Source organism: Leptodactylus fuscus, chromosome 7 (assembly GCF_031893055.1).
Source record: "Leptodactylus fuscus isolate aLepFus1 chromosome 7, aLepFus1.hap2, whole genome shotgun sequence".
Taxonomy (NCBI): domain Eukaryota; kingdom Metazoa; phylum Chordata; class Amphibia; order Anura; family Leptodactylidae; genus Leptodactylus; species Leptodactylus fuscus.
This window is the reverse complement of record NC_134271.1, coordinates 40,921,351-41,065,529: the sequence shown is the minus strand read 5'-3', so window position 1 is coordinate 41,065,529 and position 144,179 is coordinate 40,921,351. Positions and strand designations below refer to the sequence as shown.

General features: G+C 43.0%; 3 protein-coding genes across 3 annotated transcripts; 2 read left to right on the top strand and 1 right to left on the bottom strand.

Moving 5' to 3' along the window:
* Positions 1 to 30,446: 30,446 nt before the first annotated feature.
* LOC142212607 (C-signal-like) lies at positions 30,447 to 50,016 on the top strand. The gene is made up of 6 exons (XM_075280570.1): positions 30,447 to 30,623; positions 32,307 to 32,358; positions 37,105 to 37,292; positions 44,692 to 44,829; positions 48,892 to 49,002; positions 49,743 to 50,016. Exons 1-6 carry the CDS (start codon positions 30,477 to 30,479, stop codon positions 49,854 to 49,856), a joined length of 750 nt encoding a protein of 249 aa, XP_075136671.1. The 5' UTR covers positions 30,447 to 30,476; the 3' UTR covers positions 49,857 to 50,016.
* Positions 50,017 to 64,404: 14,388 nt separating this feature from the next.
* TMEM170A (transmembrane protein 170A) lies at positions 64,405 to 73,051 on the bottom strand. The gene is made up of 3 exons (XM_075281711.1): positions 72,820 to 73,051; positions 70,378 to 70,548; positions 64,405 to 68,750 (listed from the first exon to the last, which is right to left on the bottom strand). Exons 1-3 carry the CDS (start codon positions 72,950 to 72,952, stop codon positions 68,620 to 68,622), a joined length of 435 nt encoding a protein of 144 aa, XP_075137812.1. The 5' UTR covers positions 72,953 to 73,051; the 3' UTR covers positions 64,405 to 68,619.
* A 2,450-nt stretch (positions 73,052 to 75,501) lies between these two features.
* CFDP1 (craniofacial development protein 1) lies at positions 75,502 to 111,378 on the top strand. The gene is made up of 7 exons (XM_075281817.1): positions 75,502 to 75,642; positions 78,007 to 78,136; positions 79,491 to 79,725; positions 81,022 to 81,146; positions 91,613 to 91,732; positions 103,969 to 104,127; positions 108,835 to 111,378. The coding sequence occupies exons 1-7, from the start codon at positions 75,582 to 75,584 to the stop codon at positions 108,923 to 108,925; spliced, it is 921 nt and encodes a 306-aa protein (XP_075137918.1). The 5' UTR covers positions 75,502 to 75,581; the 3' UTR covers positions 108,926 to 111,378.
* The last annotated feature ends 32,801 nt before the right edge of the window (positions 111,379 to 144,179 follow it).

Sequence of the window (144,179 nt, the reverse complement as noted above, 5' to 3'; positions counted from 1 at the left end):
AGCCCAGAAACTGAGCGGTAGAGTTAAATGAAAAATTGGCAAATCAAGGACCCTTGTGTGGATAAAGGGAGACCCAAATATAGAATACTGCGCCTCACCGGATGAAATTTGATGCAATACTTTATAATACACAAGACGCCCATATCGGCGTTTCGGGGTTCACGTCCCCTTTCTCAACTGATGAACAAAAAGATACAGAGGACCCTGCATAAAACATATAAAAGGGACCAATTACTTACAACACTCAGATATTAATGATAAAACAATATACAATATTCATTGTGTCTATGAATCATAGCTAAAATATGACAATAAAAACATATTACATTAATAAAAGTGCTTAAAAAATTTCTCAATAAATATATCAGTGGTTTAACTGATCATTTACTCATTATAAAACAAGCAGTATCCGTATAAATGTACCTGTAATCCAAAGGGGATCCACCTATGGGGCCTCACTGCGTGTCTCACAATTACAGCATCCGCGTGGTATGTGTGTGTTTATATGTTGTCTAAAGCCTGCGAAGTCCATTGCGCATGCGCAAATCGGACCTTCTGTGCATATAAATAAAACACTACCAATCCGTTAATGTAGAGTCTTTAGTAAGACTTACCGAAGTATAGTATTATATTCGCTATAAAAGCTTCAGTGTATTTGTGTTGAACTGTTTTGTTAGCAATGAAGCCGGCTTGTCCGTCTTTTTCCATTTCCTTGCGCATGCGCAGAAGGCTGGTCCCATTCCGAGGCTTGGAGGGCGGAAGAACCATTCCGGTTATCTACTGCGCATGTGTCATAGGTAAACCATGTATCAAATGCGGTAACTAGACAGTATAGTGATGTACTGGTACTAACAGCCGAATGATTAAAGAATTCTGCTTACTCTGCCTTGTTAGCAGTATCCTTAGTTACTAAAAAACTGGCATTAAATAAGCGATAGAATTTAAAAACTAAACATTACAAAAGCTCTGTAAAAAAATAATAGATGTAAAAATCATGCACAGATATGATGAATAAATTAGCATATAAATTAGAGGAAAGCTGTAATTAATATACTTAAGACAGTCTTTAACATGAAAAAATGACACCAACATTTACTGTGGAGGTACAAACGATAAATGTATATAGGAGGACCTATCTGAAGATTTAACACCCCTAATTATATGAAATATCTTCAAGTGTTTCGTTTAGGCCTCCCGGTGTCAATGTCTGTAGCTTAAAAATCCAATACATTTCCATCTTTTTGAAAAGGTCAAACCTATTATTATAACTGCTGGGAATTTGTTCTAATGGGGTAATGATAAGATCTTTGAATTCACTATCATGTCTGTGTTTGGCGTGCCTAGAAACACTATTCTTTTCATAACCATTTAGCACTTTGGAACGATGTTTGTTGATTCTCTCACGCAGACACATTGTTGTGCGGCCCACATACTGAAGACCACATGGGCAGGTTAAAACATAAACCACGTAAGAGGAGGTACAGTCGAGTTTAGTTTTGATGGAAAAAGACTCCTTAGTAGAGATGAGCGAACACTGTTCGGATCAGCCGATCCGAACAGCACACTCTCATAGAAATGAATGGAAGCACCTGGTAGACTTTGCCGGCGGCCGGCCGCTTAACCCCCCGCGTGCCGGCCGCTTCCATTCATTTCTATGGGAGCGTGCTGTGAGCGTGCTGTTCGGAACGGCTGTTCCGAACAGTGTTTGCTCATCTCTACTCGTTAGTTACTGTGCTCACAACTTCTGGGGATTCATGTGATATATTGAATGGAATGTGATGTAAATAGTGAAGGGACCACACACAGTATAATATGCTCCATAATGGACACACACACTCCACTGTTCATGCTCCTGCATTACCCCACAGGACTTGATTCCTTATCGGACTGTAACCTTATATGTCCAGACACCATCTGCACATAAAAGGACACTGACTGGTGATGGCTCATACAGCTTTATTTGTGTAATTAAAATAACGTTTACCATTAAAACAGCAGATCCACTGTATAAGCCATGAGACCGTGACAATTTCAAAAGAATAAAAGTTAATAATAAATCAAACATTGGGTACTGTGTTTGTTTTTCCAAAAGTTTTGCCAGTTGCTTCTTTTGCCAGCTAGTCCACTGTTGAAGCATGTGCAGAATGGGAAATGTGTTACTTCCACCTTTCAGCTGTATTAGTGCCTATATCAAATGATATGATAGAGTCATATGAAGATTTAAAGGACACTTATCTCCAGATGCCATAGAGTTAAAAGGCCCTTTTCAGAGGCTCCTCTGGGTGTTGTAAAGAAATCTGCAGGGTGCTCTTACTGTTTATTATTGCATTGGAGCCCTTGGCTCACCTACTAGAGTGACGTGGGATTTTATAGAGGCCCCCATAGGTTTGTTAACCATATGTCTGGCAGGAAAAATAATAAGATAAGATAATTCTTTAATAGTCCCACCATGGGGAAATTCAGTGTGTTACAGCAGCATGGATAATACAGTAATATATTTCAAGAAAGAACACATACAAGCTCCGAATAGCAAATAGAAAAGATACCAGGAGTCATAGCAACTCAGAAGAAAAAGAAAGACTCAAGATAGTTTAGTTCTCTGTGCAGAGTGATCTTCACCTACCCCAGTGTTGATTATACAGCCTGACCGCAGTTGGGAGGAAGGATCTCCGATAGCGCTCCGTCTCACACAGGCTGAAGCAGTCGGTCACTGACAGTACTGCCCAGTACTGTCACGGTCTCATACATGGGATGGGAGTTATTCTCAAGCATGGAGCTCACCACGGAGAGTGTCTTTCTGTCACCCACCACATGTACTGGGTAATAAGCCTGTCCAGTCTAATAAGCCTGTCCAGTCGAGAGATCACTAGAGAGATCAAAGAAAATTATTTTCACAGAGTTCCCTGGTTTCTCCAGGTGAGAAAGAGCTCTGAAGAAGGTGGATCATGGGAGTCCATATCAGGACACACTAGAGGGCGTAGATGTATTAGGACCAGTCTCTCTAGGACCTTTATTAATTGGGATGTCAGTGCTACAGGTCTGTAGCTGTTGAGGACTGTTGGATGAAGTGTCTTTCGAAGTGGTACCACACAAGATGTTTTCCAGAGTTGTGGTACCACTCCCAGCTTCAGGCTCATATTGTACATATGTGTAATAACAACACACAGCTGGTCTCCGCACATTTTAAGGACTTTTGCACTTATCCCATCAGGTCCTCCAGCCTACCTGCTTTTATCTTCCTGATTTCCCTACACACTTGAGACTAAGGCAGAAGGCAGCTGGGTGCAAAGGGAACTGGTTTGGTTTGAGCTAGGAGGTAGGGGTGGGGCCCTGGCGTGGGTGTGTGGGGGGGGGGGGTGTTGAAATGACATGCTGGGGTGGGTGGGGGGTGGTGTGAGATCAAATATGTTTAAGAATAGATTTAGTTCAATAAGCCATTTGGTGTCCCCGTCTGTCAGGGAGATGGGTTGGCTGTGACTAGATATTGTTTTAAGACTATTCCAAACTTTACTCACACAGCCATTTTCTGCTCCATCTTCCTCCTGTAATTGGCTTTTCCCTCCCTAATTTGTCGCCTCATTTCCCTCAACAACCCCCAATCATTTCCTGTCTCCACACCTGAACGCTTTCTGTGTCTCTTTGAAAAGAGCTTTTGTATAAGAGTTGATCCATGGCTTGTTATTAGAGAAACACCTCACCACTTTTGTGGGTATCGTGTTGTCTACACAGAAATTGCACGAAGAACGAGTTCAGCAGCAGGCCAGCTTGACAGCTTCTGAAACGCTGGAGCAGGCTGATAAACACCAACAACATGCTCATTATATGGCGTCCCAGCGAACTGCTGAGATGCCGGAACAATCACAGGCACGGCGTGAGGAACAAAAATTCAGCAGCAGGACAGCTTAAGAGCTGCTGAAATGCAAGAGCAGGCAAACCATTGATGGCAGCAATTTGCTGAATATACTGTAGGCGGATCATCGACACCAACAACGCGCAGACGAAGTCGCGAGCTAGTAAAATATAAAGGGAGGGGTCGTTTCACAAGGTTTGGGGCTCTTGGTGTGACTCTCCTCTAACTCTGTACTCTGCCCCATCTTTTCATTCTGCCTTGAACGCATTTATTGCTTAGATACTGGGGGGTAACCCTTGGCCTCACTTAAGACTCTGAGGTCAGATTGAAGTATATATTTGTATGTGTTTTTCTTGATTTATGTGTTTGTATTGTTTTGGTTCTTTGTTGTATCTTGGCAGGATCTTTTTATTTCTATGTACAATTCTCAGATTATATTCCTTTTGTCATTTATTTTGCATTATGTACTCCTGTTGTATAATCTGTTGTACAATTTTTCAATAAAACGAGTTTAAAAAAAATATAACGGTGAACTCGCAGTGGAGATCTGACTTTAATAATGCGACAACAGCACAAATGACTGGCCAAATGTTGTCACTACACCTATATCAGCACCACTCAGACATTGGAACCAGATTGTTTCCTTAGTTAACTCTGATGCCACATAGAGAGCTGTCACTGTTGCCCAATCCTCCAGTAGTGTCAAATAACAAAGTAATTGCACTCAGGCAAGAGCAGCACAAACACATACACAGATGTACAATGGCAGCAGCTACTGTTCTTGGTAACAGTCTACACATTATCTGGGTGGCTGTCCCTTAAGGACCAGACTTCATTTTTAAAAACTGACATGTGTCCATTTACGAAACTTCTTATGGAGTAAAAATCCAGCAATCCATTTCTTCTTTATAATAAAACTTAGCTTTTAATGAAAATATAAAAATTAAAACATGGAAAAAATCTTCAAGACAAACATAACCTTACAATGTGAACGACATCAAACAAGTTGGCTGACGCATTTCTGAAGATATATGCTCCCTTAGTCGTAGCTTGATGTGACTGAACTTACTTGTTCAATATATAGAGGCAAGTAATCAAGATGAACAGACGGTGTGTTGGATGTGAACTTCGTACCCATCACAACCTTGTACAAGAATATAAAAAGACAACATGTTTAAAAAACTTTGAGCTTTTCACATATATTCAGATACAAATGAAAAAAATTGAGAAAAAATAATTGTGAAAAAATCACATAGATATATAGCTCCAGAAGAATATATTGTTATGGTCAGCAGGGTTTATTACAAAAACAACAACAAATTAAACCCTACGGAGCCCTCTGGGCTATGGCTGCTAAAAACCTGATGTGAACACCGACTAACAGTCCCTGTCACTGCAGCTAAATTAAAGGACCAGGTGCGCTCTGATAACACTCACAGAGTCCTGTGCAGTCAGAGGAGCCGCACAAATAAACAAGCTGGCTAGCCTGAACTCCAGGACAAGCCAGAGACCAAGTAAACCCTGTGTGTGGTAGTTCCACCCAACCACCCAGGCAACTACTGCCAAGCCCACTCCCAGTCACCCTGTCTGAGAAGTATTGCTAGCTGACCCTACTGAGTTACACCACAAACACACAAGACAGCATGCTGCCTGACTAACAGTGGCATTGCTATCTCAGGGGTCATTTACTAACTAGGGCAATGTTTACAGGCTGGAACCCATACATACAAACACACATCATTTCAGGTTTCAGAATGTGATCATAGAGCGCCGGGCGTCCAGACCGGCCCCCTTATATAGGCAAGGGGCAGTCACCAGCAACTAGCCCAGCTGCCCAATCCGAGCGTCCATAGGTCGACACACATGTCCATCAAAGACTCGACCATACCCGGCTGTTGCAAGGCAGGTTAACCCCTGCAACCCTGGATTGTGCAGAGGAACAGGTAGCGACACCCATCTCATGGCCGCAGTTACTGCACAATCCTAACACTACCCCCCCCTCCACGGCGCAACGACGCCATGCGTCTCTGGGTCGGAGACGAAAATGGCGAGGAGTGAGCCAGACACGATCCCTTGGGGACAACTCCGTCCCTGACCTATGTCTGATGTCAGCTGTTGCTCTGCTCCTGGCCTTGGCCTGACTCATGGCAGAGTGCACAGGCCGTGGAACTTTGCCATTTGTAAAAGGACTTGGCAAGTCAGGGGAGTGTATAAGTCTAGTTCCATTATTCTGCCCAGAAACTGCCAACATTCAGTTTAGTGTTAGGTTTTTCCCTGGCTTTCCCTTGCAGGCAAAAACCCTCCCTGGCACCTGATGGCAGGGGACCAAAAGACTTTTTTTGCAGATTTACAACTCCTGCTTCTGCTTTGAGGCAGCGTTGCCCTTGGCAATGGTTCAGTGGAGTAATTATGAGACCTAAGAACTGGCAGAGTCTTAGTAGTATTTATAGCAAAGACCTCTGCAGGCTGAGGGGGCAAGACCTCCTGCTTTGAAGGCCTCACTGGAGGGACGGCTGATGGTATAGCCTCCATACACCTGCCCTTGCACTCCGGACTCCACTTATTAATCTCCCCTTGCCTCCAGTCTATGACTGGTGAGTGCCGGCGTAACCATGGGAGACCTAGCAATACTGTATCAGTTAAACCCTCCAAGATGTGAAAAGAGAGCTTCTCTGTATGCTGTGTTTTACTCCGCTGAAGCAACGGTGGCGTCTCAAATTGGATCTGCGGCCGAATCTGAGACCCATCTACCACCGTAATGTTTATGGGGGTCTTGAGAGCTCTCATGGGAATACCATTCTGCTGGGCGAATTTGGCTGACATGAAATTCCCCATGGCCCCAGAGTCTATCATTGCTCTGGTATTAACCCAACCATTACCCAGTTTAAAGGCTACTGGAAAACGGACACGATTATGGGACTTTTGTGTACCAAGTAACCCACCCCCGATGGACACTTGGCTAGCTTTCTTTTCCAGTGGGGTCGAGCATTGAGGAGCAATATGCCCTGGCCTGTTGCAACGATAACAAATTACCCCCTTAGTTTTCCTACTCCTGCTGCCACCAGGAGTGGAAGCACGGGAGGTGTCCATAGGTTCAGTGGACTCCACAACGGGTGAGGCAGTGGTAGATTTTATGACCCCCCTCAGAGACATGAGGTTATGCTCGAGCCCCCGCTCCACTCTCCTATCAGACAACTGTGTATCCACACGAGTAGCTGAATTTATTAAGCCAGAGAGGGAGGTAGAAGGCTTACGGCCTGCTAGTTCGTCCTTTATATTTGAGGACAAACCTTCCCAAAATATTGCCACCAGTACCTTGTCTGGCCAATCCAGCTCAGATGCCAAGGTTCGAAACTCAATAGCAAAGTCCGCTACTGAGCTCTGGCCTTGCTTTAAACATAAGAGCTGCGAGGCAAAGGTGGACTGGGGCACTGGGCCATGAAACACCAGGCGTAGTGCTTCACACAGCGCGGCTAGTGTAGCCAAGTCCGCTGCGTCCCGTTCTTTTAACGGGGTGACCCAGGCCAATGCTCTCCCAGTGAGCAAGGAAACCACAAAGGCTACTTTAGATTTCTCATCTGGGAAGTGACTGGGACAAGCTTCAATGTATGTTTTACACTGGTATATGAATCCCCGACATCCCTGCGGCTCACCCGCATACTGCTCCGGAGGCAGGAGAGGACACGGTGACGCTGTAGGGGTCGGCAGACTACCAACCACCTGAGCCATAGCCTGAACTAACCCTTGAGACAGGTCAGAAAAATTAATTGGGGCAGCTGGTGGAGATTGCTGCAAGTGTTGCTCCACCGCGCCCAGGCGTGTGTTCAGACTATTGACAAGACTCGCCAATTATGAAGACGAAGTCATTATTGCGGCGGGGCTCTGGCTCTGATACTGTTATGGTCAGCAGGGTTTATTAAAAAAAAAAAAAAAAATTAAACCCTACGGAGCCCTCTGGGCTATGGCTGCTAAAAACCTGGTGTGAACACCGACTAACAGTTCCTGTCACTGCAGCTAAATTAAAGGACCAGGTTTGCTCTGTTACTAATCACAGAGTCCTGTGCAGTCAGAGCAGCCGCACAAATAAACAAGCTGGCTAGCCTGAACTCCAGGACTAGCCAGAGACCAAGTAAACCCTGTGTGTGGTAGTTCCACCCAACCACCCAGGCAACTACTGCCAAGCCCACTCCCAGTCACCCTGTCTGGGAAGTATTGCTAGCTGACCCTACTGAGTTCTACCACACACATACAAGGCAGCATGCTGCCTGACTACCAGTGGCATTGCTAGCTCAGGGGTCATTTACTAACTAGGGCAATGTTTACAGGCTGGAACCCATACATACAAACACACATCGTTTCAGAATGCAATCATAGAGCACCAGGTGTCCAGACCAGCCCCCTTATATAGGCAAGGGGCGGTCACCAGCAACTAGCCCAGCTGCCCAATCCGAGCATCCATAGGTCGACACACATGTCCATCAAAGACTCGACCACACCCGGCTGTTGCAAGGCAGGTTAACCCCTGCAACCCTGGATTGTGCAGAGGAACAGGTAGCGACGCCCATCTCATGGCCGCAGTTACTGCACAATCCTAACATATATATACATAATTGATAATATGAAATGCAGAACTATAGATGGGACTGTGAATATATAGTGTAGACTGCAATTTGAATAAAAGTCAGATATTCAAGATTTTATTACTGTGTCTGATTTGTTATAGTAAAATGAGAAGTATCAATTGGGCTGAAAGAAAGTCCAGAGTAATCCTTATTATAACAAATATGAACACATTTTTTTGTGCCCGTTCAAATTAAAATCGCATGGCATATGATCGGGCGTAAAATCACAAGAATGATGGCTTTTATTCATCAATGAATAGCTGAAAAAGCTAATAAATACAGTGAAAACATTACATATTTTATATTATGGATAAGAGAAAAGAATTCATTATACTGAATCAAATAAATGCATTCCTGCATCATGTATCCATTAATGAGAACAGCCATCACTGTTAGAAGATGTAAAAAAGTGCATGCACGGAGATGTAACGTGTGTAAAACAAAATTCCCTAAACAAAGATGGCCACCACTGCCAGAAAACATGAAGAGCGCATGCCTGAACTCATGACCATCACAAAACATACCCATATATGAAAAAGACTACCAATAGGAGAAGACCAATACAAGGTAAATGTCAAAGAAAAACACAACCTGACAAAGCAAGGTAAGTAATATGAATGATTTATCAGTATATATATATGCTAAGAATACGTGAAGCTGCATGGATCATGAGATTAAACACTAGATCTCCACATGGCATGAATTTAAGAATAAATTCATGACATGTGGAGATCTAGTGTTTAATCTCATGATCCACGCAGCTTCGCGTATTCTGAGAAGGTGAGTATGATCACCTCCCCTGATAGGTTTTGGAATTCTATTAATTGCTTTGTAAGAAAATGAAGAAATGTCCGCATGGTGTATGTCCAAAAAAATGTTTGGAGACACCTGTCTGTTTGGATTGGCTTTTGTTGTTGATGTATTGAATGTGCTCGGCGGTTCTTTGCTTCACTGGTCTTATAGTGCTGCCGACATAACAAATATTGCAGGAGCTGCAATTGACCTTGTAAACAACGTGGTCAGACATGCAGTTTAAGTGTCCTCTAATCTTGTATGTTCGATTATGTGCCGAATTTACAAAGATTGTAGTTTTATCCACATATTTACAAGGTTGACACCTGGACATTCCACATTTGTAAAAGCCCTGTAAATGTAACCAGGTGTCAGATTTTTTCACAGACCAATTTGAGTATAAACTAGGAGAAAGATAATTTCCAATGGTTTTTCCTTTTTTGGAAACAAAGTTGCATCCCTCAGAAAGAAGGCTATAAAATGTATCATCCTGTTTTAAAATTGTGAGATTATTTTTCACAATGTGTATAATGTCATCATAGTTGGCACTATAATTTGTTGAAAAATAAACACAATTATTTTTAATTGATTTTGAAAGATTCTCCTTTTTAGAAGTGTACAGTAGTGTATGTCTATCCATTTTTGACGTAATATTGAATGCCCTGCTGATCGATCATCTCGGATAACTCCTCTTATTTAACCTACGTTTAACTTCCTCCGAATGTTGTGTAAAAATGTCCTCACTGGTGCAAATCCTCTTTAAACGAACCAATTCTCCAACAGGGAGCCCTTTTTTGGTATAGTATGGATGTTGACTATCAGCATGTAGGGTCAGGGGATAATCGTACACATTAGGGAGAGTGTGTGCCTATAAATGCAGTACGGAGACTTACAAGTCATTCCTGCTCCGCTAGGGATTCTGGGTAAAAAATATGCAAATCTATTCTCCAGGATGTAATTAGGAGAACAGTGCACTCTGTACGCCGCCCTCTAGAGGGCAGCATGCTTAACATCATGCATGACTCAGTTATCAGCATGTAATAAGCCATTTCCAGCTTTTTTTCTATATACACAAGTTGCAACAGTTTCAGTTAGTGTGTTGCCAACACCCAGTCTCCAGCCAATCAGCGCTGGCTCTGCCGGAGGAGGCGGAGTCTAAGGTCGGACCTGAATAGAGACTGGTGTGGAGCGATCTTAGACTCCGCCTCCTCCGGCAGAGCCAGCGCTGACTGGCCGAATTCTGAAGACTGGCCAATCAACACCGGCCCACCGCATTCCTATGGGTATGCGGTGATGCAGCAGAGCTGAGCGAGTGCACACACTCACCTCTGCTGTGCAGAGACTCAGCAGTGTTGAGCCAGTTCTGCTCAGTCGGCTCTGCTGTGCGAGCTTGGCACACACTCAGCTCTGCTGATTCTGTATACTGATTCTGTATACTGGCCAATCAACGCTGGCCAATGCCAGCGGTGATGCAGAGCTGAGTGTGTGCCGAGCTCGCACAGCAGAGCCGACCGGCACACGGTGTAGTTGAGCAGAACTGGCTCAACACTGCTGAGTCTCTGCACGTCTTCTGTATCTCATTCGGCCAATCAACGCTGCTCAATGCATTCCTATGGGAAAAAAATTTATCTCATAAAAAACACAATTACACACCCGATAGAGCCCCAAAAAGTTATTTGTAATAACATTCCCACATAAATAAAGGTTATCCCTAGCTATCCCTGCCTGTAGAGCTATCCCTGTCTCATAGTCACAAAGTTCACAGTCTCCTATGACCCGGATTTTAAATCCACTATTCATCTAAAATGGGGGTCACCTGATTTCGGCAGCCAATGACTTTTTCAGTTCTGCTCAACTACACCGTGTGCCGGTCGGCTCTGCTGTGCGAGCTCGGCACACACTCAGCTCTGCATCACCGCTGGCATTGGCCAGCGTTGATTGGCCAGTATGCAGAATCAGTATACAGAATCAGCAGAGCTGAGTGTGTGCCGAGCTCGCACAGCAGAGCTGACCGGCACACAGTGTAGTTGAGCAGAACTGGCTTGACACTGCTGAGTCTCTGCACAGCAGAGGTGAGTGTGTGCACTCGTTCAGCACGTCTGCATCATACCCATAGGAATGCATTGGCCAGCGTTGATTGGCCAGTCTTCAGAATTCGGCCAATCAGCGCTGGCTCTGCCAGAGGAGGTGGAGTCTAAGGTCGGACCTGAATGGAGACTGGTGTGGAGCGATCTTAGACTCCGCCTCCTCTGGCAGAGCCAGCGCTGATTGGCCGAATTCTGAAGACTGGCCAATCAACGCTGGCCAATGCATTCCTATGGGAAAAAGTTAGCTTGCGAAAATTGCAAGCTGACAGGGATTTCCATGTAATAAAGTGACTTTTATGCCCCCAGACATGCTTCCCCTGCTGTCCCAGTGTCATTCCAGGGTGTTGGTATCATTTCCTGGGGTGTCATAGTGGACTTGGTGACCCTCCTGAGACGGATTTGGGTTTCCCCCTTAACGAGTATATGTTCCCCATAGACTATAATGGGGTTCGAAACCCGTTCGAACAGTCGAACAGTGAGCGGCTGTTCGAATCGGATTTCGAACTTCGAACATTTGGGTGTTCGCTCATCTCTAGTAGTAAACATTGATTTAATGGAAATTTTCAACTTTCAAGATGTGAAATGCTCTGTTTTTCAGATAGATAGCTGTATCACCCAAATACATTAATAAATATTATCTATCATATATCTGCTGTATGTTGGCATCATCTTTTGATTGTCCTTTCATTTATTTTGGATGTTAGAAGGTTTACAAGTATTACAGCAATTTTTCTAGATTTCAAAAAAAATTTCACAAACCAATTTGTTAGGGACCACTTCAGTTCTGATGGGGATTTTAAATGTCTATGTATTAGAACCCCCCCCCCACACACACACACACACATGAATCATCCCATTTTCTACATTGCACCCCTCAAATAATTCAAAATAGCATTTGGGAAGTTTGTTAACTCTAAGTATTTCACAGGAATTAAAACAATATGGAGGTGAAATTTAGACAATTAATTTTTTTTCAATAATATGCTCATTTAGCCCTAAAACATTCACAAGGTGTTAAAGGAGAAAATGCATCTCACAATTCATTATGCAATTTCTCCTGAACGCAGCAATACCCCATATGTGGTCGGAAAATGTTGTATGGGTACATGGTGGGGCATAGAATTAAAAGAGTGCTATTTGGATTTTGGAGGGCAGATTTTGCTGGTATAGTTTTTGAGAGTCGTGTCACATTTGCAGAGCCTGTAAAGTACCAGTACAATGGAACACTACCCAAAAGTTTCCCCATTTTAATAACACACTAACGTACAAAGTGAAAATTGAGATTTTCTTTAAAGAAATTGGCCACTTCAGTGCCCAATATGTTAGGCCCACTATATGCCATCAGAGGCATGCACTACTAAAACTTTTAAGCGCGTTACAACAGGTACAAAAAAGTTGTATATGTGGGGTTAAACTGCTGTTTGGGCACATAACAGGGCTCAGAGGGGAAGGAGCTCTGCATATTATAGCTTTTGGAGTATAGATTTAGGCTAAGGTTGTTGCAGAAATGTAGCTTTTTTTGTTGAAGATTTTGCTGCAGTTTTTTGAGCCACAGTCAGGAGTGTATTTACAGAAGACTCTATTGCCATTTGGAGACACTGATATCAAGGACACCATTGCTATAAAACTTCACTTTTATTAAGAAGCCAAGATAAAAAAAAAGAGTAAATTACTCTTGGGCAAAAATATATAAAATAATGCAACAAATCACTTAAATTAGCAGGATAAAGAGATCCATCCTAAGTAGGTTTTCTTTTTTTTTTACATGTACATGTGAGCCACATAGGGCTCACAATGTACATTTTTCCCTATCAGTATGTCTTTGAAGTGTGGGATGGAAATCCATGCAAACACGGGGAGAACATACAAACTTCTCGTAGATGTTTTTTGTGCTCTTGGTGGGATTCGAACCAAGGACTCCACTGTTGCAAGGCTGCAGTGCTAATCACTGAGCCACCGTGTGGCCCCTCTAGGGTTTTCTGTCACAAAGAGATATAGTTTTGCAGCAAGTGAACAGTATGTACTGATCTGATCCTACACCTCTAGATTATCTCAACTCCCTCATTCACATTTGCATGCAGAAACTAATTCTGAAATGGCTTCTTGCAAACTTTATGAGCTGATACCAAGCAAATTTTGATAGGCGTCTTCTCCCTGAGGCTACTGGCCTAATGCCACATCAACAGGACTCAGAGGGGGAAACCACCCATCTATCTAGAAAACCTACTTAGGGTGGGTCTATTTGTACTGCTAATTTAATGGGTTTGTTTTATAGCAAGTTTTATAGCAATTTTCCATGAGATCAGTGTCTCCAATTGGCAATAGAGTTTTCTGTGAATATGGTCTAAAACTGGAGAGTTGAAAATGTTTAGTTCTGTGAATTGTGGATTTAACAAATTATTTTCTTTATATTTTCAGTTCTTTTTAAATCCAGTCCTGACTTTGGCTCCAAAAAAATGCAGCAAAATCTCCGACAAAAACACACTACGTTTCCAGAATGTGGGGCCTTTGAAGGATTTTTCTGGACAGCATGTTGTTTTTGCAGAGCCTTGGAGGTGCCATTAAATTGGAATTCCCCAAGAAGTGACCCCATTTTGTAGGGGCTCTACAAACTGTATGATGTCTAAAAACCAATAAACTAAATCTGCAACCAAAAGCATATAACGCTCCTTCACATCTGTGCCCTGCTATCTGTCCAAACAGCAGCTTAAACCCACATGTATGACACTGGTGTACCCAGGATCATGTACCTAACAATGTCATATGTGGGTATATACTGCTGTGTCGGAACAGAAAGGAAGGAGCCATATTTTGGTTTTTGGACCACAATTTAGCTTTTGGACATCCTACTACTTTTGCAGAGCCCCTGAATTGCCAGTAAAGTGACCCTATTTTAGAACTATACTCCTGAAGAGAGTATAGGCATAGGCATAGTGAGCATTTTATAACTCTTGACTGTTGCATTAATTTAGTCTCCAGAAATGAAAACGAGGCCGATAATGAAAAGTGAAAATTGCAATTTCTGCAGAAATACACCATTTCAGTGCCTAATATGTTGTGCCAGAAGAGACACACACTCCAAAAATTGTTAAGCGGGTATGCCAGGAACAAAAGCTCTTGGAGCCTTTGTCTCTGATACAGGCTGGGCATATATTGCGCATTGAAACCTGAACAAAAGTCGGATGTCTTTACAGCTTCAATTTTTATGAATGATATATGTGCAGTTTCTGGTTATCAAAGTCCGGATTACTTTTATAACATTTCCCACATTTACTGCAGTAATAAGGTTTTTTGTTATGGATCTTGCGGTGTTTTGCAAGGTCCGATGTGTTAGAGAAACATTTAATACATAGAGGACAAGTATATGGCTTCTCCCCTGTGTGGGTTCTCTGATGTACAACAAGATGTGAAATATTTCTGGAAGAATTGCCATTTTCTCCATTCACCATCAGCTATACATTCATGTCTGGAATATATTGGCAAAAGTGGCATGATGTCCAAAAACAAAACTGTCTAAAGCTGTGCTCCTTCCCTTTTGTGCCCAAAGCGCAGTTTATACCTACATGTGACATTAAGTATGTTATCTTGGGTACAACAGTGTCTTCCATGCAGCGCCGCACCTCCCATGAGGCGACCGCTTCAGGCGGCGCTATGCCAGGGCCTCGGGAGGGCGGCATTTTTGCTGACCTAAGCCAGTCCAGGACAAGCTGTCCTGGACTGGCTTAGCGTCACCGTGTCTGCAGCCCGACACGGGAAGCGAGCAATGTATTGGGGTGGCCCTGCTGGACGCAGCGCTGCTCCAGTGGCCACCCCTCACACTCAGGCAGAGAGCAGGTCCTTTCCCTGCCTGCTCTCTGCCTGCGAACGCCGCTCGCTCCGCTCGGCCACGCCCCCTTTCTGATCGACCCCACCCCTTCCTCTCGACCCCGCCCCTTTCTTGCAACCCCCCCGCCCCCTCAGCTCCGCCCCTCCTCGGGGGGGGGGGCGGCTTTCTGACGCCGCTTCAGGCGGCAGAAAGCCAAGGTTCACTCCTGCTTCCATGTGAGTGGTCATAAACCACAGTTTGGGCACACAGCAGAGAGCAGATGTGAAGGAGCGCTATTTGCTTTTGGAGCGCAGATTTAGATGTTTAGAATCTTTACGCAATGCCCCTAAGGTACTAGTAAATCTACCCCATTTTTGAAAACTCCACCCCTGGAAGAATTTGTCATTGGGTGTATTGAGCATTAGTTTCCCAGTTGTGAATGCACAGCAGATGGTGAAAGGTGAATGTGTAAGCTTTGTGTAATACATTGTGAATACATTGTCCCCCCATCTCTGCCCCCAGTTTCTTGTCCCCCCTTCATCTGACCCCAGTTTCTTGTCCCCCTCATTTCTGCCCCCAGTTTCTTGTCCCCCCCTTCATCTACCCCCAGTTTCTTGTCCCCCCATCTCTGCCCCCAGTTTTTTGTCCCCCCCATCTCTGCCCCCAGTTTCTTGTCCCACCATCTCTGCTCCCAGTTTCTTGTCCCCCCATCTCTGCCCCCAGTTTCATGTCCCCCCCCCTACCTTGGCCCCAGTGTAGTTGGACTCACCTTGCCATGTTCCCCCGCCGCTCTCTCTGCTCGCTCACTGCGTATAGTTGTCAGGTGGCTGGCTGCATGTGGCATATATGAGGCAGAGCGGGGGCCAGCGTCAGGTTGCTATGACAGCCGGAAGCCTTGCGCTGCCTCCCTGGCCTGTCAGTCTTTCGCTTCTATTGCAGCCTAGGCAGGTAGACTGCAATAGAGGCGCCGGTATTCTGCAGTGCATTGCAGAATACTGGCTCCTCTATGGCAGTCTACCTGCCATACGCAGCCAGCGGCCCAACACCTATGTGCAGTGAGTGAGCAGAGACAGCGGGGGGGGGGGGGGGAGCGTGGCAAGATGAGTCCAACTACACTGGGGCCAATGTAGGGGGGGGGCATGAAGCTGGGGAATGTGGTTGATCCCTGGGGACACCAACCCAGGGACACCCCCCCCCAGGACACCCCCTCCTCAACCCCCTGTACCCGCTGCACTGACCTGTTATGTGGTGTGTCGGGTGCAGCAGCCTCCTCCTTAGCCGTCCGCAAAGTGTGTAGGTGGCCTGGGATAGCTGCGATGTGGGCATGCCCACCTTCAGCCCCCAACCTATGGTGCCGCAGCCCTGGCTCCAGAGCCTGCCCACAGCCTGCCATGCACCAATAGGAGGTGCATGCACAGACCAGTGCTGGCGGAATGCCAGCTGCTACAGCCATGCCGGAGGGTTCTTTGGAAGGTCAAGGTGGCGATTTGGGCTGAGTGACCCACATTTAAAGTAGCCTATTACCTTTTCCTGGGCAATATACAGTGTGTGTGTGTGTGTGTGTGTGTGTGTGTGTGTGTGTGTGTGTGTGTGTGTGTGTGTGTGTGTGTGTTTGGCTGTGATTGAAGAACAAACATCCAAACTCACAAACTTTTACCTTTATAATATTAATAGGATTGACTAAATATTATTAACTCTTTCTTGGTAGATTACCTTTATTCTATGGGTACAATTACAGCCATACCTAATGTATATTGGCTTTTTATGCATTACTAATTTTGCAGAACAAAATGCATTTGGGACATAAATGAATTGTTGGTTGAGAGCTTATTTTTGCAAAGCAAGCTGTTTTGGTGAACATATGAATTTATCACTTTTTATAACATTTTTTATGTGGTAAGTTGGCTTTTTTGTTGTTTTCTTTTACAATGTTTAACTGTAGATTAAATAATGTTTTAGTGTACGGGTTATTACTGTTCTTTTTATTAATTTTTTGGGTTTTTTTATGTAATTTATTTTTATATATTAAAGGGTCACTTTTCAGGCTTTATTCATTTATAATTTTTTTTAAACACACTTTATTTGTTTTTACTTTTTTGTTTACTTTCTTTTTTTTTAAAGTCCCACTAGGGGGCCTGAATCAACAATGCTTTGATCGCTGGCTCAGTAGTATACACTGCAGTGTATACAGGAAGTCAACCCTTTCAACTTGACAGGTGTGAGGACTCCTGGCAGCCTGGGGTCATAGTCAGACTCCTGTGGGGAATCGCTCAGGTAGATGCTTGTAGAAGTGCAGGAAACAGAGACTCAGACACTGGATTGCACACAAGTTCAGGCTTTATTCACATGTAGCGCATACACTGCTTTTGCAAAGCCACAGGATAACAAAAAAAACCCTTCTCGGCTGAGAAACTAACTTAAACGTAAGGAAACTTTTCCCTGACTATATAGGAGACTGGCTACCAGTCTCCCACCTTGGCAACAACAATGGGTGGCACAGTACCTGCTTTGGAGGTCCGGTTTGGACAGTTCAACTCTGTCTGTGTGGTGCCACCCTGCTAGTCCTCACACTCAGACTGTTATTAGGGCCTGATTAGTCAGCTGACCTCCCTGGTGTGGGTCTCACCACCCACCCCTTAGGTGCCTGGCTGGAATATACTTGTCTTCCCAGACTACACCCTTCACTCTCTCACACCCTAGACTGCAAAAAATACATATTAGCACACCCCACACTCGCCACAGTTTTGCCAATGGGAGGTGCTATTGCAGCAGAAACCCCTTAGATTCCGTGGTCAGGTTTGACTGCAGCATCTAAGGGTTAACAAGCCCGATGATAGCTGAACAGCTCCGATTGCGGGTGCTGGATCGGAAGTCTGAGAGGAGCTCTCCACTTCCTTACACCAACAAAAGGGGAATAATAACACCCAAGTGACAATGTATTAGTGCACATTCAGGAGGACTAACAGAGGAACAGCACAAAGCAGAATCAGAAAATATGCTCTAGAGTTATTACAGTGACAATGCAAGTATTTACTAAAGTAGATGTGTGGTAACAAATGGTGACAAGTTCTCTTTAACATGTACTGATGACTATGTACACTTCATTCTTATGTTTAGAATTTCCTCTGTCCTTTGCAAAATCTAGTATTAGCCTGTCTTGTATCTACATGACCTTTGGAACCATTTTAATTTCATGTTAAACATGTGAATAGTTAAAAAAAACCTCAAATCGCATTTGTTGAAATGTTTGCAATATGAGGAATGCAACCTGTTGTTGACTCAAACTTGTCTAACAGCTTCTAGGGTCCCCCATGTACTATACATTATGTCATTGTGTTGCAATATGATGTGCGGCGCCTATTGAAGGTTAAAGGGGAAAGTGGAGGAGTTCGAGGGAAGGAGAAGGGATCGTTAAGTGAATGCAGCCAGTATTCCCGATCTGGTTGTTAAAAATCACACCATCCTGTAGGGGGGACATTAAAGTGCATGTGGGTTATATTAAAGGGGTTGTCTACTCTGATCTTGTAGCCCGAGTTAAGGATGTCCGTAGCATGGAGAACTTGACAGCCACACTTAATCATACTGTTGAGACGTTCCAGGCTATATGGTCATCTTGGGACGCATACTGTATTTTGAATGGTCTCTGACTCCTTCCCCTTCCCTTCCTCCCCCACCCCCTCATTTCTACTCTCAGGTGTTTGTGATGTGTATAAATTTCCAGTCTATTTGACATTATATGCATTGCTTCACGTTCATGTTTTTTAGGTTTTCAACTTTTGTGTTGTATTGTATTTTACAAAAATCCTTTCAATAAAAATTACAGTTTAATAAAAAAAAAAAAAAAAGGGGTTGTCTAGACTTAATTTTTTTATGGGCTATCCTCATGATAGGCCATAAATATCTGATCAGTAGGGGACACCCAGCCCCACAATCGATCAGCTGTATGGAGACACTTCTGGCGTCCATCATTTACACAATAAGAGGCTGGAAGCAGAAAGCTCTGTCTACTGTATAGCAACCTGGCAAATTCATTGCGTCACAGTGCTTATTGAAGGCAGTGAGTGCTGAGCTGCATTGAAGGCACCTGGCTACTGTACAGTGGATAGAGCGTTTTTGCTTCTGCCCCCTGTATTGTGTACAGCACATGGGCCAGAAGTGACTCTGTACAGCTGATCAGGTTGGAGATCAGGTGACCCCAAGAATAGCCCTTAAAAAAAAAATAAGCCCAGACAACACCTTTATAGAGGTTGCCCATAAATTGGAGCACCCCTGTGGTGGCAGGGAGGTGAAAAATCTAAAAATTCTGTTGCCCCCCTGTGTCTATTTGGTCTAATGTCAGCACCTCATTGTTGGAAATCCTGAACTCCATGTGACTGCTGAGAGCAATCAATAGCCTTGGGGGTCACTGGAGAGGGTCTGGTGAAATCAATCACATATGTCACTAGTAACACCAACAGGCACTGCGGTCACTAATTGGTCTCAGCGGTCACATGAGGCGCAGGATTACTGGCAAGAAGGTGCTGGCACGAGCCTGAATGGACACTATAGGCGGACAACAGAGCACTGAGACAGGTGAGTATGCTATACGTCCCCTGCATGGGTTGCTCCAATTCCTGAATAAGCCCTTTTGTCCTTCGGACATTATACCATGGGTGGGGCCAGGAAAGGGGGGCTTTATACTGTAGCATAAATAATGATAAATCTGACGAGACTGGGAAAGTGGGTTTTTTTATGTCTTACACAGCATTTGGGTGCCATATTTTTGCCATATTTCTTTCATATGTTGAAGATGTGCTGCCGAAAACCACATTTTAAAACCATGAAAAGTCGCAGTAAAACAGGCAGTCAAATGGCAGAAAGATTTGCGTGAAGACGCCCCAAGTTTTAGGAGGAGTACATCTGACAACTGGATTTCAAAATGATTTGCCTAAGGACTTATTCACATTTCGTTTCTCATGCACGTGTGCCATCATAGCAGCCGCATTACAGATTTTGCATTGGGGCCCAAGTGTTTCAAGCTATCAGTCAAACTGAAGTTTCTCTTCCTAAATGTGTCTTGAGCAGTTGAACTTGACAAAACCCATCCTACTGCATATACTCTACTTTGTAGGTTTGTTTTTTGACCCAGTGATGAGATGGCAGCCATTCTAGTCCCTACAATGATTCCTCCCTATGGCTGGGGCCCCACGTGGCATGCTGCAGGAAAAAAAACCTTATGCGTTGCCACCGGCGTTTTTTCCCAGCAGCGCCTACGTGGGGCCTTAGCCTAAATAAGTTTCTTTGGCTTCATAATGGTGGGTTATGTACTGTAGATATTCTGTTTTCCCTAAGTCCCAACAGCAGCACAATATGGGGTATTTTCTGCCCCTGTGTGCTGGTAGGACAGGCGGAAATTTTAATTAGCCAAGTTTAATCACCTGGCTGGTCCCCAGGAGGGGCACCAAACCCCTCCCCCTGCGTGTTAATACAAAGTAACCAGTATAGGCTTTACACAAAAGAATCTGCTGCATTCGCGGTGAAGTTGTACTTATACATATACCCTTATATACGTACACAACACACCTAAGTATTGAAAATATAAGCAACATTTTGAACATATTTGACTTGCTCTCCTCTAGTATATTCTAGGGAAAGAGACTTGTGCCGCTGTTGGGACTTAGGGAAAACAGGTTATCTACATAACCCACCATTCCCATACGTCCCACCAGCGGCACAATATGGGGAGAGTAATTCCCCTCTTTAGGGTGGGTTTTGGCGCTCAACTGAGCTTAACACCGTCAGGCCAAATGCCGAGGCCTCCGCAGTATGGCTAGCTAGCCTGTAATGTCTTACAAAAGTGGAGTCTGAGCTCCATGATGCTGCTGCGCAAATCTGCTCCAGCGGCAAAGCACATCTTTCTGCCCATGAGGTGGCCACAGCCCTTGTGGAGTGCGCTCTCAGGAAGGCAGGTGGAGGTAAACCTTGGGACATGAATGAAATCTTAATGGCCTCCTTCACCCACCTAGATATGGTGGATTTAGAAGTCGCCAGCCCCTTCAATCTTCCTAAGAAATTAATAAGCAGGTTCTCCGCTCTTCTAAAAGAGCGGGTGCACTCTATGTATATTCTTAAACATCTAGATAGGTCCAATGCAGCTTGACCTCTTCAGCTGTGGAGGGAGCTGGATAGAATACCGGAAGCATGACCAACTGGCATCTGTTGGAGACGGAGGGTACCTTGGGTGTAAAACCCGGGAGGTACCTCAGTTGGACCCTATCTTCAAAAAAACTGGTATAAGGTTCCTCGCAAGAGAAAGCCTGCAACTCACCCACTCTCTTGGCCGATGTTATGGCCAAGAGGAACGCCACCTTATAGTTGAGGAACTTCAGTTCAGTATTTTCCAGAGGCTCAAATGGTTTCTCACATAGTGCCGACAAGACCGTGCTGAGGTCCCATTTGTGGACAGGAGCAGTCACTGCTGGTCTCAATCTCCCCGCCCCTTTTAGGAAGGTGCTTACTAGAGAGTCTTGAGATAAACGCCTCCCCAGACAGGCGGACAGGGCGGCCACATGTACCTTCAGGGTGGCAACCGAGAGCCCCTGTCTAGGTCGTCCTGAAGGAAGTCCAGGATCACCTCCACTGGGGGATCCATGGAGTCCACTTCTTGCTCCTGGCACCAGGTACTGAATATGTTACCGATCCTCTGGTAACTTTTATTTGTTGACTCTGTGCGGGCACTTGACAGCATCTTCAGGATGGCTCTTGAGAGTCCTCTATTCCTTAATAGGGACTAGGTAAAAAATATGCAAATCTATTCTCCAGGATGTAATTAGGAGAACAGTGCACTCTGTATGCCACCCTATAGAGGGCAGCATCCTTAACATCATGAACGACTCAGTTATAAAGTCTTTTTAATCATAATGTGGATTTAATTGCCAAATCAGTATTTCTGTCCCAAAAGGAATAGGGACTGGTCAACTTCCAGGCTGTCAAGTTGAATCTCCTCAGATCCTGGCAGATCAGCTCTCCTTGAGTTACCAGGTCTGGGAGGGGGGAAGCCTCCAGTATATACCTTGACTCATCCTCATGAGCTGGGCAAACCAAGTCCTTTTTGGCCAGAACGGGATTATGGCGATGCCCGAGACTTGGTCCTGTCTTATTTTCATCAATACCCTGGGTATGATGGCAACTGGAGGGAAGATGTAAATCAGCCTGAACCTCCATGGGATGGACAGGGCATCCACTGCCAAGAGATTGTTCTCCTGATACAGGGAACAGAAGGTTTCCACCTTGGCGTTGAGTCGGGTCGCCATAAGATCGACCTCTGGGAGACCCCATCTTTGGACGATCTGCTGGAATACTCCTGGATGAAGCGACCATTCTCCGGATACGGTGATACCCCGACTCAACTGATCTGCTACTATTTTCAGGGAGCCCTTGATGTGAACAGCAGATAGATGGGACAGATTCATCTCTGCCCATGCAAAGATTAAGTTTGTGGTTCTTAGAAGGGCCGGGGATCTGGTGCCGCCTTGCTTGTTTATGTATATTACCGTCGTCATATTGTCCGACCGGACTCTGATCGCCTTCCCCTTGAGGAGGGGAGCGAAATGACACAAGGCAAGGTATACTGCCTGAAGCTCCTTCAGGTTGGATGATCCCTCCTCCGGATGTGCCCAAACGCCCTGTACGGTCCTGTCGTCTAGGTGGGCTCCCCATCCCCCGTGGGATACATCTGTATTCAGCAGGATCCATTCTGGTGGAACCGTGGACCTCCCGTCTTTCAGGTGTATCCACCATTTGAGGGAAAGACGGGTACTGGGAGAAAGGCAGATCTTCTTCTGCAGTCCCCGTGGAGACCTGTTCCAGGCGCTCAACACTTCTTTCTGGAGGGGACGCAAATGCCATAAAGCCGAAGGTACCTCCCTGGCCGAGGATGACATCAGGCCTAGAACTCTGGATGGTCCGGATGGTTACCCGCCGAGTTCTGAAGAGGAACCGGGCGGCTGCCTCTATCTTTAGTTTTCTTGGGCTGGAAAGATGGATCTGCATGTTCTGGGAATCCAGAATGAAACCGAGAAATTTCTTTTGGGTGGCTGGCACTATCTTGGACTTCTCCCAGTTGATCACCCATCCCAACTTCTGCAGGAAAGATACGGCGATGAAGATGCTGAAGAAACACTGAAGTAGACTGAGCTTTTATGAGCCAGTCGTCCAAATAAGGAACCAGGAAAAGGCCTTCTAATCTCAGAGCGGCGGCGACGGGGGCGATCCTCTTGGTGAAGACGTATGGGGCTGATGATATGCCAAAAGGGAGGGCGGTAAACTGAAAGTGCTCTGTGTGGCCAGATATCTGGACGGCTATTCTCAGATATCTTCTTTGCGGAAGGAAGATACGTGTAAGTAAGCGTCCTTGAGATCCAGGGTTGCCATTACTTCGTCATGTTGAAGGAAGGATGTCACGGAATCTATAGTCTCCATCCGGAATGGTTTTCTTTTTAGGAACCAGTTGAGGGAATAGACTCCGTGTCCTCCTTCTTGAGGAGGGACCCTCTCCAAGGCCGCTTTTGACCTGTATTCCTGGACGGCTGCCTCCAGAATGCTTTGCTGGGCAGCAGGCAGGACACGAGTAGAAATAAATGGAGCCCTGACTCACCACCCGCAAAACCCAAGGATCTCTGATGGTATAATTCCACACGGAGGCAAAGTGGGCAAGATGCCCACCCACAGGATTTATGGCCACAGAGAGCAGCGTACCTTCAAAAGGTTGGCTTCTCTTTTGGCTCCTCCCTGGCTCGCCCCCGGCCTGCACCTCTGGACCGGAACCTGGACCGCCTCTGAGGTTGAGCTCTGGGAGAGGCCCCATGACCCCTCACCGGGGAGGTCTTCTACTCCTGGAGGCTTGGGGCAGGGATCTGGCTTTATCCTCGGTCAAACCTTCCATAAGCTCATTCAATCCGCACCCGAAAACCCTGCCAGGCTGGAAGGGCAGGCCGCAGAGCGCATATTTGGAAGGCAAGTCCGCTTTCCAAGGACGAAGCCACAGCGCCCGTAGTCTGGGCCATTGTTTTAGCAGATAATCATAACTGCTGTCTTGAGGATTCCCCCAGGAAATCAGCTGCCAGATGAACGGGAGCCATCGATGCCAGGATCTCGTCCCTACCAATGCCAGCATCTATGTCATGTTCCAGCTGCGCCAGACGGGCACGGAGAAAATCCGAAACCTCAGTGGAGGCTACCGCCACTGCCGACTGCGCTGATGCGGAAGAGTATGCCTTTTCTAAGGTGGAGTCTATCCTCCTGTCCAAGAGATCCTGCTGGTTGGACCCATCTTCTAGGGAAACTATGGTGCGCCAGGATAACTTTGCTACCGCAAGATCAACTGGCGGCGGACCCCAGCGGTTGAGTTAGGCCGAATCCACAGGGTATAAGTTCTTAAATACCCTGGAGGCGACATGAGCCTTTTCCGGGAACTTCCACTCCTGCTCCATAATGGCAGATAAAGCTGCATCTACATGGAAGGCCCTCTGCCCCCCAGAGGTAGACGCGGAGGCTTCCCCCATACCATCCTGGTCCCTTGATCGGATGGCCCACAGAAAAACTGATGTCTTATCCCACTGAAAAATGGGTTTGCTGGCAATACTCGACTGCACCTCAGAGGGGCAGGAGTCATCCTCAACCTGCAGTCTTTCTAGGGAGGGAAGAGAAGCAGAGCTCCTTTCTGTGTGCTGCCTCTTAGAGAACTGGATGATGGAGGTACGGATGTCCTTTAACGACTCATCCTAAAAGAGAAGGAGGAGGAGCTTACCAGAAGTGAGGAAACCATCATTCCACTTGCATTCTGTACCGTACTGACCATATACTCCTTTATCCATACCACTATGTATTCCTCAGGAGGGGGGCATCTACAGGAACAACAACGCGACCAATCATTCCCTGGGAACATAAAGGTCAGTCAAAATCCCACAGGGAAGACTGTACCAACTACCCCCTTGTATACGCTTACCATCAGGTAAGGGGATGTCACACTCCTGACAAGAAAAATGTTTCCTCTTAGCCGAGGCTTTTCTCGTCTCCTGGACTCCAGGGGGAGTGGTGGAGGAAGACATGGTGGAATAAAGGTAGTGACCGCTACACTCACCTAAGCAAAAATGACTGGATAAGAGGAGTAACAATCATGCAGAATAATAAATAATTCCTTACCCGGCGTAGGTGACAAGTCCAAATTGGCACACAGTGATTCAATATGTGACAACCACAACAGTTGTGAAAAATCCGTAGTCACAAAAATAGGAGCCCCAGTAGAGGATCTAGGAAGGCAGGGATAGAAAACCCTGCTCTTCCTTTTAAACCTGCCGCCAGGAAGGGGCGGAGCCGCCTGGAGGTCCGCCTCTAACCTCAACTTCAACCTCAACTTTTTGTCAACCCCCACCCCAAGAGACCTACAGCCACTCTAGAGGAGGGGGGGAGAAGAAGCCCACTGCCTCCTTATGTTCCCCCAAAGTATCTACCTTTGGCCGCGACCAGAAGTGCAGCCGCACCGTAAGTGTGCGGCTGCGAACTCCGTCCTCCCCTACAAAGGACCCAGAAGAAGGGTTCCGCCTCCTCTTCAGCCGCGCCGGAATGAACGCCCGCCGGGGAAGCGTAGCCCGCGCTCCCCTGCCGAAGTGCCGACAGCAGCAGCAGGTGAGTGAAGGAGGGGGGAGGGAGGACGGAGGGAGGGAGGGAGAAGAAGACTCCACTAACATACTCTGCTTCCCTCTAGGTGCCAAGGGAGCAGCAGCCGAATAGGGATGGGACCCAGGATCACATAGGAACCCCTGAGCCCTATAGGAGGACACCAAGTCCTCCCCACCTGTCCACACACAGGACAGAAAAAAACATGCAGGGGGAGGGGTTTGGTGCCCTCTTATAGGGACCAGCCAGGTGATTATACTTGGCTAATTAAAATTTCCGCCTGTCCTACCAGCACACAGGGGCAGAAAATACCCCATATTGTGCCGCTGGTGGGACGTAAGGGAAATGTATTTATTATTATTTTATTAAAACTATTTTTTAAATGATCTAATTAATTTAATGTTTCTGGAGAATTCCCTTAAAAATAACAAAGAAGAAATGTAATAAGACAAACATTTTGTAAATTATGTCTATTTATTAGTTTTTTTCTTATAAAATCTGTGATTGTGGAAGACACAAATCACATCAAATCTTCCAGGAAGGTGTTAACTCACAGATTTCTTATTATGGTCACGGGGCTGTAAATTCAGCCAAGAAAGCTGCAGCCGCTATCCACTGGGGATCTCAAAGCAGTCATGGCTGAGTTTAAGGTGCAGTCTGTCCTGGTAACCGGCTCCAACAGGGGAATAGGCTTAGAATTTGTACAACAGTTTCTGAAGAGTCCAAATCCTCCAGAAAAGATATTTGCTACCTGCAGGGATCCAGAATCTCCTCAAAGTCAGGTAACAACTAAGCTTATCAATTTTCATTTGGTGTGCAAATGTTAGAATGCACCTTATATTATATATGCTTTTAATAATTATTGGCGGAGAGGTTAAAATATAGATATTAATATATACTATATATGTATTGAAATATAAAAAAGTTTGTGAAGGGACTGCTGATATTTACCTAGCAAGTGCATGTACCTAAAACAAGGATTCAGCTATATAGTATTCCTTCCAGCATGGCTGATCGATAGAAATACTTGTACTTGTTTCTATGCAGAGAAATTATGTTCATTGTCAACTTTTACAGTAGAAGGAGATGCAAACATGGTCTTGTGGATCAGTTTGCATGCATCTTTTTTTTCTTATGTTTTTTTCACTTTTGGGATCATTTTTCTTCTACATCACTTACATGCATATTTTTTTTCTACCTTTACCTATTGCGTGCATATCTTGTCACCCTCTAGAGTGCTGCTATATTTTTTCTTTTCATCAGTTTTTATTAACATTTCTGTGTAATTCTTTTTTTTTTTAAATAAAAAAACATGGTGTAAAGTTTGTTGTTTTTTTTGGTGCAGATTTTGGTTTTTAAATGGCTGCACTTAAAGGGGTATTCCCATGACGCTTGTTCACTAACCTGCAGGCTGTTGTGCTCTCTTCACTTCCTGCTTTTCTTGGCACCTTGGTGGGCGGGGTTTCACTTGCACGGGATTGGTTGTAAATGAATTACCACAGTGTGAAGCTGATGTAGCAGAGCTGGATTTGAGTCAGCTTGCATTACATACAGAGGTAATGGACTCCCTATCTCAGCACTTATCAACCAAATTCAATTAAACTGACTGATAAGAGCTCAGAAATCCCAGAGCTCTCACCTCCCCTATCTGTGTCATTTAAGTAGAGGAGCTTCTCAAACAGCTCAGAGCTGCTCCCAGCCCCTCCATCCCCCCCTGAGAGCAGGCAGCTACATCACTTGACATTTGAGCAGATAATCCCAAGGGCCATAGAAACAAGTTGTAAACAATGAAGTGAATAAATTGAGATAGCGGCCAAACAAAGCAGTTTTGATAAAGCAATGCATTTAAGAAAAGTCTTAAATCCACATAAACTAGCAGTATAGATAGGATCCTTGTGATGGGACAACCCCTTTAAGTGAGATGTACCAAAATTATTAGGAGGCATTCTTCTTAGTAATGTCATGCCCCAGAGCTAAGGGAACTGAATTTTTTCAGAAAATTATATATTAATCTGCCCAGCTCCTCCTTCTCTATAACATGTTTCCTGCAGATTAAGGCCCCATACACATGACTATAGTTGTTTTCCGGATAGTATACAGACCCATTAATTTCTATTGTCCTATGCACACATTATAGTTTTTATTGATCAATGTCCAAGCCATAGAAACTAACCGTGAATTATGGAGCAAGTCCTATTCTTGTCCATATTTGTGGGGATCGTACAAGTCTTTTTTGCAGATCCATGACTGTGGAAAACATAGGAAGAATATGCAAATCTGACTTCCATGATGTAATTACGATACCAGTGCCTCAAGTATGCACACCAATAGAGGGTGCTGACTGAGAATGTGCAAGTCTATCTTCCATGATTTAATTAGGAAGACAGAGTCTCAGTCAAACAAGCCTATAGAGGGTGCTGCCTTTAACATCATGTCGACCTTCTCAGAGGCCTTTGTTTGCAATGATGTTGGGATTATACCAGATACAGTCTTCTCAGCCAAGGACAGCTGTTTCGATGTACTTGCATCTCGTCAGCTTGGCGTAGAGAGGACTGATCTGGCAGAGGTGAGAGGCTTAGATAGGGTTAAGGGGATATCGTCACTCCATAGGGAGAGACCACCATATAGGTGTGTGGAGTCTTATTAAGCCATGAGCGCTCCACTGCAAAGAAACATGGGAAGAATATGCAAATCTGTCTTCCATAATGTAATTAGGATGCCAGTGCCTCAAGTATGCACACCAATAGAGGGCGCTGACTGATAGTGATACAATGCAGACATGTTTCTTTGCTGATTGCGAATCACTATTTGTGGACAGTAACCACTATGTCCATGTAGCCTTAAAAAGGGCCATTCACTGTCTCCACAGATTCCAATGTTTTTCATCCTTTAATAAGCGTCACCCCATTGATCTTGCACAGTTGGAATTCTTTCTGTAGCCCTCACCCTTCCTTTGCAATAATCCTGTTAGTTGTGGTGCGTAAAAGTGGCTCTATCATTAGGAAAAGTCATTTTTAACAAAACATATACTTGCATAGCTATTCCACACATACCTTTAGTATGTAAATCGCCTCAGTAGTTTTTGAACGAGCCTGTTTATACATATATATATATATATATATATATATATATATATATATATATATATACATACACTAATTAGGCTCCAGCGAGCACTGGAAGTCTCAGCGAGCACTCCTCTCTCTGCTGTGTGCACAGCACAGACTGCTGCTGCTTATATGCTATATTTTTGCCATATTTTTTTCATATGTTGAAGATGTGCTGCCGAAAACCACATTTTAAAACCATGAAAATTTGCAGTAAAACAGGCAGTAAAATGGCAGAAAGATTTGCGTGAAGACACCCCAAGTTTTAGGAGGAGTACATCTGACAACTGGATTACAAAGTGGTTTGCCTAAGGACTTATTCACATTTTGTTTCTCATGCACATGTGTGCCATCGTAGCAGCCCCATTACAGATTTTGCATTGGGGCCCAAGTGTTTCAAGCTATCAGTCAAACTGAAGTTTCTCTTCCTAAATGTGTCTTGAGCAGCTGAACTTGACAAAACCCATCCTACTGCATATACTCTACTTTATAGGTTTGGTTTTTGACCCAGTGGTGTGATGGCAGCCATTCTAGTCCCTACAATGATTCCTCCCTATGGCTGGGGCCTATGTGGCATAAATGTTGCAGGAAAAAATGTTATGTGTTGCCACCGGCGTTTTTTTCCGGCACCGCCTACGTGGGGCCTTAGCCTAAATAATAGAGATGAGCAAGTAGTGTTCAATCGAGTAGGTGTTCGATTGAATACTACGGTATTCAAAATACTCGTACTCGATCGAACACTACTAGCTGTTCGAAGTTTAAGGTTCGATGCAGAACCAGCGTTGATTGGCAGAATGCTATACCCTCGCATGCGCGGTCGGCTCTGCCTAAGCCCCGATGCCTAGGCAAAGTGAATTCCAGCTGGAAGATGCCGCGGGGACACGGCACAGAGAAGACTTCTAAAGGTAAGAGAAGAACCAGCGTTGATTGGTAGAATGTATAGCATTCTGCCAATCAACGCTGGTTCTGCATCGAACCTTTAGAAGTCTTCTCCGTGCAGCGCCCCCGCCAGGAGAAGACTTCAAGGAGAATCCAGCCCGACCGTCACTCGTGGACTTAGTAAGTATAATTTTATCGAATTTTGCCTACCCCTGAAACAAGCATTTCCCCCCATAGACTATAATGGGGTTCGAAATCCGTTCGAACAGTCGAACAGTGTGCGGCTGTTCGAATCGGATTTCGAACCTCGGACATTTTAGTGTTCGCTCATCTCTACTAAATAAGTTTCTTTGGCTTCATAAATGTATTTATGATTATTTTATTAAAACTATTTTTTAAATGATCTAATTAATTTAATGTTTCTGGAGAATCCCTTAAAAATAACAAAGAAGAAATGTAATAAGACAAAAATTTAGTAAATTATGTCTATTTATTAGTTTTTTCTATAAAATCTGTGATTGTGGAAGATACAAATCACATCAATTCTTCCAGGAAGGTGTTAACTCCCAGATTTCTTATTATGGTCACGCTTACTCTTACTTCCTGCCAAATAACACAGGGTTGAAAATACAGCCAAGAAAGCTGCAGCCGCTATCCACTGGGGATCTCAAAGCAGTCATGGCTGAGTTTAAGGTGCAGTCTGTCCTGATAACCGGCTCCAACAGGGGAATAGGCTTAGAATTTGTACAACAGTTTCTGAAGAGTCCAAATCCTCCAGAAAAGATATTTGCTACCTGCAGGGATCCAGAATCTCCTCAAAGTCAGGTAACAACTAAGCTTAGCAATTTTCATTTGGTGTGCAAATGTTAGAATGCACCTTATATTATATATGCTTTTAATAATTATTGGAGGAGAGGTTAAAATATAGATATTAATATATATTATATATGTATTGAAATATAAAAAGTTTGTGAAGGGACTGCTGATATCTACCTAGCAAGTGCATGTACCTAAAACAAGGATTCAGCTACATAGTATTCCTTCCAGCATGGCTGATCGATAGAAATACTTGTACTTGTTTCTATGCAGAGAAATTATGTAGAAGGAGATGGAAACATGGTCTTGTGGATCAGTTTGCATGCATCTTATGTATTTTCTTATGTTTTTTTCACTTTTGGGATCATTTTTCTTCTACATCACTTACATGCATATTTTTTTCTACCTTTACCTATTGCGTGTATATCTTGTCACCCTCTATAGAGTACAGTAACCACTATGTCCATGTAGCCTTAAAAAGGACCATTCACTGTCTCCACAGATTCCAATGTTCTGCATCCTTTAATAAGCGTCACTCCATTGATCTTGCACAGTTGGAATTCTTTCTCTAGCCCTCACCCTTCCCTGGCAATGATCCTGTTAGTTTTGGTGCGTAAAAGTGGCTTTATCATTGGGAAAAGTCATTTTTAACTAAACATATACTTGCGTAGCCTTTAGAAAGGCTATTCCACACATACCTTTTGTATGTAAATTGCCTCAGTAGTTTTTGAATGAGCCTGTGTGTATATATATATATATATATATATATATATATATATATATATATATTAATTAGGCTCCAGAGAGCACTCCTCTCTCTGCTGTGTGTGCAGGCTGCTGCTGCTGATAATGACTCTCACACACACAGCAGAGAGGATGCTCGCTGAGACTTCCGGTGCTCGCTGGAGGCTAATTAGCATATGAATAAAAATGGTCTCATTCAAGAACTACTGAGGTGATTTACATAGCTGGAGGCTAATTAGCATATGAATAGAATGGTCTAATTCAAGAACTACTGAGGTGATTTACATACAAAAGGTATGTGCAGAATAGCCTTTCTAAAGGATATGCAAGTATATGTTTAGTTAAAAATGACTTTCCCAATGATAGAGCCCCTTTAATATGTTACTTAGGTTTCTGCTGTCACGTGGGAAGGTGTGAGCTCTGTAATACTGTCCCTTGTCCGCTTTGGCTCATGATCACTCATTTGACAGTAGATAGCCTATTAATCATATCAGACAACAAAACTAACTGCACTGATTCCTTAGGAATGGTGGGGGCTAATTACCTATAATTAGAGGTAATTAAAGTTAATATAGTTAGATAATATTATAATACATTTTATTTATATGGCGCCAACATATTCTTCAGCACTTTACAAATTGTAGGGTTCATGTACAGACAACATGAGGCATTACAGAATAATAAATCAATTCACCCAATAGGAATGAGGGCTCACAAGAATTTACAATCTATGAAGTCTGTAACAGGGCCCTAACTAGGACTCTTCATTTTATCTACTGCCATTATGTCCTGTGTGACGTCTTCAGTCAACTATGACCTATACTGTAGAACAGGAATAAGTGTTTATAGGGAGGATAGCCTTTTAAGGTTTACTGCTAGGGTGTAAAATGGGTTAAGACAAGACCTATATTTTGCATTGCAGATAAATAGAATGCTCCTTTTTTGTAGGAATTAAAGAATTTGTCCGCCAAGAACCCAAATGTCATAGTGATTCAGCTAGGTGAGTTGTGCAATGGAGAAGGTTTTATACTGTTTCTGAGCATAACTGCAGTTGTGTAACAAGGCAAAAGGTCAACAATATCACATTTCTTTACTTGGAGTAGTAAACTGGTTGGGCTAATAGATAAGGGTACTGCGTCCTGTTTGTAGTGCATGCTTAGGCTGGCTTCACATCTGCGTTTGGTTCTCTGCACGCAATCAGTTTTTGTAACAAAATCTCAAAATCCTCAAATTCTGATATCAATGGGTTGTAAAAACCACCCGCAGTTGTGTGTTTGGAGCATTTCCGTCTGGTATCTCCTCTTTTGAACAGAAAAAAAAGTCGAACTTGCAGGACTTTTTCTCCGTTCAAAAATTAAGGATTAATAACAACCAATCAGGGGTTTTTTTAGGTTTATGGAAAGCGGATAATAAACGGATAGCAATCAGTTTGTATCCGTTTTATAATCCGTTTTTTTCCTCTGAGCTTGCTCAGAATTAAGAAGGGGAAAGAAAAAAACGGATTAGTGAAAAATGGACACAAACGGAACACAAACAGTCGTTGAACCATCACCCATTGACTAACCATCTAAAAAGACAGATTCGGGTATCTGCTGTGTAACAGTTTGGAATCCTTTTTGTACCATATGGTTTTTATCTTATAACGGTTTACAAGTGGACGGACACCAGGCGCAGATGTGAACCTAGCCTTACTATGGTTTCCACTTACAGATTAGTTGGCATCATTGCTTTGCATTACAAAGGTCATAAACAATACCAACCCGGCAGCATGATGTATGTTTTACATGTATATTGGAATCTATAGTCTACCGCAGAGGTACTCAACTACTTATAGTAAAGGTCCATTGACTACATTTTGTCATCATGTATAAGTTCAGGATTTACAGTATTTTTTGACAAAAAGACCCGTTTGACTATACGTCGCACAAAAAAAGAAAAATGAGGCAAAGATAATTTTCTAATGTGGCATTATACTACATGGGGGCATTATACGCTGGGTGGGGGCATCAAGGAACATTATACTCTGGGTGAGGGCACTAAAGAGCATTCTACTGTGTGGGGCAGTAATGGACAATAATGCCTCCAGATAGTTTAATGTCCCATAGAAGTCTCCGCACAGTATAATGTTCCATACAATGAAGTTGAGTATAGTCAAGTCCTTTATTGAGAAGCAGCACCAGTGGATTTCACTTGTTCTATGCATGCTCAGTTCTCATCTAGCCGCTTTGATAATCGAAGTAAATTAATTCCAATGAATGTAGGATCAAAGATAAAAGGTAGGCTAAGGTAAAAGAAAGTTAAGGAAACATATGGTTTTACCTGGATTACCTGGATTTCTGCTTTGATTACTAATAAATGCGGTCTGATTGTTATGTAAATTACAATTAGAAACAACTCAAACTAAACAATACACCAACCTGTCATATGGCTCATGTATTTTAATGAGTGTATGAAGAAAACATCCTCAATGCAGGGATAAGTAAGTGAACCTCCATGTTATTTACTCCACCAAGACCTAATTGACAAGAGATGTTTCAATAAAGGAGATGAGACTGAAAATGTGAGTTTCACAGGTGACACAGAAAGCCTGGTTACAGACAAATCTGTTCCTCTCTAGAAAACTGTTTTTTGTAAAACATGTCTCGATGAAAAGAACTTTCCAAAAATATATGATAGAGCTGCATGTTGTTGGAAAATACTACAAAAACATTGCTAAAGACCTGGATGTATTTTTTTTTATTTAAATAAATAATAAGCAATAATAATAAGAAATTTAACCTATGGGGCTAGTTCACACAAAGTTTTTTGCAGGCAGATTTTGACGTAGAATCCGCCTCATAATCTGCCTGCAAAAAAGGCTCCCATTTGTTTCAATGGGAGCCGCTCGCTTCTTTTTCCCACTAGTGATTTTGCTATGCCCTTTCTTCCCGCGGATTCCGCAGCTGAGACAGCCGCAGCGTCCATGGCGTGAGACTCACTCAGGCCCATTCATTCGATCGTAATCAGGAGCGGGATGCCGTGACGGGCTGCCTCGTGGAGAGTTCACATGGCAGAAAAGGTTTCCGCCGTGTGAACATACCCTTACACTTTGTGTATGAGACAGTACTGAGAAATTCCAAAAGCTAGAACTGAAGTGGAAGAGTTTATCTAGATGAATTATTATCCCTTTACAATGCAACATCAATTCATAGTTAGGCCAGTTCCAACCTTGTGTTTTGGACCGAACACTGGGCAGGGACCTGGACTTCAAGCATCACAGTCAGCTATGCTGGGAGTCTCTGCTCCCTGCAGGATTACAGTCCCAGCCATAGTCCTGCGCTGTGTCATAGATAACTATGGTGCTCGAAGTCCTATCCATATGAGCTGTGGTCAGGCTGGAAATAAAAAAAATTTCACGCCTTGCATGCCAGTAAACTCCCCAGTTTTGCAAACAGAGATAACACAGGAATTTTGTTTCACTCACTACAACTAGTTGTTCTGCTGGGATTACTGTAAGAGAACAAAAGGCAATTCTGAAAGAGGTGAGAAAGAAGGAGACAAGGAGAGCAGCAAAACACCTGCAGAACACTCTATAAAAGAAACTCTAGTGCCCAGTATTACAAAAACACAGATTGGAGTTCATGGAAGGAAACCAGTCCTGAGTCCATCTGGATGTTCCCTGATGCTCCTCGAAAATACTCTATGGACAGATGAGACAAAAGAGCAACTTTTTAATACATATGCACAAGTGTGAAGCCTGGTGCATGAAGCCTCGTATTTGGGCTGCTTTGATGCTTTGGGGACGGGTCGCCTTGTAATCATCGAGGAAACAATGAATATTAAGGCATATTAAAACATTTTAAAGAAGAATGTAAGGGCAGCACTCCATGAACGCTAGCTGAAGACTCAAAGGACACAAGTAAATGAACACAAGTCTGGACCTTAACCCTATCAAAATTCTGTAACACATTTACAAACAGGAGTGGTCTAAAACTCCTCCTGAACAAATGTTTTAAATCTAATATAGCTAAGAAAAAGTGAAATAGGTGACTTATAGCTATGGCACTCATCCTGAACCCTATTTCTCCTTGTATTATTACAAGACAACTGGCATTAACACATTGATAATTCTGCCCCATATAGTGCTAAATCTCCGGATCCCCTCGCACTGTAGATCGCCTGCAGCCACCACTAGGGGGAATTCGGGGTATAGGAAATTATACCGTCACTGCTGAACTCAATGAAAACAGTAAAAATCTCTTAGCACTTAGCTACCACTAGTCTCTTAGACAATGCGTTGTATCTATGTTGAGAAGCAGGAAAAGGAATTTGATGGAAGCCTCTATTCCTTCTTTGGTCCCATGGTGAGTCCATTGTGAGTCCATGCCACTTACATCTCCATTGGTGGTGCAGGCTCAGCAATTGGATTGTTTTAGGAAAGACTGTTTCTCCATAGGGAGAATACAGTCTGGATTTTTCTTAACCATCCCATTTTCTAATGGAGCAGTTATAGGGAGTCTGTCACTAGAACTCAGCATATCAGCCCAGGCTTGCAGATAGATAGGTTACAGTCACCTGAATCAAACAGTGTCTTTTCCTTGTGTACACAGAAGGAAACAGTGTTTTTTTCAGGTGACCCAAACCTATCAATCTGCATGGCTGGGTAAATACATTGGATTTTGGTGTCAGACTCTCTTTATAGCATTGTGTATGTACAGAGCGAAGAGGGTGGGTGATGGAAGGAGTGATCTCATCTCTTTAAAATCTTTGGGCTAGTTCACACTTGGGCAAAGGGGCGAATTTTGACAGCGGATTTCGCTTCAAAATCCGCCCCTTACAATGGTGGTCTATGTAGACCGCCGGGCTTTTTTTTCCGCTAGCGGCCGGCTGCCACTAGCGGAGAAAAGAAGCGACCTGCCCTATCTTCAGGCTTCCGCCCCCGGCAGCTCCCTCCTATGTCGGCTCACCGCGTCTCTCTTGGTGTCAAAACCCGCACGGGCAGTTCACGTGTGAACTGACCCTTTTTGTTCAGCTAAGTGTTGTAGATGTAGTAATAAGTGCAATTTCCTTCCTCTCCAAATAGCTAAACGAAGTACCAAACACATTAAAAAGCGGTGAGCAATGAAAGCACATGGACCCCATAGACTATAACAGGGTCCATGTGTTTCCGCGCAGTTTCCGCATGAATCATGCAGAGAGGAAAGTAGTTGTTGAAGTACTTTTCTCTCCATATGGTGTGGAAACCGCGTGGAAAACACACTGACCCTATTATAGTCTATGGGATCCATGTGCTTTCATTGCTCACCGCTTTTTAATGTGTTCGGTATTCCATTCGGGGGTCCCCTAGCAGACTCCCCAAACAGAATTTCTGAACGCAGATGTTAACCAGGCCTTAGTAATTTAATATTTAATGACATGGTAAATCCATGACTAGTAACTTCTGCTGTTAGCAGCCCTTGACCCTACACAATGCGAGATTTCTCAGACAAGAAATATAACCCTTATATACTATATATATAGAAGGAGTTGGTTCAATTTCACGGAATAATAAAGGTGACTTGACAGAAGAAATGTAAAAAAGAAAAGGTTAGTTTTGGGGGTTGATGGTCCTCATAGAAAAAGTGGCTGAGGATCAAATATAGACTAGGTGCTCTTTCAGCGGGAACGAATGACCTTTACCATACAATGAGGTAGGATCAAAGTTACAATACAAACCTTTATTTTTCACTGCTTTTCTTTATCCTCTTCTGCCTGTGCTGTTCTGAAGACACCACCGACCCTGCAAGTGTTAACTCCTCGGTAAAAGAAGTAGAAAAACATTTGAATGGACAGAAGCTGGATCTGCTGATCAACAATGCCGGAGTACTAACACACAATAGCCTGGAGTCAGAGACCTCTGAGGACATGTTACGTGTCTACAACATAAATGTGGTGGGCCCTATGCTAGTCACTCAGGTACAGTCTATGTAATAATGTTTGTTGAAATATGGTTTGTCTGAATTTGTGTCTATAAAAGGGTTGTATGAGATCACTTTCAGTGGCGTAACTAGGAATGGCGGGGCCCCATGGCGAACTTTTGACCCGACGCTGAAGAACTTGACCAACTGACCCCTAGCACCACTGCCCACTATAATCCTATTAATATTATAAATGTGAAAGTTTGTGAGTTTGTGTGTTTGGATGTTCGGATGTTCGGATGTTTGTTCCTCAATCACGGAAAAACCGCTCAACCGATTCGGCTGAAATTTTCCACAAACATAGTTAATACACCCGATTAAACAATAGGCTACTTTTCGTCACAATAGTGCACATACGTTTGTGCCAGGACCCCCACAAAACCCAAACTCACACCACCATCTCTGCAATCTCACACACTTTGGACCATAGCAAGCCACAAAATTCATATTGCCCTCTACAGCCTCGCCCCTAACCCCACACAATCTCATATACATATACTTTACCACTTTGCCCCTCACCTTACCGATACTCCAGGAGGCTCTCTTTAACGCTCCGGAGCAGCCATGTTTGCCGACTCCCACCGCTCTGACAATCCGCGACACCCCCCACCCATGTCAATACCCCTAGGCGGTCTAAAAGATGCAAAAAAATTTTTTTTAAAAAAAGTAAAAAAAATATATATAAAAAAAAGGATTAAAAATTCAAATCACCCCCTTTTCCCTAGAACACATATAAAAGTACTTAAAAACTGTGAAACACATACATATTAGGTTTCCCCACGTCCAAAATCGCCCGCTCTACAAAGCTATACAAATATTTTTCCTGTTCGGTAAACGCTGTAGCGGGAAAAATGGTCAAAAGTGCCAAACCGCTGTTTTTTCACTGTTTTGATTCTGATAAAAATTTGAATAAAAAGTGATCAAAGCAATAACATTTCCCGAAAATGGTAGAACTACAAAGTACACCCGGTCACGCAAAAAAAGACGCCCTATACATCCCCGTACACGCACGTATAAAAAAAGTTACGGCTGTCGGAATATGGCGACTTTTCAAAAAAAAATTTTTAAACACAGTTTTGGATTTTTTTTAAGGGGTCAAAATGTAAATAAAACCATATAAATTTGGTATCCACAGAATCGTAAGGAAACACAGAATACAGGGGACATGTCATTTTGGTTGCACAGTGAACGCCGTAAAACCAAAGCCCGTAAGAAAGTCGCAGAAATGCATTTTTTCTTCAAATCCACCCTATTCTGAATTTTTTCCCTGCTTCCCAGTACATTATATAGAATAAATAATGGTGGCATCATGAAGAAAAATTTGTCCTAGGAAAAATTAAGACCTCATATGGCTCTGGGAGCGGAGAAATAAAAAAGTTATGGGGTTTAGAGGGAGGGGAGTCAAAAACGAAAATCAAAAAATGCCATCGGCGGGAACTTCAAATACTTCTGTCCCAAAGTCACTATGTAAAGTTTCTCACAACACCGTATAGCAGCTCTAATACAAATTATCTTCAACACAAAAGTCTCATGTATTGTCTGAATTACAGCAAAAACAAGATACAAAGTTACATTTCATATCCCATACCTTATACACAGTATGAAAACCTTACCCATGCCAGTATATACCCACTTCTACAATCACCGCAGACGGAGTCGCGGGTACCAGCTAGTACCTTATATTGGCTCCTACACACAGTATTATGTCCCCATGGTGGCCCCACTACACAGAATTATGTTCCCTTACTGGCCCCACTAGACAGTATTGTGTCCCATTGTTGCCCCTGCACACAGTATTATGTCCTCATACTGACCCCAGTACACAGTATTATGTCCCCATACTGGCCCCAGTACACAGTATTATGTCCCCATACTGGCCCCAGTACACAGTATTATGTTCCATTGTGGACACACATGAACAATTATTATACTCTGGGGTCTTTCCAGACCTCAGAGTATAATAATCGGAGACCCAGAGAGATACAAACATAACAAACTACTGTTACTTACCTATCTTCCGACTCCCCTGCATTCTCCGTCACTGTCGGCCATCTTCTGGGAAGTAATGTGACTGGAGCCCTGCGTCGCAGATCATATGATGTCACGCAAGTAGGCCAAAGCCTGCCCGGAGCCTGGAGAGGTAAGTAACACAGTTTTTTATGTTATCTTACCTCTCCCGGGCCTCCGATCGTTATACTCGGGGGTCCAAAAAAAACCCCTGTATAATAGTGCATAACGCCAGCCGGTAACAACCTATTAAAAAAAGAAAAACGCAGGGGTAGCGGCTGTCGCTGGGCCCTGTGGCAGCTACTACCACTGCTACCACGGTAGTTACACCACTGATCACTTTGTTCATAAGCTAACCTGGTATTTCAGTGATCCTTGGTCCCTTTGACCAAATAGATATTCCCAATTCAGAAATTTCAGGCCAATCCAGAGGAAGCTACACTACTAGACCCCATCTATTGAGAGAATTGGAGCTTTGGCCTCCTATTCGGTAAGCCAAGGTGCTGTGTATGGGATGTCAGTGGTGAAGTGCCTGCACATGTGCTCAACTCTCTCTTAGAGCCTATAGGAAATAATAAAACATATTTGGAGAATCATTTTATCCAGATCACAGCACTGACGATAGGTGATAGACACAGCTCATCTCTACCCCCGAACAGTGATCTCTGTACAGCAAACAAAGTATTACTTCCACATTTTCCAATAGAAATCAGTAAGAGACACTTATGAAGACTGGCATTTTCAATGCCAATCTTCATACAGTGGTGGCCAAAAGTATTGGCACCCCTGCAATTCTGTCACATAATACTTGCTTTCTTCCAGAAAAAGATTGCAAGCACAAACTCTTTGGTATTAATATGTTCATTTATTTTGCTTGCAATGAAAAAACACAAAAGAGAATGAAAAAAAAGTCAAATCATTGATCATTTTACACAAAACTTCAAAAATGGGCCGGACAAAAGTATTGGTCCCCTCAGCCTAATACTTGGTAGCACAACCTTTACACAAAATAACTGCGAACAACCGCTTCCGGTAACCATCAATGAGTTTCTTACAAGGCTCTGCTGGAATTTTAGACCATTTCTCTTTGGCAAACTGCTCCAGGTCCCCCCTGAGATGTGAAGGGTGCCTTCTCCAAACTGCCATCAAGAGATCTCTCCACAGGTGTTCTATGGGATTCAGGTCTGGACTCATTGCTGGCCACTTTAGAAGTCTCCAGTGCTTTCTCTCAAACCATTTTCTAGTGCTTTTTGAAGTGTGTTTTGGGTCATTGTCCTGCTGGAAGACCCATGACCTCTGAGGGAGACCCAGCTTTCTCACACTGGGCCCTACATTATGCTGCAAAATTTTTTGGTAGTCTTCAGACTTCATAATGCCATGCACACGGTCAAGCAGTCCAGTGCCAGAGGCAGCAAAGCAACCCCAAAACATCAGGGAACCTCCGCCATGTTTGACTGTAGGGACCGTGTTCTTTTCTTTGAAGGCCTCTTTTTTTCCCCTGTAAACTCTATGTTGATGCCTTTTCCCAAAAAGCTCTACTTTTGTCTCATCTGACCAGAGAACATTCTTCCAAAACATTTTTGGCTTTCTAAGGTAAGTTTTGGCAAACTCCAACCTGGCTTTTTTATGTCTCTGGGGAAGAAGTGGGGTCTTCCTGGGTATCCTACCATACAGTCCCTTTTCATTCAGACGCCGATGGATAGTAGGGGTTGACACTGCTGTACCCTCGGACTGAAGGGCAGCTTGAACTTGTTTGGATGTTACTCGACGTTCTTTATCCACCATCCGCACAATCTTGCGTTGAAATCTCTCGGCAATTTTTCTTTTCCGTCAACATCTAGGGAGGTTAGCAAAATCACGGCCGCAAAATAATGCGGCGTATACGATCCTGGCTCCCATTGAAATCAATGGGAGCTTTTATGGCGCGCAAAGTCTCACACGCCATATACGTGCCACATCACGCGGCATGTTACTCTGTGTGAACGCACCCTGGGAATGTATATGTTAAGCAAGGCCCAACTAGGCTCCTATTAGAGGAAGAATATTTGAAACCCATCACCTTTTTCTTCACTTCCGTAATGTCAGTGTGGGAATCTATGCAGGTTTGGCTGGAACTTGTTAGGAATCATTTCTAACTATCTCATTGTGTTATTTATCTACTCATAGTTTAAAATACCATATCCTGTACTTAAATCTCCAACATTGGCTTTCGAAGGGTATAGAGATGAGAAAATAGTATTCGAAACTCTAGTTTCGAATACCTCGCTCCTATAGGAATGAATGGAAACGGCCGAAGACCAGGTTGTTAAATGCCGGCCGCTTCCATTCATTCCTATGGACCGAGGTATTCAAAACTAGAGTTTCGAATACTATTCGCATAGACCTCCCAGTTGTATGATGACCCTGTTCTCAAATCCTTAGGTGATTTTCCAACCTAAGGCATATCTGTCTGGCACAGGGCTCTTCTTGTAGCAGTCTCTCTCTTATGGACCATGGAAACATGAACAAAGGGCAGGAGGCAATAAAGAGAAATGTGTGAGATGTGATGTTATGGGGTCCAGGTCATGAGCCTAGTCACAGGGCAGCAGTTGTACATTATGGCAGCTAAACATAAACATATTTATATGGATTTTTTTTATTAAAAAAAAGGGGGGGGGGCTTTCTCTGCCCTGCACAAAGGAGCAGACCTTTCTTGGCCAAAAATCATATCAAGGCCATCAATGTGCTGGACTTTTCTCCTATATTTCAGACTTCATTCTTTATAGGACTGATCTGCTGGTTTGATTGTGTTCACTATGTACACTATGTTCATACTTGTGGCATTCTATCTGTTCTCCTAGTCCGTCACAGCACCATAAGCAATGACATTATATGACAGACGGTGACAGCTCCCGTCGGTGTACGTTACTTTTTAACAGATATTGCTGACTCACAAAGCCCGCCCGTCCTGAAACACTTTTTCATCCAGGATTTCTGTTGGACTTTGAGCTAGAAACTCTGACACAGATGTGAACGTAGCCTTACTGACCTGTTGTAACTGTTTCTTTTATCTAAGGCTGGACTCACATCAGTGTTTGGTTCTCTCTTCAAAATCGGTTTTTGAAACTGTCTCAAAATTCTAAAAAGCTGATTTTGAACGGTTCAGTGTAAAACCCATTGATTTCAATAGGTTGTAAAGACCATCCGAAAGTGCATGTTTGGAGCATTTCTGTCTGGTATCTGCTCTTTTGGGCACAGAAAAAAGTTGGATATGTAGGACTTCTCCGTTCAAAAAAATAAGGGCTCGTTCACATCTGCGCCCGGTCTCCGTTCATGCAGGTTTCCGTTTCCTGCACAAAACTGAGCACGAGACTATAATCTGCAGGACTCCTTCATACCCATTCATTTGAATGGGTATGAAAGATGTCTGGCCGTGAGCGCCGGCGAGCGTTTTATGCTCTCCGCCGCGAAACTGTTTTTTTTAAAATCGGACACAGAGTCGGACATGCAGTACTCTTTGTCCGATTTTAAAAAACCGGTTTCGTGGCGGAGAGCATAAAACGCTCACCAGCGCTCACAACCAGACCCGGTCTGACAGCTTTCTGTCTTCTGCATGCAGAAGACGGAAAGCTTAGAACGGACTCCGGACGCTAGTGTGAACCTAGCGTAAGGATACCAGACCAACCCGTGTGTGTGTGTTTTTCTTTTCTTTCTTATCATCGTCTATGGAAGTGAGGGCGGGTTCACACCTGCGCCCCGGTCTCCGCTTTGTGGGTTTCCATCTTCTGCCGACAGGAGACGGAAAACCGGCAGTCAGTGTCTGCCCGTGAGTGGCTGTGAGCGTCTTCTGGTCTCCACAGCGAAACCTTTTCCTTTTTTAAATGGACACAAAGTCCTGCATGTCCAACTTTGTGTCTGGTTAAACAAAAACGGTTTCGCCGCGGAGACCAGAAGACGCTCACTGCCTGCCGGTTTCCATCTCCTGTGCAGTTTCAATTTCTTGGGCAGGAAACGGAAACCTGCAAAGCGGAGACCGGGCGCAGGTGTGAACCCGCCCTAATCTATTTCGAATCTGTTTTTCTCTTGGCGCTTGCTCAGAATTTAAAAAAAGAAACGCACAGTTTTTTTTGACTGACACCTACTGTATAATCTATCCAAAAAGACAAATTCAGGTATCTGCTTGTGTTACTGTTTGGAATCCTTTTTGGACCACACATTTGTGAACATAGCGTAATAAAAATGTAATGTTAAAAAAAGATAGTGGTGGAATAGCTCTCCAAGGGGCTTCATGTGACTGCTATTTTTTATCCATTGTTCTGGTCCTCCATCTTAGCGTAAACTTAGCATAAACTATTTCTAAAATTTTTCATTCAATCTCTAGCAACCTGTTCAGTATTCAAGAGACCGTAGTTTAATTTAATTAATTTAGTTTAATTTGCTCTGTGCTTAACAACAGTGGCGTAACTACCGCCATAGCAGCGGAGGCAGCTGCCACAGGACCTGGGACATTAGGGGCCCGCTGACAGCCGCTACTGCTGCTATCATTATACTCGGGGGTCTTTTCGGACCCCCGAGTATAATGATTGACGGATCAGGAGAGGCAAGAAACATAAAAAACATGTTACTTACCTCTCCACGATCCTGCCTGGCCTCCTTCATGACGTCTCTGACGTCACATGAACCCGGCCTGCATCCCGGGTCATGTGACATCCGACGTCATTAAACAGGGACAGCAGCGCAGAAGGCAGCGGAGAAGACCGCGTAGGAGCCGGGGGACAGGTAAGTAACAGTAATTTTTTATGTTTTTATTCTCCCGGGTCTCCGATTATTATACTCTGGGGTCTGAAAAGACCCCAGAGTATAATAATTGTTTAGGGGTGTCCACAGTGGGACATAGTACTGTGTGCAGGGGACACTATTGGGGATAATACTGTGTGCAGGGGCCACTATGCGGGATAATACTGTTTGCAGGGGCCACTATGGGGGATAATACTGTTTGCAGGGGCCACTAAGGGACATAATACTGTGTGCAGGGGCCACTATTGGGGATAATACTGTGTGCAGGGGACACTATTGAGGATAATACTGTGTGTAGGGGCCACTAAGGGACATAATACTGTGTGCAGGGGCCACTATGGGGGATAATACTGTGTGTAGGGGCCACTAAGGGACATAATACTGTGTGCAGGGGCCACTATGGGGGATAATAGAACGCGCAGAAATGCGTAGGAGGGGTCGGTCGAGGTCTTTGGCGTCGGTGTTGGTCGGGGGGGGGGGGGGCCATGTCAAAAGTTTGCCACGAGGCCCCGCCATTCCTAGTTACGCCACTGCTTAACAATCATGTACTTTGCAAAAACGCTGTTGTTGGACTTTGATGTTCTTTTTCATACTATATTATTCTATGCATTTAGGCTTTTTATCCCCTCCTGAAAAGAGCAGAAGGCCCAGGAAAGGCAGCGATTGTTGATATCTCAGCACTGCTTGGATCACTTGAAGATCTCCCAAAACTCTTTGATCATTTTCCAGTTATTTCTTATCGTTGCAGTAAGGTAGGTTGCTGTATATGGCTATTGAGCGTAGAGGGAATGTTGGAGCAAGTGTTTATTTTGTAATCCATAGAGAATTTTTGTACACGCTGCATTCATTGTATGACAGAATTACTTTGTATATAAGGGTAGCAGGGAGCTTAGTGGTTAGCACTGTTGCCTTGCTGCGCAGGGTTCAAATCTGACTAAGGGCAACATCTGCATGGGGTTTGTATGTTCTCTCCATGTTTGAATGGGTTACCTTGGTACTCTGGGTTCCTCCCACATGCCAAAAATATACTGATAGGTAAATTGGCTTCCTGTATGAGGCTAAAGCCCCAAGTAGCTGGCCACAGCAAAAGGAGAAAAGAAAAAAAAAAACCTCTGGAAAAAACATGGTGGTAACACCACATGAGGGCCACGGCATAAAACACAAAAAAACTTACCCTTGTTGGTGTTTATGATTCTCGCCTATATGACAACCACTAACTCCACAGCGTTCTTTGCACTTTTTCGTCCCTTGTATGAGAAAGCCTATTACAAATGTTTGTCAAGTAGTTTGCATGCTGTATGTGTAAGCTTGAGTTTACAGTTTTTATCAAATGTAATATAACACATGGAGTGCCACTGGAGAGGTGCTTGTTACTAGTAAAATATTTGCACTGCGTCTAAGGGCTGTAGGCTAATCTTCTGTACTGATAGATAAATTCATTACATTAAAGGGGCTCTATCATTGGGAAAAGTCATTTTTAGATAAGCACATCCTTGCATAGACTTTAGAAAGGCTATTCCACACCTACCTTTTGTATGTAAATCGTCTCAGTGTTTTTTTTTTTTAATGAGCCCGTTTTTATTCATATGCTAATTAGTCACTTGGTGCACCCCGGAAGTCTCATTGTGCACCCTCTGCCTATTCTTTCCTATGTATATGTACAGCACAGGCTACTGCTGATGAATTCCTGCTTCCTGTTTGCACTCACAGATCGGAAAGAATAGTAGAGAGAAATGCTGCCGGGAACTTCCTGTGCTGGCTGGAAGCTAATTAGCATATGAATAAAAATGGGCTCATTCAAAAGCCACTGAGGCAATTTACATAAAAAAGGTAGGTGTGGAATAGCATTTTTAAATGCTATGCATGAATGTACTTAGTTAAAAATGACTTTTCCCAATGATAGAGCCCCTTTAAGGCCGTTTGCAGACAACTGTACTGCAACGGGCCTGCCGTAAATTAAAAGCATGTGCTGTACACAGGCGACATGGGGATGTACTTCCACAGCTCTTTTAATTACATGAATAGGATCCACAGAAGCAAGGGCCGCCAAATAGGACTGGAATTGGACCTGTCCTATCTGATACGGCCCGGACTGTTGGCCCACACACGTAAACATGAAAATCACAGTCATGTGTACGGGCACATAGAAAAGAATGGGTGTACTACAGTGTACTATCCTTGAAATACATGGAGAGCCCACTGACCCACGCCATGGTTGTCTGCAAGGAGCCTAAGGTCTTATTCACCACCAAATGGCTGTGTCAGTCTGTGTACATCAAGTCCATAGATGGGACTTTTTCACGACAGTGAATAACATCTATACCAGACCTGGGCAAAGCCCGGCCCTCTGACTGATTCAGTCCGGCCCGCACAGCTTTGACTAGGGAGGCGTGTCTAGGGGGGGCGTGTCTTAGTGCCTGCCGAAGATGGAGATGTGGAGCGTGTCATGATGATGAGAGATGTAAGGTGAGCTGCAGGGGGGAGAGAGAGTGTGTGTGTCTATATGTGTGCCTGTCTACACTCACCGGCCACTTTATTAGGTACACCTGTCCAACTGCTCGTTAACACTTAATTACTAATCAGCCAATCACATGGCGGCAACTCAGTGCATTTAGGCATGTAGACATGGTCAAGACAATCTCCTGCAGTTCAAACCGAGCATCAGTATGGGGAAGAAAGGTGATTTGAGTGCCTTTGAACGTGGCATGGTTGTTGGTGCCAGAAGGGCTGGTCTGAGTATTTCAGAAACTGCTGATCTACTGGGATTTTCACGCACAACCATCTCTAGGGTTTACAGAGAATGGTCCGAAAAAGAAAAAACATCCAGTGAGCGGCAGTTCTGTGGGCGGAAATACGTTGTTGATGCCAGAGGTCAGAGGAGAATGGCCAGACTGGTTCGAGCTGATAGAAAGGCAACAGTGACTCAAATAGCCACCCGTTACAACCAAGGTAGCCAGAAGAGCATCTCTGAACGCACAGTATGTCGAAATTTGAGGCAGATGGGCTACAGCAGCAGAAGACCACACCGGGTGCCACTCCTTTCAGCTAAGAACAGGAAACTGAGGCTACAATTTGCACAAGCTCATCGAAATTGGACAATTGAAGATTGGAAAAACGTTGCCTGGTCTGATGAGTCTCGATTTCTGCTGCGACATTCGGATGGTAGGGTCAGAATTTGGCGTCAATAACATGAAAGCATGGAGCCATCCTGCCTTGTATCAACAGTTCAGGCTGGTGGTGGTGGTGTCATGGTGTGGGGAATATTTTCTTGGCACTCTTTGGGCCCCTTGGTACCAATTGAGCATCGTTGCAACGCCAAAGCCTACCTGAGTATTGTTGCTGACCATGTCCATCCCTTTATGACCACAATGTACCCAACATCTGATGGCTACTTTCAGCAGGATAATGCGCCATGTCATAAAGCTGGAATCATCTCAGACTGGTTTCTTGAACATGACAATGAGTTCACTGTACTCCAATGGCCTCCACAGTCACCAGATCTCAATCCAATAGAGCATCTTTGGGATGTGGTGGAACGGGAGATTCGCATCATGGATGTGCAGCCGACAAATCTGCGGCAACTGTGTGATGCCATCATGGCAATATGGACCAAAATCTCTGAGGAATGCTTCCAGCACCTTGTTGAATCTATGCCACGAAGAATTGAGGCAGTTCTGAAGGCAAAAGGGGGTCCAACCCGTTACTAGCATGGTGTACCTAATAAAGTGGCCGGTGAGTGTATATGTGTGTGTGTGTGTGCGTGTCTATATGTGTGCCTTTCTATATGTGTGTGTATGTGTGTGTGTCTATATGTGTGTCTATATGTGTGTGTGTGTGTGTGTGTGTGTGTGTGCCTGTCTATATGTGTGTGCCTGTCTATATGTGTGCCTGTCTATATGTGTGTCTGTCTATGTCTGTCTGTCTGTCTATATGTGTGTGTGTGTGTGTGTGTGTGTGTCTCAGTAACCTAGGGGCAGAGATGGAAGGGGAATGTTATACTAGGGTAGAGATGGCAGATGGAGGGGGGGACATGAAACTGAGGGAGAAATGGAGGGGGGGACGTGAAACTGGGGGTAGATGAAGAGGGCACTTAGACTGGGGGGACATTAAACCGTGGAGGAAGCTATAGGGGGACCTGTCTGCCTCTAGTTGCCCCCAGTTTAATGTCCCCCTCCAGCTACCCCTACAGTTTAATGTCTGCTTCCAGCTTCCTGATTTTAATGTCCCCCTCTAGTTGCCCCCAGTTTCATGTCCCGCTCCAGCTGTCAATTTATTGCCGCCCTCCAACTACCTCCACTGTTTAATGTCCCCTCCAGCTGCTCCAGTTTCATGTCCCCTCTAGTTTCCACCAGTTTATACTGGGGCACCAGGAGAGGGACCTAATACTGTGGGGCAGTTGGAAGGGAATATTACAATGTGGGGGCATATAATGTACGGGTGACTGTAGGAGGATTATACTGTGTGGGGGCACATGGAAAGATGATCGGGAATGGGCGGAGTCAACGTAGAAGTGGGTGGAGCTAAATTTGTCGTGGCACGGCCCTCTAGCATAGTTTCAATTTCTTATACGGCCCCATGGGAAAATTAATTGCCCACCCCTGATCTATACGATGGTTGTTTATAAAGTCCATGAATGTCAGTGGGTATATTCACAAAGCTCTATGTCCACCTTAATGGACAAAAATAGCAGAGGTCAGTTTTGGGGGTTTTTTTTGACAGCCGTAAAAAAACAAAAAACAAAACAGTCTGTCAAAAAAACTGGCCTGTTTTTTTTTTTTATTATTTATTTATGCTATTTATATTGTGTCTTATAGGCTGCCCTTAACATGCTGTCAAGATGCCATGCAGAGGGATACAAGAAGGATGGCATCATATCTATAGCTATTCATCCTGGTTGGGTTAAAACGGACATGGGAGGCGACCAGGTATGAAATCATTGGCTTATTAAAAAAAAAACCACACACATTGCAGATTTGAGCAGTCTTTTGCATCTGTCTTCATCAGGCCAAAAGCAGGAGTAGATCTTACACATAGAAAACTATTTATGACATTTTTATACTTATTTTTTGATGCACACAAGTTTTGGATATAGAAATATGGATCTTTAGCCCATATACTGCCCCGGTGTTAGTACACAGGTTATCCAGGCTAAAATTTTATTTTTAATTAGGCTGGGGGAGGTGGGAAAAAAAAAACAAAAACAAAAAAACATTCAGTCACCTGTCCCTGGTGCTCCATTGTCCTCCCAGCGTGGTCTGGTCCTGCTGCTCAGCTGTCTTCTTTTGCGGAAGTCCTCAATGTGACGTCATGGTAAGGTACCCGGGGACGTCTCAGGTAGTGATGTCCTGTATCCTTTGCCGAGGTCGCTGATAGACCTCAGCAGTCACGGGCAGAGGGGACTTCTGCTGGAAGTAAACAATGGAGCTGCAGGACCGAACCAGAGCACCAGGGACAGGTAAACGTTGGGGGGGGGGGGGGGGGGGGGTAATTTTAGCCTGGACAACTCATTTAGCATACAGGCACAAATCCCGTTATGCAATTCAAACATAGCTTGAGTTGTGGGATTCCTGTATATGTAGTACTGGAATTGGGATTGGATCGCAAGCAGGGGAAGACGTCCTTACTGTAACCTACTCATGAAAGTATTCTTGTGTCTTATTTTCAGGCTCCTCTTACAAAAGAAGACAGTGTCAGGAGCATGATGAACATTATTTCAACCCTCGAAGAAAAACACAGCGGTACTTTTGTGGACTGGAAAGGAAACATTATTCCTTGGTAAACCCTGGAACAAGATGGTGTAGCAAAATATCATTTACTCATGGTGCTCCATTTCATTAATAAACTTCCAGATACCATTTATTCATATACTGTAGTTATTCAAGTTTTCAGTACAATGAATTGAGTCATTGCAAGATTTCTGTAATCTGACCCACCAATAAACAAGACAAAAGCTGGAACTATTTTTTCTTATTAATATATAATATTTACCTTTAAGGGCCGTTCACATGACAAAAATGAAGAGTTTTAGGCGGACATCCACCTCAAATTCCTCTCCCATTTCTTCCACCAATTAGGCTCAGATGGCTAAATACTGGAGCTTTTGACCTACGCTCTCTGTGGCAAGACAGCAGATTGCTTATTTTTTCAGAATCCCACTTCAATCTCTGCTTTCTGTTGTTTTTGGGTAGAATCTGCCTCCAGCACCAGATTTCACCCTCTTAACATACCCTTAAAGGGATTCAATTATTATGGGATTTTTTTTTCTCCCTCAGGGAGCCTCCACACGGAGTTTATGCTCTGCTCATTCTTAACGTAAACTCGTTCAGAGTGAGCGGCGTAAAAAACAGATCCCATTGACTTCAATGGGTGCCGGCATACGTGCGCTACCCATTGAAATCAATGGGAGGCTTTTTTACCTATTGCTTTCAATGTGATACGCGCGTATCACATTGAGAGCAATAGGTATAGGTATATGTATATATATATATATATATATTATGTAAAAAAAAAAAAAAAAGCCTCCCATTGATTTCAATGGGGAGCGCCGTATGCCGGCACCCATTGATGTCAATGAGATCTGTTTTTTACTCCGCACACTCTGAACGAGTTTATGTTCAGAATGAGCGGAGCATAAACTCCGTGTGAAGGCTCTCTAACACGTAGCAATAGCCTTAAGTACAGCTATTTCTTCGATATGTAAATGAGTTTTCTCACAGCACTGGGGGCGTCCCCAGTGCTGCAAGAAAACTCTCCAGCAACGGCCTCTGTCTTCTTCTGGCACGCCCTCTCCGCAATGTCTACTTCTGATGGCTTCTTCTAGCTTTAAATGGCACAAGGGTACTTTGTAAGCAGCACAAGAAAATAGCCACAGACATGCGCCAACTGTGCCAATTAAAGCCAGGAGAAGTCATCGGAATAAGTCGCGGAGAGGGCGTGCCAGAAAAAGACAGAGGCCGTCGCTGGAGTCTTCTTGCAGCACTGGGGACGCTCCCAGTGCTGCGAGAAAACTCATTGACATACCGAAGAAAACTTTTAATGATTGAATCCCTTTAAGGTTATAGTTTAACTTCTTCCTGATATCTTCCATAATAGTACATCATATATCAGTTATTTATAGGTGTAACTGCCATTTCACCAGCTTCTTTATTTTTTACTATTGTGTAGTGGGTTACTTCAGTATATTATAATAGCATTTAAAACCTTTCATGTCCTCAGGCACGTGGTTTTATATACCGCTAGAAAGCAGACAGTGCACCGAATTCAGTGCACTGTCAACTTTCTAGCGGTATATAAAACTGCAAGTGCCTGAGGACATGAAAGGTCCTCTTTAACAATTGCACTTGCTTTTAGCAGAAAACAAACTTCAGGCTAAGGGCCTGAACCGCTAGAGTTCTTTTTTTCCGCTAGCGGAAAATTTAAGCAGCATGACCTTTCTTGAGGAAGATTCCACCTCAGGAAGGCAATAGAAGTGAATGGGAGGCGGAAGCCGTGTCGCCTTTTTTGGCAAAAAACACGTCACATTTTTGGCGCGGTTTTTGGCAAAAACCGCAATGCCTTTTTTCAGGCCTTTCACTGCGCAGCAGGGAAAAACTGCCTAGCATTTTCTGAAGCGGTTTTTACCAAAAACTGCTCCAAAAAACCACTTCCTAATTAGGAAGCGTTTTTTTCTGGACCAAAATTCGCCACATATAATTCACATGTGAACTTAGGCTTAGGCATCACTAACTAAAGGTCCATGCACACGGGGTAAAATGGCGCTGTTTATGGCGCCGAATTTACCATGCGTAAAAAAAGCGTACAATTGATTTCAATGGGTGCCGCTCGCTTTTTTTTTCTATGCGCGGAATTTACTGCGTGGTAAATTCCGCGCGTAAAAAAAAGCGAGCAGTACCTGTTGAAATCAATAGGATAGTTTTTTTACGCGCGGTAAATTCGGCGATATAAACAGCAACATTTTGCTCTCTGTGAATGGACCCTAAGGGAGCATCGCATTTTTTTCACAGGGAGTTTTCTCCTGATGACTTTCTGCTTCTATTATATCTATACGGAAAATGCCAGGGTCGCCATAGATATAATTGACACACTGAAATTTACAAAAATGCAAGCGTTTTTGAAATTACAGCATGTGCACTGCAGATTTTTTTCCTGTAATGTGTGGATGGGTTTAGCCAGAAATAGTACTGCAAGGGTTAGTCTGTCCATACAACTGTACATATTTGTATTGCCAGTATGTACAGCTGTAGCAGTTCCAAAGCGGGGAGGAGGTCATTTCAAGTATCTGCAGCTTTAGGGTGTATTCACACTGAGTAAACGCTAGCTTATTCTGAACGTAAAACACGTTCAGAATAAGCGGCGTCTAAAGCAGCTCCATTCATCTCTATGGGAGCCGGCATACGAGCGCTCCCCATAGAAATGAATGGGCTGCTTCTTTCACTCCGTGCAGTCCCATTGAAGTGAATGGGGAGTGCTGGCGTGTACGCTCCGGCATGAGCAGAGCTTGCCGTATACGCAGGCACTCCCCATTCACTTCAATGGGACTGCATGGAGTGAAAGAAGCAGCCCATTCATTTCTATGGGGAGCGCTCGTATCCCCGCTCCCATAGAAATGAATGGAGCTGCTTTAGACGCCGCTTATTCTGAACGTGTTTTACGTTCAGAATAAGCTAGCGTTTACTCAGTGTGAATGCACCCTTAGTTTTATACCACCTAGAATAGAATGGACAAAACTGAAAAAGCGGGGAGGAATACTCAGTATAAAAACAAATTTTATTAGAAATTATTAAAAACGTGGGAAGGATAATTACCAACAGACAAGAAGCGAGTCTGCTCCTACACAGGCATAAAGGGAATGCAAAGGTAGCACAATGTTCATAAACATACAGAACTAGTATAATATATCGATCTATCTGCACCTCTGCCTATAGTTAATGAGTGCAATATATACCAAGAGCTACTCAGTATGAATCAACATGAAAGTCACAAGTGTAACTAGTTCAGGTAAAAAAAATATGGTGATGGCAAATAATAGCAGAGATACCAGGTATAGTACAGTACATAAATATATTAAGATCAGGGGCGTAACTATCGTAGAGGCAGCGGAGGCGGCTGCCACAGGGCCCGGGCCATTAGGAGGCCCGGTGACAGCCGCTACCGCTGCGGTTTTTTTTAAAATAGGCCGTTACGGGCCCTATTCACTTGTCGATCCTGGCTGGGCCGGGATCTGCAAGTGACACCGCGGGCCCTACAAACACTATCATTATACTCGGGGGTCTTTGCAGACCCCCCCTGAGTATAATGATCGGAGGCCTGGGAGAGGGAAGGGAACATAACAAACACTGTTACTTACCTCTCCGCGATCCTGCCAGGCCTCCGTCCTACTTTGTCTGACGTCTCTGACGTCACATGAACCCGGCATGCTTCCCGAGTCATGTGACGTCCTACGTCATTAAAGAAGGACGTGAGCGGCGGTCGACAGCATAGGAGCCAGGGACAGGTAAGCAACAGTGGTTTTTTTTAAATGTTTTTATTCCCCGGGTCTCTGATTATTATACTCTGGGGTCTGAAAAGATATATTATAATAATTAGATAGATAAATTATAATAATTGTTTATGGGTGGCCACTATGGGGGATAATACTGTGTGCAGGGGCCACTATTGGGGTTAATACTGTGTGCAGGGGACACTATTGGGGTTAATACTGTGTGCAGGGGACACTATTGGGGTTAATACTGTGTGCAGGGGCCACTATGGGGGTTAATACTGTGTGCAGGGGACACTATTGGGGTTAATACTGTGTGCAGGGGCCACTATTGGGGATAATACTGTTTGCAGGGGACACTATTGGGGTTAATACTGTGTGCAGGGGACACTATGGGAGATAATACTGTGTGCAGGGGACACTATTGAGGTTAATACTGTGTGCAGGGGACACTATTGGGGTTAATACTGTGTGCAGGGGCCACTATTGGGGATAATACTGTGTTCAGGGGACACTATTGGGGATAATACTGTTTGCAGGGGCCAGTAGGGGACATAATACTGTGTGCAGGGCTTACTAAGGGACATAATAGAGTGCGGAGGAGGAGGTCGGTCGAGGTCTTCGGCGTCAGTTGGGATGGGAGGGGGGGGGGGGGCATGTCAAAAGTTCGCCACGGGTCCCCGCCATTCCTAGTTACGCCACTGACTAAGATCTATACGATAACTGACTAGTACAGTATATAACCAGATCTTCTCAATTAATAAACATAAAGATGACAGGTAGAAGTAACTCAAAATGAGTGCTAGCAGTATGAAGTAATATCAAGTACAAATCCATAGGATCAAATAAATGCTAGCAGTATAAATAGACATCATATACAAATCCAGAAAATCGGAGTGTATAGTAAATGGATATAGTATCAGAGCAGACACGGAAACAGAAAGTCAGGTGTTCAGTAAGAGAGTGAAATAGACTGTATAATGAATATTCAAAGACATAGGAGTGAACACATACTCATAGTGGAATTGTAGTAATAGGCCTGCTCCCTCCAGCTAGGTGGTAGTTTTTCAAAAGTGGTCGTTGTTCAGCCTTCCTTACCTTGGCCATGTCCCTGAGTATCGCACACCTTGGGCTTTTTGATACTCCAGTAACATTGCAGCTCTGAAATATGGCAAAACTGGTGGCAAATGGCATCTTGGCAGCGTCACACTTGATTTTCCTCAATTCATGGGCAGTTATTTTGCGCCTTTTATATTACCACGCTTCTTGCGACCCTGTTGGCTATTTGCCATGAAATGCTTGATTGTTCGGTAATCACGTTTCAAATGTTTTGCAATTTCAAGACTGCTGCATCCCTCTGCAAGACATCTCACAATTTTTGACTTTTCAGAATCTGTCAAATCTCTCTTCTGACCCATTTTGCCAAAGGAAAGGAAGTTGCCTAATAATTAAGCACACCTTATATGGGGTGTTGATGTCATTAGACCACACCCCTCCTCATTACAGAGATGCTAATCACCTGATTTACATAATTGGTAGTTGGCTTTCAAGCCTATACAGTTTGGAGTAGGACAACATGTATAAAAAGGGTGATGTGATCAAAATACTCATTTGCCTAATAATTCTGCACACAGTGTATTAAGATTGCAGCTTCCATCTGGCCCATAAACCAAGGAGACCCAACGATTACCCTAACCACATTAAGGTTTATTAACCTTGTGTTATTGAGAACTTTAGATCCTGTTTTCTACTAAAAGGGACCTGCGTTTTCATTAAAAGTTGAAATATCTGCAGGGTCTTGCTGGGCAGTCTGTTCTATGACTGTATAGCCTTCATAAATGGTCAGTGTTTTTGCTGCTAATGTTATAGCTGATTTTTTTTAGCTAGCAGATAAAATAAGCGTCCTCCTCATTCTTCAGGCAGATTCCGCCTGAGAACCTCCATTAAAATGAACAGGAAGCGGAAAATATACCTTTTTTTTTTTTTTTGTGCTGACGCAGAATTTGTAAAAATACGCTAGCGGAAGTTGGCTCTGCCCAATGAAGGCAAAATACAATAGCACACATCCTAATTCTGCTCCAAATTCAGCAAGATCACCATCAGACGAGCAGAAAAAAATTTGCTTCAAATTCCTAAAAAAAAAAAAAAAAAGTTCTTCTAGCACAGGCATTTAACCTCTTATTTGCTGTAGACAGACATGACCACACCATCATCAGAATCCAACATATCAGCTCAGCTTCCAGATAGATAGTTTAGGGTCACCTGAATCAAATGCTGTTTTGTGGCAACTAGAGATGAGCGAGTACTGTTCGGATCAGCCGATCCGAACAGCACGCTCCATAGAAATGAATGGATGCACCTGGTACTTCCGCTTTGACGTCGGCCGGCCGCTTAACCCCCCGCGTGCTGGCTACGTCCATTCATTTCTATGCGAGCGTGCTGTTCGGATAAGCTGATCCGAACAGTACTCGCTCATCTCTAGTGGCAACCAAAATCTGCAATGTGAAAGGAAGCTGATAACTAATGTTCACATTGATTGAAGAAGAGACAATGGTTGGCCAAGGCGCAGTCAATGATCACCTCCAGAAAGATCAAAGAAGACCTGAAGTTACCAGTTACAATTGAAAGTCTTTCTTGAAGCAGCCATTTTTGTTTTACTCCCCGCCTTCGCAAGCACATACAATGCCTACAAGTAGTATTCAACCCCCTGCAGATTTAGCAGGTTTACACATTCGGAATTAATGTGACATTTGGACTGTAGATCAGCCTGGAAGTGTGAAATGCACTGCAGCAAAAAAGAATGTTATTTCTTTAATTTTTTTTTTTTAAATTGTGAAAAGTTTATTCAGAGGGTCATTTATTATTCAACCCCTCAAACCACCAGAATTCTGTTTGGTTCCCCTAAAGTATTAAGAAGTAGTTCCGGCACAAAGAACAATGAGCTTCACATGTTTGGATTAATTATCTCTTTTTCCAGCCTTTTCTGACTATTTAAGACCCTCCCCAAACTTGTGAACAGCACTCACACATGGACAACATGGGAAAGACAAAGGAGCATTCCAAGGCGATCAGAGACAAGATCGTGGAGGGTCACAAGGCTGGCAAGGGGTACAAAACCCTTTCCAAGGAGTTGGGCCTACCTGTCTCCACTGTTGGGAGCATCATCCGGAAGTGGAAGGCTTATGGAACTACTGTTAGCCTTCCACGGCCTGGACAGCCTTTGAAAGTTTGCTCCCGTGCCGAGGCCAGGCTTGTCCGAAGAGTCAAGGCTAACCCAAGGACAACAAGGAAGGAGCTCCGGGAAGATCTCATGGCAGAGGGGACATTGGTTTCAGTCAATACCATAAGTAACGTACTCCACCGCAATGGTCTCCGTTCCAGACGAGCCCGTTAGGTACCTTTACTTTCAAAGCGTCATGTCAAGGCTCGTCTACAGTTTGCTCATGATCACTTGGAGGACTCTGAGACAGACTGGTTCAAGGTTCTCTGGTCTGATGAGACCAAGATTGAGATCTTTGGTGCCAACCACACACGTGACGTTTGGAGACTGGATGGCACTGCATACGACCCCAAGAATACCATCCCTACAGTCAAGCATGGTGGTGGCAGCATCATGCTGTGGGCTGTTTCTCAGCCAAGGGGCCTGGACATCTGGTCCGCATCCATGGGAAGATGGATAGCACGGCCTACCTGGAGATTTTGGCCAAGAACCTCCGCTCCTCCATCAAGGATCTTAAGATGGGTCGTCATTTCATCTTTCAACAAGACAACGACCCAAAGCACACAGCCAAGAAAACCAAGGCCTGGTTCAAGAGGGAAAAAATCAAGGTGTTGCAGTGGCCTAGTCAGTCTCCTGACCTTAACCCAATTGAAAACTTGTGGAAGGAGCTCAAGATTAAAGTCCACATGAGACACCCAAAGAACCTAGATAACTTGGAGAAGATCTGCATGGAGGAGCGGGCCAAGATAACTCCAGAGACCTGTGCCGGCCTGATCAGGTCTTATAAGGGAGCATTCACACGGTGTAACGTCCCGCGAGATTTGGCACGTGTACGCCGCGTGACCCTTTGCGTGCCGTACACGCTCCCATTGAGTTCAATGGGAGCGGGGAGCGTATGCGCCGCGCTAGTTTGCGGCCGTGAATAAATGCACGGCCGCAAACTAGCGCGGCGCATACTCAATGGGAGCGTGTACGGCACGCAAAGGGTCACGCGGCGTACACGTGCCAAATCTCGCGGGACGTTACACCGTGTGAATGCTCCCTAAAAGACGATTATTAGCTGTAATTGCAAACAAGGGTTATTCCACAAAATATTAAACCTAGGGGTTGAATAATAATTGACCCACACTTTTATGTTTAAAATTTATTAAAATTTAACTGAGCAACATAACTTTTTGGTTTGTAAGATTTATGCATCTGTTAATAAATCCTGCTCTTCGAAGGGTAGAAAAAAAGAGGATAATGGTCCGCAACACTCCAGTCTTTAAAACTCGTAACTTTAATTCATCTTCTTAAAAAAATAGATACATAACACAAACGAAGTGATAGAAAGAAAACATATAGAGTGAAGTAAAAACCGCTAACGCGTTTCGAGGTAGGTAGACCTCTTAATCATAGCGTATTAACTCTCTGAACTAAGCATACATTTATATGTTCTTTAACATCCGGTGTATTGGTGTCACCTGAGGCTAGCTGCCATTTGACCTCTGCTCTCGCCTATCAGTAGTTTTTTAAAATTTCCACAATTAGTTATTCTCAATAATACATTTAGATAAACTGTCTATATGGTATGTAATATTCTCTTACAATAGGCGAATATTCCTTAATAAAGAGTAAAAGATATACCCAATAGCATCCCAGTCACAAATGCATAGATGCCGTATGTATAACAAAAACATAAAAAAGAAAGAAGAAAAAAGAAAAAAGAAGAAAGAAAAACCTATAGATGTACTCTAATAGGATCATCCGAGTTTACAATATGTAAGGGAAACCTGCATTACCTCCAATAATAGACTTCTGTATTTCTCTAAGCATAGGTGAATAATCCAAGCGTCACAATAATCCATTCACGTGATATCACCGATCATGTGATACAGAGAGGATCACATGATATGGGGGAAAGGCTACGTCTGCCAAAAAAGAAAGAAATCCCGCCCCTCTATGAATATCCTTATTAATCAATGGAACGTAAAGTACCTCCCATTCTATGTCACATGGTACCTCTCTCCAATAAGATTACAGCATATAAATAACTGCAGATGGATAGCCGCAACAGCGCCCTCTAGTTCAATCATACACCATATATTGAAATTCAAGGATAACGGAAATCAGAAGTTTTGACAGAAAAGAGGAAAAGAGGAAAAGAAACCCGAAAAGGCATGTATTGGATATATTAAACACAGTAAGTACCAAAAGATTATATTCATATTGCAAATGGAACCAGAAAAACGGGGGGGGGGGGGGGGGGGAGAATGAGAAAAGGGAAAGGATGGCCCCTATCAGTATATATATGATAAGTCTGATTTAATATTCATCCCATAAGGGGCTCTACTATTAAATTGATGAATGTGCCAAGCTTCCCTCTTCAATAATAAAGCTTTCATGTTTCCACCTCTAAGCGGTTTGTCTATTTTTTCTACTCCAAAAAACCGCATCATGTGTACTCCACCCTGATGTTGAACAGAAAAATGCCTGGATACCCCCGACATACTATCATTTATGTCTTTGCCACTGTCCCTAACATGTTCTCCTATTCGAATTTTTAAGGCTCTGGTTGTACACCCTATATAATCAACATTGCACGAAGTGCATTTTATACAGTAAATAACATATTCACTATTACAGTCCATATAGGTTTCAATTTTACGTGAAAAAGGAGAAGCATAACTAGAGACAATGGCACAGTCATTTGTAAGTTTACACACATTGCATTTTGGAGATTTACATTTAAAGAAACCCATTTTTTCGGATGAGAGAACATCATATCTAGGAGGAAGACAACTCGGGGATAAAATATTACCCAGGGTTTTAGCTCTTCTTGGAATACATTGAACTCCATTTTTTAGGATCTCTTTTGAGATCACATCCGTCTCTAATATAGGTAGATTTTTCATTATTAATTTCCTGATTTCATTAAACTGGGGACTATAAGGAGTTGAAAATACAAACCCTTTTTTGTTGTAATTGCCGCCATTTCTCCTATAGTTCTCCCCCTTAGAACAAAGTAGATCTTTTCTGTCCCTCCTTTCCACCTTACTACTAGCACGTTTCAGCATCCAATTAGGGTACTTCCTACATTGGAGTCGTGATAGAGTATTGCTTTCTAGTTCCAAAAATTTAGATTCCTCACTGCATGCTCTCTTTGTTCTTACAAGCTCACCTATAGGTACACTTTTGATGGTATGTGAGGGGTGACAACTGTCTGCTCTAAGTATCGAATTACCCGCCACCTCCTTCCTATATAGAGAAGTACTGACCCTGTTTGTAGTCGCTGAGCCCACAAGTGAGACATCCAGAAAATTAACCTCCACTAAATTATGGGAAAAAGTAAACTTGAGATTAAAAGGATTATGATGCAAATAGGAAATGAAGTCTGGTATGGGCGCTATATCTCCATCCCACACAATGAGGATATCATCGATATAGCGCCCATACCAGAACAAATGATGCAAAAAAGGATTGGAATATGAAAAAATACATCTTTCTTCCCAAAAGGCCAATAGAAGATTGGCCAGAGACGGAGAGAATGGGGCACCCATCGGTGCCCCACAGATCTGCAAATAATAATTTTCCTGGAACATAAAAAAATTGTGAGATAACAGAAAAGAGGTGACACTAATGATAAACTCACATGTGGGCTCAGTCAACTTGCTATATTTATACAGGTGGAACGCAAGTGCCTCCAATGCGGCAGAGTGGGGTATACTCGGGTAGAGCGCACAGATATCACAGCTAAGCCAGCTATAACTGTCCTTCCAACAGAATTTATCAAAACTATTGAGGATCTCCTTACTGTCTCTAATAAAGCCTGTAGTTCTCTCGACAAGAGGCTGTAATATACTGTCGAGCCAAATACCGAACGGCTCGTTCAAACAATTGTTGCTAGCAATAATTGGTCTTAAGGGAGGAGGCAAGACATTCTTATGCAGCTTTGGTAAGCCATAAAAAACTGGTGTACAAGGAAAGTCATTACACAAAAAATCTGCTTCAATTTTATTAAATAGACCCAAAGCTATGCCCTCCTCTATTAATACTTTTAGTTCTACTTTAAATTTTTCGGTAGGATTAAACGTAAGCCTTTTGTATGTATTACAATCCTCAAGAATTTCCAGACAACCATTCTCATAGTCTTTCCGGTCCATAACAACAATTTTTCCCCCTTTGTCAGCCTTTTTGATTACGATCGATTCGATCTTCTTAAGTTGGTTTAAGGCAATTGTTTCTCGGGGGGAAAAATTGCTGCAATGACTATCAGAAATAAGACATTTATCTTTAAGTGATAATAGGTCTTCCTCCATTTTATGTTGGAAAAGCGGATAACTATAGCCTCTCGACTTAATAGGATAGAAACTACTATTTGAACGATTCACAGGGATATGGTCAACGCTTTTACATGGCATTCCACCATCATATGCCATATCCATTAAGCTTTGAGTGACAGTATGTTCCATAACTGAGCTACCAAGGGGTAGCGAATGCATGTCCTCCAAAATATAGTCATGTTCACATTTTTTATCTCCATCGGTATCCTTTTCAAGTGAATAAAAATGTCGTTTAATCGTAAGAGCCCGTACGAATTTATTAATGTCCAAAAGGGTTTGGAATACGTCAAATGTTCTGGTAGGCGCAAAATTCAGACCTTTTTCTAAGACTCCGATCTGTTCATTAGTAAGAGGTATCGATGACAAATTAGCCACACATGATTCTTCCAATTTGGTATTGCATTCCTGGGGGGAACTTAATTCCTTTTCCTCATTGAATATCTGCTCCTTTTTACCCCTTCCTCTTGTTCCTCTGCGTGTTTTTCTCTTCCGTTTTTTGGAATAATATTCCTAGGGTTTAGGAGCGGTTTGTCGTATTTTCCAGATCTACTGGAATAACTGTGCTCTTGTTTGAAGTCTCTAACTTATTTGCATCTTATCAAACCTGCTAAATCTGCAGGGGGTTGAATACTACTTGTAGGCACTGTAAGTTATAATTTTCTGTTCACAGAGCTTTGCGAGGGCTTATTTTTTGCAGGATAGATTGTACTTCATGTTGATTTTTCTCACTACGGCATTCACAGTACAGGGAAAAACACTTTTATAACTTCGTAGCTCACACATTTTTGGATGTAGGGGGATGTATAATTTGTCTGTTTCTGTTTATTTTTATTTAGAATCTAGGAAAGGGGGCCTTGATTTTAGTCTCGCAGTTCAGTGGACTTAAACCGGAGATAGATCTTTTGTGCTATGACTGAATTGTTATTTCAGCTTATGGCTCATGTATAGATCTACTGTGTGTATGTCTCGTCACGCTAGAGCATCCTACGAAAAACAAAACTGAAATTATGAGGGGGGTGGGGCTGGGGTGGCACTAGACAAAAAAAAAAAAAAAAAAGGTATTGGGGGCAATAAAAAGAAAAGGGTTAATGCCCGCTATCAGAGGAGACTGACTACACCATTACGATCCGTCTCCATTGTATGAAACAGCGGGGATTCGGCTATTATGGTTCCCTGCTCTGCTTCTAGGTGGGTGCCATATATGAAAACTCCACATCCGCTGTTATACTACAGTGGATGTCTGAAAGGTGTTAAGGCTACCCACTCCCTCCTCCACCCCACCTACCTTCCAAATTACTGTTACAAAAATTTTATATTTACCAAGATCGCCAGGACGGTCATGTGACTGCCCCAGGCACATTTTCCAGGGACTTTACGGGGAAAGACACTAAGTCAACTTTCGTCACTAAACTAAGTCAACTTTCCTCCCACTCCATCACACTTGTCTTCTGGTCCGATCCTTCTGGACACAGGACGTCACTTCTTCCATTACATATGTCGGCATGCACAGTACACATTCACAGGCAACCTGCCAGTTGACATTAGTATAATATTGACTGCTTTTTGCATAATCATTATTATACTGTGCAAGCACCACTAGGGAGTATATTATACTGTACAAGGGCCACTGTGGAGCATTATAGGGGCTGCTGTGGAGGGGCTGCTGTGGAGCATAATATACTGTTTATGTATGTAGGTGTGCAGATATATGTTAGCAAATGCCAAAAAAAATTCCACCGTGGCCAAATCGTGGTGTTTCCAGCCCATGGGGCCTCAGCGTTATTTTGTTACTTCATTTTTTTTTTTTTAGCCAAGGCCAAGAATGGCTACAGATGGAAAGAGAAATATACAGGAAGCTCTTATATTTACACCTTTTGCCGAGTCCACTCATGGCTTTGGCTCAAAAAACTGCAACAAAGTCTGCAACAACAAAAAAAAAAAAGCTGCATTTTTGCAGTATGGGGCCTTAGCCTAGTTCACATCTGCGCATGGGTTTCCGTTCGGGGGTCCGCTTGGGCCCCCCACCCACCGAAGGGAAACCTAATCCGCATAAAAAAAGCAGATACCTTAGGAAACCTGCAGATCCCATAGACTATAATGGGATCTGTATGGCTTCCGCACAAAAAATGCAGAGAGAAAAGTGCTGCTTGCAAGGCTTTTCTTTCTGAATTTTTCATGCAAAGAGGGGAATGCAGATATGAACTGGGCCTAAGGGAAGCAAAGTTACCAGCAAAACTCCTTGTAAAGTCCCTTTGTTGAAAAAACAAAAACTTAAAGCATGTCCTGAACAGGTTTAAATTAGCCAAGAAACACATTGTAAACTGTAGCCCAGAGTGATGCTGCAACATCTGAACTGATGAACACAAAGTTGTTCTTTTTGGGTCTAGTGGACACTGATAGTGGGGCAAATTCATCAGCTTTCTTGCGACAAGCCTATGCTTCAAGCCCCAATCTTCGTCATGCCTACTATGTTCTGCGACAGATTTATTATAACTAACAGCAGTTTTATGGTGCGAGTTACAATCGAAATCTACATCAGTTCCTAAATTGTGTAGATTTCCATTCTGGTGCAGGGATGGCATACAGATTTATGAAGAGACCACAACCTCTTCATAAATCACTCGGTCCTTGTGTTTATTAGTTTATTAAGACTGGCATATGATACGCCAGTCTTCATACGTTTGCCCTAGTATTATATGTCATATTTACCGCAATTCCATCCCATTCTAATTTTTTTTTTTTCTAGCTTCTCATCACATTGCACAGAATATTAAATGATGCCATTATGAAGTACTATTTGTTCACAAAATATGGCTCTGAATGGAAAAATAAAGTTTTGGATTTTGTAAGGCAGGGAAGAGAAAAAAAAATTAGGGAGCCTTCAGACGAAGTAAACGCGCGTGTATTTTTGCAAAATACACGTGTAAAAATAAGACTCCCATTGACTTCAATGATATGTTTTACACATGTAAAAATATGCCTGTAAAATGTCATTGAAGTCAATGGGAGTCTTATTTTTACATGTGTATTTTGCAAAAATACATGCGCGTTTACTCCGTGTGAAGGCTCCCTAAATGTGAAAATGGGATGAATAGAGGATTTCTCATTTATAGGGCTGTGTACCAATAAAATGCCACCGATAGAGCATTGTATGAGATACATTTCTGCAATGGGCAGAGAGCCACAGGCAACTTGGATTTTTTTTTCCACATTGTGGATCACATATCATTGGCGCCAGGGGGATTTCTATTGCTCATATTCACTTTAGTTGTAATAAATACAATACACAGAAATATTACGCAAACGGTTTAATCATTATATAAACACAGTAAACACCAATATTAGAAATATTAGTAGAAAAATAAAACTTTTACCTTTTTAAAACAATCCCTCAAATTTACAGGGACAACTCAACCGGCATACATAAAGGTGCATGAAGTGACGGTATAGATGCTGGATTGTACACAGCTTAACCAATCCAGTCAATACTGTGCTTATGATTGTAGACATTCCTAAGCATCTGCTGTCAAGACGGTCTGTCAAAGGTGACACAGCTGAATGGAACAATGTAGTACATGCCTCAGTGACTGGGTCGTCCTGCCTGCCTCCAATACCAAACTGGTTCTTGAACTTTATGCAGACTATGTGCAAATTCCAACTCCCTGTTATGTTATGTCCACATACAGATATTTTCCACTGAATAGATGGCATGCAATCTACAGTAAAATCCATGTGTGTTACACATGCACATTTTATCATTTTTCTTAAGCTGACAGCTATCTAAGGTATATGGCCACTTTTAGGCCTCAGTCACACATATGGATCAATTTCTTTTTTGAACTATCCTTTACAATGCATCAGAGTTTGTGATATTCATGGACCTATAGACTACAATGGTGCTTAGTAAAACAAAGCAAGTCTCTGCTCTTTCTACAGGGGAAAAAGCACAGATGCCTGCATTAAAATCAATGGGTACACATGAAATCTGTGAAAGATGTGTGAATAAGCCCTAAATTTGCATTCACACCTCCATATTAACAGAGATACATGGGATTTCAGGCCCTGAGCTTGGATCTGGGAGACTCGGCTTTAGACAGTGATTAACTTACCAATGATCATATAATAACATCATTGACATTGTCCATATAAAGTAAAGTCCTCAGTCTGGTTTTGGGTTAAGTGCATAAGAAACAAAAAGTCTAAGGATCAATCTAAGTGACAATCTCTACCATTAAAAGCATTGTTCTTTAGTGGTCTCTTTTTGTTGCAAATCCAGTGCCATACACGGTGCCTTCTATAGATCTCATCTGCGACTAGGAGGAATTTTAGAACAAATTCGCTCATGCAGAGCAAAAGATGGATAGGGCTGCATGTACAGAAACAAGCGAACTGTACACAAACGCACACACTTGAGGTAAAGGTGGAATATTTCCACCCCTGTGAAATATTTTAGAATGAAGCATAGGCAGAATACACGTCTAATACTGCAGCAGGGCACAAATGCATATGAGTAAGGACTATGAGCTATTGATGGAATTCATTTTTCACATTAGGAATTGCATATTAATATTCAAATATATCAATTTATAAAGGATATAAAAAGTTAGTATAGTTACATGCATTTACAGAGAGAATATCCCAATGCTTAGAGTAACAAAGTCCTTTTCCTTAAAAGGCCACTTCATCTTAAAGTGCAAGTTAGTGTATACAAAAGGATCTGTGTGAAACATTCACAATTTTATATACACACTTTGATATTGTAGGCTGAATGTAAACACTATGAGAAGCATTTCAAGCATTTCAGAAGTTTTACAGTGGGTACAGAAAGTATTCAGACCCCTTTAAAATTTTCACTCTTTGTTTCACTGAAGCCATTTGCTGAAAGCAAAAAAGTTCATTTTATTTCTGATTGATGTACACTCGGCACCCCCTTCTTGACAGGAAAGAACAGAAATGTAGATATTTTTGCAAATTTATTAAAACAAAAGAAAAACTGAAATATCACATGGTCATAAGTATTCAGACCCTTTGCTGTGACACTCATATTTAACTCACATGCTGTCCATTCCCTTCTGATCCTCCGTGAGATGGTTCTGCTCCTTCATTGGAGTCCAGCTGTGTTTAAACTGATTGGGAAAGGTACACACCTGTCTATATAAGACCTCACAGCTCACAGTGCATTTCAGAGCAAATGAGAATCATGAGGTCAAAGGAACTGCCCAAGGAGCTCAGAGACAGAATTGTGGCAAGGCACAGGTCTGGCCAAGATTACAAAAGAATTTCTGCAGCATTCAAGGTTCCTAAGAGCACATTGGACTCCATGATTCTTAAATGGAAGAAGTTTGGGATGACCAGAACTCTTACTAGACTTGGCCATCCAGTCAAACTGAGCAATCGTGGGAGATGAGCCTTGGTGAGATAGGTAAAAAAAGAACCCAAAGATCACTGTGGCTGAGCTCCAGAGATGCAGTACAAACATAGTGGCAGCAGCATCATGCTATGGGGGTGTTTTTCAGCTGCAGGGATAGGACGACTGGTTGCAAGTGATGGAAAGATGAATGTGGCCAAGTACAGAGATATGGAAGAAAACCTCTTCTTGAGTGCTCTGGACCTCAGACTGGGCTGAAAACAATGACACTAAGCACACAGCTAAAATAAAGTAGTGGCTTCGGAACAACTCTGTAACCATTCTTGACTGGCCCAGCCAGAGCCGTGACCTAAACCCAATTGAGCATCTCTGGAGAGACCAAAATGGCTGTCCACCAACGTTCACCATCCCAACCCGATGGAACTGGAGAGGATCTGCAAATAAGAATGGCAGAGGATCCCCAAATCCAGATGTGATAAACTTGTTGCATCATTCCCAAGACGACTCATGGCTATAATAGCTGAAAAGGGGACAAATACTAAATACTGAGCCATGTGATATTTCAGTTTTTCTTTTTTAATACATTTGCAAAAATATCTACATTTCAGGGTTTTTTTCTATCAAGATGGCGTGCTGAGTGCACATTAATGAGAAATAAAATGAACTTTTTTGCTTTTAGCAAATGGCTGCAATGAAACAAAGAGTGAAAAATAATTCAAAGGGCTCTGAATACTTTCCGTACCCACTGTAGGTCTCCTGCACAAGGCAAATACAGTCTGTAAAATCCGGACCTGCGGTTCCTGAACTGACTCTCTCATCACAGCAATCTATGACATTACGAATCGCTGTCTCCACACAGGTACTTTTCCATGCTATATATAGTATGGAACGGTGATGTCCTAGGGAGACAAGTACTTCTAGTACCTTAAAGCACTAGGATACAAGAAGTCGTGGTCTCTGGGTCAGATTCAGTCCAGGAAATGTGAGAAATATACAGCTTGCATTTTATGGACCATATCTGACCATGTCCAGGAGGGCTAAGGGTACACTGCATGAGATACTTTGGACTTTGTGGTCAAAACCACATCAAAGAGGTGAAGCTCCTGGTTTCAATGTGCTTCACCTGTACAAGGCAAGTCAAAAACATCCAATGTAAATATACCCTTACCCCACTATAGTTACTTTCTATGAATGTATAAACTAGCACTTTAGCTTCAGTGGCCCTTTAATGTGCACACTATTTGTCTCCCAAACAATACAGCAAATAACATTTTCTTACCAGTTACTTATTTGTTTCTTAGGAGTTTCTGCATCAGTTAGTAATCATCATGAATCTTAAAGGACAATTTTAAAATTCATAAGACAGCAATAAACACTTGGAAAGAGATTCTATATAAAATGTGCTTGTTGTGTCATTGCAAAACCAGAAAAAATAACAAAGCATGCATCAGGAATAAAAAAAAAGTCGGAATAATATATTAAAATAGCTTTAAAATGACAATTCTCTGAAGAAAGAAAAATTTTAAAAACTGCTGTTTTTATAATTGGAACAATATAAGAAAAGCTACCTAGGACCAAAAATTTTTGAAGAAATATTAAGAGCTCTGCAATAAACCTTGCCACGCGGTAGAAGAATCTGCCTACTTATTCAGGTTGTACCAACTGCTATTGGGGTCAAGGTACAATCAGTGCTAGTGGATTATCACACAATGACTGTGTGTGAACAGGCATCACTGGACATAAGCCTTTAAGGCTCATGCACAATGTATTGTCGCATACACAGACCCCGGGCACCAACACTATGTTCCAACAGGTTTGGTTATTCTCTCATTAAAAAAAAACCCATCTGTAATGACTCCAGAAACAGAATTGATTGTATAAATGGGTGTTGCAGCACCAATGAATTCTAACTTCAGTGTATTATCTGAAACCAACTGAATTCATTGCTGAACTATCTGGCATTGGATCTACCAATTGCATCGCTGTGACCTGATTTCTAGAAGTACTAGTGAAAAGGCAATGTGACAATCTTAAATGCCATAGTAATATAGCCATAGCTGCAAGGCTCTGATGTGGAGGGTTCGCCATTCAATGCCAAGTTCAACCCAAGATGTGCATCAGCTTCTGAGGTCCATAAGGTCAACATGTTTTGGGTTACAAAGTTGCTAAAACCCTTAAAAAGGAAACGATAAGCACACAGAAAGTCTGTCCGACACCATAAATAAGAGCTATAAACGGACTCATGTCCTTGGCAGCAGCTTTGTAAACTCCAGCAATTGCGGCACCTATAAAATAAATAAATAAATATATAAATGTTGATTCCTCACTTTTGTAATAAATCTGTAATTGCAGTCACATAGTACAGAGGATCGATGAACAATTCACTTAGTGCCAATTTATACATTGATCTGTAGTTCTGAACAGTATACAATGATGTGACAGAGGCTGCACTGTAGTGCTGGGGAAACTGCACAGCTGACTCCAACACATGCTCTGCCGCTCAGCATTCTGGGAAAGGAAACTGGGAAATTACTATATAAAAAAAAAAAAAAAAGGCCTTTATTCTTCATCTTGTAGCCGTCTGTAAACACTCAGATAAAAGAGCGAATGCTTACTTGGAGTTTTTGGAACGCTCATAAAAATAAATGGATAGAACCAGCATGAATGACTTTCCTCTCCATTCACAGTGACCACAAACGGACACAGTCTGGGACCGACCTAAGTAGGGAAAATCCCTTTAAGGCCACGTAACGGGCCACAGCAGAAAAATGTTGCGGGAAAAACTGTGGCGGCAACGCATCACAGTTTTTCCTGTAGCGCTTTTCACTGAAAGTCCACAGAGGAAACCTTCTGCTTCAATTATACCTATAGGGAAACTGCTGGCGTTTCTTTAGGTATAATCGACATGCTGTGATTTCCAAAAACAAACGGTTTTGGAAGTCATAGCGTGTCAGCAGTGTGTACTTTATCCTAAGGTGTGGATGGGATTCACTCCAGTGCAACTCCCTGTTCTTTTCAGGCCTTCTGACTGACGTCAGGGACTCCCGAAGCCTGTAATTGGACCTCAGCAGTCACGTAGTTCAAGCAGCATTGTGACACCATGATCGTAGATTTTTCCTCTTAGCATTTTGGAACTATAGATTTACAGAGCATGTTGTTATGGTAATGATGGCTTGAATAATGGCTTGAAAAGGGGATCACAATTATGTTGGGATTATTAATGTATAGGAGTGTATATTTACTTTGTAGTGCTTTGTCATAACCAGGTCCCAGCTCATCTCTATAGTGATACCAGACCCAGTAGTCATTGGTACAAGAAACATATTTTACCAATAGAAGTATACCAACAATAAGGAGTCATTTATATTAGGGTATCACATTATCTGTCATTTCTTATCACCACCTCCACAAGCAGACTTGCAAGTAGGAGAGATCTAAGAAAGCACAGGAGCACATTACAATTTAAAATGGTTGTCCTTTTAGCCCATATAAAAATGTCATCCCAGGCCAAAGGCAGAAACCAGACAATCTAACCAGCCATAGAATGGAAGGACCTGCAAGGGATGACACAGAAGAAATGATCCAACACAGAGCCAATGTCATTGGTGCTTCTGTATAAGCTACCTAGTAATAGTCCCTACACTGGGTGACCGCAGTAGACATCTATCATTCTGCTTTTGTAAAAGGGAGACCTTCCGGTCCATCTCCTGTCTTCTGAGATACAGTTACAATCACCTATCTCCTTCTCCCCCCTTTAGCTAGGTGCCATTCTCTGATGCAGTCATGGATCAGTGTAACTTCTATATCCAATATGGCTGAGGCTAGCCTTAAATGCACATAGCAATTATGAAAACTAGTATCATGATCTTGCCTACATTATACACACATTGTACTACCCAAATGTTCACTTACTTGTTAATATCCCTGCAGAGATTGGTCCCAGAATACCCATTAGCAGGATTCCCACTGACATAAACCTTCCGTATTTGTGGCGACGAAGAGTGAATAGAGCTAGCAGTCCCGCAGGTATGTGAAAGAAAAGTGAAGAGACCAGTGCCCATAGGAATACTCCATACCACATCTCTGCAAGGAGACATCAAAGATATCAGTGTTAGAAGACATATGAAGGACCAGCGTTATACCCGTCAGGTGAACATACAGAATATAAAATGCCCTGTTCCCAGAAGGGCACCATAAGATACATGTCAGCACTGAACCCAGCTGCCACCGATCTCTTGCAGGCAGCGTGGACCTGGCTTGCTCATAGGTCATATAAGTATAAAAAGCCGTCCCCCTACTTAGGTGAGGAATACCGGGAGATCAGGGAATTGCCATTGTGGACTATCAGATCAGCTGTGGCTTCTGTTGAGAAGCAGGGACCCAAACAAATGGAAACCTAAAGAATAGTCTTCTAAATAATCAACTATGGTATAGTGTCTGCCAGGATCTTTCACTACTGTGTTAAACAGCAGGGACTAGGTTATATTCTCATCATAATAATCACCATATTCCAGTAACTACTGTATACGACAGACCTCTAATAGACTAGTGTAACATGGAAGCCCACTAAGCATCACTTCATATAAGTAGCATGTAAGATGGCATCATTGGTACAATATCTAAACCTATTGGATGACACCATCACTCCATCCTTCTGCAGTATCACATGACTGCTAAAGTACATTAAGGTGTTATCCAAAACCTTGTGTGCACAAAGCAGAAAGCTCCATGTCACGCTGAGCTGTGGTATAGAAGGTGTATATGCAGTGCTGTCCCTTGTAAAGTGATCAAACATCTTACATTCCCAAAAATAGTAAAAAAAAAAAAATATCATAATGCATTTTTTATTGCAGGTTGCCCCTACTTCCCACCAACATACTGTCCCGTACCTATACTGCTAGGAGTCTCTGGCATACTGTGCAGGACTGTAAGAACAGGCAACACATGGACCGAGTCTCATAGCTAGAACTCGGACTTGTGAATGTGAGGCTAATCTAGTTTCACCCATAAAACTCAGTCTGCATGAGTGTCCAATTTACCAGCCTGATCAGTAACCTGGGAGAGACTCCTAGGATAACTCATCTATGATGCTGGGGGTCCCTACCTGCTGTCCTGTAGCAATTATAGTACTATGGAACAGTATGTCATGTCCGTCTGTGCAAAGGCTGAGGTTTTCTTTGCAGATCTTAGCAATACCTAGTAATTTCTTGATTTACAAAACCCTATGGCTTGTCCTTTTAGTGTTGCAATTTCATTGTTGAGGAGTGCATAGTTAAAATTCTGGTGACTAGAAATTCTCTTTGGCCCCTAAATTTTTAGAACCAGTGGCTCCTAGGATTTGTTTTGGAGCATCTTAGGGCCTCCATTTAAACAAGTCAGTCATTTTGCCACAGAACATTAGGTCCTACAATCACATGATCACTGCATTATGAAAACCTTTGACAAGTAGTTTACAGAATCAAGTGATCCATTAACCCATAGTCACATGAGCTAGATGGCTATTTATAGTGAGATAGGTCATTTGGATTCGCTCTTTAGCTTCTGTATGGCTCCGTATAAATCACTGTGGTCTATGATGTGTAGACAGTCAGACACCTACACCCACTCCTCCTTTTACCCTAATGTTAGGACCCCTGGCTGCAGTTAGCCACATATTAGGTTAAAACGAGGCTGTGTCCCATTCGGACAAGTACACAAGCACACACAATCATCACTTATAAAAGCCTATAGAATCACCAGATCGCTCTATAACCTAGCCTACAGCATGACATTCGTAGAGTGTGGTAACAAATAGAATGATGATTAGTTACACTAGCCTATGGGATCACATGATCTCTACATTATATTAGCCAACAGAATCATATGATCACTATATTGTAACAGCCTATAGGATCACAACATTATAGTAGCCTAGAGGATCACCACATTACCTCACTATCACCACACTGCAGTAGCCTAGATCACAGATCACTACATTATAGCAGCTTACAGAATCACATGATCATTACATTGAGTTAGCCTAGAGGATCACGTGATCACTACATTATAGTAACCTATAGGATCACACGCTCACAACATCATAGCAGCTTATAGAATCACATGATCACAATAGCCTATAGGATCACATGATCTCTACTAGCTTACTGAAACATTATAGTAGCCTATGATAGCAATCTATATAGACTGACATGGCAGCGTCACGCCGTGGTACAGGACATAGGATGGGGCAGTGTTACGTCTCCCGGGACTAGATTTCCTGCAGGGGGCAATGTGTAGTGTGTCACGTGACTGATGACCCCATATCCCAGCGCTCACTGTTATCTCACAACAAGCCCCCAGTAAGTGTCCGCTCACCCGGGAAGGCGCACAGACTCTTGACATCCTGACACATAGTCTCATTTCCGAGCCGGGGTACTAAACTGAGGCTCAGGATCTGCTGCAGCAGCCCGGTCTCGCCGCCCGGGCCTCCTCCGCTGCTACTGTCCATACTTCCTCCATCCACAGTGCCACAGGCCGCAGCGCCTCCCCAGTATTTTCCAACTCAACTTGCCCGGGCCTCTGGTCCCTTCATCCCGGGACGGCCTCACAGACAACTTCGAAGCTATCAACCAATCAGAAACATGGGAGGAAAACTGTTATAAACGTGTACCGGACAGTCATTGGGCAGACGCTGTGTCAATCACCTGTTCAGCCAATGAGAGGTTTGTTATCACAGGGTTGTGCCGTGGTGACGTATTTATTTGGGTTTATTGACGTCCCTGATACGCACTGACATAAAGAAGAGCGCCGGACTCCATAGTGTTGTAGGCTAGATGTTTGTACGCATGCCCAGTCTTCAGACACTCCTACCGGCTAAGACCCCACTGTAGCTAGCCGCAGCCAAAAAGCGCATTGAGGAAACGCTTGTCATAGAAAGTCTGCAGTTTTCCCCTGCAACAAATGTAGCATTTTAGGGTATGTTCACACAGAGTTTTTTGCAGGCCTCAAAATTGCCTGGAAAAATTGTTCCGATTGACTTAAGTGGGAGCCGCTCGCTTTTTTTTCTGCTAGCTAGTAGCGGAAAAAGAAGCGACATGACCCATCTTGCCGCAGATTCTGTGGCTGATTCAGCCGCGGCGTCTGCAGCTCGAGTCACACTCCTGTTTAGTCCCATTCATTTGACATCCCGTTGCGGCTAGCCACGCGAAAAGTTCACAAGAAGGAAAAGGTTTCTGCTAGCTTTTCCGCTGTGTGAACATAGCCTTACAGTCACTACAAAGTAGATAATGGGTAATCCCAACCACACATTGCAGAAAAATACGCACAGTGGATACACTTCGATTTTCCAAAACAGTCGCGGTTTTGGAAATCGCAGCATGTCAATTATACCTATGGAAACACCAGCGGTTTCGTTATAGGTATAATGGAAGCAGAAAGTCTGCAGAGGAAAACTGCAGACTTTGGGTTCGTTCGCACAGCAGAAATCTTTTGCACCGTGCGGCTTTTTCGCACAGCTAGCCGCAGCGGGATGCTGATGCAGTGCATTGGCATTGACAGTGCGGCATCCCACTCCTAATTAGGCCCGGATGAATGGACCTCATCAGGAGGGAGTCTCCAGCCGTGGTCGCCGCGGCAGACTCAGCTGCGGAATCCTCCTGAAGATAGGGCATGTTGCTTTTTTTTCTGCTAGCTGAAAAAAATCACTAGCGGAAAAAAACTGCAAGTGACTCGCATTGAAATGAATGAGAGGCGGTTTTTCATGGGTCGAAACGTAGGCCGAAAAATATTCATTTCATGAAAGGAGACGTGGAAACAGGTCCATGCACGAGACAGCACACGGGAACATCCCCATGTGCAGCCCGTGCTTTTCAATCGTGCTTTTCAATCGTGGCAGGCTGGTTGCAGCGGCGTTATCTAAGTATGGGAGTTGTAAAACCTGCCAGCACGTGGCACTGTGTTCCAAAAAACACCCTAAAATGTGCCAGGAAATAACATAAGCAGGTTATATCAATTGGGTCCCTTGGGCTCCATTTTTGTTTGTCATAGATTTGATCCATCTTTAGGTCCGTTCCCACGAAGTAACGCGACGCTCATTCTGACACGTAAACACATGTCAGAGTGAGCGCTTCAAAACAGAACCCCATTGACTTCAATGGGTGCCATCTTACACGCGCTACACATTGAAATCAATGGAAGGCTTTTTAACCCATTGATTTCAATGTGTAGCGTGCGTATGACGGCACCCATTGAAGTCAATGGGATTCTGTTTTGAAGCGCTCACTCTGACATGTGTTTACGTGTCAGAATGAGCGTCGCGTTACTTCGTGGGAACGGGCTCTCACATTACTATGGGCCTATGATAGAGCATATACTTCACAAGCAAATACAATGTAACACAACAACTCTTTGTTTTCTCTTTGAATGGAGCCTTCCTGTAGGGTAAACGATTTGTAGTTAAAACAACACTGGGCGCTTGACATGGAGGGCTCACTGCCCTGTACGATCCCTCGCTGTTGGCATGGAAGGAACACTGTCCGGTCCAATCTGTTGCTATCGGCATTGAGGGAACACTGTCTGGTCCAATTGCTGTTGGCAGTGAGGGCATAATGTCCGGTCCATTACCAGCTGTTGGCATGGAGGGCACACCGTCTGGTCTATGACCAGCTTTATGGTAGGAAGAAGACACTGTTCTCTTTATAACCAGCTATTGGCAGAGAGAGGACACTGTCCGGTCCATCACCAGCTGTTGGCATTGAGCACCACACTGTCCGGTCCATCACCAGCTTGACGGCAGGAAGAACACACTGTTCTCTTTATAACCAGATGTTGGTATTGGTGGGCACACTGTCCGGTCCCTCACCAGCTGTTGGCATTGAGGCCACACTGTTTGGTCTATGGCCAGCTCGTTGATAATTAGGAGTTCTTTGTCTCTTCGTTCTTTGCCCAGCCAACTTGGATTACAATAACTAGGCACAGAAACAACGCATGCGCTGTATGAAGTCGCTGGAAGCTGCACGCTGAGACGTCTCACCGCTCATGCGCAGTAGAGCAGCCAGGGTTATTGCGCATGCCCAGTGCTTTGTTAGGAGATTTCTGCAGTTCCTCGCAGTGACCCGGCGTGAGGTTTGTATACGGTGATGTCTGACTGCGACTCCGAAGACTATTCGTCCTCCGAGGATGAGGATTACGTCCCCTCAGGTAGGGCTATTCGGAGTAACGTAGATGGGGGCATTGCAGACTAGTGTGTGTTGTACGTAAATATCGGGGAACGACAAGTCCCAGCAGTAAGAACAACAAGGCTACAGGCTAAGTATTGTGCCCGAGAGGAGGCGGCGCTGACGGCCTGCTAAGCACTGATGTCAGCTCTGGTGTCCACGTGACCTGCTTGTTGTGGACCAGTGTGAATATGGCCACTTATGTGCAACTGGACTTGTAGGAGTTCAGATATATATATATACACTTTATTAATAATCCCCACCAGCTGCTGTATGTGTAACTACAGTATTGTCAGATATTAAGGGAAGCGATCCATCTTATAATATAAGGCTGTGTTCACATCTGCATTGGAGCCCCCAGCATCACAGATTCTGTAAATGATTCCACATATAATATTTCATCCTGATGTGCTGTCTTGTCCAGTATAATGATCAGAACCTGACCTACCGCATTAAAGTTCATGGATGTCGCCCATCATGACGGAAATTAAAAATTCAGTAAAATTACAGCCTATTAATGTCATATATAGTATAAATTGTCTTCTAAATGACATGACTTTGGAGGTAACACCTCTGTATCATGGACGAACTTGTGCATTTTGGTCACTGCACATGGCCAGGGATTTGCCCGCATACATTTTATAGCTGGCTGTACCCTAATAATGACCAATATTGTGTAGATTGCCTAAGGGTGCTGCCAGGTGATGTGGCTCCAGATGCGTGGAGTATGGCAGCACCTGAAAGGGATTCTACCATTAAAATCAATTTTTTTTCTCGTTAACACGTAGGAATAGCCTTAAGAAAGGCTATTCTTCTCCTACCTTTAGATGTTTTCTCTGCGCCGCCGTCCTGTAGAAATCCTGGTTTTCATCAGTATGCAAATTGGTTCTCTCGCAGCACTGGGGGCGTCCCCAATGTTGCGAGAGAACTTTCCAGCACCACCTCCATCTTCTTCAGGAACGGCCTCTTCATGCGTCCTCTTCTGGCGCGGTAGCGGTCAAACTTCTAACTTCAAACTGTGTAAGCGGCCATTTTTCTTGTGGCCGCAGGCATGCGCAGTCGGCTCTGCCTGAGGCCTAGAAGTTTGACCGCCCACGCCAGAAGAAGACGTGTGAAGAGGCCGTTCCTGAAGAAGATGGAGGTGATGCTGGAGGGTTCTCTCGCAGCATTGGGGATGGCCCCCAGTGCTGCAAGAGAACTCATTTGCATACCGACGTAAACCGGGATTTATATCAAACGGCAGCGCGGAAAAGACATCTAAAGGTAGAAGAATAGCCTTTCTTAAGGCTATTCCTGCGTGTCAACGAGAAAAAATTCAATTTGAATGTTAGAAGCCCTTTAAGGCCAAGGCTGCACATAGCGGGCCGTGGCAACGTAACACAGGTTTCTTCTGTGGACTTTCTGCTTTCATTATACCTATAGGGAAACCACCGACGTTTCTGTATAATTGGCATGCTGTGGTTTCCAGAACAATGGTTTTGGAAATCGTAGTGTGTCCACTGCGCATATTTTTTCCGCAAGGTGTAGCTTCGCTTCGCTAGAACCATGGTTTTTACACCATGTGGAGGTCTGGATTCAGGATGAGGTCTCAAATTGTGGAAAAGCAATTTTTTTTTCTTGCAGATTTTGCTGCGTTTTTTTGAGCCAAAGCCAAGAATGCCTTCAATAGGAATGGTAAATATATAGAAAGTTCTTATAATTATCCCTCTTGTTAAATTCACTAAAGACTTTGGTTCAAAAAAATGCAGCAAAATCAGCAACAAAAAAAGTAGCTTTTCCACAGTGAGGCCGTTAGGCCAGGGCCCCATGTGACGTAAACGCCACAGCAAAAACTGTAGTGTGTTAAAGTCACTGCAAAGTGGATAGGATTCTAGCAAATATCATCCAGACATTGCATAAAAATGTTTACAGCGGAAATACTGCAATTTTCAAAGTCATCGCGGTTTTGGAAATTGCAGTGTGTGAATTATGTTAACGGAAACAACGGCATTTTACCTATAGGTATAATGGAAGCAGAAAGTCTGCAAAGGAAACCTGCTGGGAAAATGCAATTTATTTCAGCCACAGTTTTTCCAGTAGCGCTTCTGTGCTGTGCTATGTCCTTCTTTATTTGTCTTTCTGTGATGTTACTTTTTAATTTTCCTTTTTTTTTTTTTTTTTAATTTTCTAAAGAAAATTTTTCAGATAAACCTCTTCAATTGTAAAGGTTTACCATAAAGAGAAGTGGTTGTCTGTCGGCCACAATGGCAGAAGCAATAAGGACTGCTTTAAAGAAGTAGTTTAGTTGTATTGTACACATATATAATGAGATCAGGCACCACAACTCCTAACAAACGCTTTGTCTTAGGAGGAGAATACAGTGAAGATGATGTGAATGAATTGGAGAAGGAAGATGATGATGAAGAGCAAGAGGATGGTGAACAAAAAGTGTCACATAAAAACAAGGAAAAAAAGAAAAATAATTCTGTTTTAGCGAGGTAAGTGGGTGTTAGTGCCGGTCTGGACTTGATAGACTTTTGTTCCAGAAACTTGTACTACAAAGCTGGTAGTCATCCTACAAACTTGATATGTGCAAAATAAGCACTCTCTTTATTATATACTGTCGCCTCACTGCATGACTTTTATACAGTCCAGCAGACGATCTGTCATATACTTTATTCCATAAGCGCTTGTTCATAAGGAATATCAGTTTTGCGGTTATGCCATATTGTATCATTCCTTTCAACCTTGAAAAGATATAGAGTAGTTACTGAAACATCTACTTTCTGGTGTATTAGTTTAGTGAAAGATGAAGGAAGAAACACCTATAAAACGGTCTATTAAAGGGGTTGTCCAGGCAAGAATGGACAACCCTTTTAACTTCTCTCGGGTCTCTACCAGAGTTCCATTAAAGCTGCTGATTTGGCCTCAGTGGTCACATTTTAAAAAAGATCTCTTAGTGCTATTAATGGGTTAATAATTGCACCAAAATACCTTTAGCAGTGTTTTGAGTGGTTTGTCTGGGAGCTCCTGGTATATTTTGCGTTTGTTTATATGGGTAGCTTCCTTCTCTTTTATCCTACAACTATCATGGTGCATTGCTCTTCACTCAGATCCCCCTCTCACTCCCTCCCCCTCCATCTCTCACACCCTCTCCCTGTTTCCCTATGTAGCCTTACCTAATCATCTCAGCCCACTACCCCATCACACTTACGCTAGGTTCACACCTGCGCCCGCCAGAACGGAAATTTAATCCGCTTAAAATTTAAAAAAAATGTTACCTTTGGAAACCTGCCGACTCCATAGACTAATGGACTTTAGGGTTTCCACCCCAAAAAGACAGAAAATGTGGAGAGAAAAGCACTGCTTGCAGGACTTTTCTCTCTGTGTTTTTAATGCAGAATGGGGAACAGAATTCCCTGGCGGAGATGGGCGCAGATTTGAGCATAGCCTTACCTGTCTTACTGTCACTTACATCACTTACTTCTATGCTGCCGTCTCCTTCTTCTCTTGACTTCAGCCGGCACCTGCGCAGTAGAACTCTGGGTGGGGAGTGTAAGAGTATAGTCCGACCTCGGTGTATAAAATGTAGGCTACATTTGGAGTCTCTGTCGCAAAGTCAGCAACACTTGATGATAAAAAAAAAAAAAAAAAATCTGCTATTTATCTCATCAGCAGCAGTAAAGTGCGGTAAGTCAATAAGGTCCTTAGGGCTTCGTAAGTGCTGGGTAAAGGATTCAATAATCTATATGTGAACGAAGTATTCCAATGTTAAAGTTTGGTATATACTAAAGTGATTATATACTTTCCAACCCTTCTTTGGTCTGAAGCAAATGTCTTCTCTTCTTATAGAAAACGGAAGAAAGGTGTGCTATCCTTGAACTCAGATGAAGGTCCAGTGGAAAAGGAGGACAAAGGTGAGAACACAGAGGAGGACGATGATTTAGGGACCTTTGATGAACTGAAAAAGCAGAAACTGGAAGAGGCAAAAAAGAAGAGGGAAGATGATCTATGGTCAAGTTTTCTTTCTGATGTTGGAAAACCTCCTAAAAACCAACCTACTGTTCCTGTAGCTCAGAATAAACAGGTATTGTTTTACCAAGCCCTGCAAGATGTGCCATCTGCAAATATTTGTATTCTATAATACACTGTGCGTTTCTTTTTTGGATATTCTTTTACATATTGTAAGGAATGTTATGAAAACTTCCCTTTCTTATATACACTTGAACTGCAAATAAAAAAAGTGGCTCAGTATTTGCACCCATTTTGAAAAAGGGACAAAAGCAAAGGTCCATTCACAGCAGTAACAGATATCTCTGAGCAGGGGCCACACGGTGGCTCAGTGGTTAGCACTGCAGCCTTGCAGCACTGGGTCCTGGTGTTCAAATCCCGCCAAGGGCAAAAAACCATCTGCAAGGAGTTTGTATGTTCTCCCCTTGTTTGCATGGATTTCCATCCCGTATTCCAAAAAGACAAACTGATAGGGAAAAAATGTACATTGTGAACTGTATGTGGGGCTCACAATCTACATTTAAAAAAAGATATCTCTGAGCAGTGACTTTGAGCCTTTGTGAACTGGTAACACCGAGCTGTCAGTTTATTCATACAGTTTGAGAAGGAATACAGATAAGTAGGATAAAGCAGGGATCTTTTAGAAGCATTTTTACTTAATGGCAAGGGCAACAACTTACTAAACAGACAGGTCAGGGGATCTGACAGATTGAGGCGTGGTCGGCTTTTGCCTTTAGAAGATACTTTGCTCTGACTTTTTACTTCTGAATAGTAGCTGTTCATATACATAGAATAAAAGTTAGCTGCACCATGTCCAAAATCTTTTTGGTGGCAGGGATTGAAGGGGCTGCGTTCTGGGCAATTGAGATTGCGGTGCTGGGGGCATTAAAACATGGAATTCTCATGGATTCAACCTGCGCTCCCATCCTGCTGGTGTATTAACATTGCTCTCATTATCCTTTCTATAGCACCGTCAGTTGTGGTAGACGGCTCAACCTACTGACTGATTTCAGTATTCTTAGATGTCTAATGTTTTCTTATTTCAGTGCACTTGATCTGTTTGCAGAGTAGTATGGCAGAACCTATGCCTGTCATGTGTAATGCATCTATGGCCTAATAGCTATGGGCTAATAGATATGTGCTAGAGACTTCTATGGCCTATGAGAATAGGAGTCTGCAGATGCATTACACAGGACTAATCCGTGGGATTTATTTCTAAGGCAGAGGCCATTGATAATGGAGGGTTTGTGAGCAGAATGGATATTCTAAAAATTTTAGGGTTTTCCTTCCTTTGGTGTCCTCTTACATTACACCTAACTACATGATTTCTTACTCTCTTTAACCTTGTTTATTTCTTGTTACTGTTTATAAGGAGGAAGAAAAAAAGATCTCTACCAAAGATTCCAACAAGTCTTCAAAAGAGGATTCTGAGAGAAAGGATAATGAAAAGAAATTGACAATTACTAAAGTGTTTGATTTTGCTGGGGAAGAAGTCAGGTAAGAGATATTGTGGTTTACATAGTTAAAGGGATAGTATACTTTGATGACTAGGAGCAGATGACTGTGGTATTTTGTGGATTGAACACTGAGCTGAGCTATGATGCTAGGACAGGGTAGGCAACCTTTTTTGTATAGCGTGCCAATTTAAATTAGAAAATCAAAGATTAGTTACTTGGAGTGCCGTGTAATAATTGTAAGGCTGATGACCCCTATTCTAAAGCCATATGCCACAAATCGTCAGAAGTTCTGCCATGAGATGCGTCTGGCCACATGCGTTTATTGCCAATGTCGGGCCCACAAGTGGAATTGTTTCTAGGGGCCCGCTGTCAGAACCTCTGCAGATCAGCTGTACTTACACATTGCGGCTACAGATAATAACAATGCCATGCTACAGGTAATAACAATGCCGGCTACTTACCCACCATATAGTATGCACCACTGCACTACCTAAACCCACCTCTACACTATGTATGGCAAGAGAACAGCGTGGCTCCTGAAATTGTTAACATTAACGTGGGCCATACAACTATAGTACCCACAACTGTGGTTATCAAGAATATTGTGAGTGAGCAGCGCAGCATCCAGCATGTATACAATACTGGGAGCTCTGTGTTCTGGTAAACATCTAATCTGCAAGTTCCTAACAATACCCAAGGCCTCTGCTGATCAGCTATTTGAAGGGACCATGGTACTTTTGCGAGCGCTTCACCCCTTCGCTATTTACATTGCACAGATCTGTTTTATAGTGACCGTGCAATGTTATTACAGCCTGTAATAATAGAGCACGGCTGCTATGAAATAGATGGGGTGCAATATAAACAGTGATGGGTCCCAACATAGTGTAACATGCTTGACGGTGGCCCCCACATAGTATAATATGCTCCCCACAGTTGCCCCTCACAAGGTATAATATGCTCCCCACAGTTGCCCCTCACAAGGTATTATATGCTCCCCACAGTTGCCCCTCACAAGGTATAATATGCTCCCCTCAGTTGCCCCTCACAAGGTATATTATGTTCCCCACAGTGGCACCCCACACATTATAAAATGGGGGATCAGTTTTTACCCGCTCACTATCATAGAGCTGTGGGGCCCGGCCATGTACCGCTCTGCTGCCTGTTACCATTACCTATTAAATATTCACTGTTTCCACGGTTGGCCAGTCCAGCCCTTACTGCTATTTCCTGGGACTCCTCTGTTCTTTCCCATTAGAAGCAATGCAAGTGCATGTATAGTCCTCAGTTAGTCGTAAATGTATGTGTCCATGAGCACGGTGTGTATAGTGTCTCATAGTGGCCCCACCCTCACGGTATAGCATCCTGTAGCGGCCCAAAGAATTTTTGGGGTTTGCCATTAGCAAGGTTTGTACTGTGGGATGTCAGAGTATAATAAGCAGAGACCCAGGAGAGGTGATTAAACATTAACCCCTTGGCGACCCATGTGGTACTATTACCACATGGATGTCTAGTGCTTCACGACCGATGTGGTAATAGTACCACATGGATGTAAACAATCCCCGCAGTGCAGTGCGGGCGTTCTAGGAGCGGGTGTTAGTTGTATCTGACACCTAACACAGTGCCGATTTTGGGTTTTAACCCGTTGATTGCCGTGATCAAACATGATCACGGCAAACAACGGGTTGCCCGATCGTGTAGGGGTCCCCAGCACCCCCCGCTGCGAGATCGGGGGGTGCTGGTATCCCTACTAAGTGGCCAGGGGTCTGTTTAGTGACCCCAGCCAGCCCTGAGTCCCACTTACCTTTGTATCCTGGCCGGCGTCTTCTGGAAGTGAGTCTGTGCCGTCCGTATGACTCACTTCCTGTTTGCAGAGTGACACGTGCAGGCTGTTACTGCAGCCTGTGTCTCACTCTATGATAGTGGATCAGTGATGCAATCATCACTCCTCCAAGTGTCCTAAAGGGATACATGAAAAAGTTAAAAAAAAAAAAAAAGTGGAAAAAAATAAATAAAAGTGTTTTGAAACAATTAATAAAATTATAAAGCTCCAAAAACCCTTTTTCTCTATAGAAAATGAATTATATAGAAAAAAAACCTAAAAATTAATAAAAACAATACATATTTGGTATCACCGCGTCCGTAACAATCTTTACAATAAAACTGAAACAATATTTAATGTACACGGTGAACCACAGAAAAAAAAAACGGAAAAAACCCGCCGGAAGTAGTGATTTTTCGCCATCTCACCTTACAGAATGTGCTATAAAAAGTGATCAAAAAGTCAAATGCACCTCACAACAGTGCCAATAAAAAGCACACATTGTCCCGCAAAAAATAAGCCCTCAACCAACACTGTCAACCAAAAAATAAAAATGTTACGCCTCTCAGAATATGGCGATGCAAAAAACATTGATTTATGTCTCCAAATGTGTTTTTATTCTGCAGAATTAGTATTGCATAAAAAAATAATATAAATGAGGTATCGCCGTAACCGTACCGACCCGCAGAATAAAGATAATATGTTAGTTATACTGTACGCTGCATGGCGAAAAATTTAAAAGGTAAAACGCAATACCGGAATTGATTTTTTTTTTTTTTTTTTTTTTTTTTTTTTTTTAAATCCAGCAAAAAAAGTTAATAAAATGTATTCGGTAAGTTGTAGGCACTCAAAAATGGTGTCATTACAAAATACATCGCATCCCGCAAACAACAAGCCCTTATATGGTCACGTCACCAGAAAAATAAAGAAAATACAGCATCTAGTAATGCAAGAACAAAAGCCCGCAAAAACCGCCAAATTATTAGAACACGACTGGCTGCATCAGGTAGAGAATATATAAGCTGTGCGAGCGTATATCAGGGGACACCCCAGATTTACAGCTTATGAACGAAAAGACACCAGAAGTGACCCCAAAGTGACCCCCAGAGTGACTCCCCCAATTATAGGAGCTACTGGGACATAGTAGGGAATTTGGTGTTCCCAATGTACTCCGCACTGCTTATATATTCCCTCTTCGCCATCCGCTGTGCAGTCACGTCTGGGATACTAATACTCACTACACCCCCTGATAAATTCTTTGAGGGGTGCAGTTTTCAAACTGGGGTCACTCCTTTGTGGAATCCACTTTTCCGGTACCTTACAGACTCTACAAACATGACATTGCGTCCAGATACCAAACATCTGAATCTGTACTCCAAAAGCCTCATCGCGCTCCTTCCCTTCTGCGCCCTGCTGTGTGCCCAAACTGCAGTTTATGCCACATGTATGACACATGTATGACACTGGTGTACCCCGGATAATGCACGTAATGTCATATGTGGGAATAAACTGATATTAGGGCACAGCCAGACACAGAAGGGAAGAAGGGTTATTTGGTTTTTGTAGCACAGACTTAGACGGTTTGGGGTTTTTTTTGGATGCCATGACACTTTTGCAGAGACCCTAAAATTGCCCTTACAAAATGGGGTCACTTCTTGGGGAATTCTAGTTCATTGGCATCTCCAGGGCTCTGCAAAAACAACATGGCACCCAGAAAGTCCCTCTAAATCTGTACCCCAAAAGCTAAAAAGCTCAGTGCTCCTTCCCCTCTGAGCCCTGCTGTGTGCCCAAGCAGCAGTTTACACCCACATATATAATTTTTTGCCCCTCGGGATCGCCCACTTAATAGTTTTAGGAGTGCAGGTCTCTGACAATACAAAGTGGGTGCAACATATTGGGCACCGAAATGACATATTTCTTTAAAAATTAAAATTTTCATTTTGTACATTAATTTTTGGGAAGCATTTTTTAGGCTCAAAATGATAATACCCCTTGATTCATTCCTTGACGGGTGTAGTTTCTAAAATGGGGTAACTTTTGAGGGGTTTCCATTGTATTGGTACTTTAGGGGCTCAGCAAATGCGACATGGCACCTGAAAACTGCCCTCAAAAGCCAAATAGCCATCTTTCCATTCTGAGCCCCACCATTTACCCATACAGCAGATTATGGCCACATATGGGGTATTGCCATGTTCAGGAGAAATTGTGTAACAAACTGGGGGGGCTTTTAATTCTCTAACTACTTGCAAAAATTAAAAATATGGCGCTAAATGGACGATTTATTGGAAAAAAAGTAATTTTTCATTTTCACATCTCAATGGTAAAAAAAATCTGTGAAACACCTGTAGGGTCCAAGTGCTCACTAAACCCCTTTATAAATTCCTTGAGGGGTCTAGTTTTCAAAATGGGGTCATTTTGGGGGGGTTTCCACTGTTCTAGCACTTCAGGGGCTCTCCAAATGCAACATGGTGCCTGAAACAGATTTCAGCTAAATTTGCCCTCCAAAATCCCAATAGAGATCCTTCAGCTCTGGACCTTACAGTGTGCCCATACATCGCTTTACATCCACATATGAGGCATTTCTGTAGTTGGGAGAAAATGCTTGACAATTTTTGGGGTGCATTTTCTCTTTTAACCCCTTGTGGAAATGCAAAATTTGAGGTTAAAGCAACATTTTATAGCAGAAAATGTCACTTTTCCTTTTGTTGGGCCAATTCTGTTACACTCCTGTAGGGTCAAAGGGCTCACTATACCCCTTGATAAATTCCTTGAGGGGTCTAGTTTCCAAAATGGGTGACATTTTGGGGGTTTCCACTGTTTTGGCACCTTGGGGGCTCTGCAAACGGGACATGGCGCCTGAAAAGTATTCTAGCAAAATCTGGCCTACAAAATCCAATTAGCGCTCCATCCGCTCTGAGAGCGACCGTGTGCCCGTACATTAGGGTAACAGAACATATGTGGTATTGTTGTGTTCGGGAGAAACTGTGTAACAAAATTTGGGGAGCAATTTTTCCTTTAACCCCTTGTGAAGATGAAAAATTTGGGGCTACAGTGACATTTTATTATAAAAAGAGTAATTTTTCATTTTCACATCTCAACGGTAAAAAAATCTGTGAAACACCTGTAGGGTCAAAGGGCTCACTATACCCCTTGATAAATTCCTTGAGGGGTCTAGTTTCCAAAATGGGATGACATTTTGGGGGTTTCCACTGTTTTGGCACCTTGGGGGCTCTGCAAACGGGACATGGCGCCTGAAAAGTATTCTAGCAAAATCTGGCCTACAAAATCCAATTAGCGCTCCATCCGCTCTGAGAGCGACCGTGTGCCCGTACATTAGGGTACCAGCACATATGGGGTATTATCATGTTCGGGAGAAATTGTGTAACAAAATGTGGGGTGCAGTTTCTCCTTTAACCCTTAGTAAATGTGTAAATTCTAGGGCTAAATGAATATATTAGTGACAGAAATTGAAAAATGTAAATTTGACCTCCATTTTGTTTTAATTGCTGTGAAATGCTGAAAGGGTTAAGAAACTTTCTAACTGCTGTTTTGTATTCTTTCAGGAGTGTAGTTTTTAGAATGGGGTGACTTTCGGGGGTTTTATTAGAGAGGCCTTTCAAGTTCCCTTCAGAACTGAACTGGTCCCTTGAAAAATGTGTTTTGGAAATTTTCTTGAAAATTTGGAAAATTACTGTTTGACTTGTAAGCCTTATAATATCTGAAAAAAATGAAAGGGTGATTAAAATTTGATTGCTACATAAATCAGAGACATGGTTAATTATATTTATGAAAAAATTTGGGTAGTATGGATTTCTATTTGAAAGGCTTGCAATTTCAAAGTTTGAAAACTGCATTTTTTTCAAAATTTTCACCAAATTTCCTATTTTTTCATAATTAAAGACAAAACATATCGACTAAAATTTACTACTGACATGAAGTACAATGTGTTACGAAAAAACAATCTCAGAATCACTTGTGTAAGTTAAGTAGCAAAAAAGTCAATGGTACCGCACACTCAAAAATTATATGTGGTGCTAGCGAAAAAAGGTCCTTCAACCCAAATATACTAGTGAAAATAGATTTTGCTGCACACACTGTTTTGTGATCAAAGGAATATAGAGATTTATTTTACAATATAGTTAACGCCTTTTGACACAATGCAAAATATTGGCATAGAAAGACAGGCTAGATCAATTGGATATGACGTTTCGGTCCTTAGACCTTCATCAGATGCGATCTAGGAGCAATAAACACAGGTATATATCAATGACATGTCAGATATGGTCAAATATAGCGTCATAGTACAAGCAGAGTACATAAACATAAATTTGCCAAGAAGTAACAACAGAGAACTATATAACAAAAGACAAAGAAAAATAAAAGAATATTCTCTCAAAGTTATTGCCATTTAAAGTGACACATGTCAGTTTTGAAAAAAGAGGCCTGGTCCTCAAGTCACTTTTGAGCTGTGTCTCTATAGGGTTAAAAAAAAATTTACTCTCCTTCCATGGCATGGCTCTCTGTTCTTATGTGCTTCTACCTGACTTCAGCGACCACTGATTAGGTCTCTGGTCACATCAGCGTCATTACGCCTCATGGTTCAGACAGCGGTCTCTGAGTCCAGGAAAGGTTCGTAACATTATTTTTTATGTTTGACCACCTCTCCTGGGCCTCCGATCGTTATACTCTGGGGTCTGAAGAAACACTAAAATACAATAAGTTTCATTTTTGAATGTGTTTGATCAGAAAGAAACCGCTCAGCGAGTTCGCCCTAGTGCTGCCCCCTCAGGGACTCTGGCTGCTGTGCCAAGGAAATATGCCTTGCATGGTATTCTTGGCATGTAGGAATGCCAACCCCTGTGCTAGGACTTAGACTAAAGCAAAGGGCACTGGTTTTAGGATCTGGCGTTAGAATATGTTGTCCTTGGCGTTGAGTTTTTCCAAGTTATAAAAACATAAGGCTCAATTGATCCAAAATGGAAAAAAGTGAACTACAATGACCTGTTTGATTCCACTTCACACTCTTCGCTGGCCATTCAGATGCCAAGTATGATGTTCCTATGTCCTAGTTGGGCACATAAATGGAGGTTATTGCAGGTAGACATCCCTTAAATGGTCTGAAGGTTCTCAGGGCTGGAGATAAACAAGCAAGCTGAAAAGTGTGATCATGGCATATACATACAATACAGACCAAAAGTTTGGACACACCTTCTCATTCAAAGAGTTTTCTGTATAGAACACGAGGAATGGACATTAGACCAGTGGAAATCTGTGCTTTGATCTGATGAGTCCAAATTTGAGATCTTTGGTTCCAACCACCGTGTCTTTGTGCGACGCAGAAAAGGTGAACGGAGGGACTCTACATGCTTGGTTCCCACCGTGAAGCATGGAGGAGGAGGTGTGATGGTGTGGAGGTGCTTTGCTGGTGACATTGTAGGGGATTTATTCAAAATTGAAGGCATACTGAACCAGCATGGCTACCACAGCATCTTGCAGTGGCATGCTATTCCGGCATGCCTTCAAGTGTGAATCTACAATTTTCATAGTCATGAAAATACAGAAAACTCTTTGAATGAGAAGGTGTATCCAAACTTTTGGTCTGTACTGTATATATCTGGATTTTATGACAGTACCCTATTAAAGAACGCTACAGTCAGACTCTCTGGAGCCTGAAGTGACTAATAATGGGGAGCAATAGATGGTATTAATGTAGCAAAAGTAGTAAAGAATCTGCTCAACACTGCATTGCAAGCAAGTTTCTAGTGCAATTGTATAAAGAGAAATATCTTTGTACCGTGTTAGCCAGTGGATATGAAATCTAAAATAATTTTTTGTGAAGTCTTCAATAGTTGATATCTTTTTTTTTAATGGCTAAAGCTCGCAATGTCATCATTTTGAGTTAGCCATTAATAAAGGTATCAACTACTGAAGACTCCTCAAAAAACTTTTTATAGTGCAATTGTGTGAGTTGAAAGCAGCCATTTTAGAAAAAAAACTGTACAATTAAAGCAAAGTAAACTAGTTGTACTCTCTCTCTGGTCAAAACCCACCTGCCGCGACCATCGCGGTCGCGGCTTTCCCCTCAGTAGCTGGCTCAAATGAACGAGCCGACATAGGAGGGTGCTGCCGCTAGGCGAGAGCCGCGGTCTAGCGCGCCACTGCTTCCGCCTGAAGAAAGGACGTGTCGCTTCTTTTTTCCGCTAGCAGCAGCCCACCGCTAACGGAAAAAAGAAGCCCGGCGGTCTGCATAGACCACCATTGTAAAGGGGCAGATTTTGAAGCGAAATCCACTGTCAAAATCCGCCCCTTTGTTCACGTGTGAACGAACCCTTTAAAGAAGTTTTCCTGGCCAAAAAAAAATATTTTTAAAATACGCTAGTGGACATGTCCCCGGCGCTCCGGTGTCCTCCCACTGTGCATGGATTTTTCATACGTGCAATCTCCACAAGATAGGTCATGAATTTGGGATTCACGGGACTCTGATGCCTGCAACGCACACTGATCAGCCATTTTGGCAGCCTCCAGGTACCATAAGCTGCTGTAGTGCACAGGGATTCAGGTAATAGGAGTGGAGCTGCAATTCCCCAGGCCACTCCTATGCAGTAGACAAGGCTGCAGCACTGGTTTCATTTCTTGAATAGAGAGGCCTGCACATGCTCCCTGTCCATGACACCAACTTTTGGTGCCTGGAGGTGGTCAAAACAGCTGATTGGGGCAAGGTTCAGGTATAGGAACCTCAGATCACATACTGATGACCTATCCATGTGGTAATGCGACACATTCTCTTTAGAGGAGCTCTCTCACTGGGCAGAGTCATTTTTAACTAATCACATCCTTGCATAGCCTTTAGAAATGCTATTCCACACCTACCTTTAGTATGTAAATTGCCTCAGTGGTCTCTGAATAAGTCAGTTTTTATTCATATGCTAATGAGCTTCCAGCCAGCACAGGAAGTTCCCAGCAGCACTCATCCCTGCTATTATCTCCTATGTCTGTGTGCAAACAGGAAGCTATATATATATATATATATATATATATATATATCAAATCAATTCAAATCAAAAAAGCTTTATTGGCACGTCCGAATAGATACTTGGCATTGCCAAAGCTAGTAGAGTGTGTGTGTGTGTGTGTGTGTGTGGGGGGGGGGGTTGTATTCGGGTGGGTATGGGGTGGGGGGGGGTTGGCGTATAACAGTCCATGGAGTCTCGTCTTCTTCTTAGATATATATATATATATATATATATATATATATATAGATAGATAGATAGATAGATAGATAGATAGATAGATATGTGTATATCTGTTGATTGAGCCAATGTGCATCTTCGCTTTGACCACTAGGTGGTGTAATTGCGCTGTCTGTATTGTGAAAGCTGCTGCCCTGTTTCCAGTCTTCCTGACTTTGGCCCTTATATAATTCAGGAGGCCTGTTACAGGAACTGCTTGGTAAAAATCAGATCATTCTGACCTGGGAGATGTTTGTAGCTTCTTTGAACAATAACGTTCTGTATTCTGTCTGCTATAATGTTAATTTTCACCTCCTGCATTTGGGAGTTGTCTTCAGTGGGGGCCCAGTTCTAGAAATGAGAAGGAGCTCGGCCCTATTGCCAGCTGATGAAATCATCGAGTGTGTGGCTCTGGCAAGGCAAACGTTCTCCGGGAATGCTCCTCAGACTTACCAATGACGTGATACACTAGGAAAATCAATAAACATTTATTTCAAGGCTTTGTGTAAAGATTCTCAAACTTGTCCAAGGGTTGATTTCAAATACAAAGTGACCCCCTGGACTTGCTGAGTGTTTAGGTTTTGTCTGTATCTATTAGCTACCCTTTTATATCTACCACTATATAGCTTAACCCGGGAAGGAACAGTGAGGCCTCATGTATCAAGATGGTATAATATAGAAGCAATGGCTCTGGGGCTCCTTAGGAGCTGTGTTTTGTTTTTCGCATTTTTTTAAAATATAGTTTTAGGCAAAAACATATATATTAATATAATAGGATTTTAAGGAACAAGCAGCACATTCCCTGTTATAGTTTATGGGGTCTGTGCAGGTAACTGTTTTTTTTTTAAGCGGATTAGGTTTCTGTTTGTGGAGTCCCCAAGTGGACCCCATGAACAGAAACCTGAATACAGGTGTGAACCTAGCGTAATATTTTATTATTTTTAAATGTTTCTCCTTCTCCAGCCTCCGCCAGGGTTTCAGAAATTGGTGGACAACCTCTTTAAAAAGAAAACTGTTATAACTGCTCTTCATTTATTCATCCTACCTGCCAAAAAATAGAATAAAAATCAGTCAAAAGCCATCTGTACCCCAAAACCGTACAAATGAAAATGTCAACTTATCCTGAAAAGCAAGCCTTCACATCTCTGATGGCTTTCAGAACATGGTGACACAAAACCAGATTTATTTTTTCATATTTATACAGGTTTTGTGCAACAGCAGAAAAACATTACCTATATATATTTGGTGTTGCTGCAGTGCTGTGTAGTCTTTTTCATGCTACGAGGACTTGCCGTGGGCAAGATTAACACTATAAATGAGTACAGTAAAGACGTGGGGAGAGTATAAAGGACTTTCAATACGTTAGAAGGTGTGAGATGCAAGTTAACCATTTGTTTATTGAGTGAGAGATCAAACAGACCAAAAAGCAGCAACTTTAGTTGTGTACTTTCTCAACAGGGTAACAAAAGAAGTGGATTGTTCATCTAGAGAAGCCAAGGCATTTATCAAGCAGCAAGATAAAGAACAGGTAGAACAGAGTCCCGCACCTTCAAGAACTGTCACAGCAGCCAGCTCGGGGTAAGTTCTGCACCAGTTAACACAACATTTCCAATAAGAAGTTAAAGAACCCAAATTCGCCACTTGAAAGAGATTTCCTGCTTTGAAAGGGGGCTGGGTGCCTAATAAAAATTAAAAATGGTCTGAATTCAACACCATCACTGTCCTCAAGCCTCAAACCTTGTGATCTGTCCTCCTCTAATGTAAGGATCTAACGTATCAGTTGTATGCTCCATTGGATACAACTAGATACATAATTTACTTCTCATGTCTGTAGCACGTTAAGCTTGAAGGTGGGATTGGCTTTGATCATTATCTCTTGATTTACTTTCTAGTTTTTCTTAATGCACTTCCATTGTAATTCTGATCTCATTGTGTGCTGAATGTGTTCACCTTATTTAAAGGGAACCTGTCATCATTTTCACCACTAAATATCTATAAATTTGCAGCATTGATCCAGAAGAAAGATGTGTCTTTAGTTTGTTCTTGAAGCTGTAGAAATGTAGGGAGGTGCGGCATTATGGAGAGCCTTGTAAATGAGGGTGATAAGTTTATATTGTATTCTATAAGCAGCCAATGTAGTGACTGGCACAGACCGGAGGCTGTAGTATCTAGACTAATAGATGAGCCTGGCTGCTGCATTCAGAATAGAATGCAGAATAGAATATATAATTTATAGTTAGAGGTTTCCCAGGCTAAAATATTGATCACCTATCCTGAAGATAGATCACTAATATTAGATCTGTGGAGGGGCTGATACTCAGCACCCCCACTGATCAGCTGTTCTCTGCAACTGATACACTGAAAATGGAGCAGGAAGCAGACAGTTCTGCTTTCTGTGTAGTAGCTGTACCAAGTCACTGCAGCTTAGCTCCCATTGAAATGATTAGGATATGATCTGCAGTATCAGTTCTGACCACTACACACAGAACGATTTGCTTCCTGATCTATTCTTTGTATATCACTTGCTGAAAACAGCTAACTGAAGGGGTTGCTGGGTGTTGGGATCCCGCCAGTCTGATATTGACAATCTATCCTTAGATTGATAGGTCACCAATATTTTAACCCAGAGAACACCTTTAATTGTAACCCTCAATCTTCTTTCATTTTAATTTTAAGATACAGTATTTGCCATTGCTACTTCTTTTGGTAGGGCAATCCATGGTTTTACTGCTGTAACTATCAACAACTTATTTGTATATACTGTAGATGTCCAATCAATCTTTTCCCACTTGATCACACTTGTACCCATGTCTGCCCGCCAGGTCTCTATCCTATTCCCCAGAGAAACTGCATAGGGGACGGCTTCTTGGCGGTCAGTTTTAAAACCCATTCATTTGAATGGGTTAAACCGCTGGTGTCCGTATGCAGTCTCTCCACAAGAAAACCGTTTGTTTTTTTGGCTGGACACAAAATCCTGCATGACCGAGTTTGTGTCTTGCCAAAAAAAAAAAAATGGTTTCCCCGTGGAGAGACTGCATACTGCTTTTAAAACCTATTCAAATGATGATTTTAAAACTGACCACCAGGAAGCCGTCACCTATGCAGTTTCTTTGGGGAATAGGACGGAGACCTGGTGGGCAGACACGGGCGCAGGTGTGAACACCCCCTTACACACACTCTTCCCTAAAATCTTATTTGTTTTTGCAGCTGCTGCTTGACACTCTTGAGTACTGCTCCAGAGCTTACTTGTAAATACGATACCCAAGTTCTCTTCTTCTGTAGTTCCCAGCGTTTTATTTAGCGTATATGCAGCAATATGATTACTATGGCCTAGGTGCATTATTATGTTGACTGCAGGGTAGGGGAAAAGCAGATAAGTAAACAGTGACTACACTCTAACATTGTGACACCTGCAGACAAAATCCAGCCCACAAGCAGCACCCAATGATCACATAATGATGCAGGTAAATGCTTCTGTTTACCTACACAGTTGACAATAGATCCAAAAATTATTGCAATTGAGTATCAAATTATTTACAAAATTGTCAACCAGTTCCAAATGGAATAATTGTTAAAATATAACTTTTAATGCCTGCCCATAAAACCATATGAACCAATGAAATATAAAACTGAAAGGCTTCAACTGGTTACAATATCCAAAGAACCAAACAATATGAGACACAGCGGCCTCCAGAATGAATGAAATGAAACCACGTCACTCACCAAATATAGAGGCCACGTGTACCTGGTCCACAGGTGTATGGTTCAATGATGCAGGGACAGTAAAAAAAACATTTGGGTAAAGTGATAGGAGAGAATAATTGTATGTAACTCATAATAGAGAATCTCAGTATTTGGTATCATACATGAACGCTATACCCTAGACCTGGCTCAAAATCACCACTGAAACCTGTCCCTGCAAATGTCACCTAACAGACACTCCACAGAGCGCCTGACAGTATAAAACCAAAACGAGGATGTATGCAAAAGGATGCCAACCCTTATTAACAAACAGTTGCCAACCTTGGTGTAGGGTATAGCGTTCATGTATGATACCAAATACTGAGATTCTCTATTATGAGCTACATACAATTATTCTCGCCTATCACTTTACCCAAATCTTTTTTACTGTCCCTGCATCATGGATCAGGTACACGTGGCCTCTACATTTGGTGAGTGATGTGGTTTTACTATCTGGAGGCCGCTGTGTCTCATATTGTTTGGTTCTTTGGATATTGTAACCTGTTGAAGCCTTTGATAGTTTTATATTCTATTGGTTCATGTAGTTTGATGGGCATGCATTAAAGAGGACCTTTCACCATTTTGCCCATAGGCAGTTCTATATACTGCCGGAAAGCTGACAGTGCGCTGAGTTCAGCGCACTGTCGGCTTTCCCGATGTGGGCCCAGTGTGAAGAGCTTACGGTCCCGGTACTGTAGCTCTTCTATGGTCAGAAGGGCGTTCTGACAGTTAGCCAGAGACTTCCTTCTTCACAGCACAGCCAATCGCGCTATACTGTGGAGCGGGGAGGAACGCCCCCTCCCTCTGCTCGCAGTACTCGTCCATAGACGAGCATTATCAGGGAGGGAGGGGGCGTTCCTCCCCGCTCCACAGTACAGCGCGATTGGCTGTGCTGTGAAAAAGGAAGTCTCTGACTGACTGTCAGAAACGCCCTTCTGACCATAGAAGAGCTACGGTACCGGACCGTAAGCTCTTCACACCGGGCACAGATCGGGAAAGCCGACAGTGTATTGAACTCAGCGCACTGTCAGCTTTCCGGCAGTATATAGAACTGCCTGTGGGCAAAATGGTGAAAGGTCCTCTTTAAAAGTTATATTTTAACATTAATTATTCCATTTGGAACTACCTACATAGTTGAGCAACCATTGCCTGCTGCATGTGGTGGTAGAATGCAGCTTTACCCTGCAGGGCACGTGGTTTGGCATATGTTCGTAATTTAAAAAAAAAAAAAATTCCAGACCAAAAATGTTTTTTTGGTTTGAGTGATTTCTGTGTTTCTCTGGGAGCTCCTGGCATGTTTTGCATTTGTTTACTTGGCATAGCTTCCTGGTGTCTTAGCTAATGCATCATGGCACTTGTAGGCTGACTTGCTCTATCTCTCTACCTCCCCCTCACTACTACCTCTTCCCAACTAACTCAGAAACTAAACTAACCTGCAATAGAAACCTCCCTTCAGTTTGGAAATGAAGAGTTTATTTTCCCATAGTTATATAGGCTGTAGAAGCTTTAGAGGGGCCCCACAGCCGAGATGAAAACTGAGTCTGTGGTTGTGCTTGAGGCCATCTCCCTTCTAACCATCCGGGACTGGAGTTCTTGATTTTTCTGCCCCATTTACATGACCAGTCACTTTTCCACTTCCTTATTTGCTAGAACTGGACACATATGTGAACACCACTGTATAGGCCCTTACCACCCTTTAAAATGTTGACTGAACCAACTGGGGATGTGTCTGTTCTCTCCCATGGATACACGGTACCTGCCTGCTATGTATGACTTTATCTTTTGCCATGTCATCATGTGAATAAATAGTTAAGTTGTTTACATGTGCTCAATGGCAGAACTGATTAAAGTGCACGCTTTAAAGGAAAACCACATGGTTTCCAATAACAGCGCATTACAGCCTGAGGTTGATTTAATGAAGTGCTTTGCAGCCACCATTAATCTTTAAGGATGCCCAAGCCTGTTATTAAGTGATATAATGAATAATCCATTCTCTGATGAGCTTTACACCCAGACTTGTCCAGTACTTGTCTCTCGCCAGCCCCTCTGAAACAAATCGACTGCCAGTCTTGACGCCTCATCTTCATAATACTTTCCATTGGGCTGAGGTTGTTTTATGAGGCTGATTACAATGAGATCACAGGTCAATAGGGATGTGCTGTCAGGAGAGCAAATGCTGAAGAAAAAAAAAGTAATGTTCTGAGTTACTGCAGAAGTGCACACGTGGTTGTGTTGTAGATTTGTACTTTTTCCCATTGAGGGCTGTTGGAAAATCCTGCTCTGCGTGAACACAAGGGATAAACCTCACTGCAGATGAAGAGATGGGGCACCTTTTAGGCTTAGTCCCCATTGATTTATGTGTCACTGTTGTGTAATTGTATATATTTTACATCAAGCAGTTTGCATGTAGTCAGCCCTTTTCCTGTCTTGCCATAGATATTAAATTGCTTTAATTTATTACTTTTGCATTAAATTAAAAGGGAAATACTCAGCTTTTCACCTTCCTATAACTTCAGTGGACCACCACCAGTCTTTATAAAGCAGTTCCTGCATACCCTGTAAAGATGCAGCTCCATTCAGCGTTTTGGGGGTTAGGGTAGCTTATGGGCTTCTTAGCGTCTCTTCAACACCTGTGCTGAAACTTTAAAAAGGTTTTCGGGCAGCAGTCATTTACCATGATAGCTGGGGGGCCCATCACAGTCTCCTAGGCCTGACATCACAAGCAAGGTGTAACAAAACTGTATATTGTAGAATAGACAATATACTGCATTACAGAAGAATTTTAGTGTATTGTGTGAGCAATCACACCCCCTAGGGGGACTAAAGATAAAAAGGGTAAGGAAGAAGTACCAAAGAAATGACAGAGTAAATACAATCGATATGCTGTACAATAAATACGGGAACCGGAAAAAAAGTAATTGTAGACAACCAAAACCGTGCTGCAGAGTCTATAACATAAGTATAATAAAGGAGAACAAATATATAGTCCAGAAGGAGGCCCAGGCCGGGGAGCCAAGATAAAGGCAGCAGGCCATCCAACCTGTAGTCTGTGAATGCATAAAAACACAGCAATACAAGAATGTAATTCATAGCAGTCAGGACCGTCCAGTCAGAGAGAGCCTCAGAAATATTATAGGGGTCCGAAATATAGGTGAGGGCTAACGACATCTCCTATCTAAGGAATACACAGACTAAGGGCTGTGCGAAATGACAGTACAGTGTATAAAGTCTGCGGTGAATGAAATCAGGGACCGAAGACTTTTTGGAATTTTGTAGGGCAGCCCCTACCTTTTATTTACCAGTTGATTATATAGAAAAACAGAGTTGACTAGCTTTCTCCACATTGACAGGGAGGGGGGGGGGAGGGCAGGGAGCAATCCACTGTAGAGCAATGGCTTTTCTAGCCAAATATAAGGATTCCCACAGTAGGATACAAAACTGGTGGGACTATATTTCCTCATCTAAGATAACAAAAAAAAGCAAATTTCACGGGTGAGTGGAACAGGGCCACCTAGGACATTTGATATAAGGTCCGCAACCTCCACCATCTTAAGTTATATGGCAATCTCAGATCATACACAGGATGTCAGAATACACAGCAGAACAGCGCAGGCACCTAGGGTGCTGCATACGTCCTATCTTATGTAAACGTACAGGAGTAACTTCGCTGCTGCTGTACACGACTGCATGCTTTATAATATACAAACATTTAGGGAGTACCACATCTTGATAAGATAATCCAACCAGTCACCGATACAGGCAGGGCCCCCCAGATTTGGAACTTGTCATGGACATTTTAAACTGTATTGTAACCTGGATTTGGAGTGCAGCATCCATAGATCCCATAAATTATAATAAGTACTCGGGCTTTACTCAGCTGTTTGTTTGCTTTCTTAGAGTTAGTTGTGGCAGAATTGTATTTAAAGAAAACCTGTATGGGGAAGACTCTCCTTATTGTACACTGCACTTCTCTAAAATAAATGTAAAATATGCTGCAGCCATAATGGGGCTATTAGCAGCAGAAAAGCTGATAGAATACCACGTGTGCCACATATGTAGGTTTATACAGTCATACAACAGATTGCCTAGCAAGGCCTTGCAGATATTTCGACTTTTGATGAAAAAATCAGTTACTCTTTAAACTTGCTGTGTGACATACTGTATGTGTCACTGTCTAGCTGATGAAGGCGCTCTATTCCCAAATACAAATTGTTGCTTGGGACTAACTAAGATGATGATATCTGAATTGCACCCTCTACAACCAATGCATTCAAGACATCTGTCATGTAAGGGATTTTTTTCAATTTTTTTTTTTTTTTTTTTTTTTTTGAGATTTCTCAAGTCCGGCATAGATATTCCCAGTGCTGGCTAAAAATGCACTAAAGGATAATAACATCTGGTGTGAACATCGGCAATATCAACTTATGAATGCTTCTGCTATCTCATAATTGAAATCTGTCATGTGCCAGCTTTCCTAGAGAAAAGGAATTATCTTTCAAAGGTTCATGAGATAAAATCGCGCTGAATGAAATGAAATTGCATGTTCCAACATGACCCTGGATTGAACCAAGCGCTGTGAGTACAGTTGAATGCCCTCTTGGCAGGAGGGAAGATTCGGGTCTCCATCACAGCTCATCAGAGCAGTCTCGCAGCATCTCCGTCAGCCCGGGGCCTTTCCACTTCTGTACATGCAATAAACAACATCATGTCACCAGCAATCTGTCAGTCTGCAGCTTAGTCTGTAACCTTTAGGAAACCTTGGTGTTTCCAGGCATGCAGATTCTGCGTTTAACAATGTTTCTTCTGGCAAGACAACAGCCAGTCATTGACCTATTCCAGTGTAGATGACGTTTTTTATTTCTGGGGAGGATAAAGTTAATGTAGTTAAGACATGCCCATGTATCCAGTGCCACTGATGCTGACCCACATAGACTTGCATCAGAGCTCATAACCCTCACAAGAATAGGAATATGTAACTATATAAAAGATTTTATATTCCTACCAAACAAGCTGCATTTCTTGTATATCAGTATCTGCTGTATGAGCACCCCCTTGTGGTGACTGAGAAGCTAGGGAATCCCAAACATAGTATATATCTTAGAGATGACCACCCAAAATTGCATGTGCTCTTCCAAGAGGGGTGGTCTGAAAGATGATTAATATGGAAAATTTAAAATCTGTCACAAAAATGTCTGGGTAAGAGAGTGGTCATCTCAAACAGGAAGTCTTTTGGAGACTGGTTTCATTGTATTTAAGGTGGAGTTCTGTTGCAGAACAGCAGTTACCGGACACCTTTTCTCTCTGCTAGGAATGAGGAGTGTACCCCAAACCCTGAACAACAGCCTCTCCCCTTTGTCCCTCTACCATCACATTTTTCCTGTAGGCACTGTGTATCCTGATAAGAAGATTCACCAAATGCAGATGTGTCCATCATATTGCCAGATGCCAGGGAAATGGTTAATGACTCCATTTGTGCTATACTCATGCTTGGCATTCTGCATAGTGATCTTCCGCTTTTGTACACTGAAGTTAGGAAAGGTAACCACACGGTACAGAGACTGTGAGATCATTGACCCTATTGTGAAAAACACATGTCACACACACTAGGTTCACAACTGTGTTCAGGTTTCCGTTCGTGGTGTCTGCTTGAAACCTAATCCGCTTAAAATAGTGGAAAACCGTGAACCCCATAGACTATAATTTGGTCTGTTGGGTTTCTGCCTGAAAAATACAGAGAGAAAAGTCCTGCTTGTTTGACTTTTCTTTCTATATTTTTAGGGTAAGTTCACACTGAGTTTTTTGGTCAGGGTTTTGAGGCCGTATCCGCCTCAAAACCCTGACCAAAAAGACGGCTCCCATTGAAATCAATGGGAGCCGCTCAGGTCTTTTTTCCGGCAGCCGGAAAGAAAAAAGAAGCGAAATCCTCATTCTTCAGGCCAAGTCACCTCGCGATTCGGCCTGAAGACACACCCTCCTCTGGACTAGGCCCATTCATTGGTTCTGTGCTGTGCACCGGCTTTCAGTCACGGCCACCCGTTTTTTTGGATCGGATTTCCGATGTGAACCCCATGTGAACTGTGGCCACGTGTAAGCGGACATTTTTTTTGTGGCCGCAGACATGCGCAGTCGGCTCTGTCCGAGGCCTACAAGTTTGACCGCCTGCGCCGGAAGAAGACACATGAAGAGGACATTCCTGAAGAAGATGTAGGCGGCGCTGAAGAGTTTTTTGCAGCACTGAGGACGCCTCCAGTGCTGTTTGAGCGTTGGGGACCGCCCCCAGTGCTGCAAGAGAACTTGTTTGCATACCGACAAAAAACGGGATTTCTACGGAACGGCGGCGCAGAGAAGACATCTGAAGGTAGGAGAAGAATAGCCTTTCTTAAGGCTATTCCTACGTGTCAACCAGAAAAAACTGTGTTTTAATGATAGGATCCCTTTAATATCGCTTTAAAACTTTGCAGTTACATGGTATAACTTCATAAAAGCATTATTATAGTATTAAAAAGTATTAAAAAAAATAAAACTAGTCCAGTAACCTCTTGATGTTCTTGTATCGAAGCACAAACCTCTATTTGTTACCATATATTTCGTCAGGTCCCTGAAATATTGTGGTTGTGTAGTGTTTTTTTTTTTCTTTTTTTTTCTTTTCTTTTTTTGCCTCAGTTGTTTTCCTTCATCTAAAATGGCATTAAGTATGCGCCAGTGGCATTCAGCCACAGCAATAAAAATGTTATTTTCAAGCGTAGATCAAGGGCAAGTACAATTCAGGGATATTATGGAGGGCAGTGCAGTGTTGCATTGCAGGGAGAAAGTTCTCATTATCATTCATTGCATTTTGCTAAGCTTGCCTGAAATGACACCACATCAGCAGAGGTGAAAGCAGATGAGTTGCACAAGAGAGCGTGAAGTTTAGAAGCTTTGCTTCTGTTGCTTGTCTGCTTTATGGAAACATTTTCAGGTTTTAATATTCAATGGCTTCCAGAATCAATGGAAAATAGTCTGAGTAATCCAGTAGTGTGGAGTGTTCATAGAAATTGTAACCGAATGTGGAATTTCACATAAAACTGTATTGTATACCAACATAAATATTAAATTATTACATTTAATATTAAAATAAAATAAATATTTGCATAATATGTATATGCTCAACAAAATTTCATGATAAAAGCTGTGCACAGAGTGGAGCTGTTTTCAGCATAAAAATCAAGAGACTGTTACCAAGTGCCACAACCCTTTTGTTCTAGGCATTAATTGGGGGTCCCAAAGGTCGGGACCCCCGCTGATCAGGCATTAAAGTGAAGCCTTCAGCTATAACTGGTTTTCATTATTCATTTAGTATGAGAAGCTTTCTGCTCCATTAAAAGGCCCATCTTCAGTAAAATGTATGCAAATCAATTTTCCATGTTGGAAATAGGATAGCTCTGCCTGTGGCGCCACCTGTCGAAAGATTTTTCATTATGCCCTGTGCTTACTGTGTAAGTGGCCATTTTTCTTGTGGCCGTGGGTATGTGCAGTCGGCTCTGCCCGAGGCCTACAAGTTTGACCGCCTGCCCCGGAAGAAGACGCATGAAGAGGATGTTCCTGAAGAAGATGGAGGCGACGCTGGAGAGTTCTCTCGTAGCATTGGGGATGCCCCCAGTGCTGCGAGAGATGTTATTTGCATATCGACTAAAAACGGGATTTCTACAGAACGGCGTGGTGGAGAAGACATCTAACGGTAGGAGAAGAATAGCCTTTCTTAAGGCTATTCCTACGTGTCAACCAGAAAAAAGTGTTTTGGTAGAATGGTAGAATCCCTTAAAATATCCAGTTCTATTGGCATTGATAAGTGCACACTCCCATTCTTGCTAGAGGAGTCTTTCCTGTTCTTGAAAGCTTTTCATTGAATTATGGAAAGTGACTATAGGAGTTTGGTGCAGTAGAAATAGTGTGAAGGAGTCGATATTGACCAAGCTTTCCTTATACAAACCAGGGCTAAGTCTGTAGGTCAAACCGCCAAAGACTCAGACTCAATCATAAATGGCGATAATCATTGTTAAAAACATTAAAGCTATTCTAATTCATTAAAAAAAATAGTTTGCCTTCCTAGTAAGGTAAATATGCAGCAATATGTATAAGCAGCATTGGAACATAGCGGAGCCACATGCAGATGAATCCCCATCAATGATCGGCCAGTTATGCAGGTGGTTTACCTGTATACAGTAGTTGTGCAGTCATTGGCATCCACATGCTGATGTCACTTCCTTAGCTTCTTACAGCCTAAGGATCTGAGCGTGTGTTAGAATGATCAGATTTTGATGACTAGACAACTGGATCAGAACAAAATGTTGGGGCTTATGGGTTGTCCCCAGACTGCAGTGTATCTAGTGTACCATCTAAGGAAGCGCAACACGTGAAAGGGTCAGGAGCTTTCAACGGTCATTGATGTGCAATACATAGAAAAGACCAGCTGTTATTGAGGACCAAGTACACATAATGGCAATCTTACTACCTATTGGCATTGGCCTTATTCGGTAGAATAACTTGTTGGGAGAAGGGTATAAGAACACATCAAAGCATTGGCTCGGATCCAAAATTCCACGTTTTGCACTTTTTGGTTGGATTTGATGAATAAAGAATCAAAGGCAAATAGCCCAGGACACTTACAGAGGTCTTGTGGATTCTCTTGATGGGTCAAAGCAATTTTTGCAAACCCAGTTTTATTGTCATGGCTGATCAGTGTATATTATACACTATAGCATCAGGTTCTTCCATGGAAAGTATGGCAGTGATCTGCTTTGGCTTTTCTGTGCAAGGGGTGGAAATGTAATAGGAATTTGAGGTGAATTGCTCTTTCATTTCTCCTGTGTGAACATACCCGAAGTGTTTTCTATATACTCTAATTGACAAAAAAATGAAGTGTACATCTAGATGAGATCTTTGACTGCTAGACATGCCTGTATGTCACATTCTCAAACATTTTTCCCAGTTTACGGACTTTGAGATGAGGGCTTATCGCTGAACTGAGAAGCAGAGCGATCATTTCACAAGCTAGGCCATTCCTAAATAACTGTTAGGTGTTGACATGCAAACAGACTCCAGACAGGCCACCAAAAGAGAGACTCTCTTGATATGCATGTGCAGCTACCATAGTTTCCTTGTCCACCATTCTGATACATTTGTGAATGGCGTTAGCCTTTATCCATTCACGTTTGCTCTAGAGGATGATTACTGGGAATCCAACCACCGGAGCCTCTGGCCATCACATGGACAAGGGTCCTCATGTCCCTTGTGTGTTTGGAGTGGTAGTGTGCCTACAAGACCACAGCTCTTCACTTCTATAAGATTGATTGAAATGGCAAGGGATAAGTGCTGTTAGTGAGGGAGACGCCTTTTAATGTAGTTCTATCTGAATTTTCATGATTTCAGTCATAAGCGCCTTTAGCTTTAATCTGAATGCGACCTCATTATCTCCATTCATTGTTCTTTGCTGTGTTGCCTACAGTGAATTGGGCATTGCATGATCTAAAGGGAAACCAGCCAAGCATATGAGCGACATGTGGATTATGAAGTCAGTACACTGTACATAAAAGAAAATGTCATTAATTTTAGGACCTGCAGTGATTGTTTAGCACATGGGTTTATGTAATGGTACAGATCACAAATCTTTAGTTAATATTGACGTACAAAACTGGATCAGAAACTCTTCTCTTTAGTCTGAGATTGTATGCAAGGAAACATATAAAGGTTTTCTCATACCAATAGATTCACATCATTTATCTGGGACCTACACATATCTTGAGAACTGGTCTGTCCTCTCGCCCCCTTCTTGCAGCTGTTGTTCCTGGAGTGGTGAATCTCTCAATTCATTCCAATGGGAGTTCTGGAAATAAGTAGGTGCATTTGGCTAATTTTGGTTTTCTACCCTAGAAGTGAATGGAGTTGTGCACATGCATGGCCATCTCTGCAGTCACAGTGGTGGGACCCTTTTCTGAAACACATTTTATTGCATATCCTGTGGTATTCCTTTTTCATTGACAGTGGATTGTTTGGTGCTAAGAGAAGTATTTCACAGTGACTCTGTCTCATTACAGTGTGAAAAGACCTGTCGGGATGAGCAGCATACTTGGAAAATTAGGCAACAAAAAGCAGAAGTTGAGCACATTGGAGAAATCCAAGCTGGACTGGGAGTCATTTAAAGAGAAAGAGGGGATTGGCGAGGAGCTGGCTATCCACAACAGGGGCAAAGATGGGTAAGAACAAATTCCAAAGTATCTTTAAAGTAAATGGCCATAGATTATGCCGCGCCAAGTGTGCCACTTGACATTTTACTGTACTTTGCAGTATTGCTGTCTTTAGCTTACCATCAGTGGTGTAACTAGGAATGGCGGGGCCCCCGTGGTGAACTTTTGACATGCCCCCCCCCCCTTCCTGACCGACTCCGAAGACCTTGACCGACCGTGTCCCCCCCCCCCCCCCGCCACATTCCTGCGCACTCTATTATGTCCCTCAGTGGCCCCTGCACATGGGATTATACCCCATTGTGGCCCCTGCACACACGGGATTATGCCCCATAATGAACACCCACAAGCAATTATTATACTCTGGGGTATTTTCAGACCCAGAGTATAATAATCAGAGACCGAGAGGAGATAGACATAAAAAAAAAGAAGTTACTTACCTGTCTCCAGCTCTGCTGCAGTCTTTGGTGGTGTTCGCCATCTTTAATAACGCACGGATGTCACATGACATTTCATGCTATCCCTCCATCTGCCTCCAGTTTCATGTCCTCCCTCCATCTGCCTCCAGTTTCATGTCCTCCCTCCATCTGCCCCCAGTTTCATGCACCCCTCATCTCTACCCCCAGTTTCATGTCCTCTCCTCCATCTGTGCCCCTAGGTTACTGTTGCACCTCAATTGCTCCACACCACACATACAGACACACACACACTCTCCATTCTGCATCTCACAACCCCCTCCCCTTCAGTACAATACAATACACAGAGCGCCCTCTGACTACTATTAGGCAGTCATTAGTAACAGCAAGTCTGAATACAAACAATGTGTAGAGTACTGATCCTTCTACTGACACTGACCTCCCCCTCCTCCTAATACACAGATATCAGGACACTGACCTCCCCCTCCTCCTAATACACAGATATCAGGACACTGACCTCCCCCTCCTCCTAATACACAGATATCAGGACACTGTCCTCTCCCCTCCTCCACACCACACATACATACTCACACACATACACAAACTTTCCATTCTGCATCTCACATTCCCCTCCCCTTCATTACCTAGCACCACATCTCTCCTTCTCTTCATCTCTTGCAAGACTGCACGGGCTATAAAGACACGCCCACCTAGTCATGTGACGGCTAACGTCACACAAGGTTCTTCATCTACAGGTCCTACAAGCTTTCCCCTGATCTTATCACAGTTACAACAGTTTGTCTGTGATAAGAGCGGGGGTAGCTGTCAACGGGCCTCTAATGTCCCAGGCCCTATGGCAGCTGCCTCTGCTACTATGGTGGTAGTTACACCACTGCTTACCATCAGCAGGACCTTTCAGTATGTAACACTGGCAAATTGATCTGATTTTCAAGTCTCTATTGAACTAATGATAGTCCTGCTAATTTGCGCTATAAACCATTGAGACCTTTATAAGTCTATTTTTTTTCCATCGGGCTGCACCCTTTTCTTTAACTACAGCAAAACACTTACCAAACAATTTTTTTTTCAGTAAAATGTAGCAATGGCGTTTTCCATAGAACATGACTTTCTGTAAATATACTTTCCATTTTTTGAGCATTTACTGATGCTGTAATAGTTTTATACTTTGGAAGAACCCCCATGAAGAGGACATGTTACCTCTACTGACATGTCTGTATTAGTGAACACTGCATTCCACATAAAATAACAGTTCTGAATCTTTTTTCCTTTTAACATCAGTTACTTCAACCACCCAGTTGAAAAGCCTGAACTTTTTCATTGTAATAGAGCCCTGGCTTTTAGTTGTGCTGGGATCCTGCAGTGATCTTATGGCCACCAACATTGTGCTGTCACAATGACATGTATATATGTCAGTCTGCAGCAAAATTACGTACATGTATGCCATATTGCGTATAGGAGTTACCAAAAAAATGTAACTGGCAAATTTATGGCCAAAACTTGCAGATTAGCTCGTAATTTACTATGATTTACACTTCTGTCCTGTACAATAGGACAAACAGTTAGGTTAGCAAGATATGTACAGTACAATACAGTAAAATCCATTAAGCTTGTACCTTATGATGTGAAAATCCTAATTTCTGTAATGGGAATATTTTTGGTCCATTTCAGACTTTCTGTCATCCCTGGTTATAGTACTCACCGTTTCTCATGTTTTAGCTCTCCAAAGTACCAGTTTGTAAAAAGATGGCACATTTCTGCCAATGAGCAGTATGGGGCCCTGAAGGGTACAGCCATTGCCAAAGATGTTTCATGGGTCCAAAGAAGCAGATCACATTTTGGTGTTTTGGAATTTCTGGTAGTACTGCAATTATTTGCGATTATTTCAGTTCACTGTATATTTTAATAGGTTTTAAATTATTCAAGGTTCAATACAATATAGAGAGTTTCCTTCATCTAATAATAATGCAAAATAAGTGCTGTGTATTAACTGCACAAAAGAGGCGGCTGGTCTACCCCTGGCACTAGATTGTGCAGTGTTAGCAGCTGGCACAGCTCCTCCATTCAACACTGTACAGCTTGCTGACCTGACTCAGCATGCTCTTGTCGTAGCTAGTTTCTTCTTGCCTGAGGGGAAAGCTACTGCTGTATTCTTGGCATGAGATCATCTTGCGTAACCCTCCAGGACATTGTAAGGACTCACATTTTCTCTTAATTATTCACTTAGTATTATGAGAGTGACCGTCCTGCCCTGTGGACCAGATAGCAGCAAAAATGTTCTTTTTCTGTAGAAAGTTTGAAAGCACCGTAGAGTTTCTGAGCGAAATGTGTGTTCGATTTATGGAATGAGGAGTGACTATGTTAGCATGCCATATTGTGATGTTTGTTAACCAGCCATCGATTGTGGGTCCATGGAGGCGGATATCTTGCTTATTCATTCTTTGGAAGCCCATCTGAAAGATTGATTTACATACACCAAAATAAATAATTGGGATACTCACTTTCACTTTGCATCTGTTATGGAAACTTAGTTTTCTATAAAAAAAATTTAAAAAATAAACTGTCTCTCAGGTGGATAAATGGTACCGTGAGGAGTGCAAAAAGAAAAGTCCACGCTTCCTTTGGAACGGGAAATAATAATATTTAGGTATAGTGGGTTTGTGACATTTCCTCAGAACCACACACTACCCACTTGACCTTTGGGATTGGTGAGGCTGGATGGCCAAATTGGGGGTCACCTGGATATCAGCTGTCTGCGTGGATAAGGCTGTATGTAGAATCTGCTAAGTTGTGGAATCGGTGCTGTTACACAACAACCAAAAATCTGGTAGGCGTACTCTTCCCTTCACAATGACAGCCGAAGCCGGAGATATAAAAAATGATGTGACTTTTACTGATAGGCAGATAACGCGTTTCAGGGTTTAAGGTGCTAGTACAAACCCCACCCCTTCATCAGATCTCCTTTCTGGTGCTGAAGGCTTGGGCTTTCAGACTCATAAAGTCCCCCCCCCCCCCCCCAGCCCACAGCAATCAAGTGTATACCCAACAGCAGCAGAAAGGAGATCTGATGAAGGTTTGGGGTTTGTACTAACACCTTAAACCCTGAAACGCGTTATCTGCCTATCAGTAAAAGTCACATCATTTTTTATATCTCCGGCTTCGGCTGTCATTGTCAAGGGAAGCGTGCGCCTACCAGGTTTTTGGTTGTTGTGGAACAACACCGGTTCCACAACTTAGCAGATTCTCAGGTGGATAAAAGCAGAGGAAAGTTTATTTAGAAGTGAGGTTACAGCAAAAAGAGTATTATAGAGGTATTTTAAGAATAAATGAAAGAAAGAGACTGAACAATGAAGTTCTGTGATAGGGCAGAGAAGTCTGGCAGATATTCCAAAAACAGGGGTTCAGAGGTCAGAATTCTGCTAACCAGCCATCATAACATTCTCTAACATTCAACTTCTCGCTTATAGGAGAATCGGCATAATTATACAAGTGACATATAGTGACTCTGAAGAACATATACATTATATATATATGGCCTATACATTCGGCTTCTCTCCCTTCACGGCAGCGCTTATCTCAATATTTTGACTAATGTATCCAAATCACTATTTCTCAACACGCCTGGTTCCAAGTAATTATATTTTATATAGCTGAACGTTCTTCACATAACAAGGACATGTGAAAATGTCAGCAATAAAGGAATTAGCAGTATACATATATACGAATATAATAGCAATTATTGGTTATTAGTAAAGATTAGAATGATTATTTTTCTTTTATCCTATCAAAATAAATCCCTTTGGTTGCCTACAAAGCTGTTTCTATATCTCTAGTTCACAGGATCAGCTGACTCAAACTTTGTTTTTTCCCCTTGTGCATCCTTTGCTAAGATATCGCCTATATCAACATGTAAATGATCTCTTTGGCGCAATAGTGTTGCTCCATAGACATCAATGGCAACTCCCTCATTGCTCCAAAGAAAGTATTTGCATATGGATAAAATCTAATATCTCAGCAAAGGACTTGAAGATCCACAAGAGGACAACATGTCCTACAAGCAGATTGTTTTATGCTACCATTGCCTGTTGAGAGCAGATTACCTAGTGTAATGGGGAAGTATGGGTAGGAAATCTGTCCATGTAAAAGAACTGTGGCTCATAGAAAATAATATAAACTAAATAAAAATAGCATTTTTTTAAAAAAAATCATTGGGAGCTTTAGTGATGTATTTAGTCAGTAAGTCTCATTGATCTGTGATCTTAATTTTTACTTTTTTATATTTTAGGTACATTGAAAGGAAAGCCTTCCTGGAACGAGTAGATTATCGTCAGTTTGAACTTGAGCGGGAAGTCAGACTAAAAAATATGAAGCCATAGCTTTTATCATTGGACAAAATAAGTTCCCTGGAAGACTGTCATGTTATCTGAATGTAAGAGCGCTGTACAGAGGCCACAGTAGAAAATGGCAAACATTTTAAAATAGCGTTTATCTACTATCTAATCTGTATATTTCGGCTGTCCTATGAACATTTTATGTGTTGTGCGTTTTTTTTGTTCTTTTTTTTTTTTTTGGCACTGAGCGGTTTCCGTGACTTTGGATAATAAATTTATCTTTGTAATTTATTAGTTTGGGTTACTGTCTGTGATGGCGCTATAGAATTGTGTATGTGAGTAGCAGGGCCCACATTTATTATAGCAGGCTATCGACCTTTTTAAAAATTGGCCTATCCTCAAGCCACAAATCAATTGTTTCCCAAATTGTGCAGCTCCCATAGTTCTTTACATGCCGTGTGCTATTCTGGTCACTCGCTATCAGTAGTTGTGATTATGGGTAAGTACGGCAATGTCCCATTCAAGTTGAAACGTACAGTGTGTCGGGATCTGTGTGATCCAGTAACCAGCTGAGTTGTGGAGGTCCCGACTTTCAGACCTCCATAGATTTTAAATTGAAGGCCTATCCTATTGAAAATAAAACTGTAAATACAAAATTCAAAAACTGTGAACCCATTAAGTGCAAAGATGAGTTCTTTGCAAAATAAAACACAGTAGGGATCTGGTACAATACAGTATATTTCAACGTAAAGCTTTAGGCTTCATTCACACAAACGTGCTTTTGATCTGAGTCCAGACACATGTATCTCAATAGGCCCGATACACAAAGCTGTAGTTTTTGCAGCTTTGCGTTCGGGCCTAGTTAAAGAGACGCAAATTATGTAATTGCAGCTCTGTCAATTCATTTCATTGTACGGGTCAGTGAAAACCATGAATGACACACAGCCATGTACAGGGGTATTGGTGACTTCACATACATACTGAGCTACCGTAAATATATGGTAGAGTCGGTTTCTTTGTTAATGTATTATCAGAAACACTTGGTGTGTTTACACCACTTCAGTAATAAAATATTCCGTATCTAAGTGTTCTATGTATCATTTTGAGGCAAAATGGTTCATCCTAGAGCAAGGCAGACTATATACACACGGCCCTGAGGAGCAGAACTGAATAGATTTTATATACCTTACAGGTAAGAAGAGATTTACATATCGGTTCATATGGAAAATGTGTTTGCGCTGTGTTTCGACATTGAGATATAGTAGGCAAACAGTGTTAATTTCACCTGCAGCTCAACCACCTCACTAAGCAGATCAATTACTTTTGCCCAAAGAGCCAAAATGAGACTGTAGGCCCACAACTTGCTGCTGGTCCAGCGTCCAAACATGACATGCTTAGCTGCTGGGGAGGGTGTAGAGGGGTTTTCGAGTATTGCCAATACAAACTAATGCAATAGATGGCGCTCAGCATTTGGTTATGGGGACTACGCCCCTCCCTAATGCTGTATATATTTCAATTTCTTGACTATGTAGTACATTTTAGAGCATGCAAAGCCGTTTCAGCCATTTTGTTCAGTTTTGCATGGGCTATAAATGTGATTTTACTCAAGACACTCCCCATGAACATCAAGGAATTCTCCTTCAGAAGAATTGTTAAAGGCACAGCAGCATAAATGTGCTCCAAACTACAAAGGCATCTTCGTGGGACAATCACTTTGACAATGTTGACCCTTACAGCTATGAGCAGAGGAAGTGAACTCCATACCTTGAATATATCTTTCGGCAGTGATATCAAAGGGAATATATGCAGGTCATAGGATTGCATGTGGTCTATTTTCCTGTTACTTAAAGTGTGAGATAAAAGTAACTTAAGATTTATACAGATCACTAGAACATTGCCTAAATGTATCCATAATTGCTTTGGGGTCAGTGAAGAGGGTGTTGTCAACTGATGTTATTTTCAGTATAGGTAGAGACGAAGAGTTCGGACTGACCATATACGCCAACAGCTTGCTGGACTTTTCGCCCCATTGAAAGAAAATGGACGGTGCTAGGCCTTCTCTCTCAGAGGTTGTAAGGATTTCCTACCGGTCATTAGTCATCTCATTCTGTTTTCAGCAACAGGATCTGTAATATAGATTCCTTCCAACCTAGAGCACCTGTCTGCCAGTTCCTCCACCTCCTCCAGGCTGTCCTAGGTAGCCATTGCTAGATACTATTGCATGTGCCAAAACATTGGGGTACAAATATTCCTGTGGAGGGAAGAAATATCCACTACAGGTGTAACCACCCCACCTCCTACACAACTGCAACCAGCCTGGTAATAAATTTGACAGCAGAGAGCCTTAAATGTACCCCACACAAAGTCCATAATAATATTCATGCCTCCTATGTACAATATTGCATCATCTGGATATGTCATAGCAAATGAGAATTACTTAGTTAAGGTTTTGACAAAGGTTTGTACCTCTTAATAAATCTGCTCATTAACCATTAAGGATTGGGCCATTTTTTCTGGTTCAGGACCACATAGATTTTTGGGTGTTTGGTGCATGTGGTTTTAAAGATTATAGCATTTTTTTGTTCATTTTCATGCATTATTATACAACTTAAAATAATGTCTAGAAAAGGTTTAGATTAGAAAGACATTGTTCGGTTGTTCTGGTATTGCAGCTCAGCTCTATTGAAGCGAGTAGGGATGAGATGCAATGCCACGTACTAATAAATTTTCCTTGTACAGTGTGCTTAGTTTGCAGGCTCTCCTTTATTGGATTGCTGCATGTTACTGTACTAAACTAATGGTTTTTTGGATAATTTAATGTGTACCATAAACTTACTGATTTAAAAAAAATATTGGTGTGTGGGGTCGCTAAGTGCTGAGGCGCATAGTGGTTTGCTGACACAATAACTGCAGAGCTAAGCACAAAAAAATGCACCAGAAACTTTATGGTGTGGGTTTTTGTGGTTGACCATGCTGGTGCACCAGCTGCACCATGTCAAGCATGTGTAAAGCATGGCACTTACTTAGCCCTTTGGGTCAAGCAAGGGGAAATCTTAATGCTTCAACATATGAAAATGTTTTACCGAGACCGTCCTGGCTGGTTCACGACAGACTGTATTCTGCAGGAAAAAATCACCCATGCTAGAAGTTTCAGACAGACTGTCACACAAAAATATCAGTGTTTTCCACGAGTGGCTGCTTTTGGCCAATCATCAGCTAACTTATGCAGAGTAACCCCGCAGAAAACAGATCAACCAAGTATCAGCTGTGAAACTTGGTCCGTTTGTTGGCTGGATTTACTGGCCTGAATAGAATGGCGGGAGAGAGACTCCTAGTAGTATACTGCTCATGCTCCATAGGGATTATAGCATGGGACAATATGTCACCGGGAAACGGGGACTCCTAGCATCATGGATCATTCTCATGCTAAGAGATACTGGAAAATAGTAGACCTTTTTTATCATGCATAAAATACAATTTGTTTCTTTATATTTGTCTGTAACTGAATAACCTTGTTGGAACAGCCCTTCACAAGAGATTGATTTATTTAAAAAAAAAAAAAAAAAAAAAATTAAATAAAAAGTGCACTTTACTCTACCATCATATGACCGAGTTTCAGCATGTGTTGCCAGATTTACGCGCGTTTCGGCACTCACTGGCCTCGAAACGCGCGTCGGGCGCACCAGTACTGTGGTAAGCATGCTGTTATTATTGTGTTTATTATACTCCATGCTCGGTTTTCCCTTTACACAATGTGTTTAATTTTGTGCATCTGTTGGTCCACACTGTCCACTATGGCAGCTATTATCAATGTTATTAATTAGCGCTTGCTGTTTTTCACTTTTCGTTGGAGAGTGTTTGTCCTCTTTTTTTGCACTTTTTGTAAACCTAGCACATGGTTGTTACTATTGACTCTTTAAAAGACTGTGCCTCCCACATACTGGTCAATATTTGGTCACATTGGTTCTCCTTTTAATATTTGTTACTATATTTATCCATACATGTTATTTTATACTATATTCCAATAAAATATTTAATTTCATGGTGATCCTGTCTCTTGACATTGTTTTCTATTAGCATTTTTTGGATCTTCACCTCGTGATTAAGCGTTTTTGCATTTTGTATATATGTGGCATCTAAGAGGTTAAACGCCTGGGATCAGTAGTTTGAAAGTCTTTATTTAGAAACTCTATAGATTAATAAATGAATATTTACTTGTAAATCACTATAATGCAGGTATACTATACATTGTCTATTGAATATTTGATAGGGTTACTATTAAGGGTGTTGTTATGTGACTCCTGCCCACACCAGTAACATTCCTCTTGAGAAAGCAAAAAAAAATAAATAAATCACAAGAATGTACTGAGGTATGATGGACATGCCAGTTCTATCCAGATGATGTTAAAGGTTACTGCTTGTTGCTCCAGTAGATAGATAGATAGATAGATAGATAGATAGATAGATAGATAGATAAACTTCAGTGTGTCTGCAGGAATCACCTGGACTGGTGCACACCTAACTAATGCCCCACCAATGTCTATACCATAGATCCATACCACAATGGAAAAAACCTCCACTATCTGACACATCTGACATATTACATCCTTTGCTAGATCATATGGTGGTTATAACCATGGTTTGATGCACCATATTGTATATGTTATGTATGTTCATATTTATACCCTGTTTCATGTGATTTTAATGAAAATGTTGTATATAGGATTTGGTGATTATAGGAAACTAATGATTGGCCCTCTGTTACAAGGGCGGGGATTGGTGGTTTCTTATATAAATTACACTGGAGTAGATGTGTTTATTTGCACTTGAGAAAGGTCCCCGTGTGGACCGATACGTGGTGTACTGCTTTTTCCAATAAAAGGACATATTCCATCCATACAAGTTGCTGACAGACCTGATTGTTTTTTCTATTGCAAACCCTTTTGCCTGGAGAGGGGTTATATATATATATATATATATATATATATATACATATATATACACCTTTAAATTATATACACCTTTATATCCACAATTTTCATTCATTGAAGAAATGAATAAGCAGTTATTAATTCAGCAACTCCTGCTGTCTCTCCCCATACGCATGTACTTTTTACTTAGCAGATTGTGCATATGTTCTAATTAGGGAGAGGGGAAAAGGCAGCTGTCTAACACCTCTAGTGGGGGTTTATCTCCCCAAGAACAAACGCATCGGCTTGTTAAAATCTAACAGCGAGCGATTTATCTCCCCCAACATCTGCCGGAACTGACCTTCAATGAACCATTTTAACAACCAATCCCATTTGTTGAAGTCGATGCTCCTTGATAGGAGTTTCCCCAAAGGGTTCTGAGAAAAGTATATGGGGATGTAAAAAACTCCTTGAGAGAGAGTCTCTTTGTCCTCCAGAGCCACAAGGAATTGAATGCTACCAGGCTTATTGGAAATTTTGACCAGGTCCAAGAAGTGGAGGTACATAGGAATCTGTACTTTAAATTCATCTATTGGTTTATGAAATGACTAAAATGAAAGCTGAATCCCCCCCCAAAATGTGTTTTTATTAAGAAAATAAATTGGCTTCACTGGTGAAATATTGATCATTTAATGAACACAGAAAGGTCAGATTTTGACAAGACAAAAGCTTTATTGCCTTGTCATGTGATTCCCCCAATCCTAGTCTACAGCCTCGCCAGTGCTCACTAATTGGTTGATTAGTGTGTATGTATAAGAAGAACTCCAGCACCCCAGACCTTCACCTGAACTGCAACTTCACCACTGACAACATGCCAAAAATCAACCCTGCGACCAAGGCCTTGATTATCAAGAAGCTGAAGACCAGATCCACTGCAGAGGTGGCGGGCACCTTTAATGTGTCTCATCGTCAAGTACAAAGAATTAAAAAAAGATTTGTACAGACTGGAAATGTTTTTGGCAAGCCCAGGTCCGGCAGACCCCACAAGACAACTGCTCAGGAAGAACGTTTGTTGGTTAGAAAATCAAAACCAGCCCCTCTTCCACTGCAGTAGAGCTCCAACAGACATGGTCACCTCAAGTCCCTGTATCAACTAGAACAGTTTATACGATTCTGTCTCGAAATGGCCTTCATGGTGGAATCAGTGCCCAGAAGACAGCACTAAACAAAAGGCAATTAAAGACCCACAGCCTGCTAAACGGATTGACGCTGGAAAAATGGCAGAAGGTGGATTTCTCAGATGAATCTTCAGTTGAATTACATCCCAACCGCCGCAAATACTGCAGGAGACCTACTGGAGCCCATATGGATCCAAGATACACCCAGAAAAGGTTTGGTGGTGGAAAGATCATGGTCTGGGGTTATATTCAGTATAGGGTGTGCAAAACATTTGCAAGGTGAAAGGCAATATCAATAGCCTAAAATATCAAGAAGTATTAGCTCCCTCTTACATTGCCAATCATAAAAGGGGTCACATTTTGCAGCAGGATGGTGCTCCATCTCATACATCCATCTCTACATTAAAGTTCCTCAAGGCAAAGATCAAGGTGCTCAGGGACTGACATGAACATCATTGAGCATGTTTGGGGTAGGATGAAAGAGGAAGCTTGGCAGATAACTCTGGGAGGTATGTAAGACTGCATTCTGTGCTATTCCTGATGACTTCATCAATAAATTGTATGAATCATTGTCGAAATGCACGGATGCCGTCCTTCAAGCTCATGGAAGTCACACAAAATATTAAATATCGCTCTAATAGCACCACAACTTCATTCACCAATGTTATGAAACATATCTTTGTATTTGAACTGAATTATTGGTTTAATTTTCACATTACTTTATGTGAGCGACAAAACTTTTGTCTTGCCAAAATCTGACCTTTCTGGCTTCACTGGCGCAATATTGATCATTTAATGAACACAATTTATTTTCTTAACCAAAAAAACATTTGGGAGGGTTTCAGCTTTCATATGAGTCATTTCATAAACCAATGGATGAATTTAAAGTCAGGTTATAAGCTTTTGATTCCACAACATGGATAAGCAACAGAACTTCTACCAGGGACTGTACTTGTGAGAGACACTGCACATTGAAGTGTGAAAGGAACCTTAATCTAGTGAATGGCAAATTGTAATTACATGCTTTGGGTTGTTGCTGGGGGTCTGAGGATCCCGGCATTCGTGGCAACCCAAATCACCCATCAACTTTAAAGTCATGGCAGCACATGCATACATTTGTATGGGTTCCCTAAGCATAGATAAATAAAAGAGCCAATATCTGTGATATTTCCAGTAAGCTAAGTTTGTAGTAAGCTTGATTCCTGTACCGTATCTATGCAGTAAGTCTGGTTCTTGTACCGTATCTACTGTATGTAGTCAGCCTGGTTCTTACTTCATATCTAACTACAGTCATCAATAGGGGGAGATCTGTCTATATAAGTTTATACAAGTATTTAAAGGGGTTGTCCAGGCTAAACTTTTAAAGTTTAAAACTGCTGCAAAGGAAAACTTAAAAAACTTAAATAAATAAATAAATACTCAACAGTGCCCAAGTCTCCTGGTTCATTTGCGCTCCCGGGTCTCTTCTGGCATTGTGCTGAACCCACTTGTAGTGACTTTCAGGCCCTTTGCTGATTGGCCTCTGTGGTCACGTGACACTAGAGCAACAGGGAGAGGTGAGTATGTTTTAAAAAAAAAAAAAAAAATTCACTGCCCCCATTTTATTTAAACTTTAAAAGGGTTTTCCATTTTTGCCTGGTCAACCCCTTTAAGATCTCAATAGAAGCTAGCTATTAAAATCTCTACACAGTTAGCTCCCTCTAGTGGCAGTAAAAACAGTGTCTGGAAGCCAATGTGCAGTGCCCCCTTACCACCATGGGTGCCATAGCGGGGTCTGCGTCTAGGGGATTAGTCCATAATTTTCTTTACTAGAACAGGACTATAAGAAATACATTGGATTTAGACTCTTGTTCTGTTCCTGGCCTAGTTTTGTTCTCAGACTTTTCTAATTTCCTGTGATGTCGAGCTGGCAGCTATGCGCAGCTCAAGGTTAAGGAAAGGAAGATGTTATTGACTTCCAAATTTTCTGCTCCGCTTTCTTCGAAGAACAAATAACCCAGAACAGGATATTTTGGATGATTTGGAGATGTTCTGAATAGCTGACAAGACACAAGCAGCAAAGGTCATATTAACAGACTATTCTCTCCTTGGCTTTCTTTCTGAGATTAAGAGGGCTTCTTATCATTGTTTGATGGGGTATTTCTGTGCCCCTGTAACAGGCACGGGCAAGCCATGAATGCAGTGGTGTAACTAGGAATGGCGGGGCCCCGTGGCAAACTTTTGACATGGGCAATCCCCAAACCTGACCAACACCGAAGACCTTGATTGTCCGACTATCACCCCCCTCCGCATTCCTGCGCGCTCTATTATGCCCATAGTGGCCCCAGTATACAGTATTATGCCCCATAGTGGCACCTGCACACAGTACTATGCCCCATAGTGAACACCCATGAACAATTATTATACTCTATACCCAGAGTATAATAATCGGAGACTGAGCAGTGATATAAAGATAAAAAACACTGCCACTTACCTATCCCCGGCTCTGCTGCAGTCCTCAGTGGTGTCGGCCATCTTCAATGATGTCAGGACGTCACATGACCCGGGACGCAGGTCCCAGTCAAGTGACGTCAGAGACATCACACAGCTAGGCCCGATGCCTGTATGGAGCGCGGAATGGTGTCTTATGGCTATGAGGATGCTTTGCTCTTGAAGCTATCCAAGTTCTCTACATCTGAAGCTGTCTTCAACTCTTACAAGTGGTCCTCCTCTCAAATTGCCCTAAAAGCTTTCTCATTCACCAAGACTGCAGGAGCAGGCCCTTAAAGGGGTTTTCCCATCTCACTGTTTCAGCAGTTTTCCTGTTGTCTTTTCTTCTCACTTCCTACAATTCTCACCCTCACTTGTTGAATGGTACAATGAAGTATCACAATACTTATGCAGGTCAGATACTATGCACATGCTTGTAGAGAACAGACTCAGTGTTATCTGTGTGTTTACATAGAGAGATAACAGACTCTGCTTTTTCAGCAAACTGCAATTAGCTGAAGTGATTGTCCTGCCGGCAGAGCAGTGAGTGAGTGACGTCACTTGTGCTACCTCACGGGTCTGTGGTTATGAAAACCTTGAGGAATTGATTCAGAAAGTATATTGGAAAATTGTACATTTTTTTTTTATTATACAATTACATTTGTCTCTCAATATTTGTCTAAACTGAACAACCCTTTAACTCATCTCCATGCACAGAAATTATATATATAAAAAAAAAAAAAAAAAAGTTACAGGTGTCAGAATATTGCGACTCCAAGGAATTTTTTTTTGTAAAGTTTTGGCATCCACATAATGGTACCGACCCATAGAAGGGGCATGTAATTTTTGCTACACAGTCAATGTCGTAAAAACTAGCCAGTCAGAAATTCGTGCAAATGCAGTTTTTCTCCAATTCAGAATTTCTCCTCATTCAGATTTTTTTTCCACCTTTCCAGGACATCGTATGGAAACAAACATTAAAGGGATCCTATCATTGACACAATTTTTTCTGCTTATCACATAGGAATAGCCTTAAGAAAGGCTAAGAAAGGCTATTCTCCTACCTTTAGATGTCTTCTCCTGGTTTTCGCCGATATGCAAATGAGTTCCCTCGCAGCACTGGGGGCGGTCCCCAGCGCTCAAACAGTACTGTGAGAGAACTCTCTCCAGCGCCACCTCCATCTTCTTCAGGAACAGGGTCTTGATGCGTCTTCTTCCGGGGGTTGGCTTCAAACTTCTAGACCTTGGCAGAAAAAATTCTGTTTAAATGATAGGATCCCTTTAAGCTCTGATACACATCTGCGAACAGGAAAAAAAAAATAAAAAAAATGGCGTTTAGAAAGTGGGCGTCAAAATCGAAAATTGAAATATGCCTGCAGCGGCAAGGGGTTAATGATTTATATTTTTTGGAAACACCACACCTAAAGATATCTTCATATAATACAATTTTGAGATGTTTTAAAAAAAAAAAAAAAAAAAATTATATATATATATATAAATATAAGCATCATAGACACTTAACATGATCGTGTCGTGATGCTCCTGTGTAATGGTGCAGAATGGTGCTCTAGTTCTGCTAGTTGTGACAGATGTAAGTTCTCTGCAGTTCTTCTTATTTGAAATCACTCCCAGGATCTGTATCGACATCCTGTACATTTCCCGCTTCATAGAACTTGTCACCCCAGTGCAAAATCAATCCATGGGTATGTTACGTTGAAACGTGCTGTGAGAAGCGCTCCTCTTACATAACATGCATGGTCGTTGAAGAATGCAGAGCTTCTACATGACTTGGCACATACACTGGTCTACAGACAGGTCCTTCATTCAGGGAGAAGTCTTGGAGCACCCTGCTGTCTCCTGCCATGCTCAACTGGTCCGCCTGACAGTATCTTGTGCAACTGTTCCTAACAGCTGGCAGGGCACAGTCAGTAGGCATATTGCTCTGTTTATAGAGATTAAATATGAAAGCTAATGGTGGGTATGATGTAACAATATGTGTCGCAGGATTGTGCACATGAAACACTTATATTAGGCATTCTAGATATAAATGACCACTTGTCATAGATTGCACATAGATTGCATCTAGTAAAGCATTAAAGTGTGTCAGTTCAGGTTTTTTTTACTAATATATAGAGGAATGTTTGAACATTTTTTGCAATATACAGTAAAATTAAGTTATTTTATGTCCTTTTAATAGAACATGGGCTCTAAACTTCTCTCTCACAATCCTCTAAGTATTGCCATAAATAATATGTGTACACAATGTTTGGCCAGTGTGTACAGCCGTTGCCAAAAGGGATCATTTCATATAGATGTATATCTGGTCTTATATAACAGATTCTCAATCTGTGTATATGCTACAGGATCGCTGCATTGGAAAATCCCATTCCCAGCTGTGTCTTTAATAGAGATGACCGATCAAATATTACAATATTCAACATATTCGATTCCGATTGAATACCACGTAGTAAACGCAGTAAAAATTCATATCCCCTCCCACCTTCCCTGGCGCTTTTTTTGCACCAATAACTGTGCAGGGAAGGTGGGACAGTAAGCAGGAAAACGTAGACATCGAAAAAAAATAGGAAAAAGTCATTGGCTAAATCAGGTGACCTTGGATTTATAAGAATAGTGTCAGCCATATTCGTGTCAGATGCGGTTTGGTGAGATAGGGAGAGACTTACTGCTGAGGGTCAGATAGCGATTGTAGCTTCTGCTAGGCAGGAAAACGGAAAACAAAAAGCTCTTTTCAGAGCTACACTGCAGGAAGAGTGTATATACTCAACCAGTGGTGTAACTAGGAATGGCGGGGCCCCGTGGCGACACCGACGCCGAAGACCTCGACCAACCCCTCTCCTTCGCACTCTATTATGTCCCTTAGTAAGCCCTGCACACAGTATTATACCCAATAGTGGCCCCTGCACACAGTATTATACCCAATAGTGGCTCCTGCACACAGTATTATGTCCAGGAACAGCAAGTAAATAGGGCCCATAACGGCCAATTTAAAAAAAAAAAAAATTTAAAAACGCAGCGGTAGCGGCTGTCACCGGGCCCCCTAATAGCCCGGGCCCTGTGGCAGCCGCCTCCGCTGCCTCTATGGTAGTTACGCCCCTGTACTCAACCTGCCAAAATTTCACAAAAGCCCTTTTTAGGTCTCAAGTAGTCAGCCACTACCTCCAGGCGTGTAGTAACACAACAGTCTGCCTCTCCTGGCGATGTAGTGGTTGTGGACCCGCAACCAGCATGTCCCGTCCTCAGTGCTAATAATAAGAAACAGTTCCATGTTTCTGTGCCAGCTCACAAGTTCCTCGACCTCCTCCTCGTCCTCCTCCAACACCACCACCATTAAAAACAAAGTAAAATAACCCCATTAAGACTCACCCCAAGGGCCTTACAAATAAGTTTTTAGGGCTCAGCCCAAGGGCCAAAAACTAAAACTCTGCTAGTTAAAGGCTCAACTCACCCCAAGGGCCAAAAACACTGCTGGTAAAAGGCTGAACTCACCCAAAGGGCCTAAAACACTGCTGGTACAAGGCTCAAGTCACCGCAAGGGCCAAAAACTAAAACACTGTTGGTTAAAGGCTCAAGTCACCTCAAGGGCCAAAAACACTGCTGGTTAAAGGCTAAATCCACCCAAAGGCCCAATAACTAAAACTCTGCTGGTACAAGGCTCAACTCACCCCAAGGGCCTGAAGCTAGGTTTCAGAGGGCTCGCCCCAAGGGCCTGAAAAGTAACTTAATTTGGAAGGGCTCATGTGAAGGGCTAGAAAAGTACCATATATACTTGAGTATAAGCCGACCCGAATATAAGCCGAGGCCCCTAATTTTACTACCAAAAACTGGGAAAACTTATTGACTCGAGTATAAGCCGAGGGGGGGAAATGTAGCAGCTAATGGAAAATTTTAAAAATTAAAATGGTCGGAGTTTTTGGGTGCAGTAGTTGCTGGGTGATAGGGAAGGGGAGGGGGTGTTTTGGTTGTCTGTCTGCCCCTTCCCTGAGCTTGAGGACTGTTTTTTTTCCCCCCACTTGGAATTCAGCCTGGCTGAATATAGGGGATCTGCAGTGCTCCAATTAACCCCTCCCGATGGAACAGGAGTACTGCAGATACCCTATATTCAGTTATATTCAGTAGACCTGGCACTTTCAGACACAGGGATACCTAATGTGTATGTGTTTTATATGTATTCTAGGGAAAGTAGGGATTTACAACTTTTATTTACTTTATTTTTTTAAAGCTAATTTTTTTTCACTATTTTATGGGAGATTCTATACATTATTTTTATTTATTTATTTTTTTACTTGAGTATAAGCCGAGGGGGGCTTTTTCAGCACAAAAACTGTGCTGAAAAATTCGGCTTATACTCGAGTATATACAGTAATTTTTGAAGGTCTCACCACATCACACACACATATAAACAATGACAGTTAAGGGTGGGTACTGTTGGATTTCCCATTGCCTATGCCATCTGTGGCTGTCATGGGGAACGTGATTTAAAGGGGTCCACATTAATGTTTCTTTAGCTTAAAATTTGTGTGTCTGTCCATACTAATGTAGAGGAAAGAAGGTTTCCAAGTATTCTTCCACTTTCATAGAGGTGGTATTGAGTATGGAAAGTGTCTAGTTGATAGGCTGTGATATTGGGGTAATACTGGGACCTGGGCATGTTAGATGCCCCCAGGCATGCTTCCCCTGTTGTCCCAGTTGCATTCCAGAGGTGTTAGCATCATTTCCTGGGGTGTCATAGTGGACTTGGTGACTCTTCTTAGTCAAATAGTGGTTTCCCCTGAAACGAGCCTTTTTTCCCCATAAACTATAATGGGATTCGATATCTTCAGCCTTTAACCTGAATTTCCAATCTTTTTATAGCTAGAGCTTGATCTTGATATCATATCAATGCTGAAAAGCACTGTGAATAATACTATTAATGCACAGTGTGTAGCAATGCTTAGTTACAGGGTAGAAACATAAAAACACTGTTACTTACCTCTTCTGGTCTCTGACGCACTCCCTGCTGATGTCAGCCATCTTCAATGATGGAAGAGACGTCACTTGAGCCGGGCTTGTGTGGCGGCACATTATGACGCAGGCTGGGCCCACGTGACGTCTGGGGCGTCACTAATAGGCCTGAAGCCTTCTGGAGCCCAGGAATGGTAAGTAACATTGTTTTTTATGTTCCCTCACCTATCCTAGCCCTCTGATCATTATACTCGAGGATCTGAAAAGACTCCCGAGTATAATGAAAGTAGTGTTTGTATGGGGCCGTGGCCTTACTTACCGATCCCCTCTCCTGATCACAGCCTCTGCAGAAGGGGAAGCGCAGGCGGCTGTGAGCAGGAGCTGGGATCAGTAAGTAAATAGGGCCCGTTACCTGCTGGAGATACTCCAGCAGGTAATGGCCTATTAAAAAAAATAAATAAATAAAAACATCAGGGCCCCCTAATGTTCCAGGCCCTGTGGCAGCCGTTACCACTGCTACCCTGGTAGTTAAGCCACTGATTTTCATGACTTATGGCTTACAGGGTACTACACAGGCAGTGGCCAGTTGGACTACTATACTATACAGGGGAAATTGTGAAGGAGAGTCATGTGAAAAATAATATAAAAGTTAGAAACGGAGAAATCCTTCTGAGCAGGGATTAGCATGCAAAATACTGCATAATGTAATATTTGGCTTCTTGCACAAAAGGGCAGAGTTGGGTACTTTACAGTTACTACTTGTTGTTAATTTGGGAAGGGGGGGGGCTTTATATTTTCCAGAGTCTACATGTACAGTGGTCTCTCAACTCCATGGCCTATGGATACAATATTTTCAACATGCAATTGCCTTTTCTGGACCATTCTAACGTCACATTGCACAAAGCTCAACATACCACGCTTCAACAAATGATTATGGTAAACCCTTGTATTGCTTACTGTGTAAAGGTACGCTGCACTAGTTGTCTGACTAGTAGTACCGCTCTACAGTATAGTGCAGCATATGTTCTCTCATCATTGTTACGTGTGCCACAGTGAGCTGCTTCTTTGAACACCAGACGAGAACACATAAATACTATTTTTCAGGTGCATTGTCTATGCTTTCCAGTACGCTGAAAAAAGTCTTATAATCATAGAAAGTGATTTACAGTTTTCAGACGTTATTTCTGACTTTTTGTGTATGGATTTGCTATATCTATATTGAATAAGTGATTTTTTAAATCTCATTTTTATTTGTATTTTCACAGTAGTCATTCCAAAGCCAATTAATATTGTAATTTAATGGTCTTCTGTAATATAAACAGTAACCACAAGGTGGTGCTGTTACCTCCATTTAACTCGGAATGGTGGAACAGTATGGGGTGAAAAGACATTGAAAATAAATGTATCATTGATAATAACAGTGTGTCATATGATGAAGTGGAGTAATGAATAAAGATGAGCGAACGGCGTTCGATCGAATTGATATTCGATCGAATATCAGGCTGTTCGAGGTATTCGATTCAAATCGAATATCATGAGGCATACGCACTAAAAATTAGCATCCCCTCCCACCTTCCCTGGCGCTTTTTTAGCACCAATAACTGTGCAGGGGAGGTGGGACAGGAACTACGACAACGGAGGCATTGAAAAAAAAATCTGAAAAAGTAATTGGCTGGCTTAGGTCAGGTGACCTCCAATTTATACGAATGGTGGATTTCAGATTCGGGTAATATGAGACTGTGAACTATATGACTGTGAGACAGGGATAGATGTACACGCAGGGTTAGCTAGGGATTAGCTTTATTTAGGTGGGAATGTTACTCACCCAGCTCTCTGGGGCTCTATCTGGTCGGGATCCCTGTCAGCTTGCGATATGTGGTGTTGGCATCATTTCCTGAGGTGTCCTGAGGTGACCCTCCTGAGTCGAAGAGTGGGATCCCCTGAAACGAGCATTTTTTCCCCATAGACTATAATGGGGTTCGATATTCGTTCGAATAGTCGAATATTGAGGGACTATTCGAAACGAATATCAAATATTTTACTGTTCGCTCATCTCTAGTGCTGCGAGAGAACTCTTTCTTAAGGCTATTTGTATGTGTTAGTCGGAAAAAAAGGGTATCCAATGATAGGATCCCTTTAAGGTTACTGTGCCGACCTGGAAAGCTTCTGTAGTGTCAGAGTTCTCTTGGGCTTATTCAATCATCAGCTGAGCAGGCAAAATTAAACCCTCTTCCTCCCCGACCAGGTGCCTGCTATTGTGATTGTACCTAGTCTGCCTCTTATAACCAGATTGTGCTGCACTGCTTTATTCTGACCATTCGCATGATACTCAAAAATTGCTTGTTTCCAGATTTCGGCTCTAATAAAGAGAACACCTGTAGCTAGAAATCTAGCCAAAATTGTGCAAATGTCTTCTGATGGTTTGTGTTGACACAGTTTCACTTGCAGTACAGAATGAACCACTATGCGTCATTCTTTTAATCAGATAATCCATCTGTGAAGAGGTTCGCCTTTGTGCAACTTTTGCTGTCAGTGTTGAACATTGTTGACATCTCAGCCTAGGCACAAAGCAATCTGACAGAGTGATAAAACAAGGTCTTGTTCAAGGATTCAGTTTGTGACTGGGGGAAAACTGGCACATTGATGAAATTGATCAGATTTATGAAGCTTCATGTGGCTAAAAAAACAGTCCAAATTGTGTTTTATGCCCCTGCTCTATCAACACCTGCTACTTCTTTGGTTTGCGTAACCTTGTGGGTTGTCCTTCTTGGTGCTGCAGTTTCATTGTTGAGGAGTGTACAAGTACACTTATTGATAAAAAAATATATAACAGAAATGTTGGATTACTGCAAAAATTACCATATAGTTATATCTTGGATGCTCTCCTGCTGCAGAAGACATTTAGAGCCAAGCAGAATCCTCTCTGTTGGTATTGCATCATGGCTTAGTATCTGCCTGTATTTCTCAGCATTGAGGACACCATTACTCCTGACAAAAATCCTCAACTCTGTTTGCTGAAATGCAGCTCTACACTTGCAAGGAACTAGGAATTATGATTCCTCAGTCCACGGCACCTGCTGCCATTCTTCTGCACAGTTGAGTAGTTTGGCTCGTTCCCACATTGAAGAAATGGTTTTTTTAGTTGTAATTCTTCAATGATGACCATTTCTCTAATATAATCAAGTAAAGGGGCTCTATCAGCAAAATTTTGCTGTATGAGCCTCACATATGCGTGAATAGCCTTTAAAAAATTATTTTTAAATCCCCCTTCCGTTTTAAAATAAAACTATAAAAACATATATGTAAATCATACCTGAACGTGCACGGTGGGCGGTCGTACATGATCCGATGTCATCTTCTGGCACGCCTACCTCTTCTTTCTTCTTGCAGCGACGCCCCCTGGTCCTGGCTCTTCCACGCCTTCATCGTCCTCTTCTTCCGGCGTGATGGCTTCAAATCCCGCGCCTGCGTAGTAGTGCTTCCCTCCAGAGCACTACTGCGCAGGCTTCGGCGCTCAGGATGCTCAATTCCCCTTACAACTTCACGAGTGTACTGCGCATGTGTACTGCCATTGCGAATAATGGCGCCAAAGCCTACGCAGTAGCTCTCCGGAGGGAAGCATATATACAATATATACAATGAAACAAAACAAACAAACAAAGAAGAACAAAACAAAAACAAAACACATAACATTTAAGCCATGTCCAGAAACGTTTCTGGACATGGCTTAAATGTTATGTGTTTTGTTTTTGTTTTGTTCTTCTTTGTTTGTTTGTTTTGTTTCATTGTATATATTGTATATATGACACCTTCACCTACGTGTGAATAGTTATCTAACACTAAACTATCGCATTATGTTGTAGAGTCTGAGGAAGGTCTTGTTCGACCGAAAAAACGTTTCACTCAAACTTTACTTGGATAAATCACAAAGTTTGAACATCATCTCTTGTGAAGTCTCTCTATCTAATCTATGTCAAGGGTTGGGACCCTGACTTTGCACAAGTAGGACCAGGACTGTATCCCTATTTCTCCGGAGGGAAGCACTACTACGCAGGCGTGGGATTTGAAGCCATCACGCCGGAAGAAGAGGACGCTGAAGGCGTGGAAGAGCCAGGACCAGGGGGCGTCGCTGCAAGAAGAAAGAAGAGGTAGGTGTGCCAGAAAATGATGTCTGAAAAGACCCCAGAGTATAATAATTGTTTATGGGTGTCCACATTGGAGCATAATAATGAGTGCAAGGGCCACGAAGGGACATAATAGTGTGTGCAGGGGCCACTGAGGACATAATACTGTGTGCAGGGGCCACTATGGGGCATAATACTATGTGCAGAGGCGACTAAGGGACATAATACTGTTTGCAGGGGCCACTAAGGGACATAATAGAGCGCGCAGGAATGTGGAGGAGGGGGTCGGTTGGGGGGGGTCAAAAGTTCACCACGGGGTTCCACCATTCCTAGTTACGCCACTGGATACCCCTAAACCCTGCCTTGCACACTAGAAGTAGCCGTGGGCCCGACTAACTAACCTGAGTAGGCGCAAACACAGCCGGAGAGATACAGTCCTATGAAAAAGTTTGGGCACCCCTATTAATCTTAATCATTTTTAGTTCTAAATATTTTGGTGTTTGCAACAGCCATTTCAGTTTGATATATCTAATAACTGATGGACACAGTAATATTTCAGGATTGAAATGAGGTTTATTGTACTAACAGAAAATGCGCAATATGCATTAAACCAAAATTTGACCGGTGCAAAAATATGGGCACCTCAACAGAAAAGTGACATTAATATTTAGTACATCCTCCTTTTGCAAAGATAACAGCCTCTAGTCGCTTCCTGTAGCTTTTAATCAGTTCCTGGATCCTGGATGAAGGTATTTTGGACCATTTCTTTCTACAAAACAATTCAAGTTCAGTTAAGTTTGATGGTCGCCGAACATGGACAGCCCGCTCTCAAATGATCTGAAAACAAAGATTGTTCAACATAGTTGTTCAGGGGAAGGATACAAAACGTTGTCTCAGAGATTTAACCTGTCAGTTTCCACTGTGAGGAACATAGTAAGGAAATGGAAGACCACAGGGACAGTTCTTGTTAAGCCCAGAAGTGGCAGGCCAAGAAAAATATCAGAAAGGCAGAGAAGAAGAATGGTGAGAACAGTCAAGGACAATCCACAGACCACCTCCAAAGAGCTGCAGCATCATCTTGCTGCAGATGGTGTCACTGTGCATCGGTCAACTATACAGCGCACTTTGCACAAATAGAAACTGTATGGGAGAGTGATGAGAAAGAATCCGTTTCTGCACGTACGCCACAAATAGAGTTGCCCGAGGTATGAAAAAGCACATTTGGACAAGGCAGCTTCATTTTGGAAACAAAAATTGAGTTGTTTGGTTATAAAAAAAAGGCGTTATGCATGGCGTCCAAAAAGAAACAGCATTCCAAGAAAAACACATGCTACCCACTGTAAAATTTGGTGGAGGTTCCATCATGCTTTGGGGCTGTGTGGCCAATGCCGGCATCGGGAATCTTGTTAAAGTTGAGGGTCGCATGGATTCCACGCAGTATCAGCAGATTCTTGAGAATAATGTTCAAGAATCAGTGACGAAGTTGAAGTTACGCCGGGGATGGATATTTCAGCAAGACAATGATCCAAAACACCGCTCCAAATCCTCAGGCATTCATGCAGAGGAACAATTACAATGTTCTGGAATGGCCATCCCAGTCCCCAGACCTGAATATCATTGAACATCTGTGGGATGATTTGAAGCGGGCTGTCCATGCTCGGCGACCATCTAACTTAACTGAACTTGAATTGTTTGTCCAAAATACCTTTATCCAGGATCCAGGAACTGATTAAAAGCTACAGGAAGCGACTAGAGGCTGTTATCTTTGCAAAAGGAGGATGTACTAAATATTAATGTCACTTTTCTGTTGAGGTGCCCATACTTTTGCACCGGTCAAATTTTGGTTTAATGCATATTGCGCATTTTCTGTTAGTACAATAAACCTCATTTCAATCCTGAAATATTACTGTGTCCATCAGTTATTAGATATATCAAACTGAAATGGCTGTTGCAAACACCAAAATATTTAGAACTAAAAATGATTAAGATTAATAGGGGTGCCCAAACTTTTTCATAGGACTGTAACTCACCTACAACGGAAATAGAAAACCTGACTTGTTTCACATTTATGAAGGAGAGGTAAGATCCAGAAAAAGCCCCCCGCAGGTGTCTGACTGGACTAACGGTGAATGTGAGGGAACACAAAATATAGAGCAGAAAATAAATGTGAAACACAGAAATACTGACAATATGAAGAAGGATAGGAAAAACAGAACTAGTGTCACACACCAAAAAACCCTACAAAAGTCCAAACAGAAAAAAAGGCTAGGGTTCACTGCATCTGGAACAACTATGTTTGGATAAGTGAGCTCAATACTTAGCAATATCTGGGTGCTATATATAGGAAGCAAGAGAAGCTGAACGGGCCAGGACTCAGATGAATAGCAGCTTCAGGGAGACAGACCATATCAGGAACACAGGAACTGAAGTTTAAGACCGGCATCTGACAGCATGCACAGCGGATTTGAATAGGAAAGAGCAGGACTCAGAACCGCTCACAACCTGTAAGCCCTCAGCACTGCAGAGGACTTAACCCCATCAGAGGCAAAGACAAACTAAGGCACTGACCCACAAAGCAACTCATCACATGATCCATGCTTAAGTTCTACCGCAGAAACAGCATGCCCAGTGAGAACATTCCCCTGCAGTGCATCAGATGATTCATGCCAAATGTCGTTCAGATACTCCATGCCTGAACCTAACAAGCTGAGATAGCGAAGACCGGGTCATAACAGTCTCTCACTCACACATCACCTTTTCGCCACAACCTCTTTCTTTAGGTGTCCCCCAAAGCTCCACCCTAGAACCCCTTCTGTTCTCCATCTACACCCTCGGCCTGGGCCAACTCATAGAATCTCATGGTTTTTAATACCATTACTATGCTGGCGACACTCAAATATATCTCTCTGGACCAAACATTTACTCTCTCTTGTCCAGAGTTCCAAAATGTCTAGCAGCCTCCTTTCTCTCCTCCCGCTTTCTCAAGCTCAACATGGAGAAAACGAAGTTCATCATCTTCGCCCCAGCTCAAATGGCCCCTCTATATGACCCATCTATCAAAGTTAATGGAACCACACCTTGGACTCTGACCTAGCCTTCAAGTCGCACATCCAAATTCAAGAACATCCATTGAATCTGTTTCTTCCTCATTCCTGAGACTACAAAGAGGCTAGTAGATGTCCTCATAATCTCACGCTTAGACTACTGTAACACCCCTCTCCATGGCCTCCCTGCAAATAGTCTCACCCCCCTCCAGTTCACCTTAAACTGTGCTGCTCGCTTAATACACCTCTCCCCCCGTTCTTCATCAGCTCCCTTCTGCCAATCCCTTCAGTGGATACCCATTGCCCAGCAAATAGAGTTCAAAATACCAACGCTGACATACAAAGGCATCCACAACCTGTCCCCTCCATATATCTCTGACCTAATCTCCCGCTACCTGCCCACACGTAACCTCCGATCGTTCAATGACCTCCTACTCCTCTCTGCTCTCATCCGCTCCTCACACAACCGTCTCCAAGACTTCTCCCGTGCATCCCCCATACTCTGGAACTCATTACCAAGACACATAAGACTGACCCCCACAATCACAGGCTTCAAGAAGGCCCTGAAGACTCACCTATTCAGGAAGGCCTACAACCTCCAAAAACACTACTGTCACCATACCACCACCTGAAAAGTCTCTACGCTCACCTTCTGTCTCTGTCTCTCTTTTCTCATAGATTGTAAGCCCTTGCGGGCAGGGCCCTCTATCCCGCTGTGCCAGTTGGTCACTGTTAGTTTTGTATTTTATTTTTTTTAATATATTTTGTGTCCTGTATGTAAACCTTCAAATGTAAAGCACCATAGAATGAATGGTGATATATAAATAAATAATAATAATAATAATAGATTATTAAACAAAATATCTGGTCTATTATTATATAGGGGTGGCTTAGATGACCTCTATGTGAAGAGGCACACCAGTAACCTACTTTGCATTTTTTCAATGTAACTGTAGGCACCCTGAGTAAAAAATACTATACAATGAAACCACTTTAAGGTGACCAACTTTGCACACAAAAATGGTCTTTTGTAGGGGTGGTCCTCTCAAAGAAAGTACACAGAATCCATGTTAATGGAGTCAGCAAACATGTACAGTCCCCAGAACCACCCAAATAAAGATGAAATAGCCAGATTTACACAGAGCCAGCTACCAAATCAGTATATTACATAGAATTGGGCATCACATCAGTATATTACACAGAACCACAGAACTTAGACCTGGACTAGTAAAACAGCCATGGCACTGTACATACTGGTAAGCCACTCCAACCTACACAGATAACCATTGGAGGCCTCGATCCTTTCATACTTTCTTGGTGAACTGCACATTTCCATTTCAATATGTCCCCAGGACGAAATCTTCCTCAATTTTGTTCCCAAGCATGGCTTTCCTCTGCTTCCTAGTAGCCAGCAGGGTAACCCTTTTAATTGTATTCCAGAACATTGTGGTATAGAGCATGGTTCCTTCTCCTGGATCCCAGCATGGCTACCTCTTTCATTCCTAGTTCCTAGCAAGGCTTCCCTCTCAGTCCTAGACCCTTTAAAACAAGATCTTCAGCATGGCTCCCTTCTCATTCCTAATCCTCAGCATGGTATGCCTTTAAACGGTGGTCCTTAGCATGGTTTCTGCTCCTGGACCCCAGTGTGGCTACCCCAGCGCTGCACCTCCCATGAGGCAACCTGAAGCAACCGCTTCAGGTGGCGCTATGCCAGGGCCCAGGGGAGGGCAGCATTTTTGCTTACCTAAACCAGTCCAGGACAAGCTGTCCTGGACTGGCTTAATGTCACCGTCACCAAGCGGTGGATTGGGGAGGCCCTGTGGACGCAGCGCTGCTCCAACGGCCTCCCCTCATGCTCAGGCAGAGAGCAGGTCCTCTCCCTGCCTGCTCTCTGCCTGCTAACGCCGCTCCGCCCCACCCTCCTTAGTTCTGCCCCCTCCTCCTGGGGGGGGGGGGGGGGGCGGATTTCTGTCGTCCGCCTCGGGCGGCAAAAAAGGTAGGTTCACCCTTTGGGCTACCCCTTTCATTTCTGGTTCCTAGCATAGCTCCTATCTCACTCTTAGACCCCAACATGACTCCCCTCTCCCTATCTATCTATCTATCTATCTATCTATCTATCTATCTATCTATCTATCTATCTATCTATATTTAATACAGTGATTCTCTGGATGATGGATAACCACTGTAGGGTGCAGAGGCATTTATCATGTTAACAGAGCCTTTTGAAGGCCCATGTTGAAAAAAAATATGAGTTTTTATGTGAAAAGTTCTTTAATGGACATGGAGATTGTATTTATATTTTGCTCACTTAGTAGAAATCTGCTTGTAACTGAGCCTATAGAGAGATATAACCTCAGAAGGTTTTGCTGCACTATACACAAGCAGTTTGCTCTTGTCATGTACTTTATGCAGTGGCTGCACTTATATTTATACCCATACACTTCATTTCACCATAAACTGTCTCTCTAAACTCATGTAGGAGCTCTGTTCCTCTTGACGTGCCGCTATATGGAGGTGCAGATATCAGTACACCACTTTCATCATAATGAGAATGTTGTACAATTCACATTTGGAAGGTCACTTGTTATATTAAAGATTATCCAAGCATGAAGATGAGGTAATAGTTCTAAGCTAATGAACCAAACTTGTTCTGCACAAACAATTTCAATGTCTGGAACAAAAGCCTCAGAGGTGAGTGGAGAGGAAGAAATAAATCTGAAAGAGCCGCAATAAAACAGTCAGCGAGGTCACAGATCTGACACAACATTTAGTGCAAAGCATCATAGAAGTGATTGGCGTTGCGCCCCTAATGCTGCCTTGGAGACTGCCACTGACTGAATACTGTTGTCCAGGAAAAAAATTATTTTTTAAATTAGGTTGGGAAAGATGAAAGAAGTTTAAAAAAAATAAAAACACTCTCCTGCCTCCTAGCGCGGTCCAATATTGTTGCTCTGCTGTCTCAGCTGTAACACCTGCTGTAACAGGTAGTAACGTCCTGTGTAGAGATGAGCGAACACTAAAATGTTCGAGGTTCGAAATTCGATTCGAACAGCCGCTCAATGTTCGTGTGTTCGAACGGGTTTCGAACCCCATTATAGTCTATGGGGAACAGATACTCGTTAAGGGGGAAACCCAAATCCGTGTCTGGAGGGTCACCAAGTCCACTATGACACCCCAGGAAATGATGCCAACACCTCTGGAATGACACTGGGACAGCAGGGGAAGCATGCCTGGGGGCATCTAACACACCAAAGACCCTCTATTACCCCAACATCACTGCCTAACAACTACACACTTTCCACATTCAAAAAAACCTCTATCAAAGTGGGAAAATACCTGGAAACCTTCTTTACTCCCCAAATGGATGGACACAAACCCCAATTTAAGCTCAACAAACAGTAACAACCACCCCTTTAAATCACGTTCCCCATGACAACCACAAATGGAATAGGCAATGGGAATTCCAAAAGCCCTCACCCTTAACTGTCATTTTGAGTGTGTGTGTGTGTGTGTGTGTGTGTGTGTGTGTGTGTGTGTGATGTGGTAAGACCTTCCAAAATTCACTTTTCTAGCCCTTAACATGAGCCCTTCCAAACAAAGTTACATGACCTTAAGCTGAGCTACCAGCAGAGATTGAGGCCCTTGGCATGAGTAGAGCCTTGCACCAGCAGTGTTTTTGGCACTTAGGGTGAGTTGAGCCTTGTACCAGCGTGTGTCCCTTAACATCAGGCGGGCCCTAAGTTCTGCGCTTTGCACAAAAGTTCCACATTAACTAGGCTGAATGGTACAAAGATTAGTAGGCCCGAGAACCAGGAACAGGTCTTGCAATGGCTGTCGGATAACGCTTAAAGCACATTGTCCACCAGCCAGTCAGCCTCTACCTCCTCTTACCCAACAGTCTTGTCCTCCTTCCACCCAAAATTCCCAATCTTCTCAGAACAATAACCCCAACTGTCCCTGCTCCCCAGAGCTGTTCTCCCTTCCTTTGACTGTACCGCAACCTGCCCCTCCATTTCGCGATTCCACGGACCTAACAGACGAGTATCTGTGTCCAGATGCTCAAACACTAGAGTCTCCTCCATTCCATCTCCGGTCGATTTGGTGGCGGATGACCAGCAACCCACCCTCATCGACGACGATGAGACGCAGTTGCTGTCAGGGCAGCCAGTTGACATGCGCATTGTGCAGGAGGAGGAGGCGAGACAGGAGTTGGAAGAGGAGGTGGTGGACGACGAGGACACCGACCCCACCTGGACAAGGCAGATGTCAAGCTGGGAAAGTAGTGTGGATGTTGAGGCAGGTGCAGCACCAAAAAGGGTAGCTAGAGGCAGAGACATGTCCAGAGGCAGAGGTCAGCTGCTTTGCCGAAGCCAGGCCAGACCCGGAATGTCCGAAGATGTTCCCTTTTGTACCCAGCCCAGAAAAACTCCCCCATCGAGGGCACGTTTCTTGAAGGTGTAGAGTTTTTTCAAGGAATGCGCCGAGGACAGATATAGTGTCGTCTACACAATTTGCCTCTCGAAATCGAGTAGGGGCCCTGAGAAGAGCAACCTGTCCACCACTTCAATGCACCGTCATTTGGAATCCAAGCAATGGAATCAGTGGCAGGCAGCAACGGCAGGACAAACGTCGCCCGCCGTTCATGCCACTGCCTCTGCTCACAGTGCTGGCGATGCACTCCAGAGGACGAGCCAGGACATCACTTCATCTGCCTCCGCCACTTTGTTGACTTCTCCCTCATCCTCCCCTGTTTCTGTCTTATCTCCTTCTCCTGCACCATCAAAGGCACCATCAGGCGCTTCTTTACAACAACCCACCATCTCTCATACATTGGAGCGCCGGCAGAAATACACCGCTAACCACCCACCCACGCAAGCCTAGAACGCCAACATCGCTAAACTGCTGGCCCAGGAGAGGTTGGCGTTCCGGCTTGTTGAAACTCCCGCCTTCCCGGACCTGATGGCAACTGTGGCACCTCACTATGCCGTCCCTAGCCGTCTCAACTTCTCCCGGTGTGGCGTCCCCGCCTTGCACCAGCACGTGTCACTCAACATCAGGTGGGCCCTTAGTTCCGCGCTTTGCTGCAAGGTCCACTTGACCACCGACACTTGGACAAGCGCCTGTGGTCAGGGATGCTGCAGTGCTTATCTTTAATGACAGGCAGGGTGAATGTGGTGGAGTCTGTTCCCCGGGTGCAAACTGGGGTGGCCTATCTCCTCTCCCAGGCCAAAATTCATGGCAGGAGTAGACTGAAACCCTACGACGCTGCAACCTCCACCACAGCTACTAGCGGCAAACGCTAAAACACTGGTGTGGGGAGACGTCAGCAGGCGGTGCTGAAGCTCATCAGCTTGGGGGACAGACAGCACAGTGCCTCCGAGGTCAGGGATGCCATCCTGGCTGAGATGGCATTTTTTTTTCCCTGCTACACCTGGGGCCTGGCATTTTTACGCCTGTGATAATGGCTGGAACCTGGTAGCGGCTCTGGAGCTTGCCAGCCTCCAACACGTTCCATGTTTGGCCCACGTCTAACCTAGTGGTGCAAAGTTTTTTAAAAACATACCCAAATGTACCGAAGCTACTGTTGAAAATGCGGCGCTTGTGCGCCCACTTTTGCAAGTGCACAGGAGTCGCTGCTAGCCTAAAAACACTCTAGCAAGGCCTACATCTGTCCAAACACAGGCTGTTGTCCGTCATTCACACACGCTGAAACCCTACAATACCATATCTTGAGCAGGGTGTGTGAGCTGCACAGACCTTTGATGGAGTTCCATCTACAAAACCCAAGGGTTCCTCAAAGTCAGCAACCAAAGTTTCTGCACCATGAGTTTCCAGGGGTGGCAGAGTTATGGCTAGGGGAAGAGGCATGGATAGGGATGATGTCTAGGGGCAAAAGCAGTGTGGATGTGGAGGCAAGCTAAGCAGGAAAAACTGGGGGTACAAGCTAAGGCATGGACTGGGGTGATGTCTAGGGGCAAAAGCAGTGTGGATGTGGAGGCAAGCTAAGCAGGAAAAACTGGGGATACAAGCTAAGGCATGGACTGGGGTGATGTCTAGGGGCAAAAGCAGTGTGGATGTGGAGGCAAGCTAAGCAGGAAAAACTGGGGGTACAAGCTAAGGCATGGACTGGGGTGATGTCTAGGGGCAAAAGCAGTGTGGATTTGGAGGCAAGCAAAGCAGGGAAAATGGTGGCTAGAGGCAAAGGGATGTCCATAGGCAGCAAGGGCAAAGATGCAAAACTCTCCCGTTTCAAGAATTTTCCTGACTTGTTTCCCCACAAAACATTCCTGGGAGGAGGGCTGAAACACCACCCTCCTCCTCCTCCGCTGTTAGATTTACCCCAGCTACGAGCTGAAAACGCTGCAACACTGGTGTGGGGAGACGTCAGCAGGCTGGGCTGAAGCTCATCAGCTTGGGAGACGGACAGCACACTGCCTCTGAGGTCAGGGATGCCATCCTGGATGAGATGGCAATTTGTTTATCCCCGCTGCCCCTGGGGCCAGGTTTTTTAGCTTGTTGGAGGGCTCTGGAGCTTGCCAGCCTCCAACACGTTCCATGCCTGGCCCACATGTTCAATGTAGTGGTGCAATGATCTTTAAAAACATACCCCAAATTAGCTGAGCTAAGGGTGAAAGTGCGGCACTTGGACACCCACTTTCCCAAGTCTACAGTACCTGGAGCTAGCCGCAATACACTCCAGCAAGGCCTACATCTGCCTGAAGCACCTACTGTTGTGCGAGGTCACCACACGCTCTAACCCTAGATACCGTATGTTCAGCAGGGTGTGTGAGCAGCAGAGACCTTTGATGGAGTACCAGCTACAAAACCCAAGGGTTCCTCAGAGTCAGCTCCCTCACTTTCTGCACCATGAGTTTCCATGGGTGGCAGACTTATGGCTAGAGGCACAGGCATGGATAGGGGTGATGTGTAGGGGCAAAAGCAGTGTGGATGTGGAGGCAAGCTAAGCAGCAAAAACTGGGGGTACAAGCAGCCGGTGACATCATCACTGACAAGCACAGCTGTCTGTCAGCTGACAGGCTGACTTTCACCAAAATGAACAGACAATGGATAGACTCATCATATACATGTCAGTTACATGACAAATTTAGTGCAATTTGCAAGTCCAAGATGGTTTGGAGATCTGCGGAGAGGAATCTCACCACCTCTTGCGGGTGCCATCATTTGGAAGGCAAGCCCTGGGCTCAGTGGGTGAGAGCAAGCGCAGGATAATCGTCGTTTGGCCTGGCGGCCACTGCCTCTTCCACTGTTGACAGGGCTGGCGCTGCAGTCCAGACCAGGAGCCAGGACACCTCCACATCTGCCTCTGACACTTTGGGGAGTTCACCCTTATCCTCACCTTTTCCTGCCATTTCTCCTTTTGCCCGCGCCATCATGCGCCTCTTCCCATCAACTCCCCATCTCCCAAGCCTTTCATTTCATGCTAAAGTACAGCGCAACCCACCCACATGCCCAAGGCTTCAACGGCCTCATCTCAAGAAATCTGGCCCAGGAGATGTTGGAATCCCGGCTGGGGGACACTCTGCCCTTTTTGGGCAGAGTGTCTACTGCGCCACCGCACTGTGCCGTCCACACCAGCACTTTCCCCCAAACATGAGGCGGTCCCTAAATTCAGCGCTTAGCCCTAAAGTTCCATGTGACCAGTTACGAATGGACAAGTGCATGCGGACAGGGACGCTACCTTTCAATTTGGGCACAGTGGTTGAATGTAGTTGAGGCGTGGACCGGGTCGCAAAATGTGGTGGCCTGACTTGTCTCCCCACACAACATTCCTGGGAGGAGGGCTGAAACACCACCCTCCTCCGCTGTTAAATTGACCCCAGCTACGAGCTGGAAACGCTGCAACACTGGTGTGGGGAGACGTCAGCGGGCCGTGCTGAAGCTCATCAGCTTGGGGGCCAGACAGCACACTGCCTACAAAGTGAGTCATGCCATCCTCGATGAGACGGCAATGTGGTTTTTGCCACTGCACCTGGGCCCAGGCATGTTGTCATGTGTGATAATGGCCGTAACCTGGGATTGGCTCTGTAGCTTGGCAGCCTGCAACATATTCCATGCCTGGGCCACGTTTTTAACTCATTGCTGCTAATCTTTTGAAAAAGGTACCCCAATGTTCCTGAGCTACTGGTGAAAGTGTGGCGCTTGTGCGGATAGTTTTTAAAGTGTATAGTTGCCGCTGCTAGCCTCTATGCACTCCTACAACGCCTGTACCTGCTGGAACAACGGCTGTTGTGCGACGTCTCCACACTGCTGGCACTAAACATATCATGTGTTGAGCAGAGTGTGTGAGCAGCACAGACCTTTGATGTAGTTCCAACTCCAAAACCCTCGGGTTCGTCAAAGTCAACTCCCTCAGTTGCTCAACCATGAGTGGCCATGGGTGGCAGACTTATGTGAAATCCCATCCCATCCATTGCACTGGACACGAAACATTAGCATGCGCTCAGCACAACTTCGGATATGGCAGATGCGTTAAGCAGGGTGCAGGGTACAACACAGACCAGGCCCGAGCACCAGGAACAGGTGTTAGAAATACTGCAGCATCTGCCATTTCCTTCCAATTTTGGGGTTTTGGACCCGCCACCGACTTGTCTGGACCTAAGTGGGGATCATGAGACACAGTTGCCATCAAGGCAAGCTGTGGTCATGTGCGGTTTGCAGTAAGGGGGCAGTGCGCAATTGGAAGAGGAGTTGGTGGATGACGAGGCCACCGACCCCACATGGACAGGGGTGATGTCTAGGGGCTAAAGCAGTGTAGATGTAGAGGGAAGCTAAATCAACAAAAAACCTGGGTAGAAGCAAAGGCATAAACTGGGGTGATGTTTAGGGGTGAAAGCAGAGTAGATGTGGAGGGAAGCTAAGCAGCAAAAACAGTGGGTAGAAGCAAAGGCATGCAAAACTCTACCCTGTTGGAAGACTTATTCCTAGGTCTGGAACACGTTAATGGCCCCCCTGGACAAATTACTGCCACTCAGGGGCCTAGTGTCACCAGGAGGGACAAGTATAGGCGCATGTTGTGGGAATACCTGGCCGACACCAGCTCTGTCCTCTCCGATCCCTCTGTGCTCTACAGCCTAAACTTATTTTCTCATCTTTTTTTCTGAACTGCACATCTCTTGCCTGCTTCCTTTGGGATCTTAGAAATGGTGGTCCACTTCCACAGATGGTAACTTCAATAGACAGTGTAACGGGAGTAGCTGAGGGATCGCTGTCTTAACCACTTTTTGGCACAAAATTAACTTCCAAAGCCAAATATGGTGCAAGTATATGATGCAAGGACACCTACACACCTATCTCTGACACATTGGGGAGTTCACCCTCATGCGCCCTTTTGGCCTGCACCATCATGCGCCTCTTCCCAGCCACTCCACATTTCCCAAGCTTTTCATTGCAGGCAGAAGTACAATACAACCCACCCCCATGCCCAAGCCTGTAACAGCCTCATCGATAAACTGCTGGCCCTGGAGATGTTGGTGTTTGTTTATGCTTCTGGAGACCCAGGCCTTCCGTCAGCAGATGGCAGCTGGGGCACCTCCCTATGCTGGGCCTAGCCGTTACTACTTCTCTTGGTGTGCTGTCTCTGCCTTGCGCCTGCATGTGTCCCATAACATCAGTCGGGCCCAGAGCTCTGCGCTTTGCTGCAAGGTCCACTTGACCACCGACACATGGACAAGCGCCTGTGGTCAGGGATGCTGCAGTGCTTATCTTTAATGACAGGCAGGGTGAATGTGGTGGAGTCTGTTCCCCGGGTGCAAACTGGGGTGGCCTATCTCCTCTCCCAGGCCAAAATTCATGGCAGGAGTAGACTGAAACCCTACGAAGCTGCAACCTCCACCCCAGCTACTAGCGGAAAACACTGTAACACTGGCATGGGGAGATGTCAGTAGGCCGTGCTGAAACTGATCAGCTTGGGGGACAGACAGCACAGTGCCTCCGAGGTCAGGGATGCCATCCTGGCTGAGATGGCATTTTTTTTTCCCTGCTACACCTGGGGCCTGGCATTTTTGCGCCTGTGATAATGGCTGGAACCTGGTAGCAGATCTGGAGCTTGCCAGACTCAAACACGGTCCACGCATGGCCCACGTTTTCCAACTTGTTGGTGCCATGTTTCTTTGAAACCTACACCATTGTGCCTGATATACAGGTCAAAGTGGGGCCATTTTCGTAAGTGAGAACTAGCCTCTGCTAGGCAGAAAACATTCAGAGCACACTCCTCTCATCTTCGCACCGTTGGCTGGCGGAGGAAGACGAGGGGGTTGGAGTGGCATCTGATGTCCCTATCCCACACGAGGCTAGAGGGTGCACTTCAGTGCATCCCATTGCTTCACCACAAATGGTGTGAAGGGGAGTGGAAAATGGAGGAAATGGAGAGTGACCCTTACAGTTGGGGCCAGCAAAGGCATGCCAAGTAACACACTGGCACACATGGCTGACTTCATCTTGGGTTGCTTTTCAACACATATTTCACATCATGAAGAACAAATAATACTGGATTTTTTCAAGCCTCGAACCCCGGTCTAGGTCTAATGTCTGTTCCTTTCTTATATTAGGGGAGAGGGAAAAAAAATTACTTCAGTGATACGTTTAGCGTACATAGACTGACTATTAATGTGTATCCCACTTAGTGTTGTTAGGGTTACACACCGTCACAACCTGGCTAAAGCTTCTATAGCTGTTAATAAAGTCAACATAACTTTACGGTATCCAAAAAGACAGCTGGTACCGACAGAGAGCAAGACAAATGTCACCCAAAGCTGTGAGCTCTGAATACCCACAGTGACTTTGGCGTCATCATCATTATAAGGGAGTGGGTGGTAATAAATAACTTGGCAGTGCCTAAAACCCAAAAAGCTTATACAACTATATTTACATTAAGATACACAAATGAAACTTTTCAGTAGCATGTCATGAGACAAGCTGATAAGCTCTTCCTTTGTGCAGTGCTATTTGAAAGTTAAACGCTGCCTTTATTTTAATTCTGGAGAAGGTGCAGACATTAGATTTAGAACATGTTGTCTTCATTGTCCAAATCCTCTATATAGGTAACGCGTTTTTCGGGCCGAGCTGTCTGGGAACGAGCTGGTGCAGCACTGACAACCTGGGTGAATATGGCAAGAGCCTGAGATGTAGGGTGAATGAATCCCCAAATTATTTGTGGAATTCCCAGTGAGACAATGGCACTGTATACCAGTATTAAAAATTGTGGGTGCACATAACCCCCATATATTCTTTGAATTCCCAGTCAGACAATGGCACTATATACCAGTATTAAAAATTGTGGGTGCACATAACCCCCATATATTCTTTGAATTCCCACTCAGACAATGGCACTGTATAGCAGTATTAAAAATTGTGGGTGCACGTAACCCCCATATATTCTTTGAATTCCCAGTCAGACAATGGCACTATATACCAGTATTAAAAATTGTGGGTGCACATAACCCCCATATATTCTTTGAATTCCCAGTCAGACAATGGCACTGTATACCAGTATTAAAAATTGTGGGTGCACATAACCCCCATATATTCTTTGAATTCCCAGTCAGACAATGGCACTGTATACCAGTATTAAAAATTGTGGGTGCACGTAACCCCCATATATTCTTTGAATTCCCAGTCAGACAATGGCACTGTATAGCAGTATTAAAAATTGTGGGTGCACGTAACCCCCATATATTCTTTGAATTCCCAGTCAGACAATGGCACTGTATACCAGTATTAAAAATTGTGGGTGCACATAACCCCCATATATTCTTTGAATTCCCAGTCAGACAATGGCACTGTATACCAGTAGTAAAAATTGTGGGTGCACATAACCCCCATATATTCTTTGAATTCCCAGTCAGACAATGGAACTGTATAGCAGTAGCAAAAATTGTGGGTGCACGTCACCCCAATATATTCTTTGAATTCCCAGTTAGACAATGGCACTGTATACCAGTAGTAAAAATTGTGGGTGCACATAACCCCCATATATTCTTTGAATTCCCAGTCAGACAATGGCACTGTATACCAGTATTAAAAATTGTGGGTGCACATAACCCCCATATATTCTTTGAATTCCCAGTCAGACAATGGCACTGTATACCAGTATTAAAAATTGTGGGTGCACGTAACCCCCATATATTCTTTGAATTCCCAGTCAGACAATGGCACTGTATAGCAGTATTAAAAATTGTGGGTGCACGTAACCCCCATATATTCTTTGAATTCCCAGTCAGACAATGGCACTGTATACCAGTATTAAAAATTGTGGGTGCACATAACCCCCATATATTCTTTGAATTCCCAGTCAGACAATGGCACTGTATACCAGTAGTAAAAATTGTGGGTGCACATAACCCCCATATATTCTTTGAATTCCCAGTCAGACAATGGAACTGTATAGCAGTAGCAAAAATTGTGGGTGCACGTCACCCCAATATATTCTTTGAATTCCCAGTTAGACAATGGCACTGTATACCAGTAGTAAAAATTGTGGGTGCACATAACCCCCATATATTCTTTGAATTCCCAGTCAGACAATGGCACTGTATACCAGTATTAAAAATTGTGGGTGCACATAACCCCCATATATTCTTTGAATTCCCAGTCAGACAATGGCACTGTATACCAGTATTAAAAATTGTGGGTGCACGTAACCCCCATATATTCTTTGAATTCCCAGTCAGACAATGGCACTGTATAGCAGTATTAAAAATTGTGGGTGCACGTAACCCCCATATATTCTTTGAATTCCCAGTCAGACAATGGCACTGTATACCAGTATTAAAAATTGTGGGTGCACATAACCCCCATATATTCTTTGAATTCCCAGTCAGACAATGGCACTGTATACCAGTAGTAAAAATTGTGGGTGCACATAACCCCCATATATTCTTTGAATTCCCAGTCAGACAATGGAACTGTATAGCAGTAGCAAAAATTGTGGGTGCACGTCACCCCAATATATTCTTTGAATTCCCAGTTAGACAATGGCACTGTATACCAGTAGTAAAAATTGTGGGTGCACATAACCCCCATATATTCTTTGAATTCCCAGTCAGACAATGGCACTGTATACCAGTATTAAAAATTGTGGGTGCACATAACCCCCATATATTCTTTGAATTCCCAGTCAGACAATGGCACTGTATACCAGTATTAAAAATTGTGGGTGCACATAACCCCCATATATTCTTTGAATTCCCAGTGAGACAATGGAACTGTATAGCAGTAGCAAAAATTGTGGGTGCACGTCACCCCAATATATTCTTTGAATTCCCAGTTAGACAATGGCACTGTATACCAGTAGTAAAAATTGTGGGTGCACATAACCCCCATATATTCTTTGAATTCCCAGTCAGACAATGGCACTGTATACCAGTATTAAAAATTGTGGGTGCACATAACCCCCATATATTCTTTGAATTCCCAGTCAGACAATGGCACTGTATACCAGTATTAAAAATTGTGGGTGCACGTAACCCCCATATATTCTTTGAATTCCCAGTCAGACAATGGCACTATATACCAGTATTAAAAATTGTGGGTGCACATAACCCCCATATATTCTTTGAATTCCCAGTCAGACAATGGCACTGTATACCAGTATTAAAAATTGTGGGTGCACATAACCCCCATATATTCTTTGAATTCCCAGTGAGACAATGGAACTGTATAGCAGTAGCAAAAATTGTGGGTGCACGTCACCCCAATATATTCTTTGAATTCCCAGTTAGACAATGGCACTGTATACCAGTAGTAAAAATTGTGGGTGCACATAACCCCCATATATTCTTTGAATTCCCAGTCAGACAATGGCACTGTATACCAGTATTAAAAATTGTGGGTGCACATAACCCCCATATATTCTTTGAATTCCCAGTCAGACAATGGCACTGTATACCAGTATTAAAAATTGTGGGTGCACATAACCCCCATATATTCTTTGAATTCCCAGTGAGACAATGGAACTGTATAGCAGTAGCAAAAATTGTGGGTGCACGTCACCCCAATATATTCTTTGAATTCCCAGTTAGACAATGGCACTGTATACCAGTAGTAAAAATTGTGGGTGCACATAACCCCCATATATTCTTTGAATTCCCAGTCAGACAATGGCACTGTATACCAGTATTAAAAATTGTGGGTGCACATAACCCCCATATATTCTTTGAATTCCCAGTCAGACAATGGCACTGTATACCAGTATTAAAAATTGTGGGTGCACATAACCCCCATATATTCTTTGAATTCCCAGTCAGACAATGGCACTGTATACCAGTATTAAAAATTGTGGGTGCACGTAACCCCCATATATTCTTTGAATTCCCAGTCAGACAATGGCACTGTATAGCAGTATTAAAAATTGTGGGTGCACGTAACCCCCATATATTCTTTGAATTCCCAGTCAGACAATGGCACTGTATACCAGTATTAAAAATTGTGGGTGCACATAACCCCCATATATTCTTTGAATTCCCAGTCAGACAATGGCACTGTATACCAGTATTAAAAATTGTGGGTGCACATAACCCCCATATATTCTTTGAATTCCCAGTCAGACAATGGCACTGTATACCAGTATTAAAAATTGTGGGTGCACATAACCC

Coding starts and splice junctions, on each gene's coding strand:
- CFDP1 (XM_075281817.1), top strand. CDS start 75,582: ATGTCTGACTGCGACTCCGAAGACTATTCGTCCTCCGAGGATGAGGAT. Junction 79,726..81,021: donor CTGTAGCTCAGAATAAACAG/GTATTGTTTTAC, acceptor ACTGTTTATAAG/GAGGAAGAAAAAAAGATCTC. Junction 104,128..108,834: donor CACAACAGGGGCAAAGATGG/GTAAGAACAAAT, acceptor TTTATATTTTAG/GTACATTGAAAGGAAAGCCT.
- LOC142212607 (XM_075280570.1), top strand. CDS start 30,477: ATGGCTGAGTTTAAGGTGCAGTCTGTCCTGATAACCGGCTCCAACAGG. Junction 32,359..37,104: donor TGTCATAGTGATTCAGCTAG/GTGAGTTGTGCA, acceptor GCTGTTCTGAAG/ACACCACCGACCCTGCAAGT. Junction 37,293..44,691: donor GCCCTATGCTAGTCACTCAG/GTACAGTCTATG, acceptor CTATGCATTTAG/GCTTTTTATCCCCTCCTGAA.
- TMEM170A (XM_075281711.1), bottom strand. CDS start 72,952: ATGGACAGTAGCAGCGGAGGAGGCCCGGGCGGCGAGACCGGGCTGCTG. Junction 70,549..72,819: donor GAGTCTGTGCGCCTTCCCGG/GTGAGCGGACAC, acceptor GTCTCCTTGCAG/AGATGTGGTATGGAGTATTC. Junction 68,751..70,377: donor CTCTGCAGGGATATTAACAA/GTAAGTGAACAT, acceptor TTTATTTTATAG/GTGCCGCAATTGCTGGAGTT.